The sequence below is a fragment of the Budorcas taxicolor genome, chromosome 11, assembly GCF_023091745.1.
Source record: "Budorcas taxicolor isolate Tak-1 chromosome 11, Takin1.1, whole genome shotgun sequence".
NCBI lineage: Eukaryota > Metazoa > Chordata > Mammalia > Artiodactyla > Bovidae > Budorcas > Budorcas taxicolor.
Genome location: NC_068920.1, coordinates 9,758,842 through 9,899,307, shown reverse-complemented (window position 1 = coordinate 9,899,307; position 140,466 = coordinate 9,758,842). Strand labels below are relative to the sequence as shown.

The 140,466-nt window shown below is 52.7% G+C and overlaps 3 protein-coding genes across 4 annotated transcripts in view; 2 read left to right on the top strand and 1 right to left on the bottom strand.

Moving 5' to 3' along the window:
- The window catches only part of SERPINB1 (serpin family B member 1), an 8,591-nt gene extending 134 nt beyond the window's left edge, over positions 1-8,457 (top strand). The window contains exons 1-7 of one of the 2 annotated variants that reach the window (XM_052648646.1): positions 196-205; positions 783-957; positions 3,319-3,453; positions 3,971-4,088; positions 5,432-5,574; positions 5,658-5,825; positions 7,181-8,457. In XM_052648646.1, the coding sequence (XP_052504606.1) occupies positions 790-957; positions 3,319-3,453; positions 3,971-4,088; positions 5,432-5,574; positions 5,658-5,825; positions 7,181-7,582 (1,134 nt within the window). In that variant the 5' untranslated portion in view covers positions 196-205; positions 783-789 and the 3' untranslated portion in view covers positions 7,583-8,457. Of the gene's footprint in view, positions 1-195; positions 206-782; positions 958-3,318; positions 3,454-3,970; positions 4,089-5,431; positions 5,575-5,657; positions 5,826-7,180 lie in introns of those variants that run through there. The other variant, XM_052648645.1, reaches the window with a different exon arrangement.
- Positions 8,458-26,809: 18,352 nt separating this feature from the next.
- On the bottom strand, positions 26,810-37,572 carry WRNIP1 (WRN helicase interacting protein 1). Its single transcript, XM_052648411.1, has 7 exons — positions 36,820-37,572; positions 34,920-35,111; positions 34,254-34,495; positions 30,181-30,410; positions 29,095-29,250; positions 27,893-27,972; positions 26,810-27,416 (listed from the first exon to the last, which is right to left on the bottom strand). Exons 1-7 carry the CDS (start codon positions 37,570-37,572, stop codon positions 27,141-27,143), a joined length of 1,929 nt encoding a protein of 642 aa, XP_052504371.1. The 3' UTR covers positions 26,810-27,140.
- MYLK4 (myosin light chain kinase family member 4) lies at positions 37,571-122,343 on the top strand. The gene is made up of 13 exons (XM_052649803.1): positions 37,571-37,847; positions 55,720-55,997; positions 99,463-99,541; positions 103,411-103,516; positions 107,367-107,460; positions 107,532-107,641; positions 108,699-108,840; positions 112,016-112,086; positions 112,907-113,035; positions 113,813-113,965; positions 115,740-115,818; positions 118,947-119,019; positions 122,273-122,343. The coding sequence occupies exons 1-12, from the start codon at positions 37,571-37,573 to the stop codon at positions 118,992-118,994; spliced, it is 1,566 nt and encodes a 521-aa protein (XP_052505763.1). The 3' UTR covers positions 118,995-119,019; positions 122,273-122,343.
- Positions 122,344-140,466: the final 18,123 nt, after the last annotated feature.

Sequence of the window (140,466 nt, the reverse complement as noted above, 5' to 3'; positions counted from 1 at the left end):
GGCCCCCATGTCGGGCGGTCACCCCGCCCCGCCGTGCGCCCGCCCCGGGTCCCTCCGCCGCTAGGCCGGCGCCGGCGGCCCGAAGGCGGAACCCAGCCCTTCTCCCCGCTCCTCCGGAGCTGCCTGCGCGGTCCGGCCCAGGCCCAGCCGCTCCTCCTTCCTCTTTTCTGCGGCTGGAGGCTCGGGAGGCGATTTCTCCGCGACAGTAATAATTCAGCTGTGGCTCGCATGCGGGGCAGCCGCCGGCCCATCGATCCCCTTCCTCCCCCGAGTGTGGGGCTGAGCGGGAGGCCGGGCGGGGCCGGGGGCCGGCTGAGGGGCCAGGGCCAGCTGCTGCACCTGCAGACCCCGCTGCCCGCGGGAGGGACAGGGTTTCCGGTCACCTTCTCCCTGTCCAGCCGCTCGACCTGCCTCGGGGCCTGTGTTGGGTTTCCGAGCTCTCATATCCTGCGAGAATGGGGCGGTGAACCCCATTGTTCACGGACAGTGGCCCCCAAAACGAGGGTCATCCTGCCTCCTTGCTGGAATCTGCTTCATTGGTTGGCAGGTCGCTCCGAGTTTCTATGGGAGACTTGGACCCCATGTCAGTGCTGGGTCCCTGGCCAACCTCCCCGGGCCACACATCTATGCACGCGGGTTCTGGCCCTCCTAGAAAGAGCGGGAGAAAGTACAAGTTCCAGCGAACGTCAGGGGGGGTTGGCCCAAGCTGAGAGGAGACCGGGGTGGCCTTGCTGATTTGCTTGTGCGGCCGAGGGCGGCTCAGGCTCTGCTCTGCGTTGCAGCCTCACCATGGAGCACCTGAGCGCAGCGAACACCCGCTTCGCCGTGGACCTGTTCCGCACCCTGACCGAGCACAGTCCTGCCGGAAACATCTTCATCTCCCCCTTCAGCATCTCGTCAGCGCTGGCCATGGTCTTTCTGGGGGCCAGAGGCGACACCGCGGCACAGCTTTCCAAGGTCAGCAGAAACTAGCCAGAATTGTCTGCTTTTCCGGCTGAACCCTGCCCAGCCTGGACCAAAGGCTGTGCCTTTGAGCTCTTGCAGTGCATCTGTGGGCTTCCCCAGATGGCTCAGTGGTCAAGAATCCGCCTGGAACGCAGGAGACTCAGGCAGACTCGGTTTCAGTCCCTGGGCCTGGATGGTCCCCCTGGAGGAGGGCATGGTAACCCACTCCAGTATCCTTGCCTGGAGAATCCCATGGACAGAGGAGCCTGGGGGGGCTTCAGGCCATGGGGACGCAAAGAGTCGGACACGACTGAAGCGACTTAGCAGGCACGCGTGCACAGTGCGTTTGTAGAATTGTGTCTCAGTGTTCAGTGTTGTGTGTCATGTTATACGTTATACTTCATGAGGTCAGACTTTCAGAAAAAGCCCCAGGGAAAATCCGCTTGGATGCAGGCTGTCAATTCATGAGCCAGTCTCTACTGAGCAGCTGCGATGGGGTGGCTCTACTGGTAAGGAACTCACCTGCCGATGCAGGTGTGAGAGCCTCAGATTCAGTCCTTGCATTGGGAAGATCCCCTGGAGGAGGAAACGGCAGCTCACTCCAGTATTCTTGCCTGCAGCCCATAGAGTCACAAAGAGTCAGACAGGACTGAAGCAACCTTGCATGCATGCATGCATGAGACAGACAGTACTTTTTGTTGGGCTGAGCAAGTGTGAAGTGTGGAGTGTCAGTCAGTCGTGTCTGACTCTTTCTGACCCCATGGGCTGTAGCCCACCAGGCTCCTCTGTCCATGGGGATTCTCCAGGCAAGAATACTGGAGTGGGTTGCCATTTCCTCCTCCAGGAGATCTTCCCGACCCAGGGATCGAATCCAGGTCTCATGCATTGCAGGCAGATTCTTTACCAGCTGAGCTACTGGGGAAGCCCAGTGGAGTCTCCCACATTTGGGGAAATCACAGGGGTCAGCACGTCCGGAGTGCAATGGATCAGCCTCGTCCTGGGAAACCCGCCTTTGTGACCACAGTGTCTCTCCCGGGCTGAGGACACAGCGGTGAGAAGACTGGCCGCCCCTGCCGCCTGCTGCTTCTGCCCCAGCTTCGCCCCGCTGGCTCTCACAGGCACCTCCTCCCCCAGGACTGGCTGCTTTCCCTGTGATGCCGGCTCCTCCCTCCTGCAGCGCCTGCGGGGTCTCTTTTCTTGTGAGCATGATGGCGCCTAGTGGAGAGGTCCAGGGGCCACCAGAGCGCCCTGTGCTCCTGGGCCTGGCCCAGGCGTGTCCTGTGTGAGCAGGAGGGCCCTTCAGGGAGACGGGGAGGCGATGCGGAGACTCCGCCTGTCCTTGGCGGGTGTGGAGGGCACCCGTGTGCTGGGCCTGCTTTATTCTCAGTGGGGAACCCTGGCTTTCCTTGAAAGGAAGGTCGTCCGCAAAGGTCTTTCTAGGGTCCGGGTCACAGGTCACGCTGCACCTAGAGCCAGGGAAGGTCCAGCCTGGATTCAAGTTCACCAGCCTGTTGCAGCTGCACAGCTTCTATGTTTGCACTTGATGGAAAACCAACGTTTTTCATCACTGTAGATACAGAAGCATTTGAAAGTTTTCAAAAATCTACTTTAAAAAAAAAAAAGAAAGAAAAATCCCCTGGTAGTAGTAACTGTTAGTTGCCCCTGCAAGGTAATCTGAGCTTCTGTTTTGAGGTATTCCAGGAACTTTATAACCTCAGTGAAGAGCAGTCCTAAGTTCTTCCCCCCGTTTCCACTGAAGAGATGGATCACAGTGCCCACACACACACTCCACATGTCAGGCAGAGACTGGCCTTTGTACACGGTAGAGCTTTGTTCTTTGTGCCCTAAAAGAAGGAACCAGCCCAGGCCTCATAAAACCATAAAGTGACTCTTGGTGTAACTGATATGTGCAGAATTGAACTTTAGCCCAGTGTTAAGTTTAATGAAATTGTTTTTAAGCAAGTGGGTGACTGACGCTGGCAAGGCAATTAAAAAACCTCTCAGTCTCGACTACCTTTGTGTTCTCACATAGCTGATGATTCTTCTACCCACTGTTTATTTCTGAGAACTTTCAGGAAAATTCTGTTTGTACAAATATACTTATGAACATACCGTTTATGATCGGGGGAAGCAGACTTGAATGCAGGGTTAGTTTATTAACCACTCATATTTGTGCAGCTGTAATTATATCAAAAAGTGATGCAAAAGGGCAGCTTTCAGTATACTTACTATGTTTCACGAAACTAATACATTTTGGATTTGCTGATCAATAATTAGTACTAAAACATATTAATTTGATGGAAGCAGATTCCAAGGAACTGGCTTGTAATTTCAAAATCCATGGTTATAGAAATAATATTTCCTTTATTTTAGGTTCTCCATTTCGAAGGAGTTGAGATTCATTCAGGATTTCAGAGTCTGAATGCTGATATCAACAAGCATGGTGCTCCCTACACTCTGAAACTCGCCAACAGGTTATTCGGAGAGAAAAGCTACGATTTCCTCCCCGTGAGTGCTTTGCTCTTCATGTTCTCAAACTCGAAAGACAATGCAGATTTTTCGCCCAGCACAATCGAGTCACACAAACCAGTTTTAATTTTTATGAACATTCAGAAAAATAATCCAGAGTGAAAACATAACCAACAGTATTCGCCTTGGCGGATGTGATTTCGTCCCCTCATCTCCGCAGTGAAAAGATCAACCCCAGCTGCTCTACTGAAGATCAAGAGTGAATCCTGTCATTCACTTCCAAGTACAATCAGCATTCGCTTGTTTATGAGAATGTTAGTCAGAGAATAGAAAAGAATTGGTAATTTTTGTGCAACACCAAAACCTCTGACCTACACACTTAAGAGTGGTTGAGACCGCCAATTCAATGTTCTGTGGTTTTCACCAGAGTAAAAAAAAGTCGGAGAGCTAGAATTTTTGTTGTTACCATGAAATATGCCTTTGGGGACTATTTCTGTTGCTTTTAAGGATTTTAGAGGAGTTACTCACGACACCTCCTTTTTCTTTTCTTAAACAGGAGTTCTTAGCTTCAACGCAGAAAATGTACAATGCTGAGCTGGCCAGTGTGGACTTTCTGCGGGCCTCCGAGGAGGCGAGGAAGAGCATAAACGAGTGGGTCAAAGGGCAGACAGGAGGTGAGCGAGGGCGGCGCTGGCCGTCCACCGGGTCCTTCCTGCCCTCCACCGGGTCCTTCCTATCCTCCGCCCACCTCTCCCCCTGCAGGGGACCCTCCCCTTCCCTCGCCTCTCGGCCTGACCCTGGGGTCCACCTTCACTGCCCAGGGCCGGACAGCTTTCAAACACAGGAATCTCTCCAAGTGGAAATGTAAACATGTTTTAACTGAAGATGCTAAAAGCTTCTTCCCTGTAAGTTCCCCAAACTGCGCTTAAAAGCTGGAACTAGCGCTGACTGGAGAATAAACGGACGGAGCCTCGTGATCCAGTGTCTGCAGGCCACTGTGGCCAGCAGTGCTTTTTGCCAGCACCTCGTCTAAGGGTCAGGCTGTGTCTCTGGTTCCTGTCTCTGTCGTGGTCACGGAACCGTCAAGGCACCCACAGCACACCTGTGCCTTCCACACCCACAGCAGCCGTCACAGCCACACGCACCACGGGTGGGGCCGTGTGTCCGCGAGGAGCTGTCCTACCTCTTAGACGTCTGGTAAAGGCTTCCCTGTGGGAGTTAGGCGACCACTTGGATGATCTGAAGAAGCGATTTCTTTCTTAGTGACTAGAAACACTTTGGTTAAGAAATTTTTCCTTTCCTGATAAAGAATGGCCTGTCTCCACATGAGGCCCACTGATTATAATACATCCCAGAAAAGGAGATTTTTCCTGTTTTTAGCCCTTTAACCCAACAACTTGTTTCGAAGCATCGCCCCCTCCAGGGTAGTTTGTGTTTCCCCTGATCCGCCCTCAGGTTGAGGGCGTGAGGGCGTCTTAATTATGGCGTGCGCACCCCAGATGTGGTGTGTGGGCTTAGCTGGCCCGAGACTTGTGGGATCTTAGTTCCCCAACCAGGGATGGAATCTGCATCACCTGCATTGGAAAGCAGATTCTTAACCACCCAACCACCAGGGAAGTCCCTCCGAGCTGATTTACTTACAGTGGGGGCACCCCGGGGGCCTTAGCTAACTTAGTGCCATGTGACAGGACTTTGGGTAGAAGGAAGCATTTGAATTGCATTTCAGTGCTAATCAAGTGTGTTAGTCATTCAGTCGTGCCCAACTCTTCGCGACCCCATGGACTGCTGCCCACCAGGCTCCCCGTCCATGGGATTTTCCAGGCAAGCATACTGGAGCAGGTTGCCATTTCCTTCTCCATGGGTCGGGAATGAGAACCCCAGTCTCCTGCACTGCAGGCAGATTCTTTACCAACTGAGCTATGAGGGAAGCCCAGTGCTAACGGACCTTAATCAAAGGTCCGTTCAAATTTGGAACTCTGGTAGGTGGGTTTTTCAAAAGCTAAGTTTGTCTTTCTAGGGAAAATTCCGGAGCTGTTGGCCTCAGGTATGGTTGACAGCTTGACGAGGCTGGTGCTGGTGAACGCCATCTATTTCAAAGGGAGCTGGCAGGAGAAGTTCATGGTGGAGGCCACCAAGGATGCGCCTTTCAGACTGAATAAGGTGAGGGCGGATGACTGTCTAGATGACTCTGTGCTCCGAAGCCACGCGGATAATGATGGGCGCTCTGTGGTCTGATTGTTCAGACAGAAACAAAAACGGTGAAGATGATGTATCAGAAGAAGAAGTTTCCCTTCGGCTACATCAAGGACCTTAAGTGCCGGGTGCTGGAGCTGCCCTACGAGGGCAAGGACCTCAGCATGGTCATCCTGCTGCCGGACGACATCCAGGACGAGGCCACAGGGCTGAAGAAGGTGCGGCCCCGCTCCCTGCATGGTGCACGGATGGTGTGTGTGTGTGTGTGTGTGTGTGTGTGTGTGTGTGTGTGCACGCACATGTGTGAGCATCTGTGTGTGTGCACATGCACGTGTGTGAGCATCTGTGTGTGTGCACATGCACGTGTGTGAGCATCTGTGTGTGTGCACATGCACGTGTGTGAGCATCTGTGTGTGTGTGCGTACGCACGTGTGTGAGCGTGTGTGTGTGCGTGCATGCACACGCACGTGTGTGAGCATCTGTGTGTGTGTGTGTGTGTGGAAGAGGCAGGAGTGTGAAGAGGGTGGTTTTTCTTCCGTGTGTCTGTCCTGTTGTGGGCCTTGCCCTTCCCCTCCTAACTAAACTTCCTATTGAGTGGCTCTGATACTAGCCACCTGCAGCTACAGCATGCGTTAGAACCTGGGTGTTCCTGCTTTCAGCTGTATTCGCATGGCTGCCCCTTCCTGACTGTAACAGAAAGTCCGGGATGAGCAGCATGAGCAGGGCAGCACGGCGAGGCTCTGTCCCGGGGAGCAGCAGTAGCAGGGCAGCCGCAGGAGCTGGGCTCACACAGCTCGCGCTGTGAGCCGGCGTCTCGGCAGGGCTCCCAGCACGTGCTACGGTTCCCCACTTCAGACGAGGAACTAGGTCTGTTTCTGGTTTGACCAGCGTTCTTCTTCTTGTTCAGTCAGTAAGTCATGTCCGACTCTGCGACCCCGTGGACTGCAGCACACCACGCTTCCCTGGCCTTCACTATCTCCCGGAGTTTGCTCAAACTCATGTCTGTCGAGTCGGTGATGCCATCCAACCATCTCGTCCTCTGTCGTCCCCTTCTCCTTCCGCCCTCAATCTTCCCAGCATCAGGGTCTCTTCCAATAAGTTGGCTCTTTGCATCAGATGGCCTAAGTATTGGAGCTTCAGCTTCATGAGCTATGTCTATCAGGACAACTTCAGCTGTGTGAGGTTTACAGATAACCACAGTGACCACTGGAACTCAGATAAACAGAAGACATAGAAGAAAGCTTTAAAAATTACCCTGTGTCACTCAGCCAGTTGGGGAAGTAACAGCCGTGATGGCGGGTGGTCCAGCTGGCAGAGGCTCAGTCAGTCCTGGGTTGGGGCCGGTGGTTCCTGGGCCCCGTCTCCATATGGGGGCCTTGGTGCCTGGGAGCACGGTTCTGTTTATTATCACCAGCAGCTGGAAAGGCGTGAAATCCCCACGTGGAACCTGTTTTGGTGCAAACATGAAGGAAACCAGCAAGCAGTGGTTAGGATGGTCCGTTCATCTGAACAACGCCTTACTGACTGACTGCCATAGATGGTTCCGCTCTTCTTTTCACCCCTTCTATTCCAGATTGAGCAACAGCTGACTCTGGAGAAGCTGCGGGAGTGGACACAACCTGAGAGCCTGGACCTCCTTGAGGTCACGGTCCAGCTGCCCAGGTTCAAGCTGGAGGAGAGATACGACCTCAGCGAGCCCCTGGCCCGCCTGGGTGTTCGGGATCTCTTCGGCAGCAAGGCGGACCTGTCCGGCATGTCAGGGGCCAGCGACCTCTTCATATCCAAGGTGGTCCACAAGTCTGTTGTGGACGTGAACGAGGAGGGCACGGAGGCGGCGGCTGCCACAGGGGCCATCGCCCAGTTTGCTATGCTGATGCCGGAGGAGGAGTTCGTTGCCGACCACCCTTTCATCTTCTTCATCCGGCACAAGCCCTCCTCGCACATCCTGTTTCTAGGCAGGCTTTCCTCCCCATAGAAGCTAGAGATGTTAACGCAAGGTCAAGCCTACAGCTCTTTGCCTACCCTTTAGATGGTGACCATTCTCATCTATCTTTACCCGTAAAGTACTATTTGATAATGAATCTTTAATCTCCTTTGTAAGCTCAGCTCTCTTGGCTGTTCACACCCATTAACCTGGCATGGGTATCTCTTCTTCTTTTTTTATACTGAAAAAAATCCCGTGATTTCCCTTGAATGCATTGAGTTAAAAAAAGAAAGAAGAATCAGATGTGTAGATCCTCGACAAGGTAGCAGTCTAGAAGTTGCTATACTTTCCTGAGAGCCGTGGGGGACAGTGGGTCACGCCGTCATCTGTTTTTAGAGATAGACTTTTGGAAGCCGCAATAGAGAGATGTCCTGATAGCTGAGGGGAGGCTTCAGCAGATGCTCAGTTGAAATACAGGAGAGCGCCCCCGTTGAGGGTCAGGGTTATGAGACAGGCTTGCCTTGGCGAGGTCTCTGACCCTGTGTCCGGCCCTCCGACCTGGCGGTAACCCGCGCCCTCCTTGTCTGTTCTCCCTTGCTCCTCCGGAGGTGCGTTATGAGGGGCACAGGGAACCAAGCAGTAGGCGTCTCATCAGGAAAGAAGCCAAGAAATGGCGACAGGAGCTCGCCGCCAACTGCCTTCTCCCACGCTTTCCGGTAGAGGCTCTTGAGGTCCATCGTCTGGCACCCGCTTCTCTGGTAACAGGACAGCTTCGTGCAAGGCTGTGGGGGGCGACGGGTGGCAGGGTGCTATTTGATGAAGGTCAACCTTTGTCAGTGTTCTTGGAATGTGCCTTGAAAGGCTGCATCTTCTTGCTCTCGTGAAGCTGGTCGGTTGATTAATAAAGTTTCCTAAGATCGCGCAAACCAGACTGACCTCAGTCCTCTTCTTGTTTCTCCCTGATCTCGGGGAGGCCAAGACTGCAGAAGGGGGTTCTTGGCCTGACTTGTGCTTACATCTGGCTGATACAGAGTGACTGCACAGCACACCCACAGAATTCCAGCAAACCTCATGTTGGCAGGCGTTTCTCCTCTCTTGAGATCCTTCCTAGCACCTGCCATACAAGTCCTCTTGGCTACAGGGACCGGGAGGAAAGCCGCAGTTATCTGTCCCTGTTTGCCCCTCAGTCTCGAATCTACTCAGCGATTTAGAGTAGGTCGTGTGGATCGAGTTACGTGGGCCCAAGCAGCTCTGCTCAAATCCTCCCTTTTTGTGCCTGGGGAACAGGCCCCTGGACTACCTCCAGCTGCTGAAGTCGGAACAACTAGGAAATCCGAGAGCAGGGACTAGCTTTGGCTCTGGTTTTGTCTTGCTGCCCATAGCGTAGCGAGCAGGGATGGAGCCGGCGCCCTGGTGGCGCGGGCAGTGAGAGTGTGGAGTCCCCACCCCTGGGCCTCCAGGGAAGCCCCCAGCTCATATCTGATGTGGAGAACGTCCACCTCTCCTAATGAGGAGTGAGATAACCCGGAAACCTCTGGAGACCAACTGGAAAACTGAAAAAAATACATGGCAGCCCCTCGGGGGAAGGTTGACTTGATCATGGAGAAACACTGGGCCCAAGACTCAGCAGGGACTGGGGCATCTCCCAACCCGGAAGAGAACTATGAGGCGTGACGGGGTTTTGGCGCTGCGCTAGGCTAGGGGGCCTGAGTTTGGCCTCATCAAGAGTGAGGGCCCCATTCAACCTCCTGACACCCTAAGGCATGAGTGAACCATCGCAGAATGCAGCCTGCTGAAGTCGTCAGATAGCCTGGAAAATTCCAGGCCCTAGAATTGGGTTACATTCATCCTGGTTTGCTACAACCCAGAGGCAGAAAGATTACCCATAAACTTCCAATGATTTTTTATAAGCAGCTTTTCTTAGACAACATCCAGCATGCAATCGAAGGTAACTGGATGGGTGACACCTAGTCTGTCCTGAAGACACCCTCCTGAGCCATGAGAACCTCAACTAAAGCCAGCAGACAGAGACACAGATGATAGAAGCACAGGTCCCGAGGCTCCTGCTGTTAGAACCATCACGCACAGTTCACAAAACAACCCTGTCGCCTCTGATCAACGTGAGAAAAGACAAGGGTAGACGTCTCGGCGGATGACTGGCAGCTCAAATCAGTCTCAAAAATGAGATAGACATTCTAGAGCTCACAAACACAGTTAAGAATGACGCGCTACATAGGTGAGATTTATTAGCCAATCACAGATGGCAAGAGAGAGAAACTATGACTTGTCAGATCAGGAAAACTTATCCACAACTTCTTTCAGAAAGAAAAATGTAATCCAGAAAGACAAAAGGATGGGAAAATGCAAAAGGGAAGATAACAAACCCAGAGAAGTCAGTAAGAAGACACTTCAGAGGAAAAGAAGGGGGAAAAGAAGAGTCTGGGCCGTGGTGGCTGGTGGTTTAGTCGCCAAGTGGTGACCGACTCTTGCAACCCCATGGACCGTAGGCCCGCCGGGTTCTTCTGTCCATGGGATTTCTCAGGCAAGAACACTGGAGTGGGTGGCCATTTCCTCCTCCAAGGGGTCTTCCCCACCCAGGGATCAAGCCCGTGTCTCCTGCACTGCAGGCGGATTCTTTCCTGCTGAGCCACCTGGGAAGCCCTGTCTAGCCCTGTCATGTTTAAAGAGCTGACATTCAACATGATTTCAAACAGATAGGTCAGTTCCCAGATTCTCCAAATCCCACATGAGGCCAAGCATGGTGCTCCACAGGCAATGTTTGTACTTTAAGGTGCCTGGCGTGGTCTTCAGGCTGCAGATGGGAGGAAGGAAGCTGCCTGGGGCCTTGGAGTAGACCTCATCCTGATGCATCCCCAAGAGCCGCCCAGGGGGATTTGAGCACACTCAAAGCTTTGGGAAGAGATGCTTGCCCTTCACTATTAATACTGTGTTTTCTCGCTCAGCTGTGAACCTCGGCCAGTTTAAAGGAAATCTTCAATAACTTACAATCTCAAATACGCTCACGTTTGAGAAGGCATCATATAACCTGGGATTTCCTGGGAAGAGTGGGTGGACGGCCCTGCAGCAGGACCTGCCGAGTTATCACATTTCCAAGGCACGTCTCCAGTGCCCAGCCCCTCCAAGGTCACTGCCAAGAGCCGAGACCTCTGCACACAAGGATGCCAGAGGATGCGTCAGTCAGTCTAAAAACCTCCCAGGACTTCTGAAGGATCTCTTCTACTTTGACCTCGGAAGGTGGATGGCTCCGAGACACGTACAGGTTATAAAGTGGAAAAGCATTTCTTCATCTAACCTCTTGGGGTTCGAATTACATGCACAGAATTGCGACACCGGATACTTTCCAATCTGAAAAAACAGTTGGTGGCTTGTGTGACCACAGCCCCGCCTACAGGGTATGGCAGAGCCCTGTGGAATGAAGAAACCAGCCTCTGCCAACAGGTGAGGTGTAGTGTGCGGTCTCACAGGAGTCGAGGAACAAAGGTGATTTTCCAGCTCACGGGAGAGACCGTGAACAGCCCAGCCTGCACAGCAAGAGAAAGTTCCTCAAAGAGGTTTTCCTGAAGTTCTTACACCAGCTCTTCCTGTGTTTTGCAAATGTCTGTTACAGCAAATCCTGAGAGTAAGATCTTTGCTTCAGCAGATACATAAAAGTCTCTTGTAAATTAGAAGTGTCGATGTTTTATTATTGCACAATATTTTAAAAAGTCAGTTTTCAAAGAATAAACACATTGCACATTCAGTGTTCTGTGCAAAGTTTGATACATTAGGAAACTGGGTAAAAATTGGTAAAAAAATATTCAGGAATTTGCATAAAAACTTTCCCATTTTAAAGTAAACCCAGCTGTTTATCAAGGCAAAACAGCAGATGCTTAGAATTTTCAATTGCTCTCCTATGGCCTCACTATATCAAAAGGTAAGGACTCTGGTGGAATCTCTTGGCAGCCCCTCCAGGCTCGTGGGACCTACCAGGGATGAGGCGGTGCCCCTGCAGCGGGGGCGTGGGGCCCTAGCCACTGGGTGCCACGGGATTGCCACCCGTGGCTTTTAAACTCACCGATTTCTCACCGCGTTTTCTGTCCTGCACTACTTGCTGCTGTCGCTTGCTGAACTAATTTTTAAAAATGGATGCTTTGCATCACTGTGGGCATTTTTAATCAAAATATATTTACTCCACAAGTGACTTAACTCGAGTGGACAGTAATCTCCGCTGAGGAGACAGTCACCGCCAAGGAGTCGGCAGGGCAGAGCATGAGCGCTGAGGGGAGGGCGCGTCCCCGGGGCGGGGTCAGGGGATTCCGGGGCGGCTGGCTGTCCACACGGTGCGCTCTGTTCTCTCTGCTGCTTTCGGATGACGCGTGCCTCATTTCATCGTTGCAGCCATCAATTTTCCTAACTAGGGATCACCTTTATTTAACTTCTCAAAGCTCGTAAACACGTAAAAAGATGTCTGTATTTTGATAAATGCCATTTTTGAGGCATTAACCAGTGTTTATATGGTACCTTCTACACCTGTAAAGAGGATAGCTCAAACATGCTCCACAAAGGGAACTCACCCATGTACTCAACACTCGAAGCAAGAAAGAGTGATCTCTCAGCTCCTGAATACCACAGTCCTGCCAGGGGCTAGAGGCCTCGAGAAGTCCTCCCCGTGTACTCTGAGTTTACTTAATCGTACATTTTGTGGGTATGTATAGGTACTGTGTGTAGTGTTAGTCGCTCAGCCGCGTCCAGCTCTTTGTGATCCCGTGGACTGTAGCCCGCCGGGCTCCTCCGTCCATGGGATTCTCCGGGCAAGAACACCGGAGTTCTGTCATTTCCTTCTCCAGGGATCCGCCTGATCCAGGGATCAAACCCGGCTTTCCTGCATTGCTGGAAATTCCCTCTTTACCGTTGAGCCACCAAGGAAACGCAGTGAGTGGCTAACATACGCACGGCACGTCGTGTGTGGAGCCCGTGCTAAGCCTGTCTGAAGGACATCTTGCCTCGTGGAGGAAGCACCAGCCTTGAGGACGGAAGGTCTGTACTGGCTGTGTGCTCCTGCGATGATACAATACTCCCCAAATGAATGACAAGGTCCTACTGGAGAGCAGAGGGACCTATATTCAACACCCTGTGATAAACCGTAATGGGAAAGAACATGAACAACTATGTGCATACGTGTGTGTGATACGTGTGTGTGATACGTGTGTGTGCCCGGGTCACACTGCTGCACAGCAGAAATTAGCACATCGTAAACCAGCTGCACGGCAGTCAAATAAAGAATAAATATATCCCTCAAATAGAGCATTTGGTTTCTGTCTCTCTGGCCGGCTCTTCTCTCCTGGGTGTTAGGAAAGACTCTGGGTGTGAGCAGCTCTGTGACCAGTTACACAGGAAACTTCTCTTTCTGAGCAGATCAACCAGTTTTGTTACAACAATGAATAAAGCTCTTGGTCAGCCTTCTTTGCTTACAGCAAGATCCGTATTTACGGATTGGAGCGGGGAGCTCCATGCTTTGGTTCTTTGGAGAACTGTTTGCCATTACCCCTCCTGACACAGGCATTTTCCAGCTCAGGGATTTACGGGCTGTTACTGAAGATGACTCGTGGGTTATTACTGACACGGCTCTGTCTCTTTGACAACCAGGCATGTTGCCTGGCAACAATTTCCTTGTTGCTTTCATAGCTCCCTTTATCTCTGTTTCTACATGTTCGACAAACCTGTTCGTCTTCTGCTCCCTCCCACACAGAATAAAGTGCCTCCATCCTCCTAAGTTACCAGGCGGAATAGCGGCAGACGCACGGGCTTCCTTCCGAGAGGCTGGGTGCTTCGCGGCTGCAAGTGCGTCTTGGCTTGGAAACTTTGTGGGGAATCTTTAAAGTGCTGCTGGTGAGGCCAGCGGCGGAGTGCATGGTCGGCCTGCGATGGGGGAGGAGAGGGGAGGTTCGAGTTCGGGTTCAGGGTCACGAGCTGTGCGGAGCTGGTGCAGGCCTGGATTTTCTGGGGTGGGGAAGGAAGAGCGTGGTGCTTGGAGTTTCTGACACAGAGCGACAAGGCACGTTTCCCTTCTCTAGTGGCAAAGGGAAAAACCTTAGCCAATTCTGAAGCAGTTGTCCTTCAGACCGGGAGCGTACCTGAGCAGGCTGGGCTGAGCCAAGGAGGAATCTGCTTGCCTGCAGCTTGTCCTGGGGGTCCCGGCTCCTCTGCTGGCAGACCCGCTGACTCACGCTGAGAGTCTCCGGCTAAGCTACATCTGCTACCTTAAAAAACCAGGTGCGCTTTAAAATAAAATGCTTGCTCCAGGAGGGACAGTCCTCAGGTGCCGCTGACTGTTAGCAGAGGTCAGCCATCACACCTTGGTGGAACTGGGGCTCTGTGGGCAAGCCTAGTGGGAGACAGGCCATGAGAGGCCTGGGCTCTGGAGGGATGACCAGACGGTGGGCCCTCACGGGTCTGCACCTCCAGGGACGAGGACACTCGGTGGGACGCTGCCCTCCTCTGTCGCACTTCGAGGCCTCGGGGGGACATTGCCCTCCTCTGTCGCGCTTCGAGGCCTCGGACACAAGCAGCCAAGGGTGCCAGCTGCTCCTCGCCTTTGCCTGTCCTCAGTCACGCACACGCGCCCCTCATACCCGTGTGTCTGCGTGTTTGCCTGTATTCTCCGTCAAGCCTGTGCCCCCAGCCCCAAGGGACGTGTGACGACATCTGAGGTTCAGCGCTGCCATGACTTGGGCCCGGGGTAGGCACCAGGACCTCAAGCGGGTGGAGGCCTGGAGGCGGGAACGTCCTGCAGCGCACAGGGCGGCCCCACGCCCAGCGCGCCGGCCCTCGGGTGTCAGAGGCGCCCGGGTGACAAACCTCCTCTGCAGAGGCAGGGCTGTTCATGCCCTGACCTCACTTACCCACGCACCCTATCCACACGCCTCCCCCCTGCCAACCCCCCCAGAGTCTTCTCTGCACACAGGACGTTCTCACCTCTGCCCTTGACCTCCGTGCTTCCGCAAACACTGAGCGGATCCTTCTCTGAACCATCACCGGGGACCCCGTTTTTAAGCTGCTAGTAGAGGGCTGGATGGCATCACTGACTCGATGGACCTGAGTCTGAGTAAACTCTGGGAGTTGGTGATGGACAGGGAGGCCTGGCATGCTGCGATTCATGGGGTCGCAGAGTCGGACACGACTGAACGACTGAACTGAACTGACTGACTGAGAGGGTCAGCTCCTGGAAGGCAAAGACCCCCTTGCTTCTAGTTTTGGTCCTTTCTTCAGGTCCTCGTAATCCAGCTAAACTGCAGAACAGACCACGAGAAGGGCTGTGGTACCGAAGGTGCTGAACCAGCCCGGCCGAGTGTTCAGGGGGAGGATCAATCCTGAGTGAGAGACGGCCCCTAGGAGGTGGCGTCGGGCCGAGCCTGCCCGTTACTATCACATTTACCATTTGACATGGTACCAGCTCTTTCACAATCACGTGTACGAGTATTTCAGTTGCATTTTTAGAGTGCATTTGTCCTGCCAAAAGCTTAGCTTGGAAGCTCTCCCACTGCTTTCCATAGTCCCAGCACTCACATGTTGAATCTGTTAGAGAGTAAATGAATGCATACAATCAGGTCACCAGGGTCCGGTGACCCTGAGGAGTTTAGACGGAGACCCGAGGCTGTGAGGTGGAGACTGGAGGCAGGTGGCCTCCGCTTCTTCCTTCTCCACTCGGCCTGAAGGCAGCCTCTCTGGGCCTTTCTCCAGTGAACCTGGGTCACCCGTAGAGACGCCAGGGGAACTGAATGATGTTGTGGGGACTTGAGTGCACAGTCAGGAGAGGAGGGAACTTGTTAATCATACACGTACTAGAAGGAGGCAGCTCTCAGGCCGAACTCTCCATAGCCACAACCTACTGCTATTGTTTCAAATACATTCCCCCTAACAACATTTTTACTCCAGTACTCTTGCCTGGAAAATCCCATGGGCGGAGGAGCCTGGTAGGCTGCAGTCTATGGGGTCACTGAGTTGGACACGACTGAGCAACTTCACTTTCACTTTTTACTTTCATGCATTAGAGAAGGCAATGGCACCCCACTCCAGCACTCTTGCCTGGAAAATCCCATGGGCGGAGGAGCCTGGTAGGCTGCAGTCCATGGGGTTGCTAAGAGTTGGACACGACTGAGCGACTTCCCTTTCACTTTTCACTTTCATGCATTGGAGAAGGAAATGGCAACCCACTCCAGTGTTCTTGCCTGGAGAATCCCAGGGACGGGGGAGCCTGGTGGGCTGCCGTCTATGGAGTCACACAGAGTCGGACACGACTGAAGCGACTCAGCAGCAGCAGCAGCAACGACACTTTTGCGTGTCTGTTTATGGCCACGTTGGGCCTTCGTAGCTGTGTGGGCTCCCCTCTAGCTGCAGTGCTCAGGATCCCCATCGTGGCCGCCTCCCTTGCTGCTGATTGCGGGCTCAGGGGCAGGCTCAGGGCTTGCGGGGCCTGCGCCGACCTCCCCCCAGCACGTGGGGTCTTCCCAGACCAGGAATCAAACCTGCATCCCCTGCGTTGGCAGGCGGATTCTTAACCCCTGGGCCACCAGGGAAGTCCCCTGGTGTTAAGATTAGTAATTGCTAGTTTTTTGTTTGTTTTAGGCAGAATTGCTGTCAGGACAGGCACGTTAGGAAATGGCCTCTGTTAGGTGGGTTAATGCAGAAAGCTCCAACGGGACAAAAATCTATCAAAAACGACTGACTTGGTCTTTTCTTCTCCCACCACAGGCCAGTGTCTGCCCGTGGGTGGTGAGTAGCCCAGGATTACTGCTGGAACCAGACTGAATGACTCAGAAGTTCCTTCCCCATCCAATGATGCCTGTGAGACGGCCCAGACTCTCTGCAAGCGATCTGATCTTAGGGCCGAAACAGAGTGTCATTGGCTCTGTGTATTTATTATGTTTTAATAACACAAGGAAAAGGATTCCCGGCAGTGAGCTGAGTCACAGAAGGAGTGTCTGGTACACCTGGCTTCCAGAAAAAAAAACACACCTTGACTGGTCCCAGCACAAACGGCACTGCTGCTTCGGAAAATACCAGGATCAGAAAGAAAACCCTTGTCTCTCAGTAGAAAGTGGCTTTACGTAAGGGGCTTCCCTGGTGGCTCGGTGGTAAGGAACCCACCTGCCAACACAGCAGACGAGGGTTTGATCCTTGGGTCAGAAAGATCCCCTGGAGGAGGGCATGGCAACTCAGGGAATCCCGTGGACAGAGGAGCCTGGCAGGCTGCAGGACATGGGGTCGCAAAGAGTCGGGCATGACTGAGGGACTGAATAGCCTTGCACAGGGGCCTTTCAAGGTCTGTAACAAACCCCGTCTGTGAGCCAGGCCCTGGAGTCTTCATGGGATGTCTCTCCGCCCTAATTTAGCTCAGGTTTACTGGTGAAGAGACCGCGGGGCAGAGTGTGGATTTAGGGTGCCTGACTCCCCACCCTGGGCCCCCCTCATGTCCTTCTGCCCCTCTGGGTGTCAGAGATCGGGGCAGGGGTGGGTGGACAGGCCCCGGGTGGCAGAGGGCCCACGGCAAGAGGGGAGCAGCAGCCAGCCCCGAGATCTCAAAGACAGACAGAGAGAGAGACGCTCCCAGCAGACGTTAGTGTTCCTGGACACACAGACGCTCTTCTTAGCTCCCATTTCAAAACAAACCTGGAGCTTTTTCAATAGGAAACTGGAAATCCCCAGTCACCAGTGATGGAGGGGTGGGAGGTCTCGAGAGCCTCCGTGCCTTCTGCCCTCTGCCCCCTGAACCCTGATGGCCTGACAGGCTCCAGCCCCCATCCTGGCCTTGCCCCGCCCACCTGGCCCCGCAGCCCCCAGCGGCATCATCGGGACTCTTGCGCAAGGTTGCTGAAACCCAGTGTCACCTGGCTAAAACGGAAGGAGGGTGGCAGTTTACTGGCAGCTGGCAGAGACGGCAGGGGTGAGGCTGGCTCCGGAAACCCCTCCACTGCTGCCTGAACACGCCCAGCCGCTGTCCCTGGGGCCAGCTGCCTCCTCTCCCGGCCCTCCACAGTCACACGGGGCGTCCCGCCTGGAGGAGCCGAGCCTGGAGGGGGCGCCCAGAAGGCCACTGCATGGAGTCCGCGCCTAGGCGGGGTGGGGTGTGGCCTGGAAGAAGCCCCCAGAAACCCCTCGGTCACACGCTGAGCACGGGGGGCAGGATGTTCCCACGGAAGGGGGTGGTCAGGTTGAGCAACCAAATTCTAGGCGTCCAGCTAGTGTCATGACACCAAAGTGTCCCAGAGCCACTCAGGACACCGTTTCTTAGCACAGGTCAGGCACAGACATCCCAGGAGCGGCCCTGAGACGTGCTGGTCACCGGGCTGGGCTCTCCTGCCTGGCTTCTCACAGGCTCCGAGGATGCCCCGCCTTAGAGACAGAGCTGGGTCTGCGGCTTCCCGTGAGATCTGATGTCCACCCTGGAGAGGAACTGGCCTCTGATCTTCCACGATTTCAACACGCTCACAATTTCCTACCCCAGGAGCAGGGAGGCAGGGGCAGACAGGCCTGGAGGGGCCCCGCTTCAGCGCCAAGAGGGCTTTACCGCTGCTGTCCAGCCGCTCAGGTGTGTCCAACTCCTGTTTGACCCTGTGGACTGCAGCCCACCAGGCTCCTCTGTCCATGGGAGTCTCCAGGCAAGAAGACTGGCGTGGGCTGCCATTTCCTTCTCCAGGGATCTTCCCGACCCAGGGATCAAACCCACATCTGCAGTGCAGGCAGATTCTTTACCGCTGAGCCACTGGGACGCCCACCAAGCAGGCAGATGACAACAATCAGCAGAAATCCATCCATTCTGTGTTCTCAGGGCAGTTCTCCCACGTGAAGGAAAGAGGGTAAGAACACGGGACTTCCCCGGTGGTCCAGGGGTTAAGAATCCACCTTGCAATGCATGGGACGTGGGTTTGATTCCTGGTCAGGGAACTAAGATCCCACATGTCGCGGGGGCAACTAAGGCCGAGCACTGCCAGTAGAGAAAAGCCTGAATCCCACCGTGAAGGCCCTTGGTGCTGCAATTAAGTCAGATGAAGTCAAATAAATAAATGAAGTAAAACTGCTAATTAAAAAAAAATAAGTAGAAGACAACAGTTTGCCCACTGGGTTCCATCCACGCCTGTGTGAACGACCAGCAAGCTAATGAAAAAGTATTTCTTCCGCCTTGTCCCGCCTCTGAAACCTGCCCATTATCCCTCACATTAACCCAAGAAGAGTCCCTCACTTTTAGAAGGCTGATAAAGTACTTCCCCCTAAGTTATCTCACCCAACTTTCATAAGAAACTTCCAAAGTAAAAGTGGGCCCAGCAGCCTCTCTCAGCCTCACTTCAAAGCTGAGAAATCCTCAGCTCAAGGGAGCGCAGTGATTTGCCAGAGACTGGACCATGGCTTTGCCTCAAAGCCCAGTCGTCCCTCCCGGGAGGAGCTGGAGCTGAAAGGCTCAGCAGCGAAACCTGGAGCCTCCTTTACGTGGTTTCGTGGTGTGAATTCAAGCCCTGCACCTCAAACTGTACGTGCTTTCAGAGGTTATTATAATCCACTCTCCATCAGGGGGTGAGGACACTGAGGCCGGAAGACACGAATTAACGCTCTGGGATCCCAGAAGCTGCCCGACTGAGTTCTCACCATTATGACCTTGAGCTTGCTCACTGTACACTTTTGATTTTGCTTCATGGACAGGTGACTTGCCGTCAGTTTCTTGCTTAAATAAAGAGGCTACAAAGGGACTGAGTCCTGCTTTTAGAGCAGAAGCACCACATCCTGACTACATCTACCCACCACACCCTAACTACATCCCCAGCTGCCCCAGCTCAGCCAGGGAACCGCGCCCCGAGCCAGGGGAGGCGCGCCCCTGCCCGTTGAGGACCAGTCTCCTCCTCCTCTTCTCCAGCAAGAAAACCAACTAAACAAGTGCTCGCTGAAGACCTCCCAGGAGCCAGGCGTTGTGGGGTTACCACGCCATCACCACGGCTACGGCTGCCCTCAGAAGGCTTTTCATCTGAAACCAAGAGGCCAGAACCTGGGCAGGACCAGCTGCTGGGCGTGATGTCAGCGGAGGGAGGCGCGGTTTGTTCTAACTGGAGACGGCTCAGGGATGCCTTCACATTTTTGCTTGATCTTGGGGCAAAGTTTCAAACAATAGATTGTGGAAAAAACACAGGATTCCGACCCAACTGCTTTCTGCTTCAGGGAACAGCTGAGCGTTAGAAGGCCTCATGTTATGTAACTCCCACCCAGTAATGAAACATCAGCTGGGGCCCTGCCGTTGCTCAAGCAGAGGCCACCCGGACCCCAGCGCAACTCCTACAGAGAAACCCGGCACCTTCCTCCAGGGCACTTGGACGCGGGCTTCCGATGCCCACGGCAAAGTGTGAGGCTTTCCATGCCCTTGGCCTCAGAGGAGGCTTCCTGTTTTCACAATACTCGTTTCGCTGGAGTGGAAGAGCGGGGAAGGGGCAGGCGTGTGGGGGAGAACTTGCAGGCTGCAGGCTGGAGGACATGCTTCTTGCTCCCTGATCAGGAGCTACGTCAATAAAACTCCTGGTTCTCAGTGGAAGTCAAAAGTTCATCAAAATTGGCCAGGAGCACAGAAATTTAGCTTCTCGAAAAATCTCTTCCTCGGGCCTAGCTGGCCCCATGGAACATCATGAGAACCAGTAAGACACCCTTGCCAACTCAGGCTGGCAGCCAAACCTCCGTGGTGCAGGTCTGGCCAGCACAACGTACACGAGTCCATGTCCAGGTGGATTATTTCAATGAGCCCCACGGGGGAAACCAGCCGCTGCAGTGGGAAGGGGCGACAGAGGCAGGCAGGCCAGCCCAGGCGCCATGGGGACTGGGGGCAGGCTGGTCGGCCTCCCTAGTCACCGAACGTGGTCAGAGCCAGGAGGAAAAGACACAGGAGAGCGCAGGAGGGAGGCAGCAGGGTAGGGGGAAGACACCCTGTGTCCGGAAGAGCCTGTTGGCCACCGCAAACTGCTTTCTGGATTCTCCAAGTGTGGTCTGCAGGGGCCAGCAGAGGAAGCGTCACCTGGGGACCTACTAGAGGTGGACCCCGCCACAGCTGGGCTGGACTGAATTCTGGGCTCCAACGGGCTCACCAGTCTGAGAACCACTGGCCAGGCGGCTGAGCACTCAGGCTACCTGGGTTCCAAGCCGTCTCTGTGGCCCCGGGACAGTCACTCAGCCTCCCTGAGTCCCAAGTTCTGCTCTGGATAAAAAACAGACGTGGCTCAGATGGTCACCTGAGAAGCAGATGGCAAAACACTTTCAACAACGCCAGACACGCAGAGGGCAGCACGCCTGTGTACAAGGGCTGCTGGTTTCCAGTTGCTCAGTCGAGTCCGACTATTTTCAACCCCACGGACGGCAGCGTACCAAGCTGCCCTGTCCTCCACCATTCCCCAGAGTTTGTTCAAACTCATGTCCATTGAGTCAGTGATGCCATCCAACCATCTCATCCTCTGTTTTCCCCTTCTCCTCCCGCCTTCAATGGAGAAGGAAATGGCAACCCACTCCAGGATTCTTGCCTGGAAAATCCCATGGACAGAGGAGCTTAGTGGGCTACAGTCCACGGGTCGCAAAGAGTCGGACACGACTGAGCGACTTCACTTTCACTTTCCCGCCTTCAAACTTTCCCAGCATCAGGGTCTTTTCCAATGAGTCGGTTCTTCCCATCAGGTGGCCAAAGTACTGGAGCTTCAGCTTCAGCATCAGTCCTTCCAGTGAATATTCAGGACTGATTTCTTTTAGGATGGACTGGTTGGATCTCCTTGCAGTCCAAGGGACTCTCAAGAGTCTTCTCCAACACCACAGTTCGAAAGCATCAATCCTTCGGTGCTCAGCCGTCGTTATGGTCCAGCTCTCACATCTGTACAAAACCCCTGGGAAAACCATGGCTCTGACTAGGCTGACCTTCACAATGATTGACAGGAGCCAAAACCCTGACGCGTGTCCCAGTATCCCTGGGAGACTGTGACCACCCCTGTCCCGACTGGCCTTGTCACACATGGTTCTCAGCAGGTCTTCCCTGCTGCCATCAGGTGCTTCTTTGACCCCATCCTACAGAGGAAGAGAGTGAAAACAAAGACGATGACCTCGGGCAAGGTCACACAGGGGAGAAGTGGTGTAGACAGATCTGGGCCCTGGCTCTTCACCACTGGGCGCGGGGGCTGCGGGCAGGGAGGGCGGGAGAGAAGTGGGACTGACGCCAGATGAGGGGGTGGGATGCCGCCCCGAGGACTAAAGGGTGGACTCGCTTTTTACCCCGAGAGCAGGGGGAGGACGCGTGGGTGGGGTGATCAGACCCCTCCCTGGGCAGGGGAGGGCCCAGGGCAGCGCAGCCCGGGCTGGTGAAGGAGCTGCAGGAAGGGGCCTGGGGTGCAGACCGCATCTCTGGTTCTCAGGAGCCGCGTGTCACAGCCTGCGTGTCACACACAGCGTGCGGTCCCAGGACCATGTGCGCAGCCGCCGAAAGCCGCACAGACAGTTCCAGGACCTGACCAACCTTGAGGTGAGAAAAGGCAGGCTCAGAACAGCTGAGGCTGCCTCCGATTTTCTCACACACACTGGGAGAAACACCCAGGAGGCAGAGACGAAGAAGCTGGTGGAGCTTACCGCTAAGAACTAATGCTAAACTGGGCTCATGTTGTTTTTTGCCACGTGGTTTGTTTTGGTTTTGGCTGTATCCCCTCCGGCACCTTTTTGGCAAAAGTCACAATTACTTTTGTAATCAGACAAATAAATAGTAACTGGCCTGTGAGGTTAACCACAAACACTGCAACGGCCCTGGCTGAGCGTGGTCGTGGGCACCAGGCGGCCGCTGGGCTGAGACTGGTGGAGGCTGCCTCCTGGTGGACATATGGGGAGGACCGACCTGGGCTGAGAGCGGCTTAAACAGCTCAGCGACAGCTCATAGTCACTGTTGGTCACTCAACAAACACACGCTGTCTGATGGGAATATAAAACCCAGCTTAAATACTGTTTAAACTACTGCCGTTTATAACAAAACCACGTTTCACAGCACGGCTTAGGTCTGCTTCTGTTGGAGTTGTTTCTTGTCTCCGCCTTGGTCCTGCTCCTTGAGTAAGTTCACTCCCGGGCTGTCACGGAGAAGTGGGGTGGTTTTCTGGGTACATTTCCTGATTACAGTCACAGTCCAGTCTACTGATTTGCGTATGTTTGTATCAGGCCGTCTCGCTGGACTGTCTCTCAGAGCACACCGTCAGCTGGGACTCTTGCTTCTTCTGAGATGCGCTCACTGTACGTCTGGTCTCAGAGATGTGTCCGTCCCACCGCACCCCCACCCCTCCAGACCCGAGCTCCCATGTCTTTAGCCGGGAGTGCCTGGCAGGTGCTGCAATGGGGGCGCCGGCGGGTCGGGGGGCAGGAGCGGCCAGGCGCCCTCTCCTTCCCCCACCCCCGACTCCGCCAACTCGGGAGTTGGGTCCTCCCCCCATACCCCCAACTCAGCCTCTGGCCTGGTCAGAGGTGCTGGCTGGCTTCCGCCGCCCTGGGCCCCTCCAGCTCCCTCCATTCCCCGCTAGGCCGTGGGACCCCACGGCTGGGAGTGGCGAGCTTTCCTTATCTAGAACGCTAGTCAAGAGAATGGGTCGAGCCCATCTTGTTTCATTTCCTCCCAAGGCCCTGCCCATCCCTTAGGAAAGGCATCTTCAGCTGGAGAATGAGGGCCAGCACAATGTGGGAGGCTGGGGAGAGGCTGGGCCCACGGCCATGACTGGGCGGGTCCCAGGAGAGCAGCCAAGGACTCACCCTGTCTACACGGCGGGCACCCCCAGGGCTCCGACGGCAGTGCTTGCCCTCTGCTGCCCCAGGAGGCTCTCTGAACCAGACCCAGCAGAGCTGGCGGCCTGGTCCCCTTCTCACACGGAGACCCGGGACACAAACGCATGCTGCTGGGGACGCCTGACCACCTGGCACCCAGAACACGGGGGGCAGACATTCCCCCACCAGGGGGAGGACAGCCCGAGAGGATAAGCCCTGAAAACTCTGGATGCCAGGTTCCCACAAACGGCTCCTGGAGGATCCGATCACACCCCGCCCGGCCCCCACTCACGTTCTGAGCTTCCAATCTGCTGTCGAGCTGAACAGGAGCTTCTCACTGGGGTGACTGGACATCTGAGGAGCAAGTGCTAGGAAAGACAGACGCCAAATGGACAGAAAAGACAAGCGTGGAAGGAAAGAGCGCATACGGGGAGAAAATGAAAATCAAGTTTAATATCCAGAGAAGTAAGATAAGCAATCACAACACACAGGTTTCAACCAAAAGGACGGACAGTAACAGAAAAGCGAGCTCTCGGAGGCGTACAAGGTGATGATGGCAAAGACGAAGAAAAGCCTGAGGAACCCTTCCAGGGAGCAGAGCAAGACAAAGGATGGAAAACAAGGAGGAAAGAAACACACGTAAGGAACCGGTCTGGGGGGCCTAGGGTGTTCAGGAGGAGGGACCGGAGGAGGTGGAGGTGAGGACCCCCAGCGAGAGCAGCCCTCTGCACGGACGCCTGACGCCGACCGAGGCCCCCCGAGGAGCTGGGCGGTCCGGAGCAAGCCACCAAGCTTTCTGTCCCGAAAATGTCCACCATGGTCCTTGGTTTACCGGGTTACTACGAGAGCTCAGGTGAGCTGTGCACGCTGGCACGCACGACATCCTCAGCGCACGCCAGCCACCAGCTCCTCCTGCACACACGTGCCACACTCAGTTCAGTTCAGCCGCTCAGTCGTGCCTGACTCTTTGTGACCCCATGAATCACAGCATGCCAGGCCTCCCTGTCCATTACCAACTCCTGGAGTCCACCCAAATTCACGTCCATCGAGTTGGTGATCCCATCCAGCCATCTCATCCTCGGTCGTCCCCTTCTCCTCCTGCCCCCAATCCCTCCCAGCATCAGGGTCTTTTCCAATGAGTCAACTGTCCACATCAGGTGGCCAAAGTACTGGAGTTTCAGCTTCAGCATCAGTCCTTCCAATGAACACCCAGGATTGATCTCCTTTAGGATGGACTGCTTGGATCTCCTTGCAGTCCAAGGGACTCTCAAGAATCTTCTCCAGCACCACAGTTCAAAAGCATTAATTCTTCAGCACTCAGCTTTCTCTATAGTCCCGCTCTCACATCCATACACGACTACTGGAAAAACCATAGCCTTGACTAGACGGACCTTTGTTGACAAAGTAATGCCTCTGCTTTTCAATATGCTGTCTAGATTGGTCACAACTTTCCACACAACCCATTGCCAAGTGTGACTGCCTCTCCCTGTCAGGCAGCTGCATCCCCAGATCAATCCTCACCGTCTCTGCCCCCCAGCTCGCCCACCACCACCTCCCAGGCACTGCGGGTGCCGCCTGGCCCTCTCGCACCCTGCCTCCCTCCCGTCCCGGCTCAGCGCTGCAGCGCAGGCGACCCAGGACATCGGTCCTTTGCTACGAACACTTAGTAAAAGCCCAGCCTTCCAAAACTAGGAAGGCTCTGTGTCTTCTGCCTCCCCTCCTCCACTGGGGAGGCGTCAGACCGGCCTCCTGACCAGACACTGTTCTGCCTGGCACTTCCCTGCCCAGGGCCGCCCCCACTGCCTTCCCTGCCCACTACCACCCCCGGGTATTGCAGCAGCAGGCTCCTGCCCCGCATCCGCCCCAGGTCTGGATGAGGTCCGCTTGGCCACCAACATCTCAACCACACTTCCATCCTGTCCACGTCCACCCCGGATGTAAGGTAAGGACTTAACTCCGGTTTCAATAGCACAGGATTTTGTCTTTTGTTTCTTAATGTTCCCAACAAGGGCTCAGTGTGAGGCAGGCACTCCTTATTTATTGAATGAAAAAAACCGTCCCAGAACTCAGACTCAAGTGTCCAGACTGAACGGGTCCCCAACACACTCAGTGAAATAAATCACGGCCAACTCTGCGACCCTAGGAAGACCCGCTCAGCCTGCAAAGGGAGGGACAGGAAGGCGACTGGCCAGGACGGCCAACTTGGAGCTTTTCAATTTACTTGAGAAAAATTTTTTCAGGGTTTCCCAGATGACACTAGTGGTAAAGAGCCTGCTTGCTAATACGAGAGACGTGAAAGCGAGGCCGGGTCTGACTCCTGGGTCCCAAAATGCCCCAAAAAAGGAAGTGGCAACCCACCCCAGTATTCTCGCCTGGAAAGTCCCATGGACAGGGGAGCCGTGAGCTATGGTCCATGGAGTCGCATGCACACATTTCAGTACTTACCGGGCTGCGCTGGGTCCCCGTTGCAGCACGTGGGACGTAGTTCCCTGACCTGGGGTCGAACCAGGGCCCCCTGCCTCGGTAGCCAGGAGTCTTAGCCACTGGACACCATGGAAGTTCTCCAACCTAGAGTTTATTCCCGAACCATCAGGCGGGTCTGCAGGCGGAGTAAGCACATCCCCAGACTCTCGGGTGGTTTTGCTGCCCAGGACTCTGTGCTCCTTGAAGCGACCGCAGGATCTGCCTCATGTGAGCAGGTTGAGCACAGGATCCCGAGGTCAGACATGATGCACGCATGAAGCAACGGCGCCCAGGATGGGAGGGGTCCCCCCACGGGGCAGACCACCAACAGACGAGCAGGTCCTCCCGGAGGAGAGGGGTGCCCAACAGCAGGAGGGAGCTTGAGAAATCAGTGAGGCAGAGCAGGACCCTGTGGTCCTTTGCCAGGTGCCGCCACCTGCTTTGTCTGCGGAAAAGCTTTAGCTAAAGGGCAAGTCTCATCAGAGAGGTGAGAGAAAGCACAAGCAAAGGCAAATGGTCGAGGGGGAGCACACAGTGGCAGGTTAGTCAGGAAGCAGAGCAGGGGCCTTGAGTTCCTTCTCCAGGGCTACAGGTAATCTCCAGGGCTACAGGTAGCTGGAACCATACCGAGCTGGAACCTTCGCCAGGTGGCGCCAGCTGCACGTTGATCAGATTGCAGCCATGACCTACGTCGCCACAATTCTGAGAACTGGCCTCAAAGAAATGGGAACCAACCAACTCTGGAACTGAAGATTAACCGTACTTAAATCAATCACGATGATGTTTCAAAATCCTTCAAAATTTTTAAAGTTGATTTTCACAGATACACAGACTTCTAAACTCTGTTACCTAGGGTCATTTTTCTTCCTGTGTTTACCCATCAGAATGTAACACTGACAGATGTTGTTGGAACCTTGGATCCCAGGTGGAAAACAGGCAAGAACTGAAGAGTACTTTGAAATAGTTTTATTGGCTCATAAGACCTTTGCATATAAAAAAAATACCCAAAACACTATGCAGTATTAAACCACAATTACATTTTTTTTAATCAATTGAAACTACCCAGAATAAACATTTTTTAAAAGAAAAGAAACCTACAGAACTCAATTTTGAAATGACATTATGACTTAAATACTATGACAAAATAGATACCTCCTTATAACGTGAATCCATTGCACGAAGCTGCCAGAACGTTTCATGAGCATCACGTCGCACAGGGTGCAAACGAACACAGCGTCACGTCACACATGCGGCCGCAGTGGCTGCGCCACCTCAGAACGCTCCGCCGCTGGCGCAGAAGGCGGGCCGGGACAGCCTCCGCCAGCCCCCGGCCGGTCGGCCGACTCCGTCAGCACCGCCGCTGCTTGAAGAAGTCCACGCCCCGCAGCTCCTGCGGCAGGTACTCCTGCTCCACCGGCTCGCTGTAGGCGGGGTTGTACTTGTAGCCCTGGCCGTAGCCCAGGTCCTTCATCAGCCTGGTGGGCGCGTTGCGCAGGTGCAGGGGCACGGGGGGCAGCGGGCCCTGGTGGCTCCGCAGGCAGGCCTTGACGTTGTTGTAGGCGCTGTACACCTCAATCGACTTCGGGGCTCGCGCCAGGTAGACGACGCACTGGGCCAGGAGCACCTGCGCGGGGTTGGGGGGGGCGCCGCCCCGGGTTAACTCTGGGAGCCGCCCCCCCGCCACGCTGACGTCCCATGGGGCCCACAGTCTGGACAAACCACGACAAGGAGGCGGCGTCCCTCCCCGAGGCAAGGCTAAACCAGACCAGTGGTTTTCTTTTAAAACTGAAAGGACTTTTTATCACATGAAATTCTTCTCGAAACCCCACCATGTAAAGCTAAGCAGGAGCTGCTCTGTCTGTGGGTGAACTTGCGGAGACATCCTGTTTAGCTCCTCTGAGGCTCCTGCCCCCAGGAAACCCTGAGCACCTCCGAGGAGCCCACACCAGACCCTGTTGACACCGAGGTCCCTTCCCCCCAGCGTCTAAGCTTCTAGATGGGGGTCAGAGAGCCAGGCGGCCTCCTCCGTGGTCCAGGCTCCCAGAGGTCCAGGCCCAGGGAGGCGCTACCCGAGGCGACGGCACAGGGCAGGGGCCTTACCTCGCACTCGGGCATGCCTATGAAGTGACAGCCTTGGTAGGTGGCAACAGCTTGCGTCAAGGCGGACGGGTCAGCCAGGCCTGCCACACACACGAACGGGGCGAGTTAAGTCCCACCGCACACCCCCGTGCCGACCCACCACCGCCTGCAGACCCTAACCGAGGAATCATTCAGCAAAAGCTGATCTTAGCTGACTCCAGAGGTGTGCACAGGGTGGTTACTGTGCAGGCTTCAGAACTGTTGTTTCCTTGGAGATAAAAGCTCTGCATCCAGTAGAAAAACAGGGGACCACGTACAGCACCCGTAAAGAGCAGAGGCCATGGAGACAGGCAGGGGACGGACACGCCGAGAACAGGGCACTGCTGACGCCACAGACAGCTAAGGCTCTGGGACCTCCTTAAAGGGGCCTGGAGCCCTCCCTTTCCATTAACATCTCAGGAGCTCTGATGAAAACCAGAACACCTGACTCCAAAGCAAAATTAAAACGCTGCTTTTATTTCAACACAGGCACCTCGGCGAGACTGTGGGCTTGGTTCTGGACTACTGCAATAACACGAAAACCGAGATAAAGTGAAAACCACGACAAAGCAAGCTGCACGGATGCTCTGGTTCCCCGGCGTGCCCAAAGCTTATGTTAACAGTACACTGTCGTGTCTAAAACACTTCACTGCTCAACCTGCCAACCGTCACCCGAGCCTTGAGGGAGCCAGTCTCTCTGCAGTGGTGACATCAGAGAGGACTTGTCACAGACCTCCAAACAAAAACAGGACAGAAATGGAAGTGTGAATGCTGCAAGAATCGTCCAAGTGCGACACGGGGACACCACGTGGGCAACTGCTGCTGACAGGGCCTCGACACGGGGTCCCACGGACCCCACGGCGACACAGACACGAGCTGTGAAGGCGGCCCGCGTGGGCAGAGCAGGTGGTCTGCACCCCGTGGGGTTACTACCGAGGGACGCAGGGACCCATAACTGTGACAGCCAGATGCCCACAAACAGACCACCGAGTCCCCGCCCAGGACACTCCCGGCCCCGCCCCTGACACTCCCAGGGCCCCACCCAGGACATTCCCAGGGTCCCGCCCACCCCAGACCCCACCCAGGGCCCCGCCCCACCCCGCCCCAGACACTCCCAGGGCCCCGCCCCACCCCAGGCCCCGCCCCGGACACTCCCGGGGCCCCGCCCGGCGCCTGTCACTCACCCACGTCCTCGCTGGCGAACCTCACGAGCCGCCGGGCCACGTAGAGCGGGTCCTCGCCGCCCTCCAGCATGCGGCCCAGCCAGTAGAGCGCGGCGCTGGAGTCGGAGCCCCGCATGGACTTGTGCAGCGCCGAGATGCAGTTGTAGTGCTCCTCCCCTGCGCGCAGAGCCCCGCTCAGCCCCGCGCCCGCCGCGCCGCAGGCCTCTCCCCTGACTTCAGGGAAGCCCGAGCCAGCGAGGGACCCGGGAGGGCTTGAGCATTGCGAGCTCTGACACCTCCCTCACCCGGCCCCGCGGAGGGGCTTGTGCCGCCGCCGCCCATGGGACGCGGGGCCGGGGAAGCGGTGCTGACCCCCGCCCGCTGCAAAGGGCCTCGGTCTCACGCTTCACCGGGTCCACGATGAAGGCAGCATGCTGGAGACCCCACTTCCTTCTAAAGGGGTGGAAATCCGACTCCAGCACGACGGCCCAGAGTCACACACACCCTCGTCTACAGGGGACTCCTTATCGCCCATGTCTTTTACAAAGACACAGAGTGCTGTGCTCATGATGTTGACTATTCCAGCTCAGGGATTTAACGGGAGCTGGTGCCAGGTTTGGTATCTGTAAGTATGGTTTTATGAAAACAGATAAACACACATGGAAAAATTCATTTAAAAAAAAAACTAGCACAGAATAAAAGCACCAATTTCTACGTAAACTTAATTTTTAATTGTGCCTTTAGGAATTAAAGTGAAAGTCGCTCAGTAGCGTCCAACTCTTCGCGACCCCTTGGACTATACAGTCCATGGGATTCTCCAGGCCAGAATACTGGAGTGGGTAGCCTTTCCCTTCTCCAGGGGATCTTCCCAAACCAGGGATCAAACCCAGGTCTCCCCCATTGCTGGCAGATTCTTTACCAGCTGAGCCACAAGGGAATTAAGGATTTTAACTCTCATTAAAGAACTCCAATTGAACCAAGTTACTTAAACTAAACACACACCTGAGTTCCCACGATTCCACACCAGCTGTCAGCCCCCTAGTCAGGAAGCAGAGCTGCGCCGGGAGGCTCTGGGCGGAGCTGCGTGGGGGCCGGGTGCTCACTCACCTGCCCGGTCGTACAGGATGTGTGAGCGCTGCAGGCCCTCCTTCACGTCGCTCTCTGTGACCAGCACGCGGCTCGGGGGGTAGCTCTGTCCGCCCTTCTTCCCAAAGGTCTTCCGGGCGCTCAGCCGAGCCAGCACGGCCAGCTGCAGCCCGTTCAGCCCGGCCCGCGCGTCCCCGTCGCTCAGGTGGGCCAGTGTGTCCAGAGCCTTGTCCTCGATGAGCACCGAGGACCTGCAACACCAGCGCCGTGTCACACTCTGGACACCCCCTCCTGCAGTACGCTGTGCCTCTCATCCCTCAAGGCCACTCCCGAGCCCTGAGGCTCAGCTTCCGCCCAGGACCCTGAACCCTGGTGCTGGGGCGGGCCTGTACTGTTGGCAGCCAGAGACAGCGCGGCTGAGCAGAGCCCCGCCTTCGAGACCCGAGCTTATTTCACTGGACGTTTGGTCCTTTTCCACCCAACATTCAGTCCTTTGCGGTCTCCAGGTTCCACGTGCATGAATTCAACCGGCCTCGGATGTAAAGTATTATGGGGAAAAATTCCAGACAGTTCTAAAAAGCACAGCTTGAGTCTGCTGCACACTGACAACCAGGTACAAAGCATTCAGAGCTTATTTGCAACAACCTACACCTGGTTTATTTACATTGTTTTAGGTGTGATCAGTCGCCTAGAAACAATGTTGCGTATATGGGAGGATGTGCTCTGGTCCTAGGCGAACATCAGGCTGTTACAGAGGGGCCTGAGCATCCTCCAGTCTGGGTTCTGGTGTCCACGGGGGTGGGGGCTCTGGATCCAATGCCTTGCAGATCCTGAGGGACAACTCTATAAGCACATCCTTCATTTTACAACCAACCTGTCCCCAGTCCCTCTGGGCACAGCAGCACCCAGGAGCTGGGCACTGGGCTCTGGTCTGGGGCACGCTGCCACAGGGGTACTGACCACTCGTGGACCTTCGTAAAGAAGGTCTAACTGTGACTTCGAGTCTAACTGAGCAACTTTTCCTATTCTGTCTAGTTAGACAAGGTGTCCAACACTTTTAGCTATGTAGAGGGATCGTATTCTTCCTGGCTAGCTGCATACGTACAAAGTAAAATACAACTGTTCAAAGTTACAGCCCAGCCGTGTCTTCAGCTGGAAATGTCACAGCAATTAATACATCGACGCAGATCATCTGAAGCAGCTACCTGGAGGACAACCCCGAAGGCCCCACTGGGCTGGGCAGGGAGTGCTCAGAGGGCGCCCCGCCTCCCTGGGGGGACAGTGTCGAGGACCCCCGGCTGCACTCGCCCCTGAAGGCCCACCTCTGCCATGTCTCCAAAGCCAAGCCTGCCAGCTGCCTCTCCACCCTCAGGAGTCGGCTCACACCGGACGGCTCTCCTGTTGGCCCGGCCTCCCCTCCTGACCAGACACTCACAATACACACGGAGACCACAGCGCTGGCTCTCTGTAGAGCCGACAGCCACTTCCAAAGCGCACTCTTGATGATCTGGAGAAACACCAGACCCGCATGAAAGCCAACCCACACTAGACAGCCCACACCAGACAGCCCACACGGGGGCCAGCAGCAGAGGAGGTGCGGAGGCTCGGGGGAGCCGCAGGGAGGAGACACCTGCGTGTCTGTGCGTACGTGTGTATATGCGTGTCTGCGTGTCAGTGCGTGTCTGTGTGTGCGCGTGCGTATATGTGTGTGTCTGCATGTGTAAGTGCATGTGTCTCTATGTGGGTATATAAGTGTGTATATGTGTCGGTATAAGTACATGTTTCTCTGTGTGTGTATACATGTGTGTGTATAAGTACGTGTGTCTGTGTATGCGTGTGATATATGTATATGCATGTCTGTATAAGTGTATATATGTGTTTAAGTGCGTGTTTGTGTGTATATGTGTAAGTATGCATATATATGTCTATATGTGTCTGTGTGATGTGTGTAACTGTGTCTGTACAAGTGTTTTATCTGTGTCTGTCTGTGTGTGTGGGGAGGGCAGACCTACATGGCCTCGACATCTCGCCCCAGAACTAGAACCTCGACGGCCTTTCTCCTCGGAGCCACAGGCGGCAGAGCACGCGCGGGACCATGTGCCAGGGGAGCGCGGGGCTGGAGGCCTGAGCCAGTGTCGCAGGGCCGCCCTTTGGAGGCGCCTGGCTGCAGGACAGGGGTCCTTTACCCGCAGGGCCTGGTGCACGACAGGCCCCACTTCTGCACACCGAGTGGGCCGACTTCAGCTTCCCCGCAGCCTCAGGATGGAACGTGTATTTTTAAAAGCTGAGACAGATGGGAAGTACAGAAGAAAACACCACCACGAATCCTGACCTGCAGCACCCAGAGCGGACGGCAGCTGCCAGGGCGCTGGCTGAGCCCCCTCTGTGAGCCGCCCACCCTCTAGCCTCTCACCTCACTGAGCCGGGGGTGGGCCTGGGGGCAGGCAGAACCTTCGGAACACCCTGTACCTATCTATCCTGTGACCATCCAGTCAAGCTTTGAAAACAAAGCTGGGTCATATCATACAGTCCGCAGCCTTCATAACAAAACGCTATTTTGAAAAGCAAGCCAGGTACTCAGAACTCTCAGTATCTTTTTACCAACAGGCACCATGGAAAATGTCAACACCAAAGACAAAGGGGTGGGTCACCATCGCTGCATGACCATTGGGTCAGCGCCCGGGAGCACAGATCGCCCTTGTGTGTAACTGCGCCAGGCACACCCGGGGCGGGAAGTGGGCAGAGGACAGGCACACAGGCCGTCTCAGAGCCCAGTCCTCACGGACAGGCCATGAGCAGGCCTCGTTTGTTACGACAGAGGCCAACGAGCAGGCTGCGAGAAAGCCTTGAGACGGAGTTTTCCAGGTTGGAAAATGCAATCCTCCCAAGCGTTGGAGGTCTGCTCTGCTCCACCGTCATCCCTTCCATCAGGTCTGGAGTCATGGGCACCGGGGTGAGCCCACCTGGTCTCCCACGGCTCCTCATCCCCTCTCTCACACGAGCCACATTCCAGGATCGCCCCTGTCCAAACTTAGTCTTTCTAAATACAGGCGTTGCAGTAATAAAAGGCTGTTCGGGACGGTCACGAGGCAAGTCTCCGGATGGGAGCTGACTGCCAAGAACAACGCCGCACAGAGGTTCCAGCCGCTAGCCAGTTCCTCCCAACCCCGCTGACACCTCGCGGGTCCTCAAGAGGAGTAACTACGCTGAAACCCTTCGAGACCTCAGGGGAGGGCGAGGAGGGGCGCTCAGGCCCAGAACAGACAGGGAGGTGTGCAGGGACCTCAGCAACCAGCACCTAGAGAAGAGTGCACCCTGAGTCCGGAGACGATGATGTGCTTTCACGACTGAAGCTGCAATGATCTCTGCCCGCAGGCCCCTCTCGGCCCCTCAGTTCCGGCGGAGGTGGCGTTCCCACCCCAGCTCGGCCCTCAAGCCATGCAACCTGGCCCAAGGGCGTCCCTGTCCATGTCCAGGCTTTCCTGCGCCCCAGGTAATTCCTCCCGCATCTCGGACAGCAGCAAACGGCAGAGGCGTGCTTCTAACACAAATAAGGGAAGAGCCCTGCCCCACGTAAGGCAATCGATGGCCCACGATTCACACACCTCTCACGATACAGAGACATCACCCGGAGCAAACAGACGGCCTTTAAGGCATCATTTTCAGTTAGTTTCCGTTTACACTAATTCTTACTCAAATGTTTTACAGGAAAAAAAAAAAAAAACTGCAGGAAAAAGAAAATTGGAACCTGAGTATAAACTTAAAAAGATTCATGACGTAAGTTTCTCCTATGAAGAAAATAATCAAAAAGCCTCTCCAAGTTTTCTGAGCCTTAATAAAAAGGTGTGCAAGGAAAAGCCTGGAATCTGTCAGCACCGAGGCAAACACCCGAGAACTAAAGCCAGGGGCCAGGCGGTTACAGTCAGAGCTGGAAGAGCTTCCGGGGCGCCCGGGATGGGTGGTCTCTCCATCTGCAGAGACAGGGCAGCCCCTCGGCAGCCCAGCATCACATGCGCCCGTCCATCCTGGAAGGACACCCTCCTCTGTCCTGCCCTCCAGCCCAGCCAGGGGATCCCCGCGGAGCCTGAGCTTACTCGGAGCTGCTGTTGCCGCCGTGGCTCAGAGGGTCGGCAGGGCGGCTGGAGTCCAGCACCTGGATCCCCAGGGAGCTGACGGCCCGCATTAGGATAGTCACCACAGCCTCCACAGGGAGCTTCTCCAGCACGATGACTCGGCAGCGGCTCAGCAGAGCAGCATTGACCTGGAAGGAGGGGTTCTCCGTGGTCGCCCCGATCAGGGTGATGGTCCCACACTCCACGTGAGGAAGGAACGTGTCCTGATCAGGAAGGAAAGCAGAAGATGCTGACCCCAGTCGACAGCCTGCAGGATCCAGGGTGAGCCGGCTGTTCCTTCTCTTCCTAATCCTGAGTTTAGGATCCTATCAGCAACTTAAGCTGTCCACTGAGTCCTGATGTTTCAATTACAAATGCCTGAAAATTGGAAACTTGACCCAAAGTAGTTTTTCTCATATCAACAGCCCCAGGATACACCTACAATTTCATTTATCAGACAGAGGAAGCATTTTCTGGGCACCAAAAACATGCTAAGAAAAAGTGAGCGTAACAGCCATGAAGGAGAAGGGCGGAGGGCCTGGGCTCCTGGAGAATTACAATCACCCCCACCCTTAGCCCTTGTATAGTGAATGCACAGGCTTCACACTCAAGTCCACATTCGCAAGGACCAGAAGGAACAGCACGTACCTGCTGAGACTTATTGAACCGATGAATCTCATCAATAAAAAGGATGGTTTTCCTCTTGAAAAATCTCTTCTCGTTCTGAGCTTGTTTGATGACGTCCCGCACGTCAGCTGTCTTGGCGCTGGTTGCAGACAGCGTCACGAACCTGATGCTGTGCTTCTTGCTGTTGTTGGCTATGATGTGGGCCAGCGTGGTCTGCGAGAGAGGGCGGGAACTGAGACAGGGAGGACGGGCACCAGCACAGTGGCCTGGACACCGCGGCGCTCGGCAGGAGGGAGCCAGCTCAAACGGCGCGCTGCGTGCTTACACACGAAAGACATTGCTACACGTAAAGCAAGAAAAGCAGCTAGAAGTTCGGCGAGTCCTGACCTCCTCTCCTTCAGGCCTAACTCCGCTGATGCCTGCCGGGGGACACTAAGATCTCCGGAATCTCTGGAAAGGCCTGCTGAATGGACGCAGCAGAGCCTGGTGGTAGGTGCGCCCTCGCCCAGCCGAGAGAGGCGCAGACCCCCAGGCCAGGGGGACCAGAGCCCGAAGCTCGCAAGCAGCGCGGGAGAGAACCAGCACTTGCGCCGGGAGACCAGCGGTGACCCTGAACCACCACGTGTGACCGTCCGCAGCAGACGGGGTACAGCAGCAGCAACGCCTCCGGCAGCGGCTCCCGGGAAGCGAAGGAATCCAAGGAAAAGCGCTGCTCGGCACCTGGCGCTTACTGGGGGCTGCATACACACGCACACGCTCCCATTAAGTTTATTATTTCTGTCGGCATCGCAGTGCAGCAGCAAGGATGGGGTGAAGGGGGCAAACACGCTCCGGAATGAGTGGCAAGGGGGCATATCTTCTGAAGGTCACACGGCCCCATCAGACACTGCGGCTGCTCCTCAGCAAGTCCCAGCCCAGAGGCCACACCTGCCTGGCTTGTGACCGGTCACCCACCTCAGCACTGACCAGCCCAGCCCACTGCCTTTCCAGCCACACGTCCTCTGTGAGTGCGTCCTGCTCACCGCCCTAGGGGTGTTCTTGCTCTCTGCTTCTTCTATCTGATTAACCGTTCTGCCCATCTTAAGAGTTCTCGGGAATCAGTAAGGATGCTACTGCAGAGTACCAAGCTACGTGGGTTAAATCTGACCAAAGCAAAGTGCAAGACACGTAAACAGAGGATGAAGCTACAAAGAAAAACCACGGAAAACACCATCAAGGCGTCTGAACCTCACAGCTCTGAGCGCCTCTGCACCTAATCCTGGGTTTGGCTTTCCACTCTGTGGTGCTTTCTCCCTTTTCCAGCAGATAAAATGTATATATTTAAGCACCACTTGGCTCTCTCTTTTTTCAGTCTTAACACCTGCCTCCTTAAGGCTCCTTCAGATTGCTGCTCAAGTGTTCCTCCAATGCTCTGTTCTCTAGATTCCAGTATCCTAAATGCCCATCTCTGGGCTTGTGCTAATTCCCAAGAAAGACTGGACACCACGACGCACCCAGTTTCTTCTCTAAAGGGGAAGGCATCATAAGAAGCTATGGAAAACAGTGGATGAAAGCGACTTGCAAAGGGAAAGAGTTCTCAGGTCAGCCCTCTTGCAAAGGGAAAGAGTTCTCAGGTCAGCCCTGTTAAGTAAGTACAGTTTCAAGGTTTGATAAAGAACTGTCTGCAAGAACAAAACGAATGAACAAGAAACCCAACAAGAAAGCACAACAGAAATTTAAAATTTTTTGCATTTTTTTTTTTTTCCAAAACTGAATGGACACACTCCCGAATGGGAAACTGCTCCCGGCCACCTGTCCTTTCCCCGAGAATCGGGGCTACTAACAGCCAGGGGGTGAGGGCGGGGCGGGACGCCTCGCGGGCCCTGATCGGACCCCCCCCCCCCCCATCTCCCCCCGCAGAGGGCCGGGACGGCGCGCTGACCTTGCCGCAGCCCGGTGGCCCCCACAGGATGAGCGAGGGCACCTCGCTGGCCTCGAGCAGCGAGCGCAGCAGCGTTTCGGGCCCCACGGCGCGGCCCTGTCCCACGAAGTCCTGCAGCGCGTCGGGGCGCATGGTGTCGGCCAGCGGCTTCCCCTCCAGCAGCTGCCGCACCTCCTCGGCCGCCGGCGCGCGCGGGCGGCCCCCGGGGCCCCCGAAAGCGGCGGCGCCCGCGTCCGCGTCCCAGCGGCCCGCGTCGTCCTCGCCGTCCGCGTCGCCCGCCGCCTCCTCCTCCTCCGGCGCCTCGGCCTCGCCCCAGCTCCGCGGGGACGCGCCGCCCGCCGCCGCCGCCGCCGCCGCCGCCGCCGCCGGCCGCGGCCCCGCGCCCTTGCCGCCCGGGCTGCCGGGCCGCGCGCCCGGGAAGTCGGGCAGCAGGCGCGCGCCGCTGGGCGTGGGCGGCGCGTCGTCGCTCTCGCGGCCCTCGCTCTCGCCGCCGTCGTCCGGCTCCTCCGCCTCTCCCTCGCTGCTCTCGGCCGCCGTCGGCGTGGCCGGCTGCTTGAGCGCCGAGCTCTCGGACGGCCGGCGCCGCTTGGCGCGGGGCTGCGCCGGCTCCGCCAGGCCCGCCGGGTGCAGCAGCAGGCAGCGGTCCAGGTGCGCGTTGATGTGCGCGGCGGGCATGGCCTGCTGGCACACGGGGCACTGCACCCGGTGCAGCTGCGCCAGCAGCGGGTCGTCCTCCGGCCCGCTCACCTCCATGGCGGCCGCCGCGCTAGGCCCCGCGCCGCGCGCCCCCGGCTCCGGGAGGCGGCAGGACGCGCGCGGCGCGGCGCAGAGCGCCGCTCAGGCCTCACGCCCGGGCCGCCCGCGTCGGCCCGCCCTCTGCCCGCCGCCCCGCCGGCTCGCGCGGCGCGCCGGGAAGCGGGGTCCGCGACCGCTCGGCGGGCTGCGCGTGCGGAAGCCCGCCCGCGGGAGGGGCGCCGGGGCGGCGGGGCGCGAGCCGCGGCTGCGCCAGGGGCGTGGCTTTGCGCGCGGTAGGGGGCGGGGCGGAGGCAGAGGGCGGGGAAGCGGGGGTGGCGGCGGCCGCGGGCGGCGCGCCGGGCAGGGGCCGGTCCCAGGGAGTCCGAAGGGCCCCCCGCAGCGGCGCCCGGAGACACACGTCTACCACCGTTCTCCCCAGACTTGGCCTTTTACCCCAAACGCGTGGTGTCTCACGGCCGCTTCGTAGTTAAACGTTAGGAACGCGCGGGCATCGCCTGGCGCCGGCGGACGAGCGAGACCCGCTCGTCTCTGGCCTGTGGGCGAGGGGGGATGGCTTTCTCTGAGCCGCGTTCCTGCTCTTCTGAAACTAATTTAAAAACATGTTACAAAGCTGACTTTTTGGTATTTAGAGAAAGGAAACAGGTGGCATGGAAACAAATGAAACATTTTTAGGGGAGAATTGACTTTCTAAAAGCTGACAAGACTGGAATTCCTAATTCATCTGCGTAAGAACGTCAAACGTAACCGAAAGATAACCACCTACGGAATGTATGCGCCTCCTCTTGTGCATGATGATTTTACAAAAAGGAATGGGTCACAGAGGACTTGGTCTGCTGCCCAGTCGTGTGCAGTCAGTTCTTTGCATCAGATGGGCAAAGCGTTGGAGCTTCAGCATCAGTCCTTCCAATGACTACTCAGGACAGATTTCATTTTAGATTGATTAGTTGGATCTTCTTGCAGTCCAAGGGACTCTCAGGAGTCTTCTCCAGCACCACGGAGAGCTAGCAGTGTATAAAAGATGCTATAAAAAAGAACAGCAAAGGAAAGATTTTTTCGGTTGATACTGGATTGAAAGTATGTGTTGCAACCTCCCTGCAATTGTAAAGAGGACCGAAATCCGATAGTCTGATTAGAAGAGGTAAGCAAAAATGAGTTGAGAAAGAATCTTTACCCTTTGGCCATCATACAGTTTGAAGTGTAGGATCATGAACTTTTATATAACCTTTTAATTATTGCCCAGAGCAAACAGCCCCTGCACTTCACAAAAGCCGGTAGTTTGAGAAGAGGTTTTCAGAGCCTAGAGAGAAATTTTCTCCTTCCGCCTTAGGTTTTATTAGCTGGGTCCTTCGAATTTAACCAACAGAAGGCAGATTAAAAAGAGAGAAACAGGACTGTGGACATGTGCGGGTCTCATACACATGGAGTGGCTAGTGGTGAGCTGGGGCTTAGATGGCAGCTTAGTGGAAAACAGCACGTTCAAAGGAATGACAGGACAAAGGAAAAGGACCTTTCGTTTTTAGGGAGCAAACAGTTAAGGCAAATATATGGGAAACTAACGGGAGACAAACAGTGTATTTAAAAGCAGAAACATCACTTTGCCAACACAGGTCCGTCTAGTCAAAGCTATGGTTTTCCGGTAGTCATATATGATCGTGAAAACTGGACTGTAAGGAAGGCTGAGCACTGGAGAATCCATCCTTTCACCTGTGGTGTTGGAGAAGACTCTTGAGAGTCCCTTGGACTGCAAGGAGATCAGACCAGCCGATCCTAAAGTTAATCAACCCTGAATATTAATTGGAAGGACGGATGCTGAAACAAGCTTCAGTCCTGTGGCCATCTGATATCAGTGGCCAGCCAACTCATTGGAAAAGACTCTGATGCTGGGAAGGATTGAGGGCAGGAAGAGAAGAGGGCAATAGCAGATGAGATGGTTGAATGGCATCACCGACTTAATGGACATGAGTCTGAGCAAGCCCCGGGGGATAGTGAAGGACAGGGAAGCCTGGTGTGCTGCAGTCCATGGGGTCACAGAGAGTCAGACACGACCGAGCAACTGAACAACCACAACAAACGGGAGACAAGAACTAGTTAATATTATATCATGCAGCTTTCTCTGATGCCGCCTCTGGGCTGATGAGGGTCTAGGGTTCCCTCCAGCGATTAACTTCTGCTCGTCCTGGTAGATGGGTGGGGGACACCTTTTCAAATTTATGTCCTGCTCTTAGGAAGTAAGGGGAGAGCAGAGAGCTTTTCTTGTATCAGCTTAATTGCCTTCAGCTCAGTGTAATCTGTGGACTTCCTAGGTGGCCTAGTGGTAAAGAATATGCCTGACGATACAAAAGACTCGGGTTCAGTCACTGGGTCAGGAAGATCCCCTGGAGAAGGAAACGGCAACCCACTCCAGTGTTCTTGCCTAGGAAATCCCATGGACAGAGGAACCTGGTGGGCTGCAGTCCGTGGGGTCCCAAAAAGAGTCAGACAGGACCGAGCAACTAAACAATAACCGTACAGTCCTTGGGCCAAAGCGACGCAGTTTGGTGCGGCGTGTCCTGCTGCTGGTCAGGTTCTAGGGCTGTCCTCAAAATGGGTTTCGAAGGAAAGTATCTCTACATATGGAAACACTAGGATAATTTTAAACATTCGTAGAAACAGATGGACGTATGGTCACCTTTAACACAAAATATTTTGAAATAGTAACAAACCAGGCAACATCTGTGAAGCTTCTTGAATCTTTTAATAAATGTAAAGCTTAAAACTTAATTTTTAAAAAACTAATACACACTGATTGTGAAAAATCTACTCATTCTCACTGTTAATATTGTAACACCCTCTTCCAGTCTTTTAAAATGCATTTCAAGACTCTGCTGTGTATAGACAGAAAAATGGAATTCTGTTTCTGCCTTTATTGTTGCCTAATATATATTTTCAAAAGCTTTTACTATAACGGGAAAGCATTTATTGTGTAATACTGAGTAAAAGTTAGAAGATACAAAGCTATATAATCTAGTCCTGTCTTATTTTTATACAAGTGCTTTGTTCATATATATATGTATATATTTAAAAGAAAAAAAATCAGAAAAAGGAAAAAAGAGAAGACAAAACTCTGTATCTCCACGTGTACGTGTACTTTACTCCTGTGGTCTCATCTGTGGATAAAACTGAGCCACTTGGATGCAATGCGAGGTGAAAATGCACCGACTTGCCCTCCAGTCTGGGCTTGAGCGGGCCGTGGTGTGACCTTGGGCAAGCTGCTGCCCTTCGCAGGCTCAGCTTCCAAACCTGAGGGCGTTCTGGCAGTGCCTCCCAGCCTGTTGTGAGCGGTCAGCCATCCTAGGAATGTAAAGGTGTTTAGTACCTTGCTGGTCACCCGCTAAGCCCTCTGTGAGTCTGTTTTCCTGAACCCCAGCTCATTCTGTCTGAAGTTCAAACTTTTCTCCACTAGATGGTGGTACTAGAAAAATAAAATTAATAAACCATACCAGTTTCCCTATCCAGATTTAAACTTTCTTTTTTAATCAACATAAAACCAAGTAAGTTTAACCCTGTTATAAGACTGTAGTGAATGAGACCCACATAAAGCAATAAACCTTGGGCTGAAGCTTCCTCCTTCAGTCCGTCCCTGCTGTCTTGTTTTCAGCCGGCCTTGGCGTTCTCTCTCTGTCCTCCGACCCCGGAATCACGGTGGGGGTGACAGTCGTGTGTGTGGCTCAGCTCTCAGACCAGCCGTCTGTTCAGTGGCCACAAGGGAAGTCTCAGTGTGGCTGCGGGTCCCGAGTGCTGCCGGGTAATGAGCCGCCAGTATTGTCGAGCCTCGGGCGTCATCTTGCCCCTCACATTCACACCCAAGGTATGTTGGACATTCTGAGCTCAGTTAACCCCACTGTGACGCACATCCCCGCCGTCTAAAGTCAGCCCCAGGGTCGTCCGTTCTCCTTCCTGCTGCAGGGGTCCTCTCCCCTAACCTGGCCTCATCCGCCTTTCTTGTCCTGACTTTCCCCTGTGTCCCCTGCACTCTGCACCGCATTTCTCGTTAAGCTTATTCCAATAAGTTGTACACTTCTTGCTGCTGCACCGAGGCCTTCGAATTGCTCTATTTTATTACTTGTCTTACTGGTATAAAAGAAGGGCTTTGACTTTTATTAATTTATTTCATATTTGGCTTTTACTAGTTTTAAGTGATTTTTCAGTTGATATTTGTGATACAAAAAGAATATATCTGAACTTTGCAATCAGTTTCTGGGACTGAGCTTCAAAAATCCTTGGAATTTCCTGAGTGACAGGAGAGCCAATGAGGTGGCTCCTGGCGGGTCCCGGGGGGCCTCACGATGGGGGCTGGTCACCAGAGAGGCCAGCCACACAGCTCGAGGTTGGAACTGTGGGCCAGCCATCTCTGGGGAGGGCAGGGCCCTGCATCTGCAGTCCATGGGAGTGCTGGCCCCCGAGCCTGGAGTCTGAAATCGGTCATTCCTGTGGGGCGCTCTGCCCTGCCCCGTGGGTTCTGATAAAAGCTCTGGTGTCAAGAGAATTGAATCGCAGGATGATGCCTGCTTGGTGTCAGAACAATACTGTCCCTCTTTATTTCCAGAGCATTTATTCTTTTTCTTTCTGAATTGCACTGGTCAGTACTAGTTATTATTACATTGTTGGAAAAAGCAGATCACTTTACCCTATAAAGTGAAAGGTGAATTGACAAAGGCAAAAATCCTACTTCAATCCCTGGCTTTTTAAAACTTCCAGTCAAACAGAGAACAGCTGTGTCTTGGTTCCTACTTACCTTCCAGTTTATTAATCGTCCTCAGCCCTCCAGGCTGGTCTGGCGCCTCGCCGCCCCTTCTAGCAGACACCCCGTGGCGCTGTGACTGCCCCTGCGTGTCTGTGTCCACTCCTGCCCTCAAATTCCGTGACACAGGCCCGTGCAGGCCCCAAGCCTGGCCTGTGGGGCCCTGGGTGTGTCTGAGCGGGACCGTGAGTGAAAGCCATCAGGAAGGCGTCAAGGGCAGGCTTGACCCTCTGCCCCGAGGTTCACATCAGGAGCACTGTTTCTTCCAGAAAGACCACCCAAGTAGGGCTTTTAGTCATGGAAAGATTAAAGGCAGACTTTCAGAGAACCCTTCCATGAAGAAAAAGGGCAGTGTTTGGAGATGGGAATAAGACGGTCTCCTGGGAGCAGTGGAGAACTGCAGCTGGGAAGAAGGACTGGCTGGCTCTGGGGAGAGCTTGGTTTTTAACTGAAGGGAGAATAGAATGTGGAGGGTGAGCTATGATGTCTGTTTCCTTCCCGTCTTTCGAACTGAATTTGGAACCGTGCAGGAAGAAGATCAGGATGGTTCAGGAGATGCTGGGCGTCCTGGCCACGAATCTGGGTTGGAGGACCAGCTGTACTGCGGTGGAAAGAGGCCACCCCCACCCCGCTCTGCCCTGGCCCGGGGAGCGGGGAGCTCCCCACTCGGACCCTGGTGCTCCTGCCGTGGCCCCAGCAGCAGGGCCAGGGCCCAGGGTTCTTCCAGGAGGGTCTTGAGAGTGGCCTTCACCCAGCGGGGCAGGAGGGCTGCAGTCCACAGGGCAGCTTGGCAGCACATTTCAGCGACCCTTTGAGGAATTTCCAGAAATATTAATAAGTAGGGGGTTCACAGGGAGCTGCTAAGTGACTGGTTGGTAAAATGAGGCATGTGTAAAGGAGGATCTCAGAGACATTGTTAGGAAGGCATTAAAATTAATGCAAAGTTCAACAAATGATCCCGTCAAAAGTGAGTAAATGACAGAGAAAAAAAATGAACCTCGGCTTCTACTTACACCGCAGGCAAAAATTAATTCAAGATGGACCACAGGCCCATGTGTGAAAGCTAAAAGTATGAAACTTCTACAGCGAAACACGGAAGAATATCCTCATGGCTGTGGGGTATGTGAAAGTTTGTTAGTGATGGCATAAACAGCACTGCTCATTAAAATATATATATATGACTATATATATATATATGTATCAAACTTGATTAAATTTTAAAGCATCTGCTTTTCAAAAGACATCTGTGGGAAAATGAAAACATAAGCCGTAGCCTGAGAGAAAATATTTGTAATACATATATCTGCATTGGGCTTATTTCCAGAGCATATAAAGAAAATTATTGTAACTCAACAATAAGACAAAATACCCGTTTTTAAATGCACAAAAGGCATAAAAGAATGCTTCACAAAAGAAGGTGCATGGCTAGGAAAGCACAGGAAACACGCCCAGTGGAAGGCGCGTTCAAGCTGCAGTGAGGCGCCGCCATAGGCCATCTGCCGTGATAAGCCGCTTCGGTCGTTCTGACTGTGTGTGACCCCGTGGACTGTGGCTCACCAGGCTCCTCTGTCCATGGGACTCTCCAGGCAAGAACACTGGAGTGGGTTGCCATGCCCTCTCCAGGGGATCTTCCTGACCCAGGGATCGAACCACACTCCCTCTAGAATGACTGAAAACTAAAAAGATTGACCACATTACATACTGTTGAAAACAAAACACAGTTGGAGCTCGAGTGTTGCTTGTGAGAACATACAAGGTTAAAATCACTTTGGAAAATCACTTGGCAGGTCTCTTAAAAGGGCAAACACACCGTTGCCACATAATCCAGTAATTCTGCTCCCAGAGGGTTTACCCAGGAGAGATGGAAACATGCTCCCGATGTGTCCAGAAAACTGGCTGGACACAGACAGTCAGCACAGCCTCATTCGTAATCACCTTGGACTGGAGACGCCGCAGAGGCCCGGCAACACTGGAATGGAAGAAACAAAGTTTGGTTTCTTCACACAGTGGAATCCTACTTAGTAAAAAAGATAAACGCACCTGCATACACAGCAAGACGGACAAGTCTTAGAAACTCTGTGCTGAATAAAATAAGCCAGACGTGAAACAGTGTGTGTGTGTGTGTGTGTGTGTGTGTGTGTGTGTGTGTAACGACTCCAATCATGCGAGACTGTAGACCTGGCAGAGCGCCTTTGTAGTCTGGAAACTGCAGCAGTGTGTGAAAGCATGGGGATGACCGGTGGCCAGGGCCCAGGGCACCTCTTGGCTACCACACTTCTTCACTAGCTGAAAGCTGCCGCAGGCCCTGGCCTTCTGGGTAGTGATAGAAATGTGCTGGGCTTCCCTGGTGGCTCAGCTGGTAAAGAATCCACCTGCCATGCAGGAGACCCCAGTTTGACTCCTGGGTCAGGAAGATCCCCCGGAGAAGGGATGGAGGACCCACTCCAGTGTTCACGAGCTTCCCTGGTGGCTCCAATGGTAAAGAATCTGTCTGCCATGCAGGAGTCCTGGGTTCGATCCCTGGGTTGGGAGGATCCCCTGGAGGAGGGAAAGGCTACCCACTCCAGTATTCTTGCCTGGCAGGCTACAGTCCGTGGGGCCGCAAAGTGTCAGACGCAACTGAGCGGCTAAGCGCAGCAGCCCAGAAATGGGGTATATATTGACTGAGGAGACGGTTATACCATCGCATGCAGCTGTCAAAACTCACCAGGGCTTCCCTGGTGGCTCAGTGGTAAAGCATCCGCCTGCCAGTGCGCGAGACACGGATTTGATGCCCGGCCCGGGAAGATGGCGCTTGCCGCGGAGCAACTAAGCCCGGGCCCCACAGCTACCGGGCCTGCACTCTAGAGCCCGGGAGCTGCAACCGCTGAGCCCACGTGCTGCACCCCCGGAAGCGCGCACGCCTAGAGCCCGTGCTCGGCAGCAAAGGAAGTCACTGCCTGTGCCTCCATCACAACTAGAGAGTAGCGCCTGCTCCCTGTAACTAGAGCGAGTCCTTGTGCAGCAAGAAAGACCCAGCGCAACCAAAAAAAAAAAAAAAAAAAATCATCAACCTCTACCTTTAAAATGGGTGCAGACTGTTTATGTAATTTATATAAGGTTGATTAAAAGCCCGCAAGATCCTGTTTCCTGCCTGTGAGAATGAGTGCTGTTCACGAAGCCGTCAGGACCACGCGCTGGCAGGGATGCGGACAGGCCACAGGCCCACATGCTGCTGGTGGGACGCAGTGGGAAGCTTCAAATGGGCTCTTAGAAAAGCTTGCCGATTTTTTATGAAACTAAATGCGCGTCTGCCCTATGGCCCAGCAGTTGTACTCTGAGGTATGTACTCCAAGGAAATGAAGACATATGTATCAAAGGTTGTGGGGCCCTAAATGGGAAATGTTAAAAAGATGGGTTAGCTTTGCGGTGGGAAACTAAGATGACGCCTGGCGGAAGAGATAGGGGCGTGGTCTATGTTAGTTTTTGATTGGCTCTCTTGATTTCCATGCACGTGGACAGCGCGTGAGCACCATAGACTCCTGTTACAATGAAGGCATATTACGATTTGACCTTTAACGTGATTGGTGCAACTATGGCATATTACGATTTGACCTTTAACGTGATTGGTGCAACTATAGAAAGTCCCTCGCAAAACCCCCTTGCTTGACTATATAAACCAAGAGTTTGTGGCAATAAAGCGGAACTTCTTAGATGGAACCCCTGTCGTGTCTGATTGTCTCTCACTCGCGGAGGGGCTGGGTTGGCGGACAGCAGGCCCACCTCTCCTCGGGACCCCTCAGCTTTGCTGAGGGAAGTTCCACTGCCTCTTTCTTTATGCGGAGCGCCCCCCGCAAAAGGTCTTATAGAAGAGTGTTTATAGAAGCTTTATTTGCAATAGCAAAACACACAAAGACCAGGATACACTGTAAGTCTGCAGGATGGATGGATTGTGGTCCTTCGTACTATGAAATGCTACAGTGAACTAGAAAAGAAGGGACTGAAAAACCGCATGGGATTCCCATAAATGCCATGCTGAGGGAGTGAAACCAGCACAGGGAGCACAGGCGGTGAGTCCCTTGCAAGTTCGAGAGCAGGCAAGTCTTGGGAAGCTGAGTGTTAGAAATCAGTGTCATTGAGAGAGGAATTGACTGAAAGGGGGCATAACAGGAATGTTACGTGTATGGGCTGGGATGCGGTCTAACTAGGAACCAAGCACTGTTAACAAATTTCTCCTCAATTAAAAAAAAAAAATTCAAGGGGTTTCCATTTCCAATAATGGCAGCTGGGAAATTCAGACAGATCAATACAGGTAACTGCTGGAAGCGAGTAATAATGCTGAATAAGATGGTTTAGAAATCTAAAGTATCAGAGACCTGATAAAACAGGAGCTTGTTGTTTCAGTCGCTACGTCATGTCGGCCTGTTTGCAACACCATGGACTGTAGCCCGCCAGGCTCCTCTCCTCTGTCCATGGGATTCTCCAGGCAAGAATACTGGAGTGGGCTGCCCTTTCCTCCCCCAGGAGATCTTCCCCACCCAGGGATTGAACCCTCATCTCCTGCATTGGCAGGTGGACTCCTCACCACTGAGCTATCAGGGAAGCATGGAAATAGGAACTATCTGGGAACAATCCGAGGGAAATGCAAATCCAAAGAGAGCAGAAGGACCTCAGCACAAGAGGTCCTTCTGCCCCGAGCGCTTCACCAATTCTGCCAATTCTGGGAGCGTCCGTCATGAGCCCGGGGTCTACCCGAGCTGAGGGCTCACCCTCAAGCAGAGGGGCCTGATAGACCTCCCTCCCCCTTCATGAGGCTGGCACCCAGAGGGCAGTACCCCCTGGCGATGGTGAGCAGGAGGCAAATCCACCCCCACAACCTCTGCCCTAGCTATCACACTCATTTTTTCTGGCACTGTTAGATATTCTTCTACGTGTGACTTAATAGAAACATGATGTTCTTTCTTATGGAAGGACCACAACTATTCAACCAGCTCGTACTTATGTTCTATCTCAGTGTTTTAAATATAATAAATAATGTCATCATCGATAACTTCAAAGATATTATTTTTGCAACTCTGTTTCCTTTGGGGCAAAAGTCTTAGAAATGCAATCGTGGGGTCACAGAGCGTGGCAGAATTGCCTTCCCCAAAGATGAGAGCAATTTCCACTCCAACCAGAAGTGCCGGAGTGTGCTGCTCTGAGCCCTGCCAGCTTCACGTACGTTCAAAATGTTTCCTGTGTAACAGCTGGGGCTTGTGATGCCCTTTTAGCATTTTACCAGCTGCCACGGTCCTTTTGCACCAAGAAACGTCAATACTTTTGAATATAGGGGATAAAACCTAAAAACCTATTATGAAGCATTACATAGTAGCCAGATTTATTTTCTACCTAAAGATGCAACTGTTACCCTTGATAAGAAATAACACACCCCTGAGAGCGTGGGGCGTCGTCACCCAGCTCCCCGCCAGCCACCGTCATCCTCTGCTGCACTGTTCTCCCATGGAAAGTTTCTCTCCTCAACCTCACCCTCTCGGGAAGAGCAGGCCAACATTTGGTCAGAAGAACATGGCTTGGGCTTTGCACTTCTGTAATTTCATGCCTCGTTCCTGTCATGAGCTCCTTCTAGCTCTTAAAATTCACTTCTGATTTAGAAGGTAGAAAAGCATCCTCAAGAATGGAAATATTAATATACCCTTCTTCAAATTCCAGCTGGAAAAAATGATGATTCATGCTGTGCAACGGAATCGCTAACATTTGGACCTGAATACCCTCACTTTTCCCAGTTGTTTAGAACAGACTCAACAGAAGCATGAATGTTGCTTCACAGCAAGCGTTTTATTTCGTTCTGTCATTCTTAGGCCTAAAGAATGAACCGGAGGGAGATGTTTTTGTGAAATGGGGGACGAGGCAGAGAGAATCCCTGTGGCGTTGGGTTGGGATTAGAGAACTGTAAGGATGAACTCACAGCTTAAGAAAGTTATACTTCCAGCTCCGTCCACTGAGAAGGATCGGACAGTCCAGTCACTAAGAGCGCCCTCTTGTCTCGGTCTTGGCTTCTAAATGCCATTCTTCCCTGAAAGGAACCAGGGCTGCTCTGAGAAAGCAGTTTCTAGAAGAGCAGGAGAGCTTGGGGAGCTTCGGCATCTCTTTATGCCAGAAAGTCAGGAAGCGCCCCCCGAAACAGTCGGGACATGTCAGAAGCATTTTGACCAAATCCAGGGCAATTTGAGCATCAGAATGAATAGCACAGGGCATGTGTTTTATGTTCAGAAATGAACCTGAAAGGGAAGGTGTCAGGATGGGGATGGAAAACTTCTTAATAGAAGAACATCAGTTCGCAAGTGTAGAAAATGATGGAACTGGGAAATCACTTCACAGTCACTGTGGTGATAGCTGATTCATGCAAGAAAGGATACTTAAGTCATAGAGTGATAGATTGTTGTGGAATGGGATACCCACAAAATCTCACAAGTTACCTATTAATTGCAAAAGGAAAAGGATAATTGTATTATGAAGAGATCTAGCAGAGGCCTCCTGAATCAGATCACCAAATTATATGATTAATCATGGTGCAAGCTTCATCACATACCACCTGTCGAGACACTCTGAGAAAGACGTGCTGTCAGGGATGTGGTTTTCCTGCCCCGTGGTTTATCTTGTTCAAACTATGAGGAAAGATCCGGCAATTCAAACTGGGAGACATTTTACGAAGAAACTGGTCTAGAGTCAAAAATATAAAAAATATCAATGTCATGAAAAGTTAAAAAAAAGAAAACTTGGTTTCTGTTCTCTGAATAGATAAAAAGGAGACTGAACAGACACGTCAATAAAACGTGCTGTGTGGTTTTCGGTTGGATCCTGTCTCTGATCTCAGGAGACATATGATAATGTATTTCGGGGTAAAGCTTCATGCGGTCTGTAATTCAGAAAAGAGAGACAGCAAACGTTAAAAATATAAACACTTGGTGAATCTCTGTGCAGGGTGTATGGATATTCATTGTGCTGTTCATGCAAATCCTCTGTAGGTTGTAAGTTCTAAAAATGTAAGTCGGAAGGAATGAAACGTATCTAACGAAAATTACACCAAAGAGCTATGAGCTTCAGGAATGCGTTTCTGAGTTTATGAATGGCATTGCGCCGTGTACGTGGCTCCTGTTGAATGTCATATATGCCTTCTAAGCAGTAGATTGGCTCCGTGACTTGTGTTTACGTTTTACAAGAAAGTAAAAAAGGTTTAATTATGGGAACGAGCTGTGCAGCCTTTGTAGAAGTGATGAAATGAAACAGTACTTGGTGCCTCTGAGGAGACTGATTTTTAAAGGGCCCTGGATGTATTTTTACCTAGTTGTTTTTCAATCCTCCTATTTTCATTTTTTATTACATGAAATTTAGCTACTTACTCACTGTCACCTGGACATTTTAAGGGTCTAATATCAGCAGGGTTGTAAACAAGTCTGAATGTTCCATAACATCACTGTCTTCCTGGCTCAGTGTCCTCTCCCCAAGTAGAAAGTAAGAGATACAAGTTAGCTTTAAATTTCCGTTACTTTTCTACTAATTATGAAACCCTACAGCATGCGGCATTCCCTCCAGGAGAGAAGAGTGAGGTCTTAGCTCTTTGCCATCACCGTTTGCGCTTCCTTTCTCTGGCCCCAGGTGACCTGGCAAGCGCAGGGTGTGATTTATGACTCCTCGGGTCCAGCCTAGGTCACCTGGAACAGCCAGCCACCAACTGTTGAGTGGCGCTTTTTTCCTTCTTAACAAGTTTCCCTTTCATTATTTATATCATTGGGTTTTCTACTTTCTAAATTTCTTTTTTGAAGTATAATTTGCGCACCCTGAATTTCACCCATCACCAGTGGACAATTGAACTACGTGTTAGGAAACACACTGAATTGTTCAAAATGTTTTTTGAACGTTTCCATCACCGGAGCAGATTTTCCTTACGGTTCATCCTTGTTCCTACTCTCAGCCTGAGGCAACTCGAACCTACTTCCTGTGTGTACAGATTTGCCTTTTCTGGACACTTCGTACACACAGAAGTGACGGTGTAAGCTCTTTCTTTCTGCCTCTCCTCACTCAGCACAGTGGTTTGTTTATGCAGGTTGTAGCCAGGATCAGTGCTTCAGTCACTTCTGCTGTTGAGCGGTGCTCTGTTTGAATGGCTATATCGAGCACTTTTCTCCACTCACTGAATCCGCCGCTGGACAGCGGATTGTTTCTAGTTTTTGGCTGCTGTGAATAACACTGCTGACATTTGAGTGCAAGGTTTTGTGTGTTCATGTATTTTCATTTCTCTTGGGCCTGGGAGAAGAATTGTTAGGTCAGATGGCGAATGACTTTAACAAACTGCCGACCTGTTTCCTAAGACCTGCATCGTCTCACGTTTCCTCCAACATGTGTGCTGAGGGCTCCAGTCATTCCGCATCCTCACCAACATTTTCCCGCATCTGCCTTTGGGTTGTAGCTCCGCTAGTGGGTATGGAATGTTATTTCCTGCGATTTTAATTTGCGTCCCTCTAATGACAGACTTCTGGGCATTTTTGTGTGTGTATTAACTATTATATATTTTCTTTTATAAGATGCCCTTCAAATCACTAGTCCATTTTTAGAACTGGGTTGTCTTCATATTGTTGATTTGTAAGAGTCTGTGTCAGGATATGAGTCTTTTTTCAAAAATATGGTTTCACAGTATTTTCTCGAAGTTTGGAGCTTGTTTTTCCATTTTCCAGTGGTGTCTTTTGAGGAGCAAATTTTGAGTTTTGGTGAGTACAGTGTATCAATTTTTGCTTTCCTGGATCATAGTCCATGATGCTTTTTGAAAGGAAAGTTTAATAGCTGTGTAGATAGCGGGGGGCCTTTCTTTGCATTTTGGTGTTTGTGAAGCTGGCTGCACTCCTGTGTGTAGACGTGAAGAGCCTTGCTGTTCTGAGACCCTCAGGAGCTGTCAGCATTGTCCAGGCTGTCTTTGCACCAGCTAGCACACAGAGTCCCTGGCGATGCCTGCCTTGCCCGATCCTAGGCCGGCACACTCTCTTGCTGGTCAATGTCCATTGAAAGCAATCGCAATTTCTATGGCTCTGTGAAATGATGTTTTCTAAGGCTGAAGAAAGTGAGTGTTAGTTGCTCAGCCGTGTCCGACTCTTTTGTGACCCCCTGCCAGGCTCCTCTGTCCATGGAATTCTCCAGGCAAGAACACTGGAGCGGGTTTCCATTTCCTTCTCCAGGGATTGAACCTGGATGTCTTGCGTTGCAGGAGGATTCTTTACCTTAGATTAGTATTTCTATAAAAGATTTGTGGCTCCAAAATAAGAGGCAAATCCAGGGGAAATGTCTGGAGCTGTGTCTACCCCTCCTGTGAGGTTTTCCGCTAGTAACAGCATCCTTAGAGACGCTCAGCTACCTTACAGTGTGGGCTCTGCTGGGCGGAGGTGGGGAGGCCCCGTACCTGTACTGCCTGTGTTTCTTGGTGGTCAGGATTGTGCGGGGGAGCCTGGTGGGCTGCCGTCTATGGGGTCACACAGAGTCGGACACGACTGAAGCGACTTAGCAGGAGCAGTAGCAGGACTGTGCCAGACTGCTTGTGCTCAGCGCCGCCAGAAGCTGGAGGTAGCGGGACAGAGTGGAACTGCGCCGCTATTGTCTAATTTTAGAGGACAAGCAGCAGGATAGCAGTCCTTTCAATTGACTTTTCCTTTAGGACAGTTGCTGCTGCCAAGTCGCTTCAGTCGTGTCCGACTCTGTGCGACCCCATAGACGGCAGCCCACCAGGCTCCCCCGTCCCTGGGATTCTCCAGGCAAGAACACTGGAGTGGGTTGCCATTTCCTTCTCCAATGCATGAAAGTGAAAAGGGAAAGTGAAGTCGCTCAGTCATGTCCGACTCGTAGCGACCCCATGGACTGCAGCCTACCAGGCTCCTCTGCTCATGGGGTTTTCCAGGCAAGGGTACTGGAGTGGGGTGCCATTGCCTTCTGCAGTTACACACAGTTAAAAACCTTCTCTCTAGTGAACTCTGGTATTTTGGCCACCTGATGCGAAGAGGTGATTCATTTGAAAAGATCCCAATGCTGGGAAAGATTGAGGGCAGGAGAAGAAGGGGACGACAGAGGATGAGATGGTTGGATGGCATCACTGACTCAATGGACATGAGTTAGAGTAGACTCAGGAGTTGGTGTTGGACAGGGAGGCCTGGTGTGCTGCGGTTCATGGGTCGCAAAGGGCTGAACACAACTGAGCAACTGAACTGAACTGAACTAGTGATCCATCAACAGATGTGTATCGAATACATATTGTGCATGAAACTGTCTGCCTGTGATAACTTCATGTCTGTGACCAGGACCTCTCCCCTGAAGCCTGGGTTTCTGTCTCACGACCTATGCAATTTAGATATCTAACAGGCCTGTCAAACACGGAGGGCCTGACTCCCCCCAAAGTCATGTCTCCATCACTGCCAACCCCAGCTCCCTCCTCCACACGCTCAGGAAAAAACGTGGAGAGTCATCCTTGCCTTCCGGCTTCCTTTCACACCTCACATCCAATCCATCATAAATCCCGGTGGATCTAAATGAGTGTAAAGTCCTGGGTGAGATTCCAACGTGGAAAAGGGCATCAGGGAGGGACTCATAAAGCCTGAACACAGCACTTGGGTTTGTTGCTGCTTAGGCACTAAGTCACCTGCAGCCCTCCAGGCTCTGCTGTCCATGGGATTTCCGGGGCGAGAATATCGGAGTGGGTTGCCATGCCCTCCTCCAGGGGATCTTCCTGACCCAGGGATCAAACCGAGGTCTCCTGCACCGCAGACAGACCTTTACCATCTGAGCCACCAGCGAGAGAACGCCATCAAATTAGCCGAGGGCCACTCACCTGGCTTTCTCTGGGGGTGGGGACTTGTCACCTTATCCGTACCTCACAGTTTAATTCCTCCGAGGAAACTGATAACCTCAAGTCAGTTCAGTCTTTTCAATTCTGTCACGTAATCTATCTTTCACAAACACATAATATTGTGAAGTTACTCTGCCTGAAGAGCAAAGTTCTCTGGTCCTAGAAAAATATCCAAAGTGTGGCTTTTTAAAAGACTTTATATAACTCTTTATATTCTATTCAAAATGAACATGTATGTTTATTTAATATGGAACACACTGATCTGAATTAAAGATAAGAACTTTAATCTTTGAAAAGCAAGAGGTCACTAGAGACAGGTTGGGGTAGAGAGAGGGAGGTCAGCAAAAGCTCTGAAAGATGAAAATGAAAGAATTGTAGGATCACCTGTGTCAGTTCTATTTTGGGGGAATCGAAGTTTTACGCAACTTGAGTAAGTCTAGGAATCCCCTGCTGCTGGGATCAGGCAGGTGGTTTGCTGGCACTGGACTCCCTTTCCTTGGCTGAAGGCGGGGAGAGCCAGAGTGGTGTTTGCAGGGAGAGTTTGTGAAACCCCACTCCTATTCTTTGCAACTCCCCCGCAGCCTGTGCCTTTCAACTTTCCCTGGGGCTGTAAATAGCTGGAGTTGTTGCAAACAATCGTAAGCACTGAGAACCTTAAAACTGTCCAGTGCTTTTGCTGGCAGAAGCTCTCCGCTATTGTAGTGGGATGTGTTCAAAGTGTAAGGTGGGCAAAAAAGGTGGGCTTCCCACGCTTGAACCCTCCATCTGGGAATGTGCTCGAGATGCCAAGACCGAAAAGGGCGGCAGAGTGGGGCGTGTGATGGCAAAGACAAACGCAGCTTTGTCGTCCCGAGGCTGCTGCCACCATGACGCGACAAGACGCTGAAGGTGATATTTCATCCACTGTTGCGGTGCGTCCTCTCCTTACCTGACCTCTGAAATGGAGCCATCGGCTTTGAAAAGCCCGGTGTCTAAAATTAATATTCTTCCCCATCTGACTAAGAAGGCAACAGCTGAGCAACATGAGCCCAAGGACCATCTGAGTTTAAACAGGGGCTCAAAGTGGCATTCGAGAGAGAGGCTACTTCCTCCCGGAGTGGACACTTGTCTCTTCAGAAGACTTACTCTGACCGCAAGGCAAGACCTTTGCCGGGGGCTGAGCAGTCGTTCTGAACTCTGCAAACTCTCCTTTATCTACTGGAACTTGTGCTCGACGCTTGGAGTGGTCTGGACCCCAGCATGTCCTCTTATAAATGGTAATAACTATTTTCTTTCTTTCTATGTTGTCCTACATAGCAAGTTTTATCAAACTCCAGGCAGAGCTTAACGTTTAATAGTTCTCTGCAAAATTTTTATATCTTGGAGCCAAGCTTTTGTTTCAATGTGTTAATGTTTATGTGGCTTCCTGAGCCAACTTGAGCACCTTCTACAATGATGTATTAGATTTTAGTTATAGTTTGTCTTAGATGTAGCTGTGAAATCCTTATTATAATAACAGATTTTTTTCAGGGCAACTTGTAAGAACACTAATGATGGTCTGTAGTATATCTCGCAGAGCTCTGGTTGATCCTGTTCACATTTTAGTGTGAATAAGTTTATGGTCTTTCTACGGTTCAGCAGAATTATGTAGAGCATTGGATTTTAAATAATTTAGAATTTCAAGGTATCATTTTATTATACTAGGGGAGTTGAGAAAATGAAAGGTGAAGTTTTGTGGGGATAATTACAGATGATTTCAAATTGAGAAAAAGCAGGGAGAAGCAGTTTACAGAAAACCTCCAACAGGGGCCTCCGGAGGGAACCAGTCACAAGTTCGCATCAGCCTCCCCTAAATGGTCAGGCGATGCGTGGATACAGACATCCACGCATGCGTGGGGCTTTAGTATCAGAGCAGTAATGAGCCTATTACTTCGTTTGTAAGGAAAGTGTATCTAGGGTGTGAAATCTTCGGTGCTCAGCTGCTAATGACGCAGGGAAAGGTGTCTGGGAATCTCATCTATGTGATAGGGCTGTTAGGAAGCCAAATTCTTTTTAAAATAAACATTTTAAGACGTAGGCAGCGAAAGGCTCTGCAAATGGCGCATTTGGTGAGAACAATACCCCGAGGGGGCAGAATTCCCCGGGGGAGCCCAGGGGGCCCCTTCCTCACACAGCATGCCCTTCCCATGTCCTTGCCTGGGGCCAGAGGGGCAAGGCCAGCAAGCCAGTTAAACCCGAAGAGACTGTCTCCTTAAACTGGCCGCTTAGCCTAGATCTTCTTTGAGGCAATGAGGGGACAATCAGCTGTCCCGTGATGCTCAAGGTTGCTTCTCACTATTTGCTTTTGTAGGAAAAAGAAGGGAGAGAAAGCTTTTTCCTTTCAAAGTTCCAACATGTGAGACTCAAGGTTAATATTTGCATTTCTCATCCTCGTTTGGAGCCCTTTCTCTAGTTAAAGTAGAAGCAACCTCAAACTTCCCTCTGTACATTTTCCCAAAGAGTCAAACGTGTGTCTGGGTGATAGGAGCTGTTTCTCCCTCTTGCAGTGGAGAGAAGAGTCACGCTGACTGTGTCCTCATTTACAAATCAGAGACTGAGGGGGACAGAGACCACACTCCAGACACGGACTTCCTCGGATTCCCCACCAAGATGCTAACAGTGAAGAGGCTGGGAGGAAGCAACGCGTGTTACCGCAGTGACCGGCTGGAGAAGATGGCCTTTTTCCAGTGCATGGAGGAGGTGGAGAAGTGCTTTCTGGAAGAAAGTTCTGGTGAACAAGATTCGAGATCTGGAAAGAACCAGGTGAGCGACGCCTGTGCCCATCTGCCAGACGGTGTTCAGATTCTGTGCTGTCATCACCGGTGTAGAATTAAGGAAACTCTAGGAACCAGCAAACCCGCGCTTCGCTCCCCGGAGGTTCCCTCCAGGTGGGCGCGGTCGCCACGGGGCGGCCTTTGAATGTGCAGCTCTCCCAGTGGGCACCACCACGGTCTGGCGTGCGGCTTAGAGGTCATGGGGGTCAGGTGGAAGCGCATTTTCTTAGGAGCGATGGTTTGGGCATGCAATCTGGAGAAGCGCGAGGGCCACAGCTGCTCTGCACACGTTTCCCTCAGGGCCCCGAGGTCCCCACGGAGTAGGGGTCAGGGCTGTCGACAGTGGCCGCTGGGGTCGGGGACAGGCTCTTGGCGGCAGGCCCCGTCCTGGCAGCCGGCTCTTCGGGAGGTCCCTCACCAAGCACGGGGGCTGCTGCTCTGAGCCGTGGACGCGCCTGCATGCCAAGCACCCAGCACCGGCTCCGTCACGGTGAGGGGTGTCCACGGGTGTGGACTGGCGGCCTCTGTCCCCTGCTCGGACCCCTGGGTCCCCTCCCCCTCCCTCCCGCCCAGAGAGGCCTCACCTGTGATTGATGGAACTTGTTTGTCGCCCTGCCCCGGACGCCCTCCTCAAGGTCGGGACCTCGTGCCACCCACCTCGCCTGCTCTCCTGCTCAGGGTACCAAACAGGCACCGAGAATGTTTGCAGAACAAACAGGTCTGTTTAAGTGCACCCCGCGTTCTCCTGGAGGGCCAGGGATCATTATTTCTGATAACCGGAGCGAGCTTGGGAAACATTCCTCTTTGTCCTTCCCTGGGGGGCTCAGACGGTAAAGCGTCTGCCTGCAATGTGGGAGACCCGGGTTCCATCCCTGGGTCGGGAAGATCCCCTGGGGGAGGGCGTGGCGACCCACTCCAGGGTTCTCGCCTGGAGAATCCCATGGACAGAGGAGCCTGGGAGGCTGCAGGCACTGAGCGACTTTACTTTCACTTTCACTTTCCTCTTTGCCCAGCTTCTGTTCCGAAAATCCCTGTCCAGGTAGGAAGGGCATTTCTAACGGTACAACAGACGGTGGAACACAGCTATTAGGTATGAAGCGGGGAGGAGTCTCTTCACTGTGAGTACAGAGAGATAGACCTTGCTGGATAGGAGGAATGAGTCAGGCTGAAGCGTGGTGTTTGGAGGCCGACCTCCCCTGTGAGCTAACATCTTGTCCTGCACACACCAAGAAGACACTTCCTCAGCAAAACTGAAGTCAGAGCCGAGGACTTTCTCGTTGGGGCTGCTTGCAGTGCAAACGAATAATCAGAAGAGTTTCCTTTTCTGTTCATTAATTTCTGTGGAACAGGGGAGATGAAGTATTCTTATAGGCTAACTTTGAAATAACCAATGATTTGTAATAGTTTCTATGAGTTTGATTAGGTTTCCAGGACGATTTTTCGCCAAGTTCTGTGATACAAGTTTTGCAAGTAGGCAAGATGGTGCTAGGGGGAAACACGAAGATTTTCAGGAAGAACTGTTTCGGTGATGATCTGCTCCAGAGAAATTAAGTGACTGTGAAGTGAAACGCTTTAGGATACCTCCGAGGGAACGCCTGAGGATGCTGGCCCTGTGGTCCTAAGAGAAGGTCCTGTGCGACGGGTCTGATGTCTGGTGGCGCCTGCGCCCGGTGCTCACGGCCGCGCGGAAGGTGGGGAGGAACGGCCGCGTGTCCCATTCAGTTTCTTGCCGAGTGGCTCAGGGCCCAGAGGTGTCGGCAGTAAATTTCCCCATCTCTCTCTCTCGCCGTGCGGGGGACGGACGGGCCGGGACGGGAGGCACGGAGCCCTTCTCCCGTCCGTGTCTGCCAAGGCCACAGTCCCCGAGCCCTTGCTGGCCCAGTGAGCAGGTGCCCAGGCGGCCAGCAGGCCTTGGCAGGGGTGGGCGGAGAGGGCCTTCCAGCGGCTCGGATGTCGTCAGGAATGCAGACGCGCTAGGCTGACACGTCTGCACCTCCTGCTGGGGCCACAGGAAATCTTCACAATCCCGGGCCTCTCTCTCCAGGGACCATGAAAACATGCCCGCCATGACTCTCTCCACCTCTCCTCTGTCTCTTCATCCCTTCTCTCTTTAAGAAGATTAGCACAGCTAAGCATAGAAGGAACCCTCACTGCGCTGCCCTGAGGAGAACTTGCTCGGCATTGCAGGCACTCTGGTGGCAGGCAAACTGCGCAGAAGGCCTGAAGCACACGTTCTTTCTAGAAGACTCTTTTCTCTCCTAACAAGAGCAAATTGTCTGTGCATTCTACAGCTTCCATCCATCGACGCAGTTCAGGGTGGCTCAGATTCTTCCTTTCCTGCTGTTAACCAGGTTTCTGCTTCACTCACTTTTCTGCTTCTGACTGTACTTTTTGCCTCTCTTCCTTCGCTTCCTCTGATTTATTTTTTGAATTGACAGAACACCACGGATTCCACTTTTCTACTGTGTCTTGTTCCTGTGTTTTCCAGCTTCCCTTTGGATTCCGGTTTTGAAAGGCTTTTCTTGCGTTCTCTTATCATCTACGTACTGTTGGAAACCACCTAAGAAGTGTAAACTTTTAAAAGCTTGTGGCAGATACCCTGGGCTTCCCAGGTGGCACGTGTGGCAAAGAACCTGCCTGCTAATGCAGAAGACGTTAGGAGACGTGGGTTCAGGCTCTGGGGTGGGAAGATTCCCTGCTGGGCGCAGCTCTCCTGCAGGTGGGCACAGCTCTGGAGTGGGTCCCTGAATGCACTCCAGTATTCTTGCCTGGAGAATTCCATGGACAGAGGAGCCTGGAGGGCTATGATCCATGGGGTCACAGGGTTAGACATGACTGAAGCGACTTAGCACAGAGCAGATAGACTACAATAAACCAGATGGAAAGCCACACAATATGGTGTTGAGACAAAGTGGAACTTAAATAATGAACGTGGCACATGTGAGCGATGGTTTAATAGCTACTGTGTGTGTCATTAACTCAGAGTGATAACGACTCTCATAACTATAATTAGCATTCCTTTTACACAATCAAATCCAGGTTTTCCTCTTTTGTCAGTTCTCTGTGACCCATATAAATAACCGCCATGCTGTATTTCCCTCAGATCTGACTTGCTGTTTCACACACACACACACACACACACACACACACACACACACTCTGTTGGCCTAATGGGAGACCAAGGAGCTCCTGTTCTCAGCAACCTGAGGCTGCTCTCCCCTGCGGTTCTTTTTGCCCCCTTTGCTGCTCCACTGGCTCTGCGCGCCCTGCTTTTTCTGCCCAGGCTTGTCTGTGCTCACCTCCTGTCCTCTGGTCCTCAGCCCCTGCCCCCCCCAACAGGCAGGGTCCCCGGGGAGGAAGGGACCATGCAGAGGTGGGGGTCACAGCTCCCGGAATGCTGAACCACCGGGCACAAATGTGAAAAGACCAAACAGAACGAACTGTTCATGATCAGGCTGTGAGTAGGCGAGGCTGGGCTGGGACCAAGCTTGGGTCTCCCTGTCGCGATGGCAGTCAGTGCGTTTACTTGCAGGCCCTTCCTGCCTCGCCGCGGTGAAATTGTACCATCAGCGGTGGTCACCGTGATTATAACTTAGATCTCAAAATAACATAGCTGCGGGCGCAGGGTTTGTGATGTTTAAAGCCGTGCATGCCCCTCCCGCCCACCCCGAGTCCCTTGCCCGCATGGGCAGGAGAAGGCTCCCTGGCAGCGGCCCCGTTTCCCTGGTGCGAATCGTCCTTGAACGGGAGACAAGCACGCTCTCCATAGCGCCACTTGCCGCCAGCCGGCCTCCCTCTGCCCCTGCACCTGTTTGCGATCTGTCACTCGGGCCATCATATTTTTCCTTTTTAAAGAGGCAGATTAGCCGTTGATGGTGTAACTGGAACCGTCACCGCGGGGTCCTGCAGACCCCACCACTCAGCACCGCCCCCTGCCTGGAGCAGAGTTCTGCCTGGAAACGTACTCACGCAGGGTCAGGGCAGGAAGGCCAGGATGGACATGTCACTCAGAAGAAAAGGCATCTGGATCGCAGGTAGCCTGTGCCTTCTCTCGTCTCCCGTCCTCTGGCGTGTGCTCCGGTCCGTGATGACCCGCGGAGGTCACCGACAGGCGCCTGCTCTTGAGGACACCCAGGTAGTAATGTGGCTGCTGTCCTAGCTGAGTGTTTCTGGCCGGGGAGCGGGCTCGCCCCAGCAGACGGAATGTGTGTCCTGCCTCGTCCTCCCCTGGGATGGCCACCCTGCGGGGGCTGGGATCAGGAGAGGTGGGCAGCCCTTGTCAACATCTCCAACTCTCCACCAACTTTCGGGGAACCTGGAGGCAGTCATTCCTGACATGTATGAAAGCTGGCGTTCTATTTCTGTCTGTGAGAGCTAAAAATAATGTCAGCATCTCCTCTTCTACTTCTTATGTAACCGAGGGAGATACAATGGCACCAAAGCACAACGTCCTTTCCCCTTGTTAAGAAGTGTCTGCAGAAGAGTGGCCGCCTCTTCTGAGCAAGCTCCCGAGCACAGATGGCCTCCGTGCCTTTTCCTTGGAACCTCTGCCCCTCCCTGCCTTTCCTGGGATGCCACAGCTGCTCTCAGAATGGGCTTCAGTCAGGAAAACAGGAGAATTTTGAAGGAAGAGAAAGAATTCAGATTCTAAAGACTTTAGAGCTTCCCAAGAGAGAGTATTGTATCTGGGAAATCAGTTCTTTCTACTTATTTAATTCTTTCATCAATTAGCATAGAATGAGTTATCTTTAGGCCAATGGAGGCAGTTTAGCAAATACTCTAGGAGGTGTTCTGAGTTGCTTTTCCTACAGGAAGTGGTTGTCAGCAGAGCTGCTTATCACCTTCTCCCCCACCGCAGGGACCTCTGGCTTTTTTCTGCTTAGTCAAGCCCCTTCCTTGAATTTGTACTGTCCCAGATGCACTCTGTACCTGTGTGGGTATTGCAGGTGGTTCTGTGCTTTGTGCATGAAAACAGTAAGATTTTCTTCACCTCTCCCAAAGAATTAATTTTTGCCTTTTTGGATTTGGCCCCCATTGAAAATGTATGAATTTGTGGTTAAAAATCTCTCCCGGGCAGTTGGCTGACATGTGTCTATGCCTGCGTGTAGATTTCTGTCTTATTCAACAAGAAGCCGCCAGCTCCGCATCCGTGGTGCTCAGAGAACCCAGAACCCGAGGCGCCAGATCCCCACGGTGGCCCCGCGCCTCTCCGAGGAGCCGACACGGGGAGCGCTCCGCTCACTGCTGCCCAAGCCCGAATCTTTTTGGCTGTTGCACACATGCCTCCGGGGGAGCTGGCTGATACGCGCCTATGCCTGCAATAGATTTCTGTCTATGGGGGACCTGTGGTAAAGAATAGGCCCCTCCCCTGGCTCTGAGAGGTGGCCCCCAGGTGTGTCCCGAAGGAGGGGCTGGCAGGGAGTTGAGCTCATTAGGAGTGCTCTGGGGTGTATCTTTTATAAAATGTTGCTATAACTTTCTAACGGTAAAGAAAATGTCTCTTAAGTCAGATTTTACGGTATACCCTCTTCTCTTTTCCGTTGTGAATGGTTATTTGGAAATGTGGGCGACCTCTTGTCTTAAAAGTGTCTACAAGAGCAGTGTTAGGAACCCCCTTTTCAGGGTGTCAGAGAATACCATCTGGGCGTCAGTCTTCACTGAAGACATAAAGCAATGGAAAGGTCTCCCAGCACTCGGGGCGCAGAGCTCTGCTCGCGTGAGATTCTGAGAGCCCCAGTTTATGTCTGTGTCATTTTAGCTTCTCAGAATAATTAAAGCTGTGATAGTTTTATGTCATTTGGTGTAATAGGAAAAAAAATGTCTTGTTTTCTCTCTCTAAAAGTTAAATCAAAGTAGTAAAATACACAAACACTGCAAATCAAGCCTGTGTTCCTAAGTTAGAAAATGATCAGCATATTGATAATGAATTCCTAGATACAATTGACCAAACTGTCCTGATCCACTTACCTAAGACATGACGACTGTAAAGAGCACATTTGTCTATCAGGGTTTCCCAGACCAATTCTTCTCACACCCCCTTCCTGATTTTTGCTACACCTACATATTACTTTTACTTCTATTAGTTAATATATTTTCACATATCAAGTCATTAAAAATATTTAGCAAAGTAAGAATAGAGTGGAATCATGGTTTCGATGTGCTTATTCTAGATGTTCAAATACACAATAACACACATAAATACATTTTAAAAATGGTTTCTTAGTTTACAACCCCCAAATCACCCCAAGCTTCTAGTAAAGAGGTGACTTCACGTCACCATTGGACGTTGGCCTCAGGGGGCTGTGTCCTAGTCTTCCGCCTGGGCCATTGGGCACTTCGGGCTTTATTTTGAAATTTCTGCTCAAAACACAGCAATGATAACAAAGACAGGGAGTGATAAGCAGACAGTGGTGGAGAGCAAAGAGGCCCAAAGTCTCCCCCTGAACGCAGATGCACAGGAAACTTTGACAGGTCAGGTTCACCTGGCGCCCCTCACTGGTTCTCCCTGCTGTCACTGAGGTCCCAGCAGAGAGCGGGGCCGAGGTGGGCACGTGTGTGCAGGTGCTGGGGTTGCCCTAGACGTGCATTCAGGGAGGGGGAGCGGGGACCCCGACGGCTGCGTCGCCGGGCAGGAGGCCTCAGAGGGTGAGGCGGGGGGCGTGATCCTCTGTCCCCTGCCACCCCAGGGCCTGCTGCAGGGTGGTAGACCCCCGGCATCTTCAGCTGTGTGTAACTGCACCCTCAGTCACAACTTTGGTCAGGGAGAAACACGGGCTGGTTAGTCCCCTGATGGTGCAGAAGCGACAGACCCAGCCCAGGCCTGCCCTGCGAGCGTGGCTCTGGCTTCGTCCACCCGGGGTCCCGGGGGCACAGGTTACTGTGGCATTTCCGTGATGGTTGGGGGCTCAGGGGGCCGGGAAGCACAGACCTTGGAGGTCAGCTGCTCCAGGTCTTTCTCTGAGGGCAGCCTTCTTCACAAGTGGCTGGGCAGCCCTTGGCAAGGTTGCTACCAAGTTCCAGCTGGCTGTTCCCATATGGATGTGGCCAGCAGCCGTGAGGCAGGCCCTGGGTCAGCGGGAGAGGTCTCGCAGGCCCCTCGCAGGGTGGCTGACCTGTCTCGGACCCTGGCCTCTGGCTTTGGTGCCACCTCGTCCTGACTCCCCTGTTCTTCAGGCTCCTGCACTGGGGACGACGCCCCAGGCCTTGAGCTGGGAGCTGGGAGCCTGAGCAACAAGGCTGGGGTCGTGACGAGCAGGCTGACGCTCCATTCTGTGACCAGGTGTGAGGAAGTTCTAGAAAGAGGCAGAGAGCAGACCGGCCGTGAGGGGTGTGCGAGCCCAGCCTCTGGTTCGTCTAGTAGACCTTCAGCTGGTAGGCTTTGCCTTCCAAACATGAGCGGTGGACGCGGACGCCACCCTCCCTGTTACTGTGCCTTGTGTACCATTTAGGGCTTAGCCGATGAGATGGTCGGTGCACGGTGAGTGCAGAGAAAAAAAGCGAGCCGGGCAGTCAGGCAAGAAAAGGAAATGTGTTAGAGGGAAACGAGAGGGTGCCTGGCCCTTAAGGAGAACCCGTGTCCTCCCTTTCTGGCTGGGTCTTCCTTATACCTGCCAGTGAAAAGTTCCCGGAAGGGGTGGTCATGCAGTCGGAGGTCTGGAATCTGGTGGTCTCGCAGCTTTAGACGGTAGGCGCCAGTGAGAAAACAGAACGTCGTTTGGGCAGTTTGTTCGGTCTCAAGGATCGCTGTGGTTTTATTCTTTGTTTGCGAGGTCAACATCATGAGCCATCTCATCAGTGAGCCTCCACGTGGGCCGTATTAGTTGGATGGCATCACCGACTCAATGGACATGAACTTGGGCACACTCCAGGAGACACTGAGGGGCCAGGGAGCCTGGTGTGCCGCGGTCCATCTGGTCACAAAGAGTCAGACATGACAGAGCTCCTGGACAGAGCAGAACAGAGGGCTTAAAGTTAAGGTGGGGCCAAGGATGGAGATTAACTGTGAAGACAAGGTTTTAGTTCGTGAGTGCATTTTTTTCCTGCATCCCAGAGAAATGACTCTCCCTTCGGAACAGCGCAGATGCTGTATGATGGTGCGGCCCTTCCAGCCGTGCGATTCCAAGCCCAGCTCTGATCTGTTTGGCGTTGGCAGTGCGCAGGTGGGCCAGGCAGTTGACTGCGGACACCTGACCGACAGACAATGGGCCCTGGCAGGGGCCGCTCCGCCCGGGGCCTGGCCCGGGGCGCCTGTCAGTTCCAGGCCACGCCCAGCCTGGGTGTCTTTGAGGCCAGCACGTGCACGGTTTGCAGGATGGTTCCCCGATCTGAGAGGGGTTGAAGCTCCCTCGAGCGCCAGGGGCAGGATGGAGGCAGCAGCAGGAGGCGTAAGCTCTCAGAGCCTGTGCAGGCCCAGACTCCCGAGTCTCTCAGGCCCCTTGGGTTCTCAGGAGAGGGCTCAGAAGATGCTCAACAGGATGACCATCCAGCCTCAACCCTAAGGAGGGGGTGTTCCCAAAGGGCCCAGAGAAGGCAAGGCTGGAGCTGGCCAGGGGAACCCGTGATGAGTCTGTGCTGACCAGCTCCGTCTGTCCTGGGACCAAGCAGTTCTCACAGTGACGTCCCTGGGCCCCCCGGGGGACCCTAAGACTCTTTTGGAAGTCTGCATGGTCAGAACAGTTTTTTCTTCTGCTCTAAATTTTTGCTTCTTCCGCTGCTTCGACACCTGCGCCAATGCCATCAAGGCAGTGATGAGTAAGACTGCCGGCACCTCCGCACGAAATCAGGCCACGGCACCAGCGTGTCCTAGCAACCGTGGCGTGTTTCCCCGCCAGACACCCAGACACAACAGAAAGCTTTAGTTTCTGTTTTCCAAAGAGCCAGGCTCCTTAAGAATGTACTTGGTGAAGTGGGAATAAAAATGCATCTGATTACCTGGGCAGAGCTGAAGTATTCACTTAAATATTCACTCTGTGCCTGAACGCTATGCTAATCTGCTCAGTGAAGAATCTCCGAGCACCCGCTGAGTGAAGCGGAGGCAGAGTTTGGTGAAACGGGGTCGGTTATTTAAAGGGCTCACAGAGCCTGCAGCTCCGCACGCTTACACAGAGGGGCTCATGATGGGGTCTTCCTGTAGAACCTTCGAGGGCTTCTAGTTGTTTCAACATTTAGGAATGGATGATGGCATGAGTAAGGTCTTGTTTCTTCCCCACCTTCTAGGATGAGCATGATGAGCTGACAGGATAATAGAAGCAAGTTTCTACGTTCGTAAGGCTAGGTTTGTATTTTACCCTTGGCTGCCTGATGTGCGAAGCCTGCTCACTGGGAAAGACCCTGATGCTGGGAGAGACTGAAGGCAGGAGGAGCGGGGGGCAACCCAGGATGAGATGGTTGGATGGCATCACTGCCTCAGGGGACCTTGTGGGAACCACTGCGATCAGCTTGAAGGGCGACAGTCGTGATCAGCAGCATTTGTGCCGTGTCTCCTGTGTTCCAGGCACCGTGCTCAGCTCTTCGTCCCAGTTAATCTGTACAGTGGTCCTGTGAAGCTGTGTGATTGCTCTGTTTTGTAGATGAGTAACCCGAGGGTTAGTGAGGCCAGTCACCCAAAGCTACGCAGCTGTGTGCCACGATACTCCATCTGGATGGGTTAGTTAGCCCCGCATGCGAGACAGGCGGCGGCCCCGCACGTGAGACGTGACACAGGCGGCCCCGCACGCGAGACGTGACACAGGCGGCGGCCCCGCACGGGAGACGTGAGACAGGCGGCGGCCCCGCACGGGAGACGTGAGACAGGCGGCGGCCCCGCACGGGAGACGTGAGACAGGCGGCGGCCCCGCACGCAAGACAGGCGGCTGGGTTTATTTGTAGGCCGTTTGTTGTTGCTGTTGAGTCGCTAAGTAGTGTCCAACCATTTCACTGGAATTTAACTTGCAGACCATTTAACTGGAGTTTAGTTTCCAGAAATCAAACATTAAGTATTCGAAAACCACCTCTGATGAATTTTCTAAGGACAGCTTATATTTTCTCCACGTTATCTGATGAGCATCTCACCTTTGCTGTGTTGGTCAGTTGCTCTACTCCCTGATGCAAATACAGCCAGACTGGGTAGACAGATTAAAAGAAAGGGCCCGTGTCTTCTTCTCAGCAAATTGAGGCTCTTTTCTGGAACTGATGTAACAGTGACCTCCTGTGGGAAGAAGCTGCAAAAGTTACTGCAGTCCTGCCGTGAGGTCAGAGCACTTTTGGCTTGTCCTTCCAACTGGGTTTTAAAACTTGTTTAAATAATTCGTTAATTGAAGTGTCGCTGATTTGCAGTATTACATTAGTTTCAGGTGCACAACATAGTGATTCAGCATCCTCGTATTTCCGTTTAAAGTCGTTACAGGGTCGTGGCTCTATCCCCCTCTGCCGTACGATACGCCCTACTGCTGGTCGGTTTATGCCCCGAGGTTTGCATCTGTTAACCCCATACCCCTTATTTGCCACCCGCCCTTCTCTCTCCCCTTTCGTAGCCACTAGTTTGCTCTCTACGTCTAGGAGTCTCTGTTTTGCTTGTAGATTCGTTCATATAATTTTTTAGATCCTACGTATAAGTGATATCCCACAGCACGTCACTAAGCATGATGCTGTCTAGGTTAGTTCTTTTAATGATATTTACATGTCGTTATACATATTATTTCATTCTTTTTTTTAAGGCTGAGTAATAGTCCACTGTATAAACACACACACACACGACATCTTTGCCCACTTGTCTGTTGATGGGCCCTTCCTTTACCTCCATACCCTGGCTGGTAGAAGCAGTGCTCCAGTGAAGGCTGGACTGCGCGTGTCTTTCTGGGTTTGTATTTCCGTTTTCTTTGGATATATATCCAGGAGTGGGAGTGCAAGGTTGTCCGGTGCTATATTTTTAGTTTTCTGAGAAACCTCTGCGCTCTTTCCCACAGCGGCTGCACCTTCCGGTTGTTGAAACCAGCGTCTTGAGGCTGCCGCCCGCCTGTTCTCAGCCACTGATTCCTGGGCAGAGGAGAAGCCAGGAGACAAAACATTGGAACTAATGATTTTCTCAAACATGTAATAAGGCTGTAAAATTATAAGCTAAATGCTGTGTGTCAGCGTACCTAAGCTACTTAACTTCTTTGTTGTATAATACATAACAGTTTTTATAGTCTGTAGTTTATTAACTGTAGTCATAAGTCCAGACTCTTGAATGGATTTGACTTCCCACTGTCTTTAGATGGTGGGCAATAGACAGGGAAGGTGGATAATCCAGGGACCAGCTTGTTCAGCTTTTATCGTGGTGTTCGGTATTTCTGCAGGTGTTTTTACACACATTGTACTTAGTGAGAAAATACAAGGTGAGCCGTGGTTGCTGTGCGCACAGATTAGTGTGAGACCGCAAGCGTGGATTTCACGTCCCCTGTGCTGCCTCTGTGACACTGAGCGTATTACCCAGCCTCTCACCTGCTTCCTCATCTGGGGTCAAGAGTCCCGACCCCACAGGCTTGCTGTTGTCCAAACCAGGCTATGCAGAGCTTGCTGTGGAGACAGGCTCACAGACCACACGTGGGTGTGCGTGGCGCTGGCCTCCCCCGGTGGTCTGACTGCTCTCCTGCCGAGACCCCCACCGGCCGCCTTCCCGAGGGACTCTCCTCTCCTCTCCTCTCTTGCCGCCCAGAATCTCCTGCCCAGTTTCCCGGGGACTGGGTTGGAGGCCTTTCACCGCACGTTGCCTCATCCTCTCTCTTCTCCTGGGCCCTTGGGGGTCCATCTGTCCTCAGGGCCAGATTCACACCCCACCGCGGTTGGTTCTAATCCACCGTCCCGCATCGCCCTTCCGGGGCGCCGTGCGTGCCCTGTGCCGCGTGTGCGGGCAGCTCTGATGCCCTTTCTGGTAACTACCTTGGGTTTGGCCTCTGCCCCTGAGAAGCTGGGGCTTCCCCGTGGGGAGCCTGCTCTGTCTCGTCGTATCTCTCACGGCACTTGCGTCGCGCGGGTCCAGTCTGTCTGTGTTCTAGTTATCCCTAACACGGTTTAGGGACTGTTCCATACTTTAAACCTTAGAAGTTAGGATAATTATTAACACACTTATTTCAACTATTCAAACAAAGTCATGGGCAGGGCCAACCTCCAAAGGGCAGGATGTCGGGAATAATATTGGTGGGAAAATTTCCCCGAGTCCCATGAGGGTGCTCGAGTGTGTCTTACTCATCTTGATGTGGGCAGGGTTGGCCTTGGGAGTCAGCGTGATCTGGCGCACACAGGCGTGCTTCGCTGGCACACAGATCAGGGCGCCGCCCTGCTTACCTGGCTGCCTCCTCTCAAGCCGACATTTGTCTGCCAGCCTGCATCCTGCAACGGCTCTCACAAAATCCAGGGAGCATTGCTTACCGGCATGGCCAGGAGGCATTGTACAGATTCCGAAGCCTCTTTTGAGATTAATTTTTCCAAGAATAAGTTTATTTGTACATGGTTTTTATTTATTTCTCTAAGGTATTCTGATCTTTGACAGTCATTGTTTTCTGTGTGATGAAGATGGTCATTCACCTCAAACCAGAATCTTGTTACTCAAAGGGCGGTCCATGGCTTGCCAGCGTCGCCTGCAGCTGATTAGCGGTGCAGACAGTCAGGTCAAGAATCTGCTGTTTAACAAGGTCCGTTGGTGACTCCTGTGCGCATCAAAGGGTAAAAGCAGTAGAATACTCCGTACCTCCTGCCGTTGAAGGATGAAGGGTTCATTCATGTTTACTGTGAAAAAGCTCCCGACAGGAAAACAGTTGTCACCACAGTTGTGAATACACGCTTGCATATTACAGGCATGTGAAACCGTTAGTCGCTCAGTCACGTCCGTCTCTCTGCAACCCCATGGACTGCAGCCCGCCAGGCTCCGCTGTCCGTGGAATTCTCTGGGCAAGAATACTGGAATGGGTTGCCATTCCCTTCTCCAGGGGATCTTCCTGACCCAGGAATCGAACCTGGGTCTTCCTCACTACAGGCAGATTCTTTACCATCTGAGCCACTAGGGATGGCCTTCATTATATACATACGCACACACACATCCAGAATACTTGTGTGCACGTGTGTATATGCATGTATGCATGTGGGTGTGTGTATTTAGTGTGTACATCTTTGCAGGGGTTTGTCAGGCAATTTCTTGGGAACCAGACAATATCCTTTCTTGAACATTTTAAGAACATATTTTCCTTGATAAAATAAATAGGTCTAAGAATAGTTCTTTCCATTAGATTTCTCAGGCTGACAAAATACAAAACTTGTACTAGGGCCAGTTAGATGAGCTGGGGGAGGCACGTGTGAGGTGCTGGGCGTGGCCTGCCTCCCCCGTGAGGTCACTGGTCCTCTCCAGATGGACCCCAAGTTCCTGGCCCCTTTGAAAGGCGGGGGCCCCTGAAGAGCCGCTGTGTCGTGGAAATTCCTTGGTCAGCCCTTGTCCACAGGGCAGCAGGCAGTCTAACTGAGTAAAGGGGTCATCTGTGAGGCCCTTCTAGTGACGGAGGCCCTTCTAGTGTGTAGGCACAGCATCTTGTGGGGGGCGGCTGGATCCAGGGTGTCTACTCAGGGTGGCCCTGCTCCCGAAGCTCCTAGGGTTGAGGGGAAGGTCCCTGTGTCTGGAGCTCCTGAGTCTACCTGGGTCCCGCCCATCACATTGGACAAGTGACCTTGACTCTGAGCACGTGTGTGGCTCTCTGATATTTGTTCATCCAGGGCATGCGTGCTAAGTTGCTTAAGTCATGTTTGACTCTTTGTGACCCCATGGACTATAGCCTGCCAGACTGCTCTGTCCAAGCGATTCTCCAGGCAAGAAGCTTGGAGCCCGTTGCTGCTTCCTCCTCTAGGAGATCTTCCTGACTCAGGGATTGAACCTACTTCTCCTGCGTCTCGTGCACTGGCAGGTGGGTTCTTTATCACTAGCACCACCTGGGACGTCCCAGGGCGGCATTTCCCAAACTCCTGCAGGTGAGAATCGCCTAGTACTTGGTGGATATTCCAACCTCAGGCCCCTGAAACCACAGCACCAGACTCCCCACAAGGGAACCTGTGCCTCTGACACTCTCTGGGGCTTCTCAGGGACCCCACGTGCCCTATGGACCCCACCCGACTCCTGTGCAGCTGACTCTCCTTCCCTCTCGGGGCTTGCTGGCACCAGAAGACGCCCACTGCCAACTGAAAAGATGATACCGTGTCTCTGCTGGGGGTTGGTTAGGCCGTAAAGCACATTTGGTCCTTGAAATACTTGCTGTTTGTGTGATGCGTACTCAGCATGCATCTCTCCTAGTCAAGTTAGTCTTGTGACCCCTGACATCTCCTTATCTGTAGATAAAGGCTGAGCACACAGCATGCACGTCAGGAGCCTCTTGGTTCTGAGACATAGGTGAATGCTGGCTGATGTCATCGAGTTTATTGCCCTCTGAGCGCTCGTTTGGTCTCTGGGGTAACGGCTTCGTGGGGAGTCGGGAACTCTAGTTTTGGGGATGTATTTCCACTGCTGCCATAACTCTCTTATCTTTGTGTAAGTTAGTTGCTGCAGTAAACATTTTGTGCTGTTAGTTGGGTAGCAAAAGAGGGTTCATGATGATAAAATCAACAGATTAAGAATCTTAGCAGAAGGAAGATGTTACACAAGGTTTACGGAAGAACCGGCGGTCAGGTCGCCCTGTGTCCAAGCAGGTGGATGGGCCTGTCTCTGCGGAGAACTACAGTGAAGCAGATCTTCCATGAGTCGACTTGAGAGGCTGAATGAAATCCAGCCTGAGTGCTCTGGGCCCTACACATGTCCACAAATAGCTGGAGAGGGCACCCGTGGACAGCGGGTCAGGGGAGGTGGCAGCAGAGGAATGTTTGGGAGGAACATCCAAGCCCAGGTGGAGAGAAGGCCTGGCTTCTGCAGCGTGAGGCCTCTGGGAGCCAACGAAGGCCGGGGCAGTCCCTGTGGCCATTCCTGCAAACACTCCCCATTTCCAGCGTTGGGGCCTGAGTGACAGCCTCTGCTTCCCTCCCAGAGTGCCTGTCCCGCACCAACCCGGACATCAGTGGCCTCTGGGCTTCCCTCAGCACGGCCTCGACTGAAGCGACTTACCAGCAGCAGCAGCAGCAGCACGGCCTGCAGAGAGCAGCAGAACCTGGGGGCGGGGCGGGGGGTGCCCTCTAGAGCTGGTGGTGAACTCCGTCAAGGCCAGGACCCAGCTCAGACAGACGCTCGGGACGGGCTGGCCCCGCAGTCTGTGACCAGAGGCGCAGAGACTCACAGGCTCTGCTCGGGCCGAGTGGAAGCCTTTGCTAAATGCCTCCCAAGAGCCATTCCCGCTGGGCTCCAGCGAGGAGGACAGAGAAGTGCAGTTTGCAGAGCCCAGCGTGCTAGCTGTCGGCCACTCCGGCCCCCGCTCTGAGGGTGACCTGGGCGTTGGTGACGCTGCCCACCTGGGGGCTGGCGCACAGGTGCGCCCAGTCTGCGCGGAAAGCACTCAGCGCCGCAGACGCGCGACACTGTGGCTCCGTCTGAAAGCTCATCGTTTAGCCGAGGTTGAAATGTCAGGCTGTCTGGATCAGGAGGAAAACCGGATGGGCAGTCCCAGCTTGGTTCCTGGGGCTGGAGGTTCTCCGAGCTCGGGCTGAGTGTCTGGGCCAGGCCTGCAGGCAGGCCCCTTCAGGGCTTTCTCGGGTCTCACTTAGGTGAGCAGAGCAGGGTCGGCCCGGGTGCAGGCGGGTGTCCGCTGACCCCTCGCTGCAGGGCAAGGGGCAGGCTCCAGCCAGCCATTGCGACGGCCACTCTGTCTCTGCTGCCGCTTCCTCTTCTTGGCCAGTCCCCTTAATGCTCACTTCAGAGCCGAGTCTCCAGGTCCGTTTGGAATAGGAGAGACTCCGAGTCTGTGAAGCTGGACTCACAGAATCCGGCTTTTGCCCAGCTCCTCTCTGAGCACGCAGCGGGGGTGTGGGGTGGGCGGGGGCGCGACACGTACGCCTGGCTCCCCTCTGCCCTTGGTCTTAGGGAGCAGGCAGGCAAGTAAGGGGCATGGAGGGCTGAGAGCAGAGTGGGTGTAGGGGGATGCCTAGTCTGGGGACGCTGGGGAGGTCCCCTGGAGCAGTTGGCGTCTCAGCTCTCACCTGACATGCTGTCATTCAGGAGGCGCTCAATAATTAAGGCTTGGAGTGAAGGGAGAGGGAGGCGGCAGGAGAGGAGAAGACGCCCTTGCTGACTGGCCCGGCCAGGCCGAGAGAGGGGGAGCCTTGGGGCTGCCTGAGCCCGATACCAAGGTGGGGACGCGCTCCCCCAGCTCCGACTTCCTGCTCACAGCCCTGCCTGTATTTAATCACCCCTGAAAGTTAATTCTGGTGGTTCCAGGCCTCATTCCTGGGACTTCTTAGAAATGAAATTACACCTGGTGCCACTTCCCTTCCTTCTGAAATTACTGTTGCTATATTTTTAGTGTGTTTTAGGGGAGTAAAAAGCATTACTTTCCTCTAGTTTTCCACATAACCACTTCTGATGACTACCCCTTTTAAATACTTTTTTTTTTCAGGCCATCCAGCCTGAATTAACTTTTCTGTGAGAAAAGGTCTTTCGTGGTTTATAAATTTTAATGCAGGATGCTAACTGCCAGGATATTTTTGGATCACAACCAGAGGTTTAACCAGCCTCCCTTAACGATGAAACGAGGCGGGCCTGAGCCGCACCTGGACACAGTGGCTCTTTCATCGTCCACGTTCAAAGTCATGACACCTCCTAGCTTAACCTCAGGATGTCAAGAATTCTCTTTTAAAACCTGTTTCCTGGAAATGGGTCTTTGCTGTGCTAATGGATACTTTTTCACTTCATATTTTTTTTAAGGTGCATAAATTCTATTTTTTCCTCTGGCAAATAGAGAAACCCCAGGGTATGGGGGTGTGTGGTAAGAGCCTCCTCTGTATTAAACAGGACAGAGAGTCCCTGTCCTGGGTTTTTAAATATTTCATTAGCAACCGGGGGTTCTTACACTGACTCCTTCTTCCCTGTCCTCCCCAGACACTGGACTGATTATTTTGATTAAAAGTGCTGAGTAAGAGAATGTGGCCTGAGAATTAGCCTCATAAGTAAATGCCCAAGGCTTTAACCACAGAGGACCTGCTCTGGGGCTGTTTGGAGTTCTCTATTCGACGTGCCCTTAAGGGAAGCTGGGTTTTTGAGGCCTGACTTCCTCCTTTGTTTTCTCATCCTTTCTCCTCCTGCGCTGAGTGGTCCTCCTGGGCTCAAGGGTCACTCCAAGCTGGCAAAGTTCTTGGTGCAAAATTTTCAGAGCTGCTCCCTCTGGGTGGTAGATTTGCGGGGACGTCCTTCCATGTGCCCGGTGGCCTGACGTCCTGGCCAGCTGGTGACGCCTGTGGGAGAAGTCCTTTCCTCCGTGGGCTCAGCCCCAGGGGCTCAACCACTGCTGACCCTCAGTCCACCCGTCTCCTCCCCAGGCGGCTTTGCTCAGCCTGTGAACCACACACAGCGGATGTCTTGCTGGAACGGCGAGTTTGCTGTCAGCCAACTATCCGTTCATTCCTGGGGAACCGCTGACAGTTTATTCCTAAGACTCCAAATAAAACAATGCGTTTGTGAAGGAGCATGGTGGGTTTCCCGGGAGGACGGTGCCTGAGGAGGCGGATGGTTGCTGGCTGTGTCTCCACCTGGACGGGGCAGGGCTGCTTGGCCCAGGGGTCCTGCTGGGAGGACTGGCTCCAGTGACCCTTCTGGGTTATGTCAACGAAAAATCACAGAGACTGTGGCTCCCAGTGTGGGTTTTAGGAGGCTCCTTTGTACTTTGTCAAAAACTGCTTTCCCAGGGGTTTTGGTGTGTAAACGCTGAGACAAACCTCTGAGCGGGAGCCTCCTAGAAGGAAACAAAATAAGGCCTTCAGCATCTCCTCAGGAGGTTCAGTTACTACAGCACATCTGATGAGCTGACCCCACCATCTGGAAAGTGTCCCCAGAGGCCCAGGAGGGCGTCTGGCCCAGTGCTGCAGGCAGGGGTCGGGCAGGGCTGCCAGGGAAAGTTCAGGAGCCCCTGCAATCTGAACTCCAGAGAAGGAGTGCGTCGACTCTAGCACGCGTATGTCCGTGTAGTATTTGGGGCATATTTATACCCCAGTTCCTCATTGCTTCTCTGACGTTCAAATTCCACAGGACCTCCTGTTTCCTCAGTTTCGCGGTAACAGGGCGCGGCCTGTGAGCACGGAGTGCTTTGTGATCGTGGCCGCGGGCTGACGCTGGAACCCAGAGGCCAGGTGTGGGCCCAGCTGGCGGGCTGGAACCAGGAGGGCGTGGGGACTCCCGTGGCCCACTGCAGGGGCGCTGATGTCCTTACAGTGTCGGGGGTGGTCACAGCCCAGCGGGGGAGAGGGACACGGCCGGGCTGCAGACAGGGAGGCCTGGGGGCGCTGCGGGGGACGGAGAGAGGCTGACGGGGAGGCAGGGCTGGGTGGATGGATGTGACGGTCAGGAAGCAGCAGGTGTGGCTGTCCTGGGTCTCCACGTCGGTGACGGCCGGATACAGAGGACTTGTGCTCACCATGGTAACCAGGTGGAAGAGAAAAGGCCCCACGGCCCTGCTGGGTTCTGAAGCCCCACCTGACCTGGTGGTCAAGTCACAGGATAAGCAGGGCCCCCGTGGGTGCTGGGTGAGAGGGAGGTGGCGGGAGCCCAGGATGCAGGGGCAGGCTGGTTGAGGCCCCAGGCGCTGATGAAGGCGTGAATCTCCCGCAGCTGCGGTCACCAGACGCTCTTCTTGTTGACCCTCTTCTTGAAATGGTGCCTGACGGGCTGGGCTGTATTGCAGACAAGTGAGCGGCCCCTCCTGAGTGGTGGGGGCACCGCGCACCCCTGCAGAGAGCAGGGAGGAGTCGCTGACCCCCAAGCTCTACGTCTGAGAACGGCCTTCCCCCAAAAAAGGACAGACAGGCTGCCCGCCCAGGACCGCCGCCCAGGGCCGCCTGGCCCTTGTGGGGACCTTGGTCAAGCTGCGGTGCCCGCTGACCTTTAGAAACAGAGGCCGGCGCTGCTCCCTCCTGCCCAGGGCCTTGGAGTCCTGCGGCACTTTCTGGGCCCCGGTTTGCCTCTGTGGAGGGGAGGCCACGTGACTGCCTGGTGGGTTAAGCAGGGGCCACCGGGCTGTCTTGCGTCCTCAGATGGCCGTCGCTGCCAATGGTGACATAGCGGTGAGACGTGGGCCAGCCCCTCCAGACCAAAGCATCAGATCTCTGCGAGTCCTGCTCAGGTGATTCTTAGGATTCTAGAAGTTTGAAACACGCTTCTCGTGACAGAGTGTCTGTTCTCAGGGGTTTCCCAGCCCCTTTCCTGATGCTTCCCCACCTCCCTTCTCAGTACCCGTTTTTACCCCCAGAACCTTGTGGGGCTCCCCAGGGTCCCACTCCTTCCTTGTGACCAGAATCGTGGAGCAAGAGAATCCAAGGGCCTGTGTTTGAGTTCCTGGTGGATCGCTTTCATTTTCAAGGGTCTCTGATTCCGTTAAAGGAGCCAGTTCTTCAAGAGTCGTGAAGATTGACCAGAAAGAGCAAATTCCTGAAGTTCTTGGGGTGCCACCCATCTGCCCACATCCGTGTTCCCTGAAGCCCCACGGGGACTCGACGGGGACTCGACGGGGACTCGACGGGGACCTCACTTCAGAAAGCAGCGGCCTGTGACATGGTCACAGCTCAGAGCGTCAGGGGATTTGTCTCTCCTGCTGGGAGGGAAGAAGCCGGCAGTAAGACGTGTACACAGAGGTCTGTTTTAGCCTGAAGGACCGTTCAGTTAATTACAGTTAATAACGTCGTCAGGTCTGAGACTCCTCAATCCCCCGTGTCTCCCGCCTCGGCTTTTGTCTTCCCTGAGTCCAGCCACAGGGGACCACATCAAGGGTGGGATTTCCTTAGGCGGACACCTGACACTGGGATCTGGTTTCAGAAACCACTGACCTACGGTCTCAAGGTACTTGAGCCGTTTCCTGGCGAAAGGCGACGGCGCTGTGTGCCCGACCCCCTTCTTCCCCGCCACCCACTACATCTCTGCTGCTGTAGCGTCTGTCTGTAACCTGAGACTCCTCACGCTTTCTGCGGTCCTGCAGCTACAGGGTCTCTGTGCCATTTTTGGACGTCCACAGCTGTGTACGTCGGAGAGGCTGCTTCCTCCCTTCTTCAGAAACTGGCGCCCTTACCTCTGGGCTGACATGTGCAGCTGGCAACGAGGGAAGCTCTGCTTGCTCCCCGGTGAGACAAGAGACTCTCGAAGACAAGAGGCGAGGAGGCTAACCCTGGTGGACCAGGAGGACCTTCCGAATCCTGGGGTCTGCCCCTCCCGGGGCGGCCTGGCCGGGCCGTGGGCTCGAACCTGGACCCGCGCATCAGGATACCATAACAGGAGCTAGGGCGAGGTGCACGCGGGGCCACTGCCAGCTGTAAGGCCTTTCGCTTTGTTTCAATATGGAGTCCTGGTGTTTGTTCCCTCGGTACATATGAGGTTAGCAACCGACCATAAACGTTTGAAGTATGAATTTCTGTGATGTGAATATTTTATTAATGCTTGGCAAAAAAAAAAGCCCTTTTTCCTTCCCCACAATTTTCCAGAAAGCTATCACTGACTCCTCACATTTTTGTTCCTCAGCTAGGGTAACAAATGGTGTCTTCCTGCTTGAGTTAGGGCTTGAGCCAGCGCGTCAGAGTCAGAGCCTCGCTGGGTCCAGACCCTCTGGGGTTCCTGTTGCTCTCCCCTAGAAGCCACCTGTCCAGAGCAAGCCCCCTGTGGGCCCTCGGGAGCAGGAGCACCGGGATGCAGGGTTTGGTGGTGATGTCTAGGAGGCTACCGAAAAGCGCCTGTGCGTCCAGCCCACCCGTGCAGGTGCCAGGGGAGGAGCAGAAACGCCGTTCCTGGCTGCAGGGCATTGAAGGGGGATGGCCATCTTCAGAATGGCCCACCGGAGAGCCGGGGAGATGGGGATGGAAGCAGACAGAATCGTTTTGTGGAGAAGAGCCCAGAAACAGTGAGGCTCCTGCAAGTGCTAACAGCCTCAGGAAGGGCGTCTGTCTAGCCGGGGCTGCCTGGGGCCAGAAGCACCCACAGCCCGACCACTTCCACCTGAGCTCTGACTGAAGATGCCAAAAGCCAAAACCGTTACTTTACGAGGTGCTCCGGCTGGGCTGCGATGAAGAGGGAGCATGGGAAATCCGTGAGCACTCGCCATCTTGGGGTGCCGGCCGGGCGGGCCCCGGGAGAGCCTGGGCTGGGGGTGGCCCCCCAGCGCTTCTGAGCAACCTTTGCGTCTCCTGTTCTGCCGAGCGTTCTTGCATCCTTCCGTCTGGGAAGCTGTCTTGGGCAGTTCCATACTCTCTCGTTTCCGTTCTGGAACTCCTAGTATTTGAGTGTTGGATCCCCTGGTCTTGGAATCTCTTACCCTTTCATGTCTGTTTTCCTTCTCTGCTCAGCTTTCGGGGAGTTTTCTTTATTGTGGGGGTTCCTTTAAGTTCTCTTGTCAGCTATCGGAATCGATTCCAACAACTCTTTCCTATTCTCTGAGCGCTTCTTTTATGTAAATCCTGTTCTAGTAACAGAGATTGAGCACGTTTCATGAGTGCATTGATGAGTTTTCTTTTACAGTTTTTTTTCTTACATCACCTCTGCTGCCTCCAACTTGCTTTGCTCCATTAGTTTTAGCCTCTGGTTTTCGTGCTAGGGCTGAAATGCCAACACTTGTCTCCATGGTAGAATCACCAGGAAGTCCTTAAAAACTCAAGTGTCCAGACCACAGGCCAGACCAATTAAATTGTAATCTCTGGGACTAAGATGAAATACTTGGTATTTTTCAAAGCTTTCCAGTGTCCTGTGGAATAACCCGGTTGCTTCTCCACGTCCCTTTGCTGTCCTGAGATTCCGCTCTCCTGTCGGGATCATTTACCCATCTGCCTCCAGTCTCTGAAACTCTATTACCGCTGTGTCTTCTCATGTTATCTGTTTCCTCTGTGTGGGTATGACCCACTTATTGTTATTGTGGTTAAATCCTGAAAGATGATGCTGTGAAAGTGCTGCACTCAATACGCCGGCAAGTTTGGAAAACTCAGCAGTGGCCACAGGACTGGAAAAGGTCAGTTTTCATTCCAATCCCAAACAAACGCAATGCCAAGGAATGCTCAAACTACCGCACAATTGCACTCATCTCACATGCTAGTAAAGTAATGCTCAAAATTCTGCAAGCCAGACTTCAGCAATACGTGAACCGTGAACTCCCTGATGTTCAAGCTGGTTTTAGAAAAGGCAGAGGAACCAGAGATCAAATTGCCAACATCCGCTGGATCATGGAAAAAGCAAGAGAGTTCCAAAAAAACATTTATTTCTGCTTTATTGACTATGCCAAAGCCTTTGACTGTGTGGATCACAATAAACTGTGGAAAAGTCTTCAAGAGATGGGAATACCAGACCACCTGACCTGCCTCTTGAGAAATCTGTATGCAGGTCAGGAAGCAGCAGTTAGAACTGGACATGGAACAACAGACTGGTTCCAAATAGGAAAAGGAGTACGTCAAGGCTGTATATTGTCACCCTGCTTATTTAACTTCTATGCAGAGTACATCATGAGAAACGCTGGACTGGAAGAAACACAAGCTGGAATCAAGATTGCCGGGAGAAATATCAATAACCTCAGATATGCAGATGACACCACCCTTATGGCAGAAAGTGAAGAGGAACTAAAAAGCCTCTTGATGAAAGTGAAAGAGGAGAGTGAAAAAGTTGGCTTAAAGCTCAACATTCAGAAAACGAAGATCATGGCATCCGATCCCATCACTTCATGGGAAATAGATGGAGAAACAGTGGAAACAGTGGCAGGCTTTATTTTTGGGGCTCCAAAATCACTGCAGATGGTGACTGCAGCCATGAAATTAAAAGACGCTTACTCCTTGGAAGAAAAGTTATGACCAACCTAGATAGCATATTCAAAAGCAGAGACATTACTTTGCCGACTAAGGTCCGTCTAGTCAAGGCTATGGTTTTTCTTGTGGTCACATATGGAAGTGAGAGTTGGACTGTGAAGAAGGCTGAGCGCCGAAGAATTGATGCTTTTGAACTGTGGTGTTGGAGAAGACTCTTCAGAGTCCCTTGGACTGCAGGGAGATCCAACCAGTCCATTCTGAAGGAGATCAGCCCTGGGATTTCTTTGGAAGGAATGATGCGAAAGCTGAAGCTCCAGTACTTTGGCCACCTCATGCGAAGAGTTGACTCATTGGAAAAGACTCTGATGCTGGGAGGGATTGGGGGCAGGAGGAGAAGGGGACGACCCAGGATAGATGGCTGGATGGCGTCACGGACTCGATGGACATGAGTCTGCGTGAACTCCGGGAGTTGATGATGGACAGGGAGGCCTGGTGTGCTGCGATTCATGGGGTCACAAAGAGTCGGACACGACTGAGCGACTGAACTGCACTGGACTGAACTGGACTGGACTGGACTGGACTGGACTGGAGAAGCAGCAGAGCACGGAGTGAGAGAGAGAGGAAAGGAAGGGCTCCTAGAGGAGGTCAGTTTCAAACCAGAAGGAAGGGTCCTTCTAGTACAGACGTATCAGCAGCGATTTTACTTCGCTTCATTTATTCAGAAAGGGGCTACTCCCTTAAATCCACCCAGATTTTCTTTACCTGTGAGAGCGCTGGCACCACCCTCAGCTGTACAGTTAGAACTTCACATGGTCCCCAGTCCCTCCCAGCGTCAGGGCCTTTTCCAGTTCACACGGTCAGAGTTTACCCATTCATGGTTTAGTCACTAAGTCCTCTCTGTGACCCCACGTACTGCAGCCCGCCAGGCTCCTCTATCCATGGGATTTCCCAGGCAAGAGTGCTGGAGTGGGTTGCCATTTCCTTCTCCAGGGGAACTTTCCGACCCAGGGATCAAACCCAGGCCTCCCGCATCAGAAGCAGATTCTTTACCAACCAAGCTACGAGGGAATCCCCACTAATTTATAACTAGTGATAACAGACTTGGTTAAAGCTTGCTTTTCTCTAATTATTCTGGTTAAAAAATTAGTGTAAATAAGATTGGAAACTGGTAAACTGATTAAGAGAAAAATATTCAAGGGTCTTACTAGAACTTAAATGCAGGAAGATGAACCAGTTGCTGTGATTACAGATGCTGCTGATCTGATCTGCTCTGCCCTGAGCCACACTTCAGTAGCTATTAATCTGTGTCACTGAATTAACAGAACTGGAATAAAACTCTTCCTTCTTTTTAAACAAATTTCATAATTTTATTTTTTACATACATTTGGTCTGCCTGAACTTGGGATTGTGGTCTGTTTGATGAAAATAACAGGAAGACAAACTGTGAAGTGGAACATGTCATTTCTAATTAATAAACCACTAAACACAGGCGAGGAATCCAGGCTGTAAAGCACCGCACCTTTTCACAGGCAATTAATACAGAATTATTTGGCACATTCAATTCTGTAGCTAGGTGGGAAGTTACTGTATTTAATTGCGCTCACGCTCACCCGTTTACCTATGAAGCAGGGCTCTCTTTCCTGTTCTCAGGGCCCGTAACGCAACCGGGGCAGCAGTGCCTCGGCCGCCCCGCCCCGGAAGTGCGGTTGGTTTCTCTCCCCCACTGTGACCCCCTGCCCTCTCCCCTCTCTGTCTTTCCCTCCTCGCTGATGAACTCCCAGCGCTCTGGTCCCTGTTCCGGGGCTGACTGGCATGCTTTCTCTCGTGTGTGGGTGGATGTGACTCAAGGATGTGAGCCCAGACCTAGCTACACATCCTGCCGTTTGAAGGGTGTGAGTGTGCGTGTGTGAGTGTGAGTGGGTGTGTGTGTACGTAGAGTGTGGCTTCCTCTCAGAAGCCTGGGAGTTTCGCTCACTCCTAGCTGGTCTGTCTGCCACAGCAGTCCTGAGTGAGGCCAGCGGAGTGAAAGAGAAGGCAGGGAGCCGGCCTCGGAAAGTCGCGCGAAGGCTCCAGTGAGACTAGTGACGTTCAGCCTCGTGGGTGTGAGATTTAGAGACTCCCAGGCTCCCCAGCAAACACGGCTGCACCTCTTCTGTTTCCTGTTGAGAAAATAGATGGCTAAAAGCTATTTTTATTCATCAATTCTGACAAGTAGGCTTGACTTTTACCAGCCACACTGGTGTGAGCGAACACGTGAACGATGGTCAGAGTCAGTGCGTGCCCATGTTCTATCAGCGTGCCGCTTAGAAACAGAAGGCTTCCCTGTGGCTCAGCTGGTAAAGAGCCCGCCCGCTATGGACGAGACCCGGGTTCGATCCCTGGAGAAGGGAGTGGCAGCCCACTCCAGTACTCTTGCCTGGAAAATCCCATGGACAGAGGAGCCTGGTGGGCAACAGTCCATGGGGTCGCAAAGAGTCGGACGTGACTGAGCGACTTCACTTTCTAGAACTCACACTCTAGCAAGTTCAGTACACGAAGGTTTAGACCCTGAGAGTCTAGAGGTCCAGAGGTTCGATTCTCAGCCAGGCTCTCTGGAACGCTCCGGTCTCTCCCTCACAGCCCCAAGGAGGTTAGTGGGGATCCTGCCGCGGACCTGCTTTCCCTGTAGCTTGAGGACTGGAGGGGCAAGAAGTTTTCCTTGAAAGCTTTTTACTCTCTGATGCTCATGTCTCAATGGCCAACCCTTCTGCAAAGGAGGCTGAAGAACATAGTTTTTTAGCCGAACACATAATCCAGGTGTCTCTTAGAAGGGAAGCTGGGGAAAGGACATTAGACAGATTGCTCTCAACCTATGACATGGTCTGTCCAGAGACCAGGCCGAGTGAGCGCCAGGCCTGCGGGCAATGCGGAGCTTCTTCGTGTGTGGGCCAGAGACCCCGCCCTGGTGTCCCCAGCACTCTGACTCCCTGAGACTGGGGTCTTGGGGTGCTGGGTGTGAAGCGTTTCCCAGAGGAGGCAGCTCATAGCAGAACGCTGAGTGCGGAGCGAGAGGAGGTGGGCACACATCCTGAGTGATGGTCAAGCTGAACAGGCTGCTTGACTTCCTGGAGGCTCAGCTCTCCCCTGCCAGGAGAAAATGCTCACCCTTACTCCCAGGAGGGCCGACGAGCCGGGGTCTGCGGACGCCTATTGGCTGGGAGCCTCGCACACGGTACTGCTGACTCAGTGTGCCTGTAACCTGAGGAGCCGGGGTCACAGGCCCACGCCGGCCTAGGGGACCACCGGCAGACGTGAGGTGCTGGACCTTCACCTGGAGTCCCACATGGTGGGTGCTGGGGTCGACGGCCACAGGGTCACTCCCAATGCCAAGTGGCGCCTTGTGAACCGCTCGGCCCGGGGCGCGGGTGGGAGTCAGATTTCGCGCGGTGCGGGGCCCTCCCTGCCGCAGTCCGCCCGCCCGGGGCTGCTTACGTGTCTGCTCTCCATTTCAGGGGTTTCACTTTTATACTGGCTCGTTTACAGATGTTTGATCAGGTGTGAACTTCTACCAAGAAGACTATAAAAAGGCAATTTAACCAGGGAGTCTGAAATGCCATAGGAGGGGTCGGCCTCTACACAAATTACGTACTGGACTTTAAAAATGAACAAAGTTGCTCTTTCTTTCTCATTTCCTTGCGAAGCTCCTAGAAGGAAAGTTCAGGAGTTCACTTGGCCTGTTCTGGCGACTGTCCCAGCAGCCACACCGTCCTGCCTGACCTCAGTTCTTCTCTTTTCCTGACACAGCCTCTCCCTCGTGCTCACCAGGCAAACACTTGGGTATGTTTTCAGGCCGGGCTCAAGGGGCAACACTGCCTCAAAGCCCCCATAGCCAGGAGCCCCTGGAGGAAGCCCTCCTTCCCCTGGGCTGGGGTAACCCTGTGTGCATCTTTATCGTAAGAGCGTCAGGCGCTAATTGAGAGCTTACCATGTGCCAGCCACCGGTCTAAGTGCTCCGTATATGTTCGCTTCATGCTCATGAAACCTCTGTGAGCTCAGAACCCTTATTATCCTTAGCTTACAGATGAAAATTGAGGCACAGAAAGGTTAAGCAGCTTGCGCAAGATCACACAGCTAGAAAAAAAGAGCCGAGGCAGGACAGGCATCCGGTCTGTTAAGCAGTTATAACCCGTACAAGATAACTATTTTAATAATGCAGTTCTCAGGTTTTCTCGCTTTGATTATAAGGATTTTCCGTCAGGGCTCTGTCTTATTCCTCTGAGCATATTCAGCATTCTGTCTTGGATGACTGAACGCGTGAACAAATGAATGGGGACACACATGCCAGCATGGGAAACAAATTCAGACCGGACAGGAAACTTGAAAATGATGAGAGATTACACTGTGGCTCCAGCTCCAGCTTCTTGCCGCAGTGAATGCTGTTGACAATTTCCTGTGACTTCTTTTAGGAATGCCAGCATGTATGCATGTGCTTTAAAGAATTCATCCAAGCAGGATCACACTTGAACACACTCTGTTCATTCCTAGCACATACAGGGCTACTTTTAACTTAGCAAGAAGACTGAAAAGTGTTTCCCATCCATCCACCCATCCATCCATCCACCAACAGACGCTTGAGTTTCTTCCACATTTTGGCCATTGTGGATAATGCTGCTGTGGACGGGGCTGTGCAGACACGTGTCGGCATTCTTGGTTTTAGATCTTTTGGGTGCACACTCGGAAGCAGGACTGCTGATATGGTAGCTGTCTGTTAAATCTTTGGAGAATCCGCCTCACCCTTTTCCCCGGTGGCTGCGCCATTTTGCGTCCCCACCGTCAGTGCACAGGGTTCCGATTTCTTCACACCCTCACCAGCACTTACTGTTTTTATGCTGGGCTCCCAGGCGTGATGGGTGTGGTGTGGTATCTCGTTGTGGTTTTGGGCTTATGTTATTTTATTTTATTTTTGTCCGTGTGGCATGTGGGATCTTAATTCCCTGACCAGGGATTGAACCCATGGCCCCTGTAGTGGAAGCTCGGGGTCTTAACTGCTGGACCACCAGGGAAGTTTCCTGGCTTATATCACTCGTCATTCAGGAAAAATCATCCTTCGTTCTGGGTTTGGGTGGGAGTGTTTTAAGGAGAAATGACAAAAGCAAAGTTCTCCGTGGGATGTGGCTCAGGGTATGTTTGTCAGCCAACGTCTGGGCCCAAATGAGGAATCCGACCTTTAAACTGGCTGGGAAACCCTGCACCACCCTGCCAGGCTGACCCCCAGCGACCTCCCCGGGGATTCCTGAGTGTTAAATCGTGCCCTGACTCTGGGTGGGAACGGCCTGCTCTAACAAAATACTGGCGACTGCTTTGTGCTGGCGTTTATGGCAACAGGAGAGTGTTCTTCCAAGTGTCGGGGTCAGGCGTGGGCACGCCTCCCCGGTGGGGGTGGACTTGCCCCGGGCAGCGGAGTCAGTGCAGACAGCGGACCCGCCTGTTCTGGGGACCCTGCATCTAGCTGGTGTTTGTGATGCTTTTCTTTTTCCAAAAACACTTCCACATTCGTCACTGTATGTTAGCCCCTCAATGGTCTTTGAAACTAGGGGCGATAAACCCACGTCTCTCATGGAGCGCTCTCCACAGGGAATGCAGCTGGTTAGCAGAAACGCCCCTAGGACCCAGCCTCCTGACTGTGGGCCAGTGATCCATCTGACAGAGATGGTCCCCTCCCAGAGTTAAGAGTTCATGCCTTTTAAGAGCCTGCTTTCTTCAGGACTTTTTCTGGCTTCAAGCAAAGTACCCTGTCGAGCAGCGGCAGACAGTAGCTTGTGTCTGGCCCTTTCTCCGTGGACCCTGATGGTAAAGACCAGCTCGGTGAGGATGGGCACAACCCTGGGGCCTCCCTAACCTTGGCAGGTTCCACCTAGTACCCCTCAGAAGCCTTTGAGACCAGGGCTGGTTAACTCTGCTCAGCTTAAGGTTAGAGACCTCTGCTGATGACTCTCACGATGGTTAAAACCAACGTCTCCAAACATGAATGCCGTAGGCTGAGGATGCCCTGGCTCTTCTCTTGTTGCTCTGCGTAGCTTGAGTCAGGGATCACGGGAAGTTCTATGTCATCGGAGAAGGTCTCTGGGTGACCAGTGGCTCCCTGCTGGACTTCGGGTGGCCTGAAGTAGATAGAGGTCTGGGTGGCCCTCCCCAGGCTACTTGCACAGACACGAGCCCACGCGTGGCCAGTCTGTCTGCTGGAACTTGCTCGCTGCTAGCTGAGTGGCTGAGGGCACCGGGGCTCATGGACGCAGCAGGTGGGCGCCACTGATGGACGAAGGCAGCCAGCTGCGTTTGATGGCGTCGCTCCACGGAGGTCATCCCCCCGGCTCAGGTGGCCCCTGCTGAGTGTGAGCCCCGGGGCATGATGAAGCTGTTGTTCCAGGGACAGCGGAATCAGCGCCCGGGAGTTTCAGGTTTCGTGACTGTCAGTGGGAAAACAGTGAAGGTTTCCTCAAATAGACGTGTTCACAGAGTGTCCTTTTCTGCTTTAAAACAAAGAGGAGAAAAACCCACCTCATAGGCCACCTCGGACATGTTATATACTTACTTGCAAGATGTACACCTTTGATTGATTATTTATATCTTTACAGAGGCACCTTCTTTGTCAAGGATACTACGACTAGAGGAAAGAGCTTTGGTTTCCAAGGAAAAATAATCGTCACTCTTAGGTGACGTCACTCTTCAGAACGACTCCCCAGAGCCTACTTAAAAATTATAGACCCGAAATGTTGCCTTATTTCTTTTAAGCCAGAGATACCCAACGTTAGCATGACTTAAAAATAGTTTTTAATTAGTGGGTAATGTTACGTATGAGATGCCCTTCCAAAGCATCTTAGCACTTTACAGCTTCTCAGATGATACCACCCTGTGAAAGTGTGTTCGTGAGCCCTGGGCTGACACCCCACGCAGAAGCTCCTGAAGGGTAACCAGAAGGTTTCCTCCTGTGTCGTGCTCAAACGCAGTTCAAAAATAAAGTCTTGCCCTCATTTCATTCCATCTTTACTGAGCCAGAGGTAAGAGAATTTCATGAGAACGTTTGGAAGTAACTGGAGACTTGAGGGATATTTAGAATATGGACCATCTGAGGGTGAAGACAAGGACTGCTGAAAAATACCTCCACGAATCTGTGAGTTGCATTCATCAAGGAAATGTGCTGCACTCATTCTTTCCTCTCCTGAGTTATTAAACCAATGTGGGAGTGCCACGACTCAGGTTAATTTCCGCAACTCCGTCTCTTGCCGTATCTTGCGGGGAATGCAGAGCCTGTGGACTGGCCAGCAGCAGAGCGGGTGACGCTGTGGTTGGCTGGAGAGCCATCCATCCTCAGGACAGAGCCCGGAGCCGTGGTCCTCAGCATCCTTCCCGTTGTGGCTTGGTCAGAGGACGGTTCCCGCCCTGGACTCGTATGCACCGCTGTGTGCAGACCAGCTCCCTGCCACTCAAGAAAACACACCTCCAGAGCAGTTAGGGTGAGAGATATTATTATCAGAATAAACCCACCACTCCAATCCGGAAAATGGACGGCCAGCGGATTTCAGTACCTGGGACACTATTAGCACCGGAGTGTTGGAGCATCTGTGAGGGACCCTAAGTGAAACAGGCTGTGTGGTGGCCTTGCCCTCCGCCTCCTCCTGGGCAACATTCTAAACTCCAGCTAAAGACATTGCGCGGTGCGCTTCCAACCTCCTGGAGAAGCCCAGCTCCACAGCCAAGAGCAGCCTGCGCGAGAGAGGCGGCTTCAGAGCTCCAGGGGAGGCTTTAGGACCAGGAAACCTATAGCTGAGGGAAGCTTTAAGCCAGTACATAAAAGTGGTTAATTTTCAAAAATGAAGCTTTGATGTCCCATCCAAAAGTTTTCAAAACAAGGTTTGATTTCTGTAAGTTTTGCTCCAAAGGGACTTCTCTGATAAACAGACCTGTCAACATGATCAATTACTATTTGGGTAAATATTTTAAAGAATTGTAAGAAATTACAAGAAATAATTTATTATTCTATTCTGCCTCTGGACGGCTAGTCCTTGGACGACAGTGACACCATCTTGCTGGTTGTCTCTTGACCCTGGCTGTCTCGGGCACATGCCATAGAAGTGTGGTGCATTAAACGCTAGTTCACAAACCTCGCAGAGGCGTCTTGGCTGTGACAGAACTCTCCACTTAAGACAAAGTTTGCAAATTAGATGGCTAGGACCTTGACGAGCTAACCCCAGGGCAGCTGTTCCCCACCCTTGACTGTGCGTTACTCACATGAGCTGCCCAAGAAAATATACAGGGTGCCACTTAGAATGGAATTTCAGAGAATGAGTGATTTTTTTTGGTAAGGGACACACATTAAAAAGTTATTTGTCATTCATCTGAATTTAAATTTAACTGGGCGTCTTGTGTTTTCCTTTGCTGAACCTCACAAGTCAAAGGCTTTAGAAAAGGTTGAAGTAAAGTTCTCACTTTGGAGGTGTGGCCTGGGATGGGGCACCAGGGCTGGGGTTTCAGAGGCTCTCCTGGTGACTGTTCTGCAGCTGGGGTCGCGGGCCGCTGTCCTGTAGGGCGCATTTCAACCTTGAACCTGTTCTCATGACCTCCAGTTGGAAGCGTCTGCGCCTCCTTTCCGCGGTATCCCGGGCCTTGGGACCCCAGGGGCCAGTGGCGGGGGTCTGTGACACGCAGGAGTGGGGAGAAGTAGGAGCTGTGAGGCGACCTTGACATTTCTGCCCTTCCTGAGACAGCGGAGCTTTACCCTGGGAACTTCTCCCTGTTAGAATTCTCCCGAAAAGAAGTGTCTGTGCCCAGGTGCTGGGCTCCTTGGCTCATCTTGCCATCGCAGACGCTGCTCCCGGTTCTGCACGGTCCTCAGAGGTGATGCTCAGCCCCTGGGCACCCTGAGTTCTCGAGGGGCCTCCTACACCCGAGTCCCCACACTAGGGCACCCCACAACCCAGGGAGGCCTCAGATTAGGAGGAGGGCCAGGCTTTGCTGGTCCTTCCAAGTTTGATCGTGTGTGAGAGCCTAGTCTAGGCCTTAAACCCCTCAGACTCCCCACTGGAGACTGCTGCTGCCTCCTGGGGCCCAAGCCCAGCATCGGGGCCTGTCAGCCAGGAGCAGGCCTTGCAGGGTTTGTTGTCCCAGGTGGAATCCGCAGTGGTGTTTCTCTGGATTTCTGTTTGCTTTTCTCTGCTCACTTGGTGGTGCCAGTCACATGCCTGAACTGTGGAGCTTGCCACGGCCTTGGGTCTAAGGTGGGTGAGGCTCCTATGAGGACAGTGCCCAGTGGGAGGACGGGGACTCAAGTGCGAGGTTAGGCCTGGCCCTGGGTTGCTTTGAGCTGGACACCACGCCTCCCTGGCAGATCCACAAATAAGACACAGCACTGTGGATGGAGGCTGGAACCCCTGAGGGCAAGCCAACGCAAGCATAAGATGGTGGGTTTCATTTTAGATTTGTACAGTTTGAAATCCTGATAGCATGATCAAACGGTAAGATCTAGTAATCATTGGAATCATGGCATTAAACACAGAGTTCTGAGCTCATTTGTCTAGAGTTTAGTTGAAGGTGTCCATGAGTCCTCCAAGGAGAAAAAACGGGCTCGGTGCTCACAGATGTCAACCACACAGAGGAGAAGCCGGGAGCGGCGTGATGATGCCCAAGGCAGGAAGACGCGCCGAACAGCCGTCAGCCCCTGATCACGTGTGGACCCTGAGGACCACTGCTGCGATGAGGTCTAGGATGAAGGCACAGCATCGTCTGTGAGGACGGGACCGTCTGCCATCTGATAGGCGCGTGGCTGATGGAGGGAGGCTAAACCGTTAGATATTTTTACGAGTGACCTATCAGAGGTGCTCATTTAGAAAGAAACCAGATAGTGTTTTCAAGGATGTGAGCTCTGTAGGAAAATTACCGAGATGTCCTAGCCAGAAGATAAACCCGGTCTTAATAAAGACTTCTGCAAGGAGGCCGCCGTGGAGGGAGGAGGCCAGAGCTTTTAATTTGAGTTGGAGTACGAAGTAAGACTCCAAAAGATTAAGTGGAAGGAACATATAGTCCTGGATATGAACAAAACAGCCCTGCGAGAAGCCCAGCGCTGGCAGAATCCTCGAGCCTATTAGCAGCTAATTAACTCCTGTGCTAGCTCGGGCTGACGAGACCGACGGCCTGGGTCACGGCAAATCCGAGAGGGGACAGTCCCTTCTGTCTTGTCACTGGGGGAATGGAAACGGGAGACGTGGCTTTTTTCTTTTTCCACGGCTGAAATTCATGACAACAAAGGCTATGCTGTATGGCAGATCTGTGAGGTTAAACTTTAAGATCAACTCTTTGGTATCCTCTGAAAAAATGATTTGAAAAACGACTTGAAGAGAAAGTAACAAAATATAATGCTTAAAGGCAAATTAAAAAAAACAATTTTTGTCAGAGAACGTGACTCATAAGCACAGTTGTGTTATTTCTAAGCGTAAGTACATTTATAGATTCAGCCAGCTTTCCCAGCTTTGGCTTCGGAGCTGGTGTTCTTTGACTAGTCCTTGAATTTAGTAAGGAAACTTATTTAGTATTATGAACTATTAAAGCATTGTTTAGAGGCAGTATATTTAGATATAAAGATGAGACTAATTGTATCAAAATCCCTATTTTTTAATTTTGATAATGATATTAGATTACCTGGGGGAAAAGGTTAGGTATACTTTCAGACATGAATTTGGTTAAATCAGTATAGATGGGAGCAAGTTTTAATAAAAATATGGATGATTATGAAATGCATATAAATAGTATGCTGTTTCATTAAATATAGATATATATATATCCATGTTATAAAATAAACTAGTCTTAGTTATTTAATCACTTGAAAAGAATTCCTAGGTTTTAGAATTTTTGAGTTAAGGATTTTTTTGCAGCTGGAGTCCCTATTTTATAGAACATGGTTTTCATAGGAGTTGGAATCCTCATCTGGTTAATTTTCTTTAAAATTAAAAAAAAAAAGCCCCACATTTGACTTCGACATTAATTGTCATAACTTTTAGTAGAGAAAAAACTTTGAGGTGCTACTAAGAGTAGAATTCATAAAAAGTACTGAATATTTTTTATAACATTTACCCTAGAAACTGAACTTATTTATTTTTAAATAACACTGCTTCTCTGTTACGTAGGAAAAATTGGTGCCAATATGAGTAATTTTGTGGGAGTGAACAGAAAATGAACAACAGCAACGGGCTAGCAGGTGAAGAAATGCCCAGGTTCAGATGTGACCGATGTGGCTACAGCAAGCTATGTACTTGTGTAAATGTGCTCCAGCAATAATGAGGTCAGTTTGAAAAATATATTGCTTATAACTGAATTAAATCAAAATGAAAAATTTTACAGTGATTGTTAAATGCCAGATTGAACTGATCTCATTAAATGTGAAATTCAAGTATATTTAGACTTTTGCCTAAATTTTAATACATGAAAATAATGAGACGTGAACAGAAGACTTGGAAAAAGTTACTTCTAACTTTTTTTCTTTTAGCAGTTTCTCTTTTCACAGTTTAGATGTATTTTCTGGAGTTGGATGAAGTAGCCTAGCGTGTGAGCCTCCAGCGTGCCGTGTGTCTCAGTGAACCAAGGATGAGTTGCCGGTGTCGGCCCTGGTGGTTTGATGTGAGCATTTTGCTCATGACTTTTCACCTTGTGCAGTTATCTTTATGTGTGAGTCAGGCTCACAGAGAAGAAAGAGCTCATTAAACTCGAGGAGGGGCTGCAGTGGCGTGGAGTGAGCGTAGACGAGGTTTATACGAGGTTGCCAACGGAAAACAGACTCCAGTTCTGGGCTTGCAGTACCCACAGCTGCAGTTTGCGTCCAGGAGGGTGCTGCGCTGCGTGGGCTGTGGCAGCTGTCGCCTCCTCGTGGGCACTGATTCATTTTCTGCTCTTCCGGGCGTAGTCTGGCCAACAGTCTCCAGGAAGACGGGTGAGCAACTGCGTGCTGTTTTTGCTTCCTGTGGAAACCCACGGAGAATTCCAGGTGGAGAATTCCCACAAGCCGAGGGAAGAAGGCCAGCCCCTCCTCGTTTTCAGACCCCATCCGGCCCAAATCTACTCTATTTAGATACAAGTGCAGGCACCAATAGAGTTTCCTTAATCCCCACTACTAGGGCTTATTTGAGAAGCTTTCCCTCCAAACAAAAGTAGTCACTTTAAAGTCCTTCTCACTCTGGCGACCCGATACCAGAAGACAGACTAATGCTTATGTTTATACCGGTTCATAACATGAAACAGTTCTGCAGTTGCCTGTTCTAAGTGTCTAGAAACCTGCTGTGTAGTGACGCAGGGGGCAAGGAGAGCTGTGTGCACATTTGGGAAAGGTGCTGCGGTGGGCGGGTGTTTAGTGAGAGGAGAGGAGAGCAGAGTCCGTGAAGCATGGGTCCAGCTGGCACTGCAGGTAGGAAGGCGCTGTGGGGAAAGTCAGCAATACACACAAGAACCATGCCTTTCAGCACAAATGCTTCAGCTAACCAGGCGCTCTTTGGTAAAGAACCCTCCTGCCAGTGCGGGAGATGGAGATGAAAGAGACTGGGGTTCAATCCCTGGGTCGGGAAGATCTCCTGGAGGAGGGCGTGGCAACCCACTCCAGTACTCTTGCCTAGAGAATCCCATTACAGAGGAGCCTGGTGGGCAACAGTCCATGGGGTCAGAAAGAGTCAGACATGACTGAAGCGACTTAGCAGGCAAAATTAAAATCTCCTTCAGTTGAGTGGAGCTGGAAAGACTCTCATTTCTCTTCTCTCTAGCTGAGCTCACTTGGCCTACATGCTGTTCAAGGTCTCTTCAAGCTCTAGATAATTTTATGAGTTAGTAACTTTTCCATTTCTTTGTTTTATTTTGAACGTTTAGAACACTGTGTTCCTTCACTGTGAATTGTGTGGCTGGGAATGCGAAACAGGGATGTATCCAGCCCAGCGGATTGGGAAGCAAACTACTTTCATTATCTTAATTCCTTTAAAACATCTGCTTTAAACCTGTGATATTTCATCTAAGCTGATTTTGTGGGTTTCTCCTTGTTCTGTCTTCGGTTGTTGTGGAAAACAAAAAAGCATTTTTTCCGTAATGAAAAATGCTACCTTTCCACATGTATTAGTTTTTTCATGGACGAAGCAATCTTTTCGTGAACAAGAGATTGTTATTCTTATCGGAATTGGTGGATAGCGCTTTCTTTTTTAAAAAATAAATGTATTTTTAATTGGAGGATAATTGCTTCCCGATATTGTGCTGGTTTCTGCCAGACATCAGGGTGAATCAGCCGTAGGCATCCATGTGTCCCCTCCCTCTTGAGCCTCCCCCCACCTCCCAGCCCATGCCACCCCTCTAGGTTGTCACGGAGCACAGCATGGGCTCTCCCTCTTGCACGTGGTGTGTATGTATCTCCATGCTGCTCTCTCGATTCGTCCCGGCCTCTCCTTCCCCCAGGGTCCGCGGGTCTGTTCTCTCCCGCTGAAGCAAGAAGGACAGGCTCAATGCCAGCGCTGCCTGAGACCAGGAATTCACAAAGGAGCTGAAGTGCGCTTTCATTGTGCAAAAGCTTTTAAGTTTAATTAGCTCCCATTTATTTATTTTTGCTTTTATTTCCATTACTCTGGGCGGTGGGTCATAGAGGATCCTAGTGTGATTTATGTCGGAGAGTGTTGTGCCTATGTTCTCCTCTAGGATTTTTATAGTTTCTGGTCTTACGTTTAGATCTTTAATCCATTTTGAGTTTATTTTTGCATATGGTGTTAGAAAGTGTTCTAGTTTCATTCTTTTACAAGTGGTGGACCAGTTTTCCCAGCACCACTTGTTGAAGAGATTATCTTTCCTCCATTGTATATTCTTGGCTCCTTTGTCAAAGATAAGGTGTCCATAGGTGCATGGATTTATCTCTGGGCTTTCTCTTTTGTTCCCTGGATCTATATTTCTGTCTTTGTGAAAGTATCATACTGCCTTGATGGCTATAGCTTTGTAGTATAGTCTGAAGTCAGGCAGGTTGATTCCTCCAGTTCCACTCTTTATCAAGATTGCTTTGGCTATTGGAGGATTTTTGTATTTTCATACAAATCGTGAAATTATTTTTTCTAGTTCTCTGTCTCAGGGGCCAGTCCCCGGGCCAGTCCCCAGGCCACTGCCCCTGAGCAATGCTAGGGAAGAGGCCTCATCATACGCCATTTCCTTATATGAAGGGGAGATGCGAGTCTCCTGGTAACGGGTCGAGAGATCGCCCTCCTTCATGTGGACAGGGCCCGAGGCAGAGGGGAGGAGTCAACTCTGTGGAAGCAACTCCCTCACCAGCTGAGAAATGGAAAGAGGGTCACGTGCAAATGAGGAAGCACACACCTTTCTGTGACCTGCCCTCGAGACACCTCCACACGGGCATCTGGTTACTGAATCATCATCACAGCAGAGCGATTCCAGGGGCGCAGGTGCCTGGAAAGGCCCCCCAGCAGCGATCTCTCGCCAGCAGACAGGGATTTGGAGAGTGCGTTTAACTCCGCCGGGCTTCAGTCGGAGTCGGTGGCCTCGCAGACGCTGAGAGCCGCCGGGGCGTTTCAGCACGCGCGGTGTGTAGGCCGGCTCCTTGGTCCCAGGACAGAAGCAGGGAAGGACTTCAGTGTCCGAAGCAAAGGCACTGACCAGGCACCTGGTCTAGTGTCGAGCTCGGCAATGCACAAAGAGGTAACTGCGGCTTGCTGTTGCCTCCTGGAAAATTAGGTTTCCTGATCCTCGTGAAGTAAAATGTGACAGTTCCAGCACCCGCCTCTAACCTCGTCTCCTCCCCGTCATCACAAGTGCTCATCACGTCTCTGAAGCACGTAAGGCAAGTTGCAGTCTAAATACAGAGTCTGCATTGCTGACAAGGTCTCAGGGGGAGCTGGACACAGACCTACTCTGAGTACAAGGGACCAGCCAACTAAACCTTTGGGCAGAGTCATCACAGACGAGAGTCTGTCTCCAGCGTTCGCATCACATTCCACATTCAGAGATTTCTCAGAGACGCCTTTTAAAGCCACTTTGCTTTGTAATATGCTTGCAAAACTTGCTGCCCTGGGGAAGCTGATCTCTGAGCTTCCCCTAAACCCAGGGGCCACACAGCCCTCCCCCTGGGGAGCGCCGGGCTCCCCAGAGAGCACAACCACCCCCGTGAGCCAGCTTCCCAGGGGGCTGGGCTGGACCGCCCGCCGCTTCCTCAGAGCAGGACACAGGAGATGAAGCGATAGAAGCGAACGTGAAATAAAAATTAAAGCGCATACGGAGAACACCACGTGAAATGGATCCTTATAAAACTGTCTGCAGCGGGGAGAAATCAAAGGGTTTTATTAGGTGATGAGAAAACGCTGTAAACTTCATGTGAAAACATTCCAAGGTCGGGTCTTGTGTTGCATAAGAGAGGAATTATACTAAGTAAGACTCATTTTAATCAAATACACATCAAGGAGCTCAAATCCCATTTGTACCTGGTTTGAAATTGGTTATTCACACACACACACACACACACACACACACACACACACACACACACCCATTCCACTCCTCAGCAACTTTGCAGGTGCTGTGCTAGGGACAGAGGCGGCCGCATTCGGGGGTTTCAGATTCACTTTTGTGTGAGGCGTGCAAACAACTCCGTGTCCTGGGAGGCAGTGCTCCCCACTGCAGCCAGTCTCCCTTCTGCTCACCGGCATTTGCACGGAGGGATTCAGTCCCTTGCGATGGCCACATTTTGACCAGGAAAAGAGGCGAGGATTTCACGGGAGAACCAGGGCTGTGGGTGGGAATGTGGGCTTTCCCTTGGCTCCTCCCTTTCCAGATTCCCTGCAAGATCCTCTTGGAGAGGGGTCTGCGGTCTGCTGGGCAAGCACCCCCAGACGCGTTCCTCCTGCGTCCCTGGTGGCCAGTGAGGAGGAGGCAGCGGTTTGCTGGATAATCCGTCCTGGGGAGGATGGAAGACCCTTGATGGTGGGAGGGGGGCGGCAAGGCTGAGGAGCACGGCCTCCCCAGTGTCACACTGCCGTTCGCGCTGCGGTGGGGCCGCCCGGGTGGTGAGGAACCGAAAAATCCTCCAGAAGCCGGAGCGGTGGGGCCGGGGTGGGCAGAGCCCCGGCTCCCCAACCTGGCAGCTCTTACAGTGCGCGGGGTGTGGCTGGGGCTCAAAATGACAGTCTCCAACCCACCCCTGGGAGTTTATGAGGCGCTCGGGGGGAACCGGGCACTGAAGGCTTTCAGCCCCCCGCCAAGGTGGTCGAGAAGCAGCAGGTCAGAGCGAAGGAGGATCTGGGCGGGTGAGAAGGCGGAGGGCAGCTAGGCAGAGTCTCGTTGGCGGCTCCCGGGAAAGGACAGCAGCTAGGGGCAGAGGGCCCAGCGTTTTCTGCTTGGGAAAGACCGGAGAGGTGGTGGAGGGACGGAAATAAGAGAATGTGAACTTCTTTAAGGCGTCTGAGGTGAGCGCGTCCGACGGCAATAAGAGGGAAAATAAAGTCTGTGTGGCGCACGCGCCCCGGGTGCCTGGACCTTAGGGTGCTGTTGCTTAGTCGCTCGGCCCTGTCTGACTCTCTGTGACCCCATGGACGGCAGCCCACCAGGCTTCTCTGTCCATGGGATTCTCCAGGCAAGAGTACTATAGTGGGTTGCCATTTCCTCTCCAGGGGATCTTCCCGACCAGGGATCGAACCCACATCTTCTGCATTGCAAGCGGATTCCTTACCACTCAGCCAGCCCAGATCTTTAGGAGAAGAGTCGTAATTTGTTCCCGATCAGTCCTAACCAGTTCTTTTAAACCGACAAAGGCAGGCTGGAGAGGAGAGTGGGAGACAGGGTGTGTTTTCAGCGGTCTGAGTCTTTAGTCCACAACCCGGCCCCCAAGGAGGAAGGGCGGGCCGAGGGTTGGCCTCTCCCGAAACCCCGGGTCTTCACACGCCTGTTCAGGCCCACTGGCGGCCCACTGGGTCACTCAGCCGTAGCAGGGGCTTTGGGGATGAGAAAGCGTGTGCATGTCCAGTTGGCTCTTTGAGATCCCATGGACTGTAGCCCACCCGGCTCGTGGGACTTCCCAGGCAAGAACACTGGAGTGGGTTGTCATTTCCTCCTCCCGGGGGTCTTTCCGGCTGAGAGACAGAACCCGAATCTCCTGCGGCTCCTGCATTGGCGGGTGGACCCTTTACTACGTGAGCCGCCTGGAAGCCCAGACAAAACCTGCAAGTGTGTAAAGTAAGTCAAGTCTGTAGTCCGTGACGAGTGGTAGGGGAGCGCGTCTGAGCAGGGCTGGCCCCACCCACCTTCTCTTGCTTAGGGGCAGTGACCCAGGCACTGTGCTGCCTGTTTACAAAACTGCTGATTCATCTTGTAATCAAATGAGGGTAAGATCACCCAGGTCTCTGCCCTCGACACAGGCTTCCATTAGGCTTTCCTGAACCAACACCGTTGATTCTGGCCTCTCTTGACACACACCTGGGAGCAGTCCTCTTTCCTTGGTGGACACAGCAAGAGGCTTTGGTCTTCCCGGCAGGGTCGTGTTCTCGTGTGACTGTCTGACTGTCCCTGACGTTTTCTGCAGTCCAGGGGGTGTCCGCCCACTAGCTCTGAGGTCCAGGTTGGCACTTCCCTCCCAGGTTCGGTCCTGCCCTGTCCTGCCAGGCCCGGCACATCACTCAGCGGGTCGTATCTGCCGGGGGCTGTAGGAAGTTTTCTTCCTTAAGGTCCAGGGAGTTTGCATGTGTGCCAAAGACGAAGAGAACCAGATTTCTCCTACAAATGGTCTCTACAGTCATCTTCCAGGAGCAGGCGAGGAGACCGAGTTTCAGTATTTCTTGTGAAAATTCTTTCTTTTATCTTCTTTTAGGCTCTGTTTTCCTCTCTCCCCTGTGAGGAGCCTAACCAAAGTTTAACCATTTAACATTGCAGCTTTCGTAATTTTGCTTTTGTATTTCTAAGGCATTAGGTTAAAGTTGTCCAGAGTGTTCACCTTGGCACCTCAGTAGCAATAATATACCCTCAGCTCAGCATATAGGCAGTTAGTTTGGTCATGTCCCATTGTGATGTTAAGAAACCAGTTTTCTGAGGCAGCTGTAATCCCCACACGCAGAGCCACGGCGATCCCGTAACACCAGCTCAGGGATGCAGACCGTCAGGGGCGCCCGGGGAGCCCGTCTTCAGTGGTGCAGCCTGATGGGGCTTTCCCGCCCTGCCATCAGCAGTCCAGAAACACGTCTCCCTTCTTGCGCGGGTTCAGCAGGCCCGCCGTGCGGTGCTGAGGAGCGGAGTGCAGGGAAAGGTCTGTGCCCCGGGTGAGGATGGTGCACGGAATCAAAACCTCACCCTGAAGTTTCTGTTCAAACAGCAAGGAGACCTACAGCTGCTGCGTGTTTGCAGCTCGTCGGGTCCAGGCTCCTCTAGGTGTCAGTGTGACACAGGGAAACGGGCTATGACAGCCCGCGGCAACGAGGGGAGACCTCACACTATTCAAAGGGTAAAGCTTACCTGATACGCCGCAGAAGGCGACACACAGCCTCGCCCGGAAACTGGTTCTCACCTTCCTCAGCGTCAGTAGCTCTCCTGTCGGTCAAGCCAGACCGTGGCACCCAGCGCGCGTCCCGGGGACACCCACCACCGACATGGAGGCGTCCCTGGAGGCAGCGCCCGGGGTCAGCACGCCACTTTATCCATGTTGCATATTCTGATAGACTGGCGTCCACTGGCACACTCCAGTTTTCTTTCCTACGTCCACCTGTGTGTTTCCCAGCACATTCATGCCGTCCAGTATGAATCCAGAGATTTCCACTGCAGAAGAGAAGCGTTGAAAGACAAAGCTACCACACATCTCAGTTCGTTAAACTACCTTATCTGACTCAAAGCCTGCATGAAATTCTCTCTCCTTTCTTCTGTGTTGATTCTGATCTTCTGACTGATGAATGTTTATTTCCTTGCTTACTCGTCTCTATTTGATGCCATTTTCTTGTAACTTTTTGTCTTGTCTCCTGTGGTGCTGGCTGTGTGGTAGACACTCCATCAATATTAAGGATATACCTGGCCTATAATCTTCTGTTTGTTTTTTCAGAGTGACAGTGCAGCTGTAGTTAAGAGGTAAAATCCTGGTTCTGCCATTTCTGAATTTTATGTAACCCTGTGAAATTACCCAACTGTATTATAAAATGGAGTTCGCAGTATATGTCTCAAAGTGTTGCTATGAGGAACCAGAAATTAATGATGTAATGTACTTAGAAACATGCGTGGTATGTAGTCAGTACTTAGTATATACCAGCCATCTCCGTCATCATCACCACCATCACCACCATCACCATCACCACCTCCACCATCATCACCTCCACCACCATCATATCCCTGAGTAAATGCCAGGGATTCAAAGATGAATCTGTCTTTGTGCCCACGTGAGCCCCACAGTCTAGCGGGAAGTGGATGATAAAAACCTTAAGAAAGTGCTGCATGCTGCTTGGGGGATGTGCTGAGCGCTGTGCTCGGACACAAGCGGAAGCTGAAGGACGGTCCTGGCTCTCACTAAAGAAGAAAGTTCCAAACTACCAGGCTCCAATCTCCTTTGGTTTCCCGCAGATTTACTAAACATGCCTCTGTGTTTGAAGGTCCTTATCTGAAAAATGGAAATGCTCTGAACCTATTGGACTGCCCCTTGGATTGCTTAAAAGCACACTTATAATTTGTCTTGACATCTATGACCTGCACTTACATAGTGTTTCATGCTTGCAAGTCACCCACAGGCAAATTTTGCTCTTTCCAAATTGAAAAAAAAAAAAAAAGACTGATTCTTTGAACATCCATAGAATCTCATTAATTTATAATGCAGAACTTGGGATAATCTGGGTGGACTGGGCTAATGTTGACCTTTTATGTGGTATCTAAAAAGGGTTTGGCAAACTAATTCAGAGAAAGCAGGACTGGGAGAACGCTCGTCTCCTTAGAAAGGGGCTCTGCTCTAAGCGGTGTAGAAGCCTCCTTTGGGAATGCTTACTGTAGTCTTCCACTTTCTGATTTGCAAAACCCAGTCACATAGAGCCTCTGATTTTCATTTGATTTACATGTGAACGATATCAAGACAGAAATAACAGAGGTCAAGGGTAACATACACACTGTCAGTGTCCTTTAATCTATCCAAGAAGATGGGCCTTCTTCTACAAACAATGCCAGAGTTTTAGAAAACTTCTTTTAAAACAGTTCGTTCGCTTTCAAGTGCTCCAGTTGCTACGGGGCTTCATTAATTCAGACTGTTCTGCCCTCTAAATGACTATTTATTTTCGGTATTTTTGTCTGTTTGAATTGTGTAATGTAGTGGTTCTCAATCTGGGGTGAATTTGTCTACCAGACATTTAGCAATTTCTGGAGGCATCGTTTTTGGATATTTCACCTGGGGGTTCTGTGGACATCTGGTGGGCAGATGCCAGAGATGCTGCCAAGCGTCCTGTAATTCTAGAGACATTCCCCACAATAGAAACTTCTCCAGCCCCAAGTGTCAGGAGTCCTGTGGTCAGCAGAGCCTGCTGTGATGTGTGACTCACATTGCTGATTACTGCGTCGTGTCCCCACAGGCGAAGGAGCAAGCGTGGTCACTCCCTGGCCTGCAGGAGACCGCACCTGCCGCCGGTGAAAGGACAGCGGCCCCCGCAGGTAACCTTTCCGTGAGATTAGATGTCGATGAGTGAAGGGAGCGCTGGCATGCGAGGCCTGTCGTCGTTCTCATCCAGAGGAAGTCACTGTTCTCATCCAGAGGAAGTCACTCTTTCGTGAGGGCCTGTGTTGGGTCAAGTGCTGCTTGAATACCTTTATCTGATTGGCTTTGGGCCCTCCTCGCCGCAGGCCAGAGAATCTTTCGGGCCTCGGCCCTCAGCCCATTGGCCATGTGCTCTCCTGCTTTGCTTTCCAAAGCTCGTATCGGCCGATAAAGAGAAACCTGAATAGAGGTGCCATTCTGTGAAGCCAGAGCGACACCGGTCGCGTGCGCCCGTCATTAAAATGCTTTGTGTCCTGTGGTGGCTTTTAGAGAGATCTTCCCAGAAGAACCTGCCCTCCTCTGAGGAAGAAACGTTTAACAAGCTCGACGAGAAGCAGGCTGAGAAGACCCCTGCGTCTCTAGCTCAGAGAAGTTCCGCCACATTTCAGACAGAAAGATCCCGCGATGAACCAGGAGACTCTGCCCTCAGAAATTCCGCAGAGCCGAGAGAGAGTGAGGACGGAGGAGACATTTCATGCCCAGGGAGGCTGAGCCGACAGCACGCTCACAGCTCTGGGGCCGAGCGAGGCTCTGCGGATACAAGTGAATGTCTGGTGTTCAAAGGGGAGGCAAAGGGGCTTCGCTCTAAGGGAGAGCCTGGTGAAGGAGGAGCTGAAGAAGACGGAGGATCCGAGATGCCACACAGATCAGGGCCGGCCAGGAGTTCACGTAAAGAGCAGTGTGTTGATAGAACAAAGGGTGGCCAACCCCACGAAAGGTAGGGTTGACAGCGTTCGCATCCCCAGCCTCCGTTTTCTGTAGCTCTAGGTGCCGTTGCAATTTAAGGCCACACTGAAGGATAACTGGAGGGACTCTTCAAAATGACGGTTTAGAAGCTGCTTCCCCAGTGGTGTGGATTTTTCTTGCCATTATTTTTTCTTCTTGCTGTGACATTTTCAGGCAATTTATCACTTTCTATGTCTCCTTCCAACTGACAGACAGATACGGTGATTGCTAGCGATCACATTTTATATTTTCTAAACATCAGGTAAAAGTTTCTTATTCCCAACAACATAGAGCACATCCTTCCTGAGATCAATGACTGAACGATGATCAGATTTTGATCAGATGGTACCTTCGCTGCTTCCCAAGCACTGTGAGGACTGAGTTCGAAGCAGGTTATTTAATGCTTCGTCCTCATCTGCGAAGTTTCACATAGAAATTCAGGCAATTACGCAGCCAATTAAAATGAATGAATCGATGCTGTGATCAACCAAGAATCTACTTGAAACAAAGAGCACCCAGATCCAAACATCTATGGTGTTTTTTAGGGATTGAAGATATAATTCTTATTTCCTTTTTGAATAATGCATTTTGGAAGCTGTTTGTAGAGAAGTCTAATTTTTCAAGAGTTAAATGTAAACACTAATGTTCACAAAGGAAGTCCATCCCTGAAGAGATGGGTTTAGTACAGTCTGGAGGTGTTGGAAAGTGGACATTAGGTCAATTCTTTCACCAGTAGAGGCTCCTCTCGCTGCTGGTACTATTCAGAGACCATTGCTTTTTTTTTTTTTTTTTTCCAATTGCACTTTAATGCGATGGTTTCCCTCTTCTTTAAGGAAGAAAGTGAAAAATGAAGATCAAATTAGTTAGGGAGTCATAAAATGACTGCTTGTAAAGGGTCTGGGGACTAACTCGGGGTTGCCATGAGGTCATTAGGGAGCATCTCTAGGATGTGGGCCATCTCCAGCTACTTGGGACGATGGGGTGCACGCAGCTCCATCTCACCCCGAACTCTGACATTGCCAGCTCCCTGTCTTGAAGCTTGTCCCATCACTAAAGCATCGTCGCGAGGAAGCTTTCCTGCTCAGAAATGTGACCATCTGAGAGTTTTCTCTTGGGAACGTTGAGAGCTGTGGCTGGATTCTATTTTCCAGGAGGGTCAGCTCCGTAAAAGCCACGCCCCTGTCACGAGCCGTGGGAAAGGCAGCGACAAGACCCGTCTTGCAGAAAGCTGATCCAACAGAGGCCTCGCGAGGCGGGAAGAGGAGAGGCAGAGAGGAGAGCTTGGTCCAGGAGGAGAACAAGAAGAGCAAGATAGACATGGCGAGTAGAGGAGCTGGGGGCCCGCAGAGCACACTGCGAGCCAGCCGCGCTGTGGACTCCCTGCAAGGCAGAGCCCCCGAGCCCTCTGGAGCAGAGGCCCCCAGGCAGCAAGCTCTGGAGACGCCCCTGGGTAGGAAATGACTTTGGTTCCAGCCCTTTAAAGCATCTTAACCTTTTCCAGCAAGCATTTCTGACTAAATGTCACTTAGACTAATGTCCCGCAGGAGACCTTACAACGTATCGATACCGTTTGTGTTTGTAACTCCACCACCGTTTTGGGGGGCGGTGAAGAGACAAGTACCACCATGAGGAATCTTTCCTAGCTTCTTCATTTTTCAGTGTATTTATGGTGTGAGAGGAGAATGTCCTCATCAGATCAGATGCCCAGAGACCAATGTCATTATCTGAATCTTAAAAAAATATGAACTCTTGGCAGAGTGCCTAGCACAAGATAAATGTTTCAGGATTACATTCTGAATAAAAGCGAATTTCTAAAAGCAAACTTATTATCGCCTCGCTTCCCCCTGTACCCTTTGGACACATGTAAGAAGCTGCATGCAGTAGGTGATTAAATAATGAATAAATGGAGAAATGAATAGGTTCATGGCAAGAAAAGTTTTACAGTAACTCTGGAAAAGTGAAAAGTGTACTGGAAGAATATGAGTAAGTAACTATGTATTTCAGGGCCTTCCAAGCTGGTGCAGTGGTTAAGAACCTTCCAGCCAATGCAGGAGACACCAGTTTGACCCCTGGGTCAGGAAGGTCCCTGGGGGAGGAAATAGCAACCTACTGCAATTGTTGCCTAGGAAATCCTACGGACAGAGGGGCCTGGCAGTCTGCAACCCATGGGATCACAAAGAGTTGGACACGACTTAGCAACTAAACAACCAAGTGTGTAAGAAGAGACCTGCTGTAGACTGGGGGTGAAACGCTCAGGCTGGGAGCCCGAGAGTGGGGGAAATTTGTGAGCTGGAGAATATGCGCTTGGCCAGTGTTACTGGGTGCTTTGTTTCTCGTCAGGAAAGATTCATCTTTGAGCTTTGTGCTTAGTCGCTCAGTTGTGTCCGACTCTCTGTGACCCCAGGACGGTAGCCCACCAGGCTTCTCTGTCCACGGGGATTCTCCAGCCAAGAATGCTGGAGTGGGCAGCCTTTCCGTTCTCCGGGTGATCTTCCCAACCCAGGGATCAAACCCAGGTCTCCTGCATTGCAGGTGGACTCTTTACCAGCTGAGACACCAGGGCAGTCCCTTTAAGCTTTAAATGTGTATTAAATAAAGGCCAAAATATTTTGGAAAGTCATGTTTAGTAATATCAAACGTTTCAATGACGGAAGAAATTTTTCATTTTTTTCCCTCTCTACGTTAATTAAAATTGCGGACTTTACCAGTTGTGCTTTAAAAAAAATGGGTCAAACAGTGTCAGGGGTCTGAGTGTAAGTGACTCAGACTTGGAAGTATTACTTGTTGGGGCATTATATGGAGATCTTTGATTGTTTTGTTGTTTCTGAAAGCGGTCCCGGAGAAGGTGGGGACTGAGGTCCTGACAACCTTTCTGAAAAGTGTCAGGTGTCACCTTCATGATCCACAAATCACGATACGAAATGAAGATCTATGTTCCCTGGATCTTTAGAAACCCAGGGGGCTGCTTGCGTTTTGCTTCTAAACGAGCACATTGGCACGCGGGCCGCTTCTCACCAGCCCTTCTCCTCTCGCCTCCCAGCCGACGCCCTGGCACCGCCCGCGCCCTTTGACCACCGCATCGTGACAGCCAGGCAGGCCGCCGTCAACAGCTTCTACACCGTGAGCAGGACCGAGATCTTGGGAGGGTGAGTGCCGCTCCTCTTCAGCACCCTCTTGACAAGGAAGAAAGCGTGCTTGCGAAGATGCAGGCCTGTTTAAATTCCCACATGGTTTATCTTTCTATTTTTACTTTCCTTGATTTTTGCACTGATTTTTCATACTTTTAAATTTATATTGGAGTATAGTTTATAATGTTGTGTTAGTTTTGGGTGTACAGAAAAGTGGTTCAATTACATCTATATATCTATTTTTTTCCGATTCTTCTCCATTACAGGTTGTTATAGAATACTGAGTGGAGTTCCATGTGCTATACAGTAGATCCTTGTTGGTTGTCTATTTTATATATAATAATGTTTATAGGTTAATCCCGAACTCCCAATTCAGAGCCACGCCACCTGCCTTCCCCTTTGGTGGCTGTGAGTTCCTTTCCTGGGTGTGTGAGTCTGCTTCTGGTCTGTGAACAAGTTAGTCTGCACCGTAGGTTTGGCCCTCGTCTGTGCGGGACGTCACGCGGCCTTTGTCTGTGTCTGCCTGGCTTAGTTCACTTGGCACGACCGTCTCTGGGTCTCTCTATGTTGCTGCACATGGCGTCGTTTCCTTCTCTTTACGACTGAGTGAGAAGCACACGCTGGGATCAGGACTGCCGGGGGAGACAGCAATAGCTTCAGACTTGCAGACGACACCACCCTTAGGGCAGAAAGTGAAGAGGAACTAGAGAGCCTCCTGATGAAAGTGAAAGGGGAGAGTGAAAAAGTTGGCTTAAAGCTCAACATTCAGAAAACAATGATCATGGCATCCGGTCCCATCACTTCATGGCAAACAGATGGGGAAAGAGTGGAAACAGTGGCTGACTTTATTTTTGGGGGGCTCCAAAGTCACTGCAGATGGTGACTGCAGCCATGAAATTAAAAGACATTTGCTCCTTGGAAGACAAGTTATGACCAACCTAGACAGCATATTAAAAAGCAGAGACATTACTTTGCCAACAAAGGTCCATCTACTTAAGGCTATGGTTTTTCCAGGAGGCATGTATGGTTGTGAGAGTTGGAGTATAAAGAAAGCTGAACGCCTAAGAATTAATGCTTTTGAACTGTGGTGTTGGAGAAGACTCTTAAGAATCCCTTGGACTTCAAGGAGATCCAACCAGTCCATCCTAAAGGAAATCAGTCCTGACTGTTCATTGAAAGGACTGACGTTGAAGCTGAAACTCCAACACTTTGGCCACCTGATGCGAAGAGCTGACTCATTGGAAAAGACCCTGATGCTGGGAAAGATTGAAGGCAGGAGGAGAAGGGGACGACCGAGGATGAGATGGTTGGATGGCATCACCGACTCAATGGACATGAGTTTGAGTGAACTCCAGGAGTTAGTGATGGACAGGGAGGCCTGGCGTGCTGCAGTCCCTGGGGTCGCAAAGAGTCAGACAGAACTGAGCAACTGAACTGCACTGAATCTATATGCCACACATTTCTCATCCCCCATCTATTGGCAGACACTTAGGTGACTCCCATGCCTTGGCTATTGAGAATAGTGCCGCTACAGACAGAGGTGGACCTGAAGAGTTTCATAAATGTTTGTCAGTCTCACCTGGAGAACCAGAAACATCATATACAGTTATTTTAAGTGATTTTAACCATTTCTGAAAACTGTTGCTGATGCCAGAAAGGCTGATGAGGTGACTATCTGCCGCGTTTCATCTGCTTCACTTCCCGCGTTGTCCTGTCCGGAGTGAGAGGAAAGCAGTGTGAGTCTCCAGGAGGTTTAGAAGCTTGAAGGCTGAGGAGCAAAGTGTAGAAATGCGTGAACGCTGTTTATCTCATGGCACATTTTAAATTTTTTTTTTATCATCGCTGGTTTTCCATTTGCACTGATACCATGTGAGTTTCCATCATTCGTTTCAGTCGGTGACGTGCCCTCCTGAAGGACTTGCTGGCAGGACACCCATGCATATTCCCTCCCTGAAGAAGGAGGAGGCGAGTCACCAGGGAGGAAGGGCCTTCCTCTCCTACTTCAGCCACGACCCCCGGTGAGGTCTTGTGACTTCCAGGGTTGACTCCCACCAGCAATCTATGTAAAGTAAGAGGCAGAAAGCAGGAAAACTGTCCATGTATTCAACACATAGAAATTTACTTACAACCCAAGGAAGGCACGTGTGGCTCTTAGCGTGCGCGTTTCTGCCTGTGGTCAGGGGTGCGGCTGACTCTGCAAAGCCCCTCCTGGCTTTTCTAGTCTCATGGCTCCTCTGCCCTCCGTCACAGGATGCACCCGAACTTTCTCCTCCTTGGCCGGCTGATGGTGGAGAGGCCCCCCTGCCTGTGAGACGGTCGAGGGGGACGGGGCTTCTGGAGCAGGCAGCGGTGCCTGGGCCCCCCTAGTTTCACGGCAAGCATTAGCTTATCAGGGTCTCGAGGCATGGGGGTGGCAAGCCAAGCCAGCCTCCGTTTCTCTAAAGGAGGAAAGTTATTTGCAGGAGCCACTTTGGAGCAACCCCAGGGTTTGTGTGTGTTTCTGGTTGAGGTCCCTCGGTGACTCTCAGAGCCTCTGGGGCAGCGTGGGGTCTTCTCTGGTGGCTGCAGGTGGGGCCACCCGCCCATCACCCCGTCCCGGGCTCAGTGAGGAGCTTAGGGGGGCAGTCAGCTGGGCGTGCTGGCCTCGTCAGCAGGGACCTCCTCTCGGTCGGGGGTGAGTCGAGGTGCAGCCCCTTGTCCTGCAGAGTCGGCAGGGCCAACCCCGTGGGGCCGGGATCCCGGGGCCCCCACGCTGCGGCAGGCCCCCGCATTTTCCCGGGGCTCCCTCCCCACCTGTGGCCTGTGGGGTGATTAGAGTTGCTGCTCACCGTGGTCAGTTATTCCTAGCGTGAGGTTATCAGCCTGGCGGGCCAGCAGGGACCCTTGAGGCCACCTCCCACCCCAGGCCTTGCAGGGTGAAGCCTTTCAGAGGGACAGAAGGAGGTGCTGAAGCTGAGCAGTGACGTGGCACCACGGTTGGGCCAGGCCGATCTGGGGGCCATTGCTAATTAAGGGAAAAAGCCCTTTCTTAATGAGCAGCCACATCTGAAGTGCCTGGGGCTATGTTCCTGGGCTCTGAGAGAGAGAGCACGTCTGGATCAGTGCGTGGGATTGAGGTCACACTTGGCTGCGCTTACAGTAATGTCACCCCACCCCCAGCCCAGGACGCATCTGCTTCTATGCAGGGAGTGTGGCTGAGGGGGGTGGGCTGGGGTGACCTCCCCCCAGCTCCCCAGCCATTTCACTAAGTTAGGAATCACAGCAAGCAAGTCAAACGAGAAGACTGCTCATGAGTGTGTATTTGGGGAGGTGGTGACGTTTGTAAGAAGCTGCCTTATGAGGTGCATTTATTTAAATTGATATCCAAGCTGAAGTGTGTAGTGTATGCTTTGATTAAATGTGTCTATATGCAATTTTGTGATCACTTCTTATTTATTTATATGCAGTTTCCAAAAATAATCTGACTTGCCCGACCAACAGCCTGTATCATTCTTATGCTTAGAGAGCCTAGCTTGTTATATTCACATGCATTCAGAAAGATTCTATTTTCTCTACGATAGAAACCCTCAAATTTTAGGGTACATGAGAACCACCCAAGGGGCGTTGTGAAAATGCAACTTCTGGGGTCTTCCCCAGCCTTCCTGCTTCAGTAGGGCCGGGACATCACCCCCAGGAGACTCTGAGGCCAGTGGCTCCTATCAGAACTTAACCTGTTCTAGGAGATTTGGCAACAGCAGGGCCATGTCAGGCCTGCTCACTCAAGTCAGAAAGAGGGGTGCCGGAAAGCTTCAGTGCCCACTGGGCAGCAGCCAGAGCGGGGCCCTGGGGGGACAGAGCCTCATCCGGGCCACACCCTCTTCTCCTGCAGTGGACGCTTCGGCCAAGTTCACAAGTGTGAGGAGAAGGCCACGGGCTTAAAGCTGGCAGCCAAGATCATCAAGACCAGGGGCGTGAAGGACAAGGTAAGGGCCACGCGGTGTGGACGCGGCGGGCTGCGGTCCACCCAGTGCTAAACCAGCCCTCCCTCCCCCAGGACGACGTGAAGAACGAGATCAGCGTCATGAACCAGCTGGACCACGTGAACCTCATCCAGCTCTACGATGCCTTCGAGTCTAAGAACGACATCGTCCTGGTCATGGAGTAGTACGTGCCCCCCCAACCCCGCCCTGTGCACACATCCCCAGCACGCTGCCCTGTCCTGCCTCCAGCTGGGCCCTGCTGGACCCCGGGATGCTGACCTGCGTGTGTCAGAACTGCATCCGCCGCGGGAAGGAAATTACTCAGGAAAGGGTCTCCGTGTGAGATTCTGTTGCTAAGCAGCAGGACGACCACACAGGTTTAGCTTTGTACGAGCTGAGCTGTACTGTCGAGGCCCCGGCTTAACTCTTGCTCTGGGTACCCTGGAGGGGTGAGCCTTGAACTGTGTCCTGCTTTTGACCTGATGGCGAAAACAAAACTCATGTCAGACTCTTAGAAGTAGAGCTAAGAGGCTTCTGTTTAACATCACCTTCCTAGGGCCTTCCCTCGTGGTCCAGTGGTTAAGACTTCACCTCACCACGTAAGGGCTGTGGTGTTCGATCCCTGTTCTGGCAGCTACAAGTCCCACATGTTTTGTGGCTAAAAAAACCCAAATATAAAACATAATTCATTAAAGACTTTAAAAATGGTCCACATCAAAAAAATCTTTAAAAATATTATAAAAAATAAAATCACCTTTACAGAAGCTTGAGTGTTTAGTTAGAAAGTGAGTCATTCCAGCCAACACTGAGTCTGTGTCTGTGACTCACTGCAGCTCCCCGCCCCCAGCCCCACTTCGGGTTTCGCTTGTCGCTGTGGAATAAGAGTTTTGGGGAGTGGAACAGCCAGCATGAGCTCCATACAGTACTTTATCGCCTAAGTCAGCCTGGCCTTCCCGAGGAGCCTGGAATTCCCTGCACCCCTGCCTTCCTAGCGTCCTCCTTAGGAGATGCCAGAGGAGGGCCCACCCCAGAGCGCAGCCCCTGCAAGGGAGGGGCTTTGAGACTTTCCCCCTGAGCAAGTGGTGGGGCTCCAGCGACGGCCACGCCGTCAGAGGCATCTTATCGAGAAGGTAGAGAGACACAGCTGCAGACGCGTCTGGTGGGCGGGTCAGCGGCGCGCGGACGCGAGGAGCAGGTGCGTGTCCGGGGCGCTGACGCGGGACTCGCCCCTCTCCCCGCAGCGTGGGCGGCGGTGAGCTCTTCGACCGCATCATCGACGACAACTGCAGCCTGACCGAGCTCGACACCATCCTGTTCATCAGGCAGATATGCGAGGGGATAAGACACATGCACCAGATGTACATCCTCCACCTGGACCTGAAGGTGGGTGCGCTTCCCTGGGGGTGCGAGCCTTTTCCCCAGGCGGACCCGTGGGCCCCGCCGCGCCGGACGCCCGACTGGGAGACGGAGCCTGTCGTTGGGCATGTATTCGGGAATTTGAACACTCTGGACTCTTCGCCTCGTCTCCCTATTCTCAGTTTCTGTCACTCCCTGGTATCTGCCTGTCTCCATCCTTAGGGACTGCCGTTCAGCGTCTTATTGTAAGTTGCTTATGTTAAAGGAGCTCACAAGGAGGCGGTTTCTACCATCACACCGGCCTCATCACCACCATCCTAGCTGCATCCTCTCGTCATCAGTCTGAGTAGGTGGGAGGAATTTTAGCTGACTCAGAGTTCCCTGGTTGTGGTCAAACTTCCCAGCTCTCCAGAATCCCCAGCAGTCCTCTAAAACCCTCCAGGAGACTCTGGACTTTAGGGGTTATTTTTCCACGAGCAGGCTAGAGCCGGGAGGAGGACGCTATGGCAGAATGGGACCCCGGGCAGCTGGGGGGAGGCGCTGAGAGGCCAAGAGGCAGAAGCATGGTGGGTGGGGCTGGGCGCCTCCCCGGGAGCGTGCGAAAGTGGGGAGCCCACCCTCTTTCTCTTATTTGACGGCCTTTCCCTCTCCCGCTCTCTCCCATTACGTAGTCCCTGTAATCGGACTGTGCGTAGTTCCGACCAGTGAAATAGGGGCCCAGCACCTCCGAGCAGCTCTCATGTCCTCAAGGCACCTTCTTGTGTGGCTCAGCCGTTTCCTCATTTCCCTGTTTGCACAGTGGGACACTGAGAGAAAATATACATTCTGTGGAGCACACCTTCTACGGCAGGTCATCAGGGGTCGCAGAGCGAAGTCAATTCAGCTTCCGACTAGGTGTCCACGCGCCTGGGTTCCTGTAACTGGCTCCTCTCGCCGTCCTGATTTACACGCTTGCCTCTCCCATCCACAGAGCAGGGGGTCGCGGTCGATAGGATGACGCAGGCAGAGGTTAAAAGTCACTAGCAGAGCCCATGGCTACGAACCGGTTTGATAGTGCACTTTCACGGAGCATTTTCATTGAGTGTAGATACTCTCCAAATATCCCTGAAGGGATTTGATTGGCAGCTGAAGCGGGGACCTGACCCGCCGTAAGTCAAACAGCTCCGTATGTGGCTTCATAATGTTGATTGAGGACTTGCAACGGGCAGTTTTCATTGTAGCTCATATGTAAAGATGCAATAAAGGCGACAGCTGGATGGGTCATTAAGGACCAGGCGCCCTTTCAGAAAGCTCCTTGGAAGGAGAGGGGCCAAAAATCCCAAAGGCTTGTCTCTCTGTAGGGGAGATTATAGGTGAGATAAAATGGTCTCCTTCTTGCATTTTTTGTGTTTTGTAAATCTTATTCAATGAATATGCTTTAATTTTATAATTAGAAAAAAATTAACCTTCTGAAGTGTCCGCAGAGCTGTTTTTTTTTTTTTTTTTCATTCTGCAAACAATTCTTTTGTGTCGTGGTGCTTTTGGCAATTGGACAGCTTGATACGTAATCAGTCAGTCATGTAAGCATGAGGCCAAGTATTCCTGTGTAGCACCCACTTCTCTATAAACTGCCTTTGCCTAGAGACATCTGTTTTAGAGATATTTTAGAAAAAAAGCTTCCAGTGACATTCAGTTCAGTTCAGTCGCTCAGTCGTGTCCGACTCTTTGCGACCCCATGAATCGCAGCACGCCAGGCCTCCCTGTCCATCACCATCTCCCGGAGTTCACTCAGACTCACGTCTGTGATGCCATCCAGCCATCTCATCCTGGGTCGTCCCCTTCCCCTCCTGCCCCCAATCCCTCCCAGCATCAGAGTCTTTTCCAATGAGTCAACTCTTCTCATGAGGCGGCCAAAGTACTGGAGCTTCAGCTTTAGCATCATTCCTTCCAAAGAAATCCCAGGGTTGATCTTCAGAATGGACTGGTTGGATCTCCTTGCAGTCCAAGGGACTCTCAAGAGTCTTCTCCAACACCACATTTATGCCCAACCAAAGGGACAATTGAATGTTGACAAGCAGACGCTATTGGAGCAGGAAATGGCAGCCCACTCCAGTTCTGCTGCCTGGGACAGAGGAGACCGGCCGCCTGGGGAAGCAGAGTTGGACACGACTGAGTGGCTAGACCGCCACCACCAAGCTGGTGCTAGCTCATCTCATGAAGTGTTGCTGTGTTTCTGACCTCACTCTACCCTTTCCTCCACCTGGACAGGCAGGGTAGGGGGCAGCCAGGACCCCACGTGAAGGGTGGGACGTGGAATCCTGGGGACTTGGCACCTCGGCTAACGGCCCCTCCTAGCGCTTAGGGAAGATTTGGGATGAGTTAGAGCTTGAGAGTTCAGGCGGTTCTTTGAAACCTTTACTTCTCTTTTAAGAATGACCTTGACCTTAAGTCGGATTCCCCTGTGTCTGCCGGCCCTCAGGCCTCCTGTCCTGACGTGGGTGGCTGCGCTTGTCAGATGTTCTATAAATACCGAGGCGCAGTGCTATCCGCCTCTCTCCTCTGCACCCCAAGACCGTCCCGTTGGCAGGGCCAAGCCTTTCCAGAGGCAAGCTCCACGGGAACGCTTAGTCAAGGCTTTTAGGCACGGAGACCAAACTCAGCAACTCTCTGGAATCGCCGAGAATGAAGACTGAACGGGGGTGGAGGAGTCCTCCCCTTGCAGATGGCTTTCCCATAGACGGAGCGCAGGGGAAGGGAAAGCCTGGGGGTCAGGGCTGCTCACATGCGGGTGCGTGCTCGGTGTGGCTGGTGGGGTGAAGCAGGCCATTTCTCCTGGAACTCATAAATCCTCGGGAAAAATTGTCCTCCAAGAAGGGGAAATTCATACTTAATAATTTTAGGGGGCGGATGTCAAGTCTGAGACGGCCTCCACCAGGCCATTTGGAAAGTCTTGAGGCAGGAGGCCTTGGCCTGAACTCAGGCATGGTCGTCAACGGCAGAGCTGGTGGGGGAGGGAAGGCAGGGCCACACAAGCTTGGCAGGGGCCCACAGCCTCATCCACCACATAATTAAAGGAGAAAATACCCACACAGACAAGCCCGCCCCAAAGTGAAGGGCCTGATATGTTTTTCCTGAGCATCGTTGTATTTTTAGTTGTGGTTCAAGGACAATTTGAGTGAAGGATGGTTGTTTTCATTGCTAATGTGTCTCTTTCTCCTGGCAGCCTGAGAACATCCTGTGTGTGAATCGAGACACTAAACAAATAAAAATTATTGACTTTGGATTGGCCAGAAGGTATGTCAATTTGGACATAGGTGTATGAATTGGGTTAGAGAACATGATGGGTGATCTTTCTTTGCAAAGATAAATCTGATATACCCCTTGGTTTCGTATCCCTGTTTAGAATTAACCAAAATTATGTTTCAGCTTTACTTTGCTGGCTTCAGAATTTGAACGTTTAGGAGTTTCTACAGTGCATGCAAGAAAAATATGGAATATTAAAACCCGGTACAGCACAGTTATTAAATTTTAAGACATTAATCCACAATTTGTAAGAGTTTGTCTCAGTCTTTTGTATTTGGTCCATCTGCAAAGAGGAGATTTACTTTAAAAAAGTAATTGTGTGAGCAGGATTGCCAAGGGTTCAGGCAGAGGTGAGCTCCATGAGGGAACAGAGTTTACACGGACTTCAGTGCGTGAGTGAGAGTATTAGATGGTCGTGAACGGCTGCGTCTTCTCTATTCATTAAACTAGGCTTGTTTGAGCTGTTGACAGGGCACAGTCTGTTATCACGGCTCCTTCAGTCGTATTTCATCATTCAGGTGTTCTAATTATTCCGAGTGGCTTTTCTCACAACCATTTCAGATTATTAAGGCTCTCTAGTGAGAAGCTTCCTTACCGCTTCAGACCCTTCAGGCTCTCTGGTGGGAAGCTTCGATACCAGTTTTGGACACTGTCTCTTTAATATACGATTTCCTTTAACGTCTGTTTGCATTAAATGTTTGTGCGGCTGCAGGTATTTTGCTTAGAGACTGCATCTGCGTCCTCCTGTTTCCTCGAGTTTTGATTTTCGGCTGACCCTCTTCATTCCTCCGTGTTGTCTCCTAAATTTCAGGTACAAACCCAGAGAGAAGCTGAAGGTGAACTTCGGAACGCCTGAGTTCCTTGCCCCCGAAGTTGTGAACTACGATTTTGTCTCCTTCCCCACTGACATGTGGAGTGTGGGCGTCATCACCTACATGCTGTAAGCAGACCCCCAGCCCCTCGGACGCTTGTTCTCAGTGGCCGTGTACATTCCATCTGCTATTTTGAATAAAGCCCTAAGTTAGATCTTTCAAAGATAAACAGCTCTGCCCCATACTCAGGTACTTCCCGTGTTCTGTTGAATCAGGTGGGCAAAGGAGTGAATTCTTTCCTTTTATCATCAGAAAAAGTAATAGTCTCTCTTCTTCACTAATCACCCAGATTCCTAGACCACCAGCCTATGCTCTAAAAGTAACTTTAAAAACATCCCCAACTGTGTCCTGATCCCCTGAGTGATAAGGCAGCCTCACTGTCTGGCGGGGGGCGGGGGGGGGGGCATTCCTAGTATCTGCCATCTGAGGACGTGATGGCACTCTGTGGTAAAATACGTTAAAAAGGCGTTTGTGTTATTCTGTGAGATTCGTGTTTGAGGGCAGCTGTGCCTTCATCGCAACCACTGCTTATAAACAAAAAATTAAGCTCGTGAGTCGCTCATTCATGTCCAACTCTTTGTGATCCCATGGACTGTAGCCCACCAGGCCCCTCTGTCCATGGGTTTCTCCAGGCAAGAATACTGGAGTGGGTTGCCGTGCCCTCCTCCAGGGGATCTTCCCAACCCAGGGACTGAATTCACATCCCGTGTAACTCCTGAATTGCAGGCAGATTCTTTAACCCTGAGCCTTCTTTCTGTTTTAAATGACAGAACCAAGAAGGCACCTGTCTCTACAGAGTCTGAGGGTGTTTAAAGACTTCTCACCCTGGACGCCGTGTCTTACAGACTCAGCGGCTTGTCCCCCTTCCTGGGCGACGACGATGCCGAAACCCTGAACAACATCCTGGCCTGCAGGTGGGACCTGGAGGACCAAGAGTTCCAGGACATCTCGGAGGAGGCCCGGGAGTTCATCTCCAAGCTTCTCATTAAGGAGAAGAGGTGACCACGTCCCCTGTGGGCTCAGGAGGAGGCAGGGCGAACAGAGAGGCGGGGCCCCGGGGCTGAGGGGACGGCAGTCAGGGAAGCAGCCACCAGCCCCCGCGGCGGGCTCTCTGATGCACCCGCAGAGCTGTAGACAGGGTGACTCTGATGTTCTCCACCCGGTCTCCTGAGATCTGGAACTGCTGTGATCGCAGGGCTTGAGTGGGGCTAGGGGGCTCCACGCTGCTGAACGGTTGTTTCATGGGAGAGCCTGCTGTGGGCCAGGCCCGCCCACTGCTCTGCAGACGTGTTCTCTTTACCCACTTCCCAGCTCCGTGGGAGGAGGGCGTTATCAGTCATGTTCTTTGACGATACTCCAAGATCACATGGCCGGTTAAGTGACAACCAAGAATCAGCACAAGGCCGTGCACGTGACTGTTACGCATGAATGGCCTGCTTTCTGTCTTGCTAATAGTTCAGAATTCAGTGATACTGAAATACAGGGGCTCACGTTTTAGGATCATGGAGGGGGTGGAGGACTGTGATGAGCCAGTCAAACATACTTTTCAGATGATTCTGCCTAAAATATATAATGACAAAAGATAAAACTAAATAACAAAAATTTTTAAAAAGACAACTCCCAAAAACATAAAAGAAAAATACAAATAAAAAAGAGAACAAATTAAAAATAAATAAATAAAAATAATTTTTAAAAAAGTTTTAAATAGAAAAAAAATGGAAAACAGGAAACCTCCAAAATGGAAAAATAATGAGAGAAAATAGAAAAATAATAAAACATATAATGACAGATGGCATTTAAGATGTTCATGGGCAACAATACTTGCTTTATTGTTTTATAGCTTTTAAGTTACACAGCCACCACCATGGACCAACAGACAGGCAGTTCGGCAGGGTGGGGTCCAGGGCTGACCCCAGATGCTCCTTCCCCTGCACTTCACTGTCCCTAATCCGCCAGGAATTGTATCTGGGGCTTTGAGGGCAAATGTATAAAGCCCAGTTCCTGGCTTTAGGTAACTTGTGATCTAATAGAAGAGACGAGCAGTTTTTAGTTCAATTCAGTTCAGTTGCTCAGTCGTGTCTGGTTCTTTGTGACCCCATGGACTGCAGCACGCCAGGCCTCCCTTCTATCACCAACTCCCAGAGCTTACTCAAGCTCACATCCATCGAGTCGGTGATGCCATCCAACCATCTCATCCTCTGTCGTCCCCTTCTCCTCCCGCCTTCCATCTTTCCAGGCATCAGGGTGTTTTCCAGTGAGTCAGTTTTTTGCATCAAGTGCATCAGTCCTTCCCATGAATATTCAGGACTGATTTCCTTTAGGATGGGTTGGTTGGATCTCCTTGCAGTCCAAGGGACTCTCAAGAGTCTCCTCCAACACCACAGTTCAAAAGAGCAGTTTTTAAAGAGGCTTAAATACAATGTGGTGAACATTTATTGAAGATCAGGCTTCCCTGGTGACTCAGTGGTAAAGAACCTGCCTGCTAAGCAGGAGACACAGGTTCAGTCCCTGGGTCGGGAAGATAGAAGTTCAATTTATGAAGCTCAGACATCTCATCAGGAATGGTTATTTCTATCTGAAGGAAGATGGTCGGGGAGCAACAGATTTCAGAATTGTTTGTCTTGCTTGTCTTACCAATAGTGTTACCCTGATGGGGTTGGATGGTAACCTATCCCTGATACTAATTCCATGGAAAATAGAATCGCCTGGCAACTTGACATAAGGCCATCTGGTCTCCACTGGGTCCCTAATAACCCCTGCCTTTCCCTTTAGCTGGAGAATCAGTGCTAGTGAGGCCCTCAAGCACCCTTGGCTGGCGGACCACAAGCTCCACTCCAGGCTCAGCACGCAGGTAACCACGGCTGCTGTTTTCCCTCTTCTTTCTAGTCGGCTTCAGCCTTCTGACGACCAGATGCTGGCGGCACCTTAGCCTCGAGTGAAGCTCCAGTCACTTTCTCACAGCCTTCTAATCTTGTGCTAGCGCTAAATTGCTTAAATGCTTTTATTGAGCAATTGGTGCTTTTTAACGATGCTAACTACACTAGAGAATTATTTTCAGCAGAAATACGTATTAGCTTTATTGTTTAATTACTGTATCCATTACAAAGTGAATCGTATCGTCACCATAACTGCACCCACACTTACACGTTTAGCCTCGGGCACAGGTGTACGTAAAGTTTCGGAGGATACATGTTAATGTACATTCAAGGTATATCTCCTTCTTAGAACTCAGAATTCTAACTTCCCTGCTTGCCTGGTTCAGTGTGCTCCAAGCACCAAAAAAAAAAAAAAAAAACAAACAAAAAAGGTAATATTCAGCTTGGACAAGAGATTAATGTAAGTGTGTGTGAAGGAGACTGAATGGTAGGGTGTACCTTGAGCCACCAGGCCGCCCCGTGTGGTCACTTCTTAGGCAAAGTCCCGACTGCCTCTCACCGCCCTAGCCAGCACTTACATCTCACCTCCCTCGTCGGTACCTCCAGCACAGGTGTCTTTCCCAACCCTTGGGTCCGAATACTCCCTGTGAGCTGGCCATCTCTGCTTGGATTGTCTCCACGACCTCCCCCTGACCATCCTCACCACCCTCCCAGACCCCGACGCCTCTCTGTGCCCCTCCCCCAGTCCCCTCAGCTCATCTGTAATTTCCCTCCAACGTCTGCACTGATTATTTCTGGAATCTGTGCAGTCCCCACAGCCACGATGGGCGTCTAGGCTGAGGCCACCTGTCACCTGAGTGACTACCATCGGCTCCTGCCGACGCCCACATCCAGATCGCCGTGGACTGTTTAAGCAGCACAGAGGCAGACAGGCCACATCTAAGCAGCCTTCCTGAGCGTTCAGCGCGGTCAGCGGGGCGCGAGCCCAGGGAGGCAGCGGGCAGGCCCTGCCGTCCCTCGCCGTGGAGGCGGCTGGTCGGCCTCGCACACCCCCCTCCCCTCCATCTCTGCTCCTCCGGGGTTTGGAGCGGAGCTTTTCCACTGACCAAACCCTGGGATGACTGTGCCCCCGGTACTCATTTTTTCCACATCCAGTTTTTATTGAAATTGCTTCTAAATTCGGCATGAGTTGTAAGTTTTATTTGTGTCTGAATATACCTTTCCTTGATAATTGGTACTGATGTCAAGTAAAAATAGGCTGATTCCCTGGTAGGTACCTCACCCAGACGGCATAAACTGCTTATTAGGGTTACCAGCCTATTCTGGGCCAATTTTCCACCCATGTATTTTTATCCAAGCTTATTGGTGTCCAAATACACTTTGACGTGGTGGACAATATGGAAACCACAACAGATAATTAATGGCGTTATACAGTGTAGAAGTGTTTAAAAATATTTTTTAGACCATATAACAACAACAAAAATCACATTTTTTTTATTTTATCCAACTGCTGGTACCTAAGGTGAATAGATATTTCAGGTGAGGATTAAACAAAAAAATTACATTGTATAAACCCAGTTAGTTACCATGAAAGTTAGAACTGAACAGCACTGTGCCAAGCACTGTTCTGACAGCTTCAGGAAGATGAACTCGTTTGGTCCTCGGGTCGATGCTCTGATTCAGACGTGCCATCATTCATTCCCTTTACGTGAATGGGCCGCCGAGGACAGGGCTATAGACCCACCCAGGATCCTACCCTGGAGTCGCGCGAGGCCCCCACTCTGCCGTCCCGCGGGAGGCAGGCTGCTGGGCCAAGGGGGCCTGAGGCATTTCCAGGACCACCCTGGTATGACATCTTTCGTGTTACTGAAGGACAACACTCAAGCTTAATACATTTTATTTTTTGGTGAAGTATTGAGAATAATTTTTTCTAGGTGATTCACTTCTGGGAGAATCTTGTTTCTATGTCCTGTAGAACCAGCATTCAACTTCACGTTGAAAATTCATCTCTTACCCAAACTATTTAAATCTAAATTCTGATATTTCAAAGTTTTCATAATAAACTTTTATTTGTCTTTTTTCATTGTTTTGTGCTTAGAAGCACTTCCTATTTCCCAACCACCGAGCATGCCCGTGATCGGTGAACTTAGGATTCTCCTTCTTAGACACCGAGGCCCGTGGTCTCCACCTCCTGAGCTGGGCTCACAGGGCCCACTGCGTCAGACACAGCCTGGGCTGCAGCAGGGCCTCTTGGAGGGCAAACCCCTGAACCCCTGGCCAGCACCTGTGCAGACACAGTCGCCACTTTGGGGCTGGGGGCGGGGAAGCCGAGCAGGTGGGACCGATACTCTCCTCCCGCAGCTCACGACCGTCCAGCTCTCCTCCCCGTCTCCTGGGCGCCGGCCTCATCCTCTGCTTCCCGGGAACTGAGCTAATGACGGTGGACATGCTCGGAGTCTGTGTGCGCCCGCTCTTCCCTGTTACCAAATCATCCCTTCCTTAATTATAGCTCTGACCATATTATCCCCTGATGAGAGAACCTCCTAGTCTTTCCCTCCTTGCACCCTGAACCCCAATGCCCAGCAGTTCAGGCCCAGGAGTGCCAGTGTTGGGGCCCCAGCCCTGTGCCCAGGTCGGCCCAAGTCCTGGGCAGTGTCTGAGGCCCACTCTCAGTGCCCCTTCTCCAGGACAGTCTCCTCAGTGTCAACCAGAGGGGCTTCCTCTGTCCTCGAGCTTCTCCCGGGGCCCTTAGCGCTCGTCTGCTGGCTTGAGAACGTCTGCAGGCAGCCATGTCTGTGTCTGGCTCATCCTTGTGGTCAGTCTGTCTTGACTCTTGTGCTTCGTCCACCTGAGTCTTGACTAAACACACCTGTGTCACAACTAAGGGTCACGGGGTGCGAGTCTCTCTGTCCGTGACTCCGAGGGGAAGAGCGGTGATGACAGGGACGTTGGCGGGGGGGAGTGGGGATGCCCTTGAGCCAGATTCTGCAGCCATGAGCCACTCAGGGTCCAGGGACTTCTCTGCAGGAACCCCTGCCTCTTCGGGTATCGTTAGACTGCGTCAGTTCTGACCCTTCTCGAAATGTCTTCTTGGTTTTCCTAGAAGAGGAAGAATTGCTGCTCTGATGCCCAGGACCTGGCGACCAAATAGTGCCCGGAAAGCGCCCTCTGGAAAGGTTGGTCTGAAGGGGCCTCTGAGCCTAGAGAGAGGGCGGAGAGAGCGTGGCTGGCTGACTGCGCGTGCAGCGGGGCACGTTTCCTCCGGGGGGGCCCCGAGGCCGGGCGGCTGTGTTTGGGTCTGCTCTGCTGTTCCCTAGCAGAAGACCCTCCGTCTTGTGATTTGTGGGCTGGGGACAGTCTCATTTCCCATGTTTGTTGAGTGGCTCCACTGAGACCATCCAAGCAAAGCCGGAGACCAGGGCTTGGCACACAGTAGATACTCAGGAAGGCTCCTGGGAGTCCTTGCAACAGTTGTATGTAGTAGAAGTAGCAGGGGAGGAGTGCTGTCTGCAGAGTTGGGGAGTCTGGGGACCCACCCCCGGGGACACCCCCACGGCACGGTGGAGCCTGACCCTCCAGGGAGCCTGCTCACTCTTCCTCCTCCCGAGCTGTTGCCAGGCCAGACCCCCTCTTGGACCCCAAGGACCTGCCTCTTCATACAAAGCCTCTGCCTTGCTTAGAATTTTGTCAGAATTATTCAGAGGAGTGTTACACATGAGCATGTGCTGTTACAGCAATGAACGGTCCAATTTATGGCCTAAAGGCGGCTTCCCAGGTGGCGCCAGTGGTGAAGAACCCGTCTGCCAGTGCAAGAGGCATCAGAGACACGGGTTCGACCCCTGGCCCAGGAAGACCCCCCGGGGGAGGGCAGGGCCGCCCACTCCAGGGCTCTTGCCTGGAGACTCCTGTTGACAGAGGACCCCAGTGGGCTACAGCCCATAGGGTCGCAGAGAAGCAGTCACGACTGAGACTGAGCGCACACACATGCACACATGCACGCACACACACGCACACATGCACGCACACACACGTGCACACACGTGCGCGCACACACATGCACACACGTGCGCGCACACACATGCACACACGCGCACATGCATGCACGCACACACACGTGTGCGCACACACGCACGCGCATGCACGCACACGTGCACATGCACACACATGCACACACACGCACATACACACGTGCACACGCACAGGCACACACACGCACAGGCACACACATATGCGCACACGCACACACGCACACGCGCACGCACACACACACGTGGCCCAAAGGAGAGGCCAAGAGCAGTGCACTACCCCAGAGGGCTGACAGCACCCCGCCTGGTGCGGGGGACACTCGGCCCCGGCCAGCCGCCCTGTTGTCTGGGCCGCGAGTCCACGGCCGGCCGGGCAGCTTGGCTTCAGCGGCCCTGCTGGACTCGAGCCTCGTGAGGCGGCATTCTGCTGCCTGCCTGTCCGAGCTCTCACCCTGACTTGCATCTACTCTGGCCCTGAGGTCTTCTTGGTCTGTTGCCCGTGTGTGCTCTTGCACGCTGCCTCGAATCTGTTGAGGAGGAAGACGGGGTAGAAATAAATCAGCAAATCGTCATGCAAGTCTCGGGCCAGCGTCGGTGAGCACCCTGGCTTCGGCACGAGGTTCCCTTACTGGGGACCCTATCGCTTGTTTAGAGATTGATGTGACGTCAACGGGAAAGCTTTTGCTTTCTACATACAAAGACCACTCTTGTTTGTCCAGACTAGCAGGGAGTTGGTGTTGGGAACAGTAGGGGGTAGCCTCATGTCTGGTGCCACGGTGGAGAAGGAGGGCCATCTGCACCCCCTGAAGTGGGCATCCCGGCTTCGCTGGGAGCCGTGAGCCCGAGGTCTGCGGGCAGCACGCTCCGGCAGTCCTTCTCTCCCCCAGCCCTGCCCAGAGGGAGCTCCATGCCCAGCAACCACAAACCCTGAGGGTTTGCTGCAAACCATCTTCCCACCAGAAGCCCTGGGCGGGCTCTGGGAGCTGGTGGGAGCGAGGTCACTGGGTGCCAGGAGGTGCCCAGGCAGGAGGCCTGGCGCCAGGGGCTGGTGGGAAGGATGAGGCGAAAAGGCAGTGGGCGACGGTTCCAGGAGGTTTGCTCTTGAACCCAAGGCAACGGAAGGTGGCGGCAGCCGGAAGGACAAGGACAAAGGGTTGTGGGTTTTCCACCCCCCAAACTTCAAACTTCTTATTTCGTATTGGAGTACAGCCGGTTAAAAATGTTGCGGTGGGTTCAGGTGAGCAGTCCAGGGACAGCCATATGTGTAGGTGTACATGCAGCCATTCTCCCCAGACTCCCGTCCCACCCAGGCTGGCACCTAACACCGAGCAGAGTCCCCTGTGCTGTGCCGCGGGTCCCTGTTGGTTATCTGTTTTAAATGTAGCAGTGTGTACATGACCTTCCCAAACGACGAAGCGCTTTGAGCCAGTCGCCCTGGCAATGCAGCATCTTTGTTGCAGGTGCTCAGTGAGACCACTCCAAACCGGTCCACTCTGTGACGGCCACTCAGGCTGGCCACCTTCCCTTCCTGGGTCCCCCCACCCCTCCAGGAGCCACAGAACGCCTCCTCAGTCCCACTGCATGTCCATGCAATGCAGGTGCTTCCTGGTTTGCTTTCTCATTTTTTTTTCTTTCTCAAACTAAAATGTAAGCTTAAGAAATTAACGCTGGGGCAGCCTTCCTTGAGAAGGATGCTGTGCTAAAAGCAGTATGTCCTGCTTCACCATCTCTCCTGCCAGGAGGAGCTGGGAGCTTTGGCAAGACACAACATGAGTAAAACCAATTTTGAGATAATATTGATTTTTAAAATCTGGTGGTTGGAGATGATTCCTGTGGAAAAAGAGCCTTATGAATAAGGCATAACCCGCAACGCAAATTGAGGACAGAAATCTCCTGCAATTTGTCAGAGGTTTTCTGATGGGTTGAGGAAGCGCTCTAAAAACAAACCAGGTGGCGTTTCCTTTCTCCTTCCTGCTGCTCCGTGGCCAGCCCGGGAGACGCACGCCGGGGCCAAGTCCTCGGGTCTACAGGGAGGATGCGTGGCTGAGACAGATGGAGAGAGTCCCACGCGCGTCCCCGGCCACGCTTTGATGCCGACGGAGCTGGTGGGGCGCACGGTCGTAGCGGCTCGGAGCTGGCTGCGCTTCAGGTGAAACAAAGGGGCCTTGTCCTTCAATCCTGCACACAGTACCAAAATATCTTGCATAAACCGAAAACATACACACACACACAACCCACCCAGCTCTGGTAAGCACTGGGATCCTTCAAGGGGTTCCTTTTTTTCTCACAGACACACATACATTATAAAAAGTCATCTGTGGTTTTCCTAAGGGGCGCAACCAACTAATTACAATTTTAAAAGCCTTGCTGAATTAACAAGAGTCATATTTTGTTTGCTTTGCAGGAAAACTGCTGCGGTTGCTGCTGCCTTGAGAAGATTTTTGGAAAAATCAGCAATTCTGATGCCTTGACCCCTACGGAGACTGGTGGCTCTGGGCGGTGGGTGGAGGGGGGAGGGTGCCACTCTGAACTCTGAGCACCTCTGCCAGGCTTGGGGGCGGGGGACGCTGAGAGTTGAAGCCCTGGAGGCAGGCAAGCCTGCACCCTACCCCCCAACACCCTGTGCCTGGGCACACCCAAGAAGACGGTTCCCAGCCATCCTGAACTTAAAGCTTTCTGTCTTCGTTGCTGGGGCCCAGCGGGCCTCATCTCTGCGACATCTCAGATCACTAGAGTGGCCATACCGGAGACTGAGCTGAGGGCTTAAAACGTGTTGGAAGCAGCAGCAAGCTGTTATCTACAGGACGGATAAACGGCAAGGTGCTCCTGCACAGCCCAGGGAACTGCATTCAGCGTCCCAGGGCAGACCGCCGTGTGTGCTCACGCTCCGCCGCTCAGCCCTGGCTGACTCTGTGACCCCACGGACTGTGGCCCACTAGGCTCCCCTGTGCATGAGATTCTCCAGGTAAGAATACTGGAGTGGGTTGCCATTTCAGACTATAATGGAAAGAATATGAAAAAGAATGTATTGTTCAGTCGCTCAGTCATGTCCGACTCTCTGCGACCCCACAGACTGCAGCACACCAGGCCTCCCTGTCCTTCAGTATCTGCCAGAGTTTGCTCAGACTCACTTCCATCGAGTCGACGATGCCATCCAACCATCTCATCCTCTGTTGCTTTGCTCCCTTCTCTTGCTGTCAGTCTTTCCCAGAAACCGGGTCTTTTCCAATGAGTCAGCTCATTATAATGGAAAAGAATATGAGAAAGAATGTGGATATATGTTAAAAAAAAAAAAAAAAAGTTGGATACATTTAGAGAGAGAATTGCCTTTCAAAGGGGTGAGTATGTTGCCAGAGAAAGTTCTAAGTCCGGTGAACCCTTGACCGCTTAGTTTCTCAGACTTTATAATTTTGATTTGGACTGAAATCTGGTGAATCCAACTGATGAGTAATTTGCTTTCTGGAATATACGCTTTCTTTGAATTCTGAGCAACAGGCATCAGAAAGCCTGACTTCCATCTGCTTTGCGATCTCCTCCAAGAGCAGCAGTCTTCCAAGCAGCTGGGCTACTTTCCGCTGAGGGACCTGGGTTGTCACCGTGCACCTTGCTCTCTTCCGAGGGAACCATCATCCACGTGAAACATGGGCTTCGAGAGGCAGTGCGCGGTTAGTCTGTCCATTCATAGCCTTGAGAGTAACGTTAACTGTCCCAAGAGCTTCCCTCAACGCGGCTGGAACGAGGTGGACTCTGGTGAGTCCTTAGGGGGACAGTGCTGGGCTTCCTGTCGAGCGACCTGGGTAAATAGGACCAGTGGCCGTGCCACATGGCGGCCCTTTGGCTCAGCCCTGCGCAGGGCACCCCCGCTCGGACGTGGCCCTGATTTGCAGCTGGAAGCTCTCCCGTTCCCGAGCTCGAGTGCCGTTTCTTCACACGTAATCCGGGACCCGAGCCCTGCTGCAGAAACGGGGGTTGTTTCTCCAGGAAGCTGAGACGATGGATACCACGCCCATCCCTTACTTCTTAAGCCTCTCTCACCTTTTCCACTTCCAAATACCTGTTGTGTTGAGATCAGCTATAATAATGTCTTTATTTTTAGCTTAAGCCGCTGTAGGCTCCAGTTGTCTCGATAATGATGAAACCAACTGAGAACAGTTCCGGGGGCCGCCCGGGCGAGGGGGCTCTGACAGGCGCTGACAGTTCGCCGTCCTCTCTGATCCTGCCCGAGAGTCCTCCTCACCCGCCCACGTGTTTCGGGGGCGGGGGAGGCGGAGACAGAAGCCCCGTGTAATTAGTTCAGGCCTCTCGCCAGCTCACCGGTCGGGCCTGCGTGCTCATCCAAGGCTGGCGTCTCCTCCTGTTCTGCGATTCTGCTTCGTGTTTAATTTAGTTTCCTTAAAACATACACGCACACACAAGGCCCTGCGACTGAAGTGTTATGTTACCACGCTATCTTTAGCTGCTGGTGTTCATCGGGTCTGGAAAAACACGAGGTGGTCCAGGTTTCATGCTCAGCCCACAGAGAGCTGCATCCGCTCAACTGCTGAACGGGACCCAGGGGTCTGAGCGGAAGCCCTCGTGGAGGGCGTGTTCTGGCCCGGGTGTGGGTTCCCCCCCGGCCCGGCCGGAGGACCTTCCTCCGCGTAGGGTCTCCTCAGTCCTGGTCGCCTTCCCCGGTACCCCTGCACGCGGAGGACCCAGCTCGGGCCAAGTGAGCAAGTGCTTGCTTGCCGGATTCACCCACTGACGGCCCCGCAGTCAGCGGGCGTGTGTTTTAGGGTTAGAAAGGAGACTCCGCTTTGAAAGCAGCTCTCCTTAGGCTGCGTAGTTAGATTTGCGCCCTTGGCTGGGGAGTGCCGGGGTGGGGTCCAGGGGGCTTTCTGAGAGCGCTAAGGACAGTGTGTTGAAGAGCCTTCCAGTTACATGAGATGGGGGGTTCCTGTCTGCTGCTCAGCGGTCCCCTCCGTCCACACCCTTGTGTCGCTGCGGGATGCGGTGACTCTGGCGAGAAACGGGGTTTGCACATCAGAGGACTCAAACCACAGGCGCGTGTGGACCCAGAAGTGCAGTCTGGCTGGACCAGGGTCCCCGTGACCCCTTTTCCCCAGAAGTCACCAGGGCCGAGAGGCGGTGCGGGGCTTCTGTATCCTCTCCGTGGGCGTGGTGGCCTTGCTCACTCCTTTGGGCCGTCGCTGTTCCTCCAGCGAACGGAGGAAGTTAAGTGCTGGGGGGTGGGACATGTCCCACCGCCTGGGGAGAAAGAAACCGTCAAGGGAGAAGAAACTGACAGGGACCCAGAGTCTGCTGCTGCTTAAAAGCCAGGGAGAAAAGGGTCATGTTGTTCGTGACATAAAAGCCCCCAGCACAGACTCCCACCTGGATCGACCGTGGCAACCATTTCCGGGTTGAGGTTGGCTGACTCGTGTCTTTGGGCGCTGTAGAGTTGCCTGGAGTCACTTTCTGTCTGACTTGACATTTTCTTGCTTTCTTTCCTCAAAGATGCAGATAGGCGTGATGGTTTGTCGCGGGAGGCAGACCCTGATACGATGTAGCCTCAGCTCTGTGAGAACCGACGTTTTCACCATCTTCATGGGAATTAGTGCAGCAGCATTTTGTCCTTGTTTTAGAACCAAATATGGATTTTTCTACGAGGGAAATGAGCAAGACTCTCCTTTTATTCCTTTTTTGTCCTTCTGTTCCCACGACCCCGACTCCAGCCTCTGGGTTGTGGGAGGGCCAGTATTAGACTTGAGCCTGTTTGGTCTGGACTCCAGGCCAGTTGAGGGGCCTCCTTTGGAAATTGATCTGTGAGCTCGTAACTAGGGGCAGGGCAGGGTCGAGCTCAGCTCTCTCCCCTGGAGACTCTGTCCTGGGCTCAGGCTGTTCCTCTGTACCCATGCCCTTCTCAGATTGGCCACGATGCCCTCCTTTGCTTTGCTCCATCTTTTAAAATATTTCACTTCTTTCTCTTTTTCTTACATTGGAATCAAAGTCCGGCTTCTTATCTATCACCGTGTTCCCCTAGAGCCTCTCTGAGATGAAAATTATGTTTGCAAAATGCGAGTATTGCTTTCTGTCCTAAAGGGCTGAGATGCTGCACTTAGCGGGCGGGACTTCCCGAACCAGAATGACTTCTGGGCCCTGTGTGAAGCTCACAGCTTCTCACCTTAGACGGTCGGTGTATCTCTCCTCCCAGCTCTGATCCAGGCAGGGGCGTCGTCCCTGGCGGTCTTTCTGTGGGCGGTCTCACCGTCCGTGAAGGCTTCTCACTACCCTGCTGCCACTCGAAGGGACGGAGGAGTGCTGCACCGTGTGAGCCTGTGTGGAGCCCCGCACGCTCTGTAGTTATCCCAACGGCCAGATGCCGGTGAGCCCTCTGGACGAAGTTTTTCAGTGCAGACAAGAAATGAACACGGAGCCCCGAAGCCGTGACTACATATATTGTATGTTCTCTATTTCTGGCAGAGTTTCGCTCATCTGTACTCCTTTTCCTTATAAAGATGTGTAGCAGTCATATACATGTATCGTATTGAAGAATAAACTCGGACCTTGTCTACCCTTTGGTTAATGAGCTAATCTGTGCATGTGGCAGACGCGATGCGATCACTGTCCTCTGGACGAGGGTGGCGTGTGACATCTGCTGATATCAAGAACCCAGGCTACACTCACAGGGGCCCGAGACCACCCACAGGAGCCCTGGGGAAAACTACTCCCCAACTCGGATGCAAGGAACCAACACAAGCTGCAGGGTTTTTTCCCCTAATTTTAGCACAAAGATACAGACTGAGATAAACACAGAGCACCTAGTGCCAGCACGGCGTGTGAGAAATCATGAAGGCCGCCAGCAGCTCACCTTTCCTGCAGCTCTGGGGCGATTCCTCAGACCCAGAGGGGTATGCGTCTGCCCCAGAGGACCGACCGCTGAGGAACTCAGGAGGAACGGCTGCCCAGCCGGGGCCACCATTCCCTTTCCCGGCCGGAACGCTGCTGTGAGAGCTCCCATCCTAGCCGTTGTCTGAGGGGGACGCGGGGCCAGGCCGGCATCACTAGTCTAGCCCCCCAGGGGTGGCTGCCCGCCCACACTGGCTGGCGTGGTCCTGCTGGGAGCAGCGGGCCCTGTGTTCACACAGGCACCCTGCTACTCACTCGAGGCAGGCTTCCCCACCCGGTGTCAGGCCAGGCCCTCTGACCTCTTTCCCAGAGGAGGAGCCCTCCTGGGCCTCTGTGATGTCGTGACAGGAACCAGCTGTGTGTTTGACCCGGGTCCCGGGTCCCGGGTCCTGGCCCTGGAGCTCCAAGAAGCCCCGGGGTTTCCTGAGCACCCACAGCTGAGATGTTGCCCTCAGGTGATTCTGGGTGGATGAGGCTGGTGGTCTGAGGACCCAACCACAGGATTGGCGCCCACCTGGCCCCCGCCGCCCCCGCCCCCAGGGAGGGGGAAGGAGCTGGGACCGAGCTAGCACCGGTGGCCCACGAGTTGATCCGTCACCCCTGGGTACCGAAACCTCTATTAAAAACCCTGAACGTAGGGACCTGGAGAGGTTCTGGGTTAATGAACATGCTGGAGGGGGTGCACCCCAGCTCCAGGGGTCAGAGCCTCCTGCTCCCAGGGCCCGCCCAGGCCTCGCCCTTGTAGCTGCGTGTCCGTGCCCTTCACTTTGTCCTTTGTAGCACCCCGGGAGTAGGAGGTGAAGGGAGCCCCTGGGTTCTGTGAACCAAGCATCAACTCAGATGATGGAAGCTCAGGGAGGCGTCTTGGGAAGCCGCGATCTGTAGTCGAGTGGGACAGAAGCCTGTCTAGGGGTGGGGCGTCTGAGGGACTGAGCCCGGAACCAGGGTCTGCGCTGACTCCAGGCGACTGTCACGACGGTTGTGTGCGGAAGCCCTACACACTTGCCGTCAGGAGTGTTTCAAGGAGTGACGCGGGGTTCCTCCTGCCTCCAATACTGGCACAAGCGGGTCTGGGGTCCAGCTCCGCCCTTTCCCAGGAGGGTCCGCCTGCTGGGGCCGGGGGCTCGGGCTGCTCCCTGTCCTCCTGCGGGGAGGGGATGGGGCGGTCTCCCTCACCTGCATCCCAGGGGAGACACATGATCACCTCCCGGTCCCCTCTAACAGGTGGCCCCATCCCACCTTGGGATCCAGACCCATCAGGGTTTGAGAGGGTTTGGAAGCCCCCACTTTGGTAACTTTCTGCTTCTGCTCCCAACACGGGGATCCCTGAGAGCTTGCCTGTGTCCCCAGATGTCGCCGCGGAGACAAATCGTTTCTCAACAAAGATGCTTACCTGTGCACAGGGCCTCACCTGCAGAGGTCGGCACCCTCAAAGCTCACTCGGTTGTTAAGTGATTGATGGCAAAAGTATGGAATATTATGAATAAGTAAGATTTTCTTTGCCATGTGTACTCATGATTTAAAAATTATTTCCCCTGTGCATATGCTCAAAAATATGTCAACTTGAAAGAAAACAACCCAACAAGGATATTATAATTCTTGCTAATTAATGTCTGAACTTCTTTCCCCTCAATGACTTCACACACCTGTTCACTGTAAATTTCCCAGGAACTTTTTACACTATATTAATGTTGTCCAGAACTTGGACACACACCTGAGGTTTTCCTGAATTTTAATTATTCTCAAGTCAATTTTAATATTCTGAATAATTTCAGACTTGCCCATATGTTTAATAAAAGTGAACTTTAAAACATTATGAAGTTTTCCTAGGATTTTTTTCAAAAGATAATGTACAGCCTGCCTTTATAAATGCTTTTTAAATTGTTTTTAAAAACTCCTTTCAGTGAAAATTTTCCTATTTGTCGCAAATCTTATCATTCCACAATTCACTTACTGGCTTTTCTCGTGAGCAGGGGCTCACAACTTTCCAAGGAGAACAGGAGTTTTGCTACTCTATCAAGACTGCCTTCTGCTGACTTTTCGAGTGTGAGATGCTGTGGTTTTGATCGGTTTTCCTGCAGCAATTTTCACTTTGCTTCTGTCTCACTCAGGAGTTATTCAGTCCCAGCTGTGCTACCTTAGAAATTTGTCTGACAACCACTTGTTTCTTAAAACATGTTTGGTTAAGGTATTTCAACACACAGGATATTACTTGTTGTTATCATTTAGCCATTAAGTCATGTCCAGCTCTTTTTTGACCTCAGAGACTGTTGCCACTGGGCTCCTCTGTCCATGGGATTCTCCAGGCAAGGATACTGGAGTGGGTTGCCATTTTCTTCTCCAGGCTATCTTCCTGACCCAGGGGTTGAACTCAAAAGTCTCCTGCATTAGAAGATGTTTTTTTTGTTTTTTTTTTTTTTTTTTACTGCTGAGCCACCACAAATCGGTTAATGATGGTTCCTGTTGTGACAATCTACTGGGACTTGAAATTTCAAAATAATACTCTTTAAAATAGAAGAGGAGGCCTTGTCCATATCGGCAAAGTAAGGTTTCCATTTTGTCCCAGTAAGCAGTAAGCAGTGTTTACTATTTAGCCTTCATATGGGAGTTTTATTGCATAGGAACTTAAAAGTCAGGCTTCCCTGGTGGCCTGGTGGTGAAGACTCTGTCTGCCATTTCAGGAGGCGTGGCTTTGATCCCTGGATCGGAAAAATTCCCTGGAGAAGAAAATGGTAACCCACTCTAGTATTCTTGCCTGGGCAATCCTGTGGACAGAGAAGCCTGGCAGGCTACAGCCCATGAAATCATGAACGTGTCAGACACGGCTTAGTGGCTAAAGAAGAACAATAATCGCAACAGCCACTTTATTAGTTATTGGCAGTTACTGTGTGGCAACATTAAAGAGCCAGCAGCAACAAAAATGCTTAGGTGGGCATAGGGGGCTTCCCTGGCGGTTCAGCTGGTGAAGAACGTGCCCGTGATACAGGAGACCCGGATTCAGTTCCTGGGTGAGGAAGGTCCCCTGGAGAAGGAAATGGCAGCCCACTCCAGCGTTCTCACCTGGGAAAACCCATGGGCAGAGGAGCCTGGGGCTCTACAGTCCATGGGGTCGCAAAGAGTCAGACTCGACTGAGCAACTAACACTTCACGCTTCAGAAAGGTATAAATGCTGATGGGCTTTCTGACGTTAAAAATAGCCTTTCTGTATGTTCACCTGTTGATCATTTGGGTTATATCCAAATTTTAGCTTCTACAAATAAAGTTGCTGTGAACACTCTGAGTGGCTCTTTGCATGAACGTCTCTTGCTGATCAATCTGGTTTGACGTTTATCAATTTTATTGATCATCTCAAATAACTAACCCTTTCCCCCTATCAGTCTTCTCTATTAATTTTCTCTTTTCTGTTTAATTGCTTTCTAATTTTATCATTTATAGTCCCTTTCTTTTCTTTACTTTGAGTTCAGTTTGGTCTTTTTAAAAATTTCTTGAGGAGGAAACGTAGGCTGTTGATTTGAAATATTTCTTCTTTTGTAATGCGGGCACTCAGTGTGAATGATTTCCCTAAGTACCGCCTTAAAGCCTGTGATACAAGGGGGAGGCCATCAGGTGGCATCATAAAACAGAGTACCCAGCTGTCTCCTGATAGCACTGTCCATGGGGCCCTCTCAACGGGTGTCCTTGCAGACGAAACTAGTAACCCCTTCATGACTACACTCCCTGGATGCAGCCCATGGAAGAGCCATGTTGCTGAGTTTTACGCTCTCCTCTGTCATTAAGAGTGAGGTTCTAACATGCTTCAGCGAAAGGCTGGCACTTGCCATCTGCCTCTGCAAGGATTAATTCACAAACTGCCGTGACCGTTGACCTTCAACGCCCTCTGAAATGAGCTCAGGGTGGAGATCAGGAATGAGGCGCTCTGTGCTCTGGGAAAAACTGCCAGAACACGTCTTTAGATAGTTAGGTATTTCCAGGAGAAGATTTTATGAGCTCAATTCTTGCGTCTCTTTGTGTCTAGAAAAGCACTAAAATCTTTCGTGGTGACGTCTGCTCCTCAGGACCAGCAGTAACCTTCACAAGCTTGGCAGAAACTGTCAGCAAAAACGTGTTCTTTACTGCGTGAACTGCCCTTAGCACAACCGCGTGTACATGGACCTCCCCCTGCCTGTGCAGAGCCGCTTCTCAGAGGCCTCTGACATGCTGCCTCCCGGCTACGGTCTGCATTTTGCCCCAGGTGAAACTTAATCCTCACACTGCGCTTTTCGTTTCAGTGAACAGAAGCATTGGAGTTCACGTGCAGGAACAGTCAGCCCTCTGGCGTACCAAGTGCGTGCGTATCGCCGTCAACTGAGCAGACGTTTTGCGCAGGATCCTGTGTGTAAGAGTTGCTCTCATTCTCTAACTTCATCTCCATGGTGATCTGTGTGAGGTGCTGGTCCTACGATCATGCCATTTTCCACACCAGGAAGCTGCATCCTCCACAGCGAGGTTGAAGGTCATTCTCTGTGAGCGTGGACATGGGTTTATCCTAAGGTCTTTCTGGTCCCAAATCACAAAGCAACCCTCTCCCTCTTGACTGCGTCTGCAGCCTGGGCGCAGATAGGCAGGTGAACCCTCACGAGCGCTGGCCTGGAGAGGTGGCCCCCAGTCGTGGGGCAGGGGAGAAGCCGAGTGAGAGCTACAAATGTGACAACTGCGATTCTCCCCCTTGTGAGAGACGCGTCTTCTCCCGAGGGCTTCCTGGGAGAAGCCGCCTCAGCTCATGAGATGGCCCAGCGGTGGCTGTGGCCACATGGTCAGCCAGTGCCCACGGGCACCGACGGGCAAAGTGAAGCTCTCTTTATGCCCATGTTCACTGTACTGTGTTCTATTGTTTGTGAACACACACACACACACACACGATTTCACCCTCAAGCAAACCTTTAACAAAGGTTAAGTTAAATGGTCATGAATTCATACATCAAACATCGGAGCACAGTTGGGTTAAGGGTGGAAAATTGTTTAAATGCACACAGACACCCTTGGGCGCTCACAGGTAGAGCTTCCTGAGCGTTCCCTTGTAGCATCTGCCCTGAAGGGTCACAGGTCGAAGTGGAAGATGAGGATGTGTCTGGGGGGGGTGGTCACCGGATGCCCCCACCTTCTGCGCAGCCAGGTGAGGGCTCACCGGGTAATCGTTCCCGGGAAACGTGTTTCCGGGCTGCACGTTAGATGCTCTGACCCATCATCTGTCTGAGGATCCGTCTGTTCACTCGACGAGGAAGCAGTGCGTTACATTTTTACTCTGCCTGCTAGTCTGAAGCTTCATTCATCTCCATCGGCCATCCTGCAGCGGCTGAAATCAGCACAGGTTTTTTTTTTTTATTAAGTGCCGACTCTGCTCTGGGCGAGGCTGGCCTCGCCGTCACCCAGAGTGCTCAGCAGGCCCTGAGAGGCCCGGTGCAGAGGGGCTCCGCTGTTATTAAAGCTGCCCGTGGCTCAGGGCTTATCTGTGCTCCATCCCCTCACCTCTGGGCCCCTCTGCGCTGCTCGGGACTCCGGTTCTCCTCTGTCGGGAGGACAAGGGTTTTGTTCCAGGACATGAGCTCTGTGAAGACTCAGGGATGCCTCTCCAGTACTCCAGGCTAGAGGGGCCTCTGCAGAGCAGGCTGGGAGCATCAGGCTGATGTTTCAGAAACTGTCTGATCATCCCCCATCTCCAGAGAGGAGTTCAAAGAGCCCAGGTGACTCGCAGGCTTCCGGCAGGCATCTGGCCGCCCGGAGCTCCTGTTACACACGTGCACGTCTGGTCCACCGGCCCCTGGAGTGAGGCTGGGGTGTTGGGTTCTCCCTGTAAACCTTGGGTTCCATTAGACGTGGGGCCTTTGTGGTGCGTGCAGGGCCCAGGGCAAGAAGTGCGCCCCTGGCCTGCCTGGAGGAACTGGACACCGTTAAACCTTCTCCCATGTCTGTTTGTGCAAAGATTCGGCTTAAGTCTAGGGATGAGAGGTCCGAGGTAATAGCCTCGAAGCTCGGATTCTTCCTGCCTCAGGGAGACTCTCGCCATGACAGGGACCCGGGCCCAGAGGGCTAATGACAATGTGGGGAACCTTGAGCTCACCCTCCTGCCTTGGAGCAGCACGGACAGGCACCCCAAGTGCCCCTTGCCCTTGAGCATCTCAGAGGGCGATGGATCTGTGTTCCCTTTGCCCAGAAAGACTTTCCCTGCTGGTGTCCCCGCTTGAACTCTACCTGCAGCCGGAGCCGCACCCTCAAGCCACCTGGGTTCACGGTGCCTGCACGGGCGCCAGCCCTCCCCCGGCTTTCAACATGCAGGACCCCTTCCTGAGCCACAGGAAGCGACCTCGTCCAGGTGGGCACAGCCCTGGAGCAAAACCCCAGGGACCCTCAACCCAGGGGAGCTGGACCAGAGAGAGACGCCCCTTCAGCCCGGAGAGGAGCCGAGGCACACTCCCCAGCCCGCGCCCGCGGCCGGTTCCCGGCGACAAGGGCCCCACGGGCTCCTCTGCCTCTGACTCTCCCACACCCTTCCCCTCACTCCTTCGTGGGACGGCTTTCCCCATAAGCCAACCGTGTCCAGGCTCACATCTCAGGACCTGCTTTCAAGGCCCCTCAAATGAAAACAGACACCGGGGTGAATCCACATGCCAGCAGAATCACCGCCTGCCTGTTCACGCTCATGACCGAGGGGAGGAGGAGGTCGAGGGAAGCAGCCTGTTCCTGTGGTTCCGCCCAGAGCTCCGCGTGTTGCGCGCCTTCCCTCTGCAGGCGGTGGTCTCCCGCCCGACGGGCATCTGCCTTGGGGTTTTTCAAGACCTCCCCAGGGCTCCTCACGCGCATCAAGGTCGGGGACCACTCGCTGCAGAAGGAACAGGGTCCAAGCAGAAGCTGCTGGACCGTGAAAGCTGAGGAAATATTCTCATGGTAGAAGGGATGGAGACGTGGGTTTCTCACTGGGTAACAAGACTCAGCTTATCCCCTGGGTGTGTCCCACTAAGTCTACCCTTACGGTTTTTAGCTGGGGAAGCTCTGCCCACCTTTGCAATTCCATTCCTTTCCAACAAGGACAGTCCTCATGACTGTAGGGTCCTTAGATCCCCAGTGCCCCCACTTACCACCCTTTAAAATGGGCCCATACCTGAGGGTTGTTCATCTTTGTGACTCTTTGCAGAGAGCATTAGACTTTTCAGTAGGAGACTGAGGGATTGAGATGAGTGCTGGGATGTGAAAATAGAGATGATCCCTCCCGATTATTTTTATCTTGTCTTAAACACTCAAACACGGAGACAGGCAGACCAATTAAGCTTTCGTGGGAAGCTGTGCCTGTCTTCCAACCACAGCAAGTCTGGGGTTATAATTCCCGGCTCCCTACAATAAAATCGTTTCAAGGGTAAATAAAAGGCCAGTGAGAAAAATGGCTGGTTGAGAACAACTGTCTCACAGTGACTGCCTCGCACACAAACTGTGCGTGAGCAGATCCTGCCGGCCACAAACGGGCTCCACTGGGGCGGCCGTCCATCGCGCTCGCTCCCAGGCCTGGCGGGGCGTGCTGCCTTCCCCTGGGTCACTTGCGCCTCGGTCTCGTTCCTTTATAATCTGACAGTCCCCCAGCCTGGCGGCCACTGGCCCTCAAGGCTGATGTGTGGGGGGTGCGGGGGCTTTGTGAGGCCGCAGAAGGCCCAGCCTGGCTGCTGCTCTCCTCTGGATGCCCCCCGGGCACGAGTCACACGGCCCCCAGGCTCCCAAAGTCTTAGGGGACGTCCCCCTACTCCAGCTCCCAAGGTCCTTTGGGGGGGCAGGGGGGAGCAGAAGAAACAGGCCCGTCACAAGGCCACGCAGGGGAAACTTATGGCACGTCCTCCTCCGAGTCGCCGCGAGAAGATCACCTTCTACAAAGCCCCCAGGCAGGGGGTGTGAGGGTCTCACTGATCAGAGGAAGGCACTCTGTCAGCTCAAATCTGTCAGAGCCTCCATCACAGAAACAGCCAAGCGACGCTGGCAGGAAAGTGGGGCCCCGGGGCCCTGTTGGTGGGAATGCCGCACGTGCAGCTGTTAGGGAAGCAGCTCAGCTGTTCCCGAAACCTTAACCGTGGAGTTACTCCATGACCAGCAATTCTGTTCTCCTGCGTGTATGCCCGAAAGAATGAAAAGCAAGGACTCAAAGAAGGTGCCCCATTCACAGCAGCGGGAGGGTGGGAGCAGCCCACCTGTCAGCGGACGCCGGGTAAACAAGACGCGGTCCATCCACACGGTGGATTACGGTTCAGTCTCAGAAGGGAAGGCGGTTCCGACACCTGCTGCAGCATGGAGGAACGCTGAGAACATCCTCAGCGAAGTAAGCCAGCCACAGAAGAAAAAGCTCCGCGTGATTCCACTTGCACGAGCTCCCTAGAGCAGATTCATAGAGACAGAAGGTGGTTTCCAGGGGCTCAGGGAGAAGGTGGAGTGAATGTTTAATGGGGACAGAGTCTCAGTTTTGCAAGCAGAGTTCTGGCGACAGTGGTGATGTGTGCACCACCGCGTGCCTGTTAGCGCCACTGGCCTGCGCGTGTTAAGCGGCTAAGACGGGACGTTTTCCGTTGCTGCGCTGGCTGCTCAGTTCTGACTCTGTGACCTCATGGACTACAGCCCTCCGTCCGTGGGATTCTCCAGGCGAGGACACTGAGTGGGCTGCCATTCCCTCCTCCAAGGGGTCTTCCCGACCCAGGGACTGAAGCCAGGTCTCCTGCATTGGCAGGCGGACTCCTTACCGTCTGAGCCACCAGGGTAACAAAGAAGAAAGCAGCTCTCCACCCCGGGGACGAGGCGTTCTCGAGGTGGAGAAGCTGGTTTCCACCCCCGAAGGCGCTCACTCCCCGCTGCACCCACGGCGGCCGCTTGTCCTCCGTACACGGGGCTCTGGTCAGTTTCTCCCGATTCGAGGCGGGGCAAGCACTTGGTTCCATCATTCGGGCCTTTGCCTATTTCTCCAGTTTGTTTGGGTTTTACTTTTCGTGCCTGTGACGCTTATGGCTCTGCTGGAAAATGTCACTTGGTTCACACCGATGTTTCTATTCATCGGGCGTGTAAGCAACATAGAATGCACGTGCAACGCCCCTTGCACGTTTCCCTGGAGTTTATATCCATTGCTTTTAAGGCAGATTTGATCCATAATGCTTAGAGCACGTCCTCTTTGGAACCATCATACCTAAGTGTCAGCTGAGTTTTTTTCTCCTTTACTGGTTACTTTTACGAGGCTGTTCCCTTGAAAGAAGCTCAAAGAGCTTTATAAAAATCCACTGTATGAATCTTTCTCACAGAGCAATGCGGTAGAGAGGGAAGTGGCAGGGTTCTTCCAGTTATGAAGAAACAGTTGAGGGAGTGGAAAATTCCAGAAGGAGCACACCTCCTTAAACTGCCATACCCCACCCTGATTTCCAGATATGCCACGGCTTTTTCCTCAGTCTAGACTGGAGACGTTTACAGCGAGAGGTTGGAACTTTAATGAAACGCTCTGTTAGAGGCAGACTTCTTCAAGCCTGGCTTACACATACAGGGTCACGCATGCCTTTCTCACGGATGTGTGGATGGGGAAGAAGCCAGGTTTCTGGCTCAGAAAGAACCTGAGCTCTGAGTTTAGATAGGAAGTCCTCAATCTGAATAATTTTTAACTTAAAACCCGGCATTTTTATGTAACACAAAGGAAGCATAAACTTTCAATCCTTTTCGAGTTTCATAGCATTTTTGGTCACTCTTATTAACAGAGATAGCAGTGTCTTAAATATTTTGCTTATGAAAAGCAATATTATAAAATGCCCTTAAAAAGCATATTCTTTAGTGAGCTCTCACTAAAAAATAACTACTCAGAAGTTCAGCTCACTATTTGGGGACCAAAGAAGTAAATAAATTCAAAGTCTTAAAAAATGAGATTTTTCTCTTATGCTTCTTCCCAGCTTGAAGGCTTCCGGGGGAGCTCTTTGGATTGCTGGGTTATGTTTTCTCTGGGATTTTAGTGGTAACACTGGTTCGCATGCACCCTGGGGCGCTAGCTCAGCTCGGCCACCAGGTGGCACTGTGGTCATTCACCAGCGCCCGCGGCGCCCGGGCTGGCGAGGTCGCCCAGGCATGTCCAGCCTCCAGCGCTCAGCCTGCGCTCCGTTATTATTTTTTGATTTATAAAGCGCCATTCCTCCGCAGATTCCCTGGCCGCAGCTGCTTCAGAGAAAGCATTACCCAGCAAGGGGAGCGACCCCGGCAAGGCGTAAGGTGGTCTGATGGACGCGCACAGGTGGACATCTGGAAAGAAATCTGCTGACCCAAGGGGCCCAGCGGCCAAGGCCCCGGCCAGCAGGGGAGGGGCCAGCCCCGGGGCCAGCCGTGTCCCAGCTAGCACGGAAGGCAGCCCCTCCAGTGCGCACATGTGCAAATCTGTTCCCGTAAAAGATAGAGGCAAGACTTCATTTGGTGGTGAGCAACCGAAACACTGCAGCTGGGACCTGCTGGGCCCGGCTCAGCCTTTGTGTTGTGTCCAGAGTTGGGCTGGCTCCGGGCGCTCAGTTCAGTCTGCAGGGAGCCAAACACGCTCCTCATGGTTTAGGGAACTGGTGCAGTTGAGACCCTGAGCGGGCCGGGAAGCTGGGGACACCAGGGACCCTGCTTCTGGGGACAGTGCTCTGAACGGGGTGGTCATTACAGGTGGGGCCTTTGTAACAGCAGCCGAAAGCTTATAAACCCAGTTCTGGGACGCTGGAAAGGGGGTGAGTCATGACCGTGTGCGGGCCAGAGGGGAGCGCGTAGACGGGACGCAAACAAAAAGCAGAAGCGTGATGGAAACAGCGTGACCGTGGGAGGCCGAGTGGAACCTCGGGCTGCGAGCTGGCGGCCCGACCCGACGACACAGGTCGGAGAGCGGGGTCCACCTCCAGCGGTGCGGGCACCCACGTGCTCTAAGTCCCCGCCCATCAGACCGCCTGCCCTGAGGCCCCGCCCATCAGACCGCGTGCCCTGAGGCCCCGCCCATCAGACCGCCTGCCCTGAGGCCCCGCCCATCAGACCGCCTGCCCTGAGGCCCCGCCCATCAGACCGCCTGCCCTGAGGCCCCGCCCATCAGACCGCCTGCCCTGAGGCCCCGCCCATCAGACCGCCTGGCCTGAGCCCCCGCCCATCAGACCGCCTGCCCTGAGGCCCCGCCCATCAGACCGCCTGCCCTGCGGCCCCGCCCATCAGACCGCCTGCCCTGAGGCCCCGCCCATCAGACCGCCTGCCCTGAGGCCCCGCCCATCAGACCGCCTGCCCTGAGGCCCCGCCCATCAGACCGCCTGCCCTGAGGCCCCGCCCATCAGACCGCCTGCCCTGAGGCCCCGCCCATCAGACCGCCTGCCCTGAGGCCCCGCCCATCAGGCCTGGTGCCCTGAGGCCCCGCCCATCAGACCGCCTGCCGTGAGGCCCCGCCCATCAGGCCTGGTGCCCTGAGGCCCCGCCCATCAGACCGCCTGCCCTGAGGCCCCGCCCATCAGGCCTGGTGCCCTGAGGCCCCGCCCATCAGACCGCCTGCCCTGAGGCCCCGCCCATCAGGCCTGGTGCCCTGAGTTATGCTAAGCAGTTTTCCGAGCAGTCTAGCGCAGCAGCCATTGTCATCACTGCTTTAGAGAGGAGGATGCCGAAGGCCCGATGGTCAAGATTACGTGGCCAACGAGATACGTCTGGGAGCTGGAGCGAAGGCCCCTCGGCTCCCAGGTGCCTTGGGGGCACCGCGGTGCGTCCTAAACAAAGCGGAGACGCGGGCGGGCACGGCCGCACAGAACCTCGGAAGGGTTCGCCTGCATTCCTCAGGCTTTCCCGCCGGCCGAGAGGAGGAGCGTCCCGAGCTCGCGCCTGTCTGCCCTCCTCCCCGGCTCCAGGTGGGAACCGGGCTGCTGTGAAGACCCGGGCCCAGGGGGTCTCCTGCGGCCTATTTTCTGCGGGGAGTCACTCACAGTGCACGGGAGAGAGGAGGAGCCCCTGCTGGTCACTCCTGGGGAGCCTGTCCGACAAGCCGTGGAGGGCGGCCAAGCGCGGTCCCCGAGGCCGTGGCCGGTGCCCATTTGGTTGTGGGGGGGGGCGATAAACTGTGCCCAGGAAACTTACTTCTCTAATCATGAGCCCTGCAGGCCGAATACCTTATCCCTTTAGTTTGTTGCAATCTTTAAAACAAGACCATTGTTCAGCTGTAGGCAGGAAACCTCCCTGCTACAAAATTGCAAGCCCCCAAGAATGATGATGTCTCGTAAGTTCCTTGCAGTGATGAAATGAGGAGCGTAGGATTCAAACAGGGAGGGAAAGCTTGAGCTCCCGGGAGAAGAGAGGTGGGAAGACTGGGAGGCTGGAGACCGGAGCCCCCCTGACCGAGTGGAGGAGCGAGGGGAGCCGGGAGGACGTGGACGGATTTGCTGAGGACGTTATTGATGAGCAGAGTGCGGATCCCTGGCCCTCACGGGATGTCTAACCTGACAATGGGAAAGACCGAGGAGCTGGTGGGGATTGGCCTCCAGCTGACCTGCCAACTTCTGGAAAGAGAAGGCCGGCCGCAAGTGGAAGGTGCGGAGCCGGGGGAGGAGGAAGCAGAGAGCAAATGTGGATGGCGCCGTGGTGAGGCGCGGGGTCCTCTCCGCCCCACGGCGTCTAAGGAGACCCGCAGAGAGGAGCCGGGTGCTGGGTTCCAGTGGAGACAGGCTGGAGCCAGGCTGCTCGGCGTGGGACGGGTGGGCCAGGGTGGGCTTACACCAGCGGGGGCTGCACAGTTGCTGTGGCTTCACACGCCTGCTCTGGGCTGCTCGTCAGTGTGGCCGAGAGAGTGACCACCTTCCGGCGTCCACAGCTAAGTCTTCCCACCTCCCCTGACCCTTGGTGACGTGGAGGCCGTGGAGGAGAAGCAGAAGGAGCACGGCCTTCTCTGGCTTTGCTGGGGCTGATCAATGTCCAGTAAGTACCTTCTTTGAAAAATGACTTTCAATGTATGGCAAAACCAATACAGTATTGTAAAGTAAAATAAAGAAAAAAAAAAAAAAAAGAAAAATGACTTTCCCCAGCAGGTTGTTTTGGAAGTGAAAGTGACTCAGTTGTGTCCTACTCTTTGCGACCCCGTGGGTTGTAGCCTGCCAGGCTCCTCTGTCCATGGGATTCTCCAGGCAAGAATACTGGAGTGGGTAGCGTTTCGCTTCTCTAGGGGATCTTCCCAATCCAGGGATTGAACCCAAGTCTCCTGCATTGCAGGCGGCTTCTTTATCAGCTGAACCACAGGGAAGCCAGGTTGTTTGGGAGTGTTAGAATTTAAAAAAAATGCCTGTTCTCCGAGTCCTGTTCTAGCTGTGTTGCTGTAAGTTATGCGCATGAAGTGTCAGACCTTCCCAGGAGGTGAACACCGCCATCTCTGTGCTGAGATGTGGACACGAGGCCCCTGGAGACGCGGGGTCACTTGGGGCCTTGGCTGCTGGCTGCAGAGCTGGCATTGGACATTGGGTCCAGACTCAAAACTTGGGGCACATCCTCCTTATTTCCGTAAATATAAAATAAGAAGAAATAAGAAAACATATCTCATTTGTTTTGTGCACATGACATTACTGCTTTTATGAAATATAGTCTGAAAAACCATTTCAGATGTCATCAGCCATCGGCAACCAGGAACATTTCAGTGACTCTCTGTGAAGACGTCTCTCTGCTGCATTCGTTTCAAGATGAACTTGTCAATACACAGGT

Bases quoted from the DNA above. Each gene is read 5' to 3' on its own strand.
- MYLK4 (XM_052649803.1), top strand. From the start codon at position 37,571: ATGGCGGCCGCCGCGCTAGGCCCCGCGCCGCGCGCCCCCGGCTCCGGG. The intron at 55,998-99,462 runs GTGAGCGACGCC...GTGTCCCCACAG, and splicing joins CGAGATCTGGAAAGAACCAG to GCGAAGGAGCAAGCGTGGTC. The intron at 113,036-113,812 runs GTAAGCAGACCC...CGTGTCTTACAG, and splicing joins GGCGTCATCACCTACATGCT to ACTCAGCGGCTTGTCCCCCT.
- WRNIP1 (XM_052648411.1), bottom strand. From the start codon at position 37,572: ATGGAGGTGAGCGGGCCGGAGGACGACCCGCTGCTGGCGCAGCTGCAC. The intron at 35,112-36,819 runs GTCAGCGCGCCG...CCTCTCTCGCAG, and splicing joins GGCCACCGGGCTGCGGCAAG to ACCACGCTGGCCCACATCAT. The intron at 34,496-34,919 runs GTACGTGCTGTT...CTTCCTGATCAG, and splicing joins GGTTCAATAAGTCTCAGCAG to GACACGTTCCTTCCTCACGT.